At 42.7% G+C, this 123,652-nt stretch overlaps 6 protein-coding genes across 13 annotated transcripts; 3 read left to right on the top strand and 3 right to left on the bottom strand.

Moving 5' to 3' along the window:
* Positions 1-2,003: 2,003 nt before the first annotated feature.
* Positions 2,004-11,915, bottom strand: LOC110534547 (ras GTPase-activating protein-binding protein 2). Of its 4 annotated transcripts, none has more exons than XM_036933702.2 (13): positions 11,682-11,915; positions 9,852-9,970; positions 9,659-9,740; positions 9,233-9,418; positions 8,806-8,896; positions 8,591-8,696; positions 7,282-7,462; positions 6,930-7,031; positions 6,731-6,836; positions 6,500-6,559; positions 6,276-6,404; positions 5,925-6,052; positions 2,004-5,267 (listed from the first exon to the last, which is right to left on the bottom strand). In XM_036933702.2, the coding sequence occupies exons 2-13, from the start codon at positions 9,944-9,946 to the stop codon at positions 4,983-4,985; spliced, it is 1,551 nt and encodes a 516-aa protein (XP_036789597.1). In that variant the 5' UTR covers positions 9,947-9,970; positions 11,682-11,915; the 3' UTR covers positions 2,004-4,982. The 4 variants fall into 4 exon arrangements, with proteins under 4 accessions (XP_036789597.1, XP_036789598.1, XP_036789599.1 ...); XM_036933703.2 differs by having other exon boundaries at positions 5,934-6,052; XM_036933704.2 differs by having other exon boundaries at positions 9,245-9,418.
* A 7,481-nt stretch (positions 11,916-19,396) lies between these two features.
* On the top strand, positions 19,397-38,039 carry LOC110534543 (polycystin-2). 2 transcript variants are annotated; one of them, XM_036933697.2, is made up of 15 exons: positions 19,397-20,884; positions 21,157-21,270; positions 29,202-29,335; positions 32,401-32,651; positions 32,928-33,152; positions 33,449-33,677; positions 33,913-34,083; positions 34,357-34,538; positions 34,742-34,862; positions 34,989-35,087; positions 35,402-35,523; positions 35,680-35,797; positions 35,890-36,053; positions 36,229-36,376; positions 36,671-38,039. In XM_036933697.2, the coding sequence occupies exons 1-15, from the start codon at positions 20,437-20,439 to the stop codon at positions 36,890-36,892; spliced, it is 2,748 nt and encodes a 915-aa protein (XP_036789592.2). In that variant the 5' UTR covers positions 19,397-20,436; the 3' UTR covers positions 36,893-38,039. The 2 variants fall into 2 exon arrangements, with proteins under 2 accessions (XP_036789592.2, XP_036789594.2); XM_036933699.2 differs by having other exon boundaries at positions 19,862-20,884; positions 35,893-36,053.
* Positions 38,040-38,451: 412 nt separating this feature from the next.
* On the bottom strand, positions 38,452-56,031 carry LOC118936733 (broad substrate specificity ATP-binding cassette transporter ABCG2). Of its 3 annotated transcripts, none has more exons than XM_036933701.2 (16): positions 55,883-56,031; positions 51,466-51,713; positions 48,326-48,385; positions 48,099-48,213; positions 47,746-47,898; positions 46,744-46,901; positions 46,364-46,515; positions 46,100-46,198; positions 45,248-45,498; positions 43,671-43,753; positions 42,116-42,205; positions 41,504-41,628; positions 41,035-41,189; positions 40,101-40,190; positions 39,769-39,896; positions 38,452-39,217 (listed from the first exon to the last, which is right to left on the bottom strand). In XM_036933701.2, the coding sequence occupies exons 2-16, from the start codon at positions 51,693-51,695 to the stop codon at positions 39,070-39,072; spliced, it is 2,037 nt and encodes a 678-aa protein (XP_036789596.2). In that variant the 5' UTR covers positions 51,696-51,713; positions 55,883-56,031; the 3' UTR covers positions 38,452-39,069. The 3 variants fall into 3 exon arrangements, with proteins under 3 accessions (XP_036789596.2, XP_090043853.1, XP_090043852.1); XM_090187727.1 differs by having other exon boundaries at positions 51,466-51,698; positions 55,883-56,020; XM_090187726.1 differs by lacking the exon at positions 55,883-56,031 and having other exon boundaries at positions 51,466-51,904.
* A 6,388-nt stretch (positions 56,032-62,419) lies between these two features.
* LOC110516113 (protein phosphatase Mn(2+)-dependent 1K) lies at positions 62,420-72,483 on the bottom strand. Of its 2 annotated transcripts, XM_036933696.2 has the most exons (7): positions 72,337-72,483; positions 69,468-70,034; positions 69,142-69,242; positions 67,358-67,517; positions 66,983-67,127; positions 65,899-66,033; positions 62,420-65,454 (listed from the first exon to the last, which is right to left on the bottom strand). In XM_036933696.2, the coding sequence occupies exons 2-7, from the start codon at positions 69,923-69,925 to the stop codon at positions 65,323-65,325; spliced, it is 1,131 nt and encodes a 376-aa protein (XP_036789591.2). In that variant the 5' UTR covers positions 69,926-70,034; positions 72,337-72,483; the 3' UTR covers positions 62,420-65,322. The 2 variants fall into 2 exon arrangements, with proteins under 2 accessions (XP_036789591.2, XP_090043854.1); XM_090187728.1 differs by lacking the exons at positions 62,420-65,454; positions 65,899-66,033; positions 66,983-67,127; positions 67,358-67,517 and adding an exon at positions 68,218-68,422 and having other exon boundaries at positions 72,337-72,465.
* A 246-nt stretch (positions 72,484-72,729) lies between these two features.
* On the top strand, positions 72,730-91,079 carry LOC149980178 (putative E3 ISG15--protein ligase HERC6). Its single transcript, XM_090187729.1, has 23 exons — positions 72,730-73,051; positions 79,888-80,044; positions 80,192-80,274; positions 80,630-80,857; positions 81,003-81,094; positions 82,503-82,630; positions 82,751-82,908; positions 83,084-83,133; positions 83,255-83,346; positions 83,541-83,600; positions 83,708-83,810; positions 83,943-84,126; positions 84,311-84,462; positions 84,634-84,735; positions 84,913-85,011; positions 85,356-85,535; positions 85,635-85,775; positions 86,185-86,351; positions 86,453-86,522; positions 86,609-86,679; positions 87,029-87,212; positions 87,500-87,602; positions 87,990-91,079. Exons 1-23 carry the CDS (start codon positions 72,832-72,834, stop codon positions 88,199-88,201), a joined length of 3,036 nt encoding a protein of 1,011 aa, XP_090043855.1. The 5' UTR covers positions 72,730-72,831; the 3' UTR covers positions 88,202-91,079.
* An 8,824-nt stretch (positions 91,080-99,903) lies between these two features.
* LOC110498455 (putative E3 ISG15--protein ligase HERC6) lies at positions 99,904-111,042 on the top strand. Its single transcript, XM_036954228.2, has 23 exons — positions 99,904-100,250; positions 101,055-101,211; positions 101,360-101,442; positions 101,827-102,054; positions 102,236-102,327; positions 103,001-103,128; positions 103,259-103,416; positions 103,596-103,645; positions 103,767-103,858; positions 104,050-104,109; positions 104,223-104,319; positions 104,422-104,605; positions 104,824-104,975; positions 105,167-105,289; positions 105,477-105,575; positions 105,714-105,893; positions 106,182-106,322; positions 106,736-106,902; positions 107,004-107,073; positions 107,163-107,233; positions 107,593-107,776; positions 108,077-108,179; positions 110,428-111,042. The coding sequence occupies exons 1-23, from the start codon at positions 100,031-100,033 to the stop codon at positions 110,637-110,639; spliced, it is 3,051 nt and encodes a 1,016-aa protein (XP_036810123.2). The 5' UTR covers positions 99,904-100,030; the 3' UTR covers positions 110,640-111,042.
* The last annotated feature ends 12,610 nt before the right edge of the window (positions 111,043-123,652 follow it).

The following is a 123,652-nucleotide window of genomic DNA, read 5'->3' as shown; positions in this document are numbered from 1 at the left end:
GAGCAGCATTCTGGGAAATCTGAACATGATGTTATTCACACACTGCTGAGCACAAACGATGCAACTGAGATAGACATCATCAACCGTGACGAGTTTCCATGTAACGTCATATCAGTCATGGACGACCTCCCAACCCCTCAGGTTCACTCAACCGACCCCGACCGCAGTTACCACCAGTAGCCCACACCTGGACAATAACAAAAACAAGAGAAAGGCAAAGGGAGCTCCTCAACATCAGGGCCTAGTTGTCCCATACCTACCCATCAGGCCTGGTGCCCCCAACATAAATGGCTTCCCTCCTGCAATGTTCTTTGTCCCTCAGAGAGCTGCAGCACGCCATCCCCACCCCATGAGCTGGTTTCCCAGAGGTTATGGAAATATGCCCAACTACCTCATGCCCCCCTCTGTATTCTCAGCCTTTGTCCGGGCTTTGCATGGAGGTTCATCTGAAGAGAATTCTCTGAGTGACTGAAGTATCGGGTTCCTAAGACCATTTATAAATAGAATGGGGGGTGTCCGTTCTATAGATTCTATTTCTATGGCTAAGAGTTTCTGGTGCTAAGTCTCCATTACTGTCCCAGACAAGAGATCGGCAGAGGCTGATATGATCAGTGTCATTGTGCGCTGAATCTGCTATGTGGAAGTGTTGATAAGCATCATGTTTTTATTTTTTAATCACTCACAGCATCATGCGTATATGCTTACGTGACAAAAATAAACCATTTCCTTTTCATAAACAGTCTTTGAGTTGTTTTGGACTGCAGTGCTCAACCATTTAATTACACTAAATGAATACGTTTAACATGTTACCTTCAGAATCACGATGCTTGCACAATACAAATTACACCCTGCATTGCAAAGAAAGCCAGGTTTGACAAGTGCAACTTTTAATCAAGCCAGAATGAACAATGATTCATGGATTCATTATCGGAGAGTATCATGCCTGTGTCACAAATACGCAGACCTGTGGTCAACCTCGGCTGCCTTTGCAATCAACACAAGGCAGTTACCACAGGAGCTGGAACTAGGTGGTGTTCATTATGCTACAAACTGAAGGTAAAAAAGAAAAGGGGACTGCCAATAAGAAACGTTCCTTTCATTAGAAATTAGAAGTGTGGTTAAGGTTAGGTTTGAAATAACATTTTAAGAAGAGAAATTGTAGAAACAGGCGGGGTTTAGCAAGAATTATGACTGTGGCTGTGGTAACTACATTGAACAAAAAGTATAAATGCAACAATTTCAAAGTTACAGTTCATGTAAGGAAATCAGTCAATTCAAACAAATTAATTAGGCCTAATCAATGGATTTCACGACTGGGCAGGGGCACAGCCATGGGTGGGGAGGACATAGGCCCACCCACTGGGGAGCCAGGTGACGAAGCTGGATGTGGAGTTTCTGGGCTGGCGTGGATACACATGGTCTGTGGTTGTGAGACCGGTTGGACATACTGCCAAATTCTCTAAAACGTTGGAGGCAGTTTATGGTAAAGAAATTTTACATTAAATTATCTAGCAACATCTCTGGTGGACATTCCTGCAGTCAGAATGCCAGTTGGACACTCCCTCAAAACTTGAGACACCTGTGGTATTATGTTCAGTAAAAAAACTGCACATTTTAGAGTGGCCTTTTATTGTCCCCAGCAAAAGGTGCACCTGTGTAATGATCATGCTGTTTAATCAGCTTCTTGATATGCCACACCTGTCAGGTGGATGGAGAAATGCGCACTGACAGGAATGTAAAGAAATTTGTGCACAACATTTGAGAGAAATAAGCTTTTTGTGCACATGGAACATTTCTGGGATCTTTTATTTCAGCTCATGAAACCAACACTTTACATGTTGAGTTTATATTTTTGTTCTTTATAGTCGAGACCCACGTTACTTCTGGCTTTGTTAATATTCTCAAGTAGGATCCAACATCTTGGGGCATTTCCAACTTCTTTGTCTTTTACGACATTTGGTTGACTGCTGTGCCCCTTAAAACATGACAACCGTGATGACTGGTGCAGATATCAGTAGTTTATTGTATGTTAAGTCCAAACACATTCAAAATGGAAAACTAAAACAAATTTGCTCCATCTGCAACACATTTTTTTGTTTCTACTAGCAAACAAGTAGAAGGTAAACACAGTAAATTAAGATGGCAACCAACTGACTGCTTAGCGTACCACACTTGCTAAAGCCAGGAAGGAAATCCTATTCCACTGAAAAGAGGACTGGAATGATATACATTTAAATCCACTCTACAGCATTTTTCAACAGTGGAAAAAGTTTACAGCCTTTGCTTTAGGGGGTCCTTTGAAACTTGGGGGTAGAGATGGGGGTTTCACTGAAATTTCAGAGCAAAAAAAATAAAAGTACAAATCTGCTCCCAATAAACGTTTTAACACCACTGAGTTTTAAAGCACTGACTTCAGAAAACTAGCCAGAAAGCATGATGGCATTCCACTCGGCTGACTCTCCTCGCCCTTGTTGCCCATTGCAAAAGTAAAATCGCAGTAAGTGCCCTTTTCTTAGCCATAATATGAAACTCACATTATGAGTATATAGGCAACTGTGAAACTTGTCCATATGTGGAAACATGGGGAGGGATGTAGTTCTGCAGTGACCAACAATGGGTTCCTGGAGAAAGGGGCTCAATTTCAAAATGGCCTCTTCCCATAACACACACACCAGTGTTCGGCACGTCGCTCCAATCCAACCAAAAGGTACATGCATTTCCACCAGTGTGACTGGCTTTTTAAGCTGGCCCACGCCACGAGAAAATTAATTATGAGAGCAATGTCAGAAAAGGGGGTAGGATGGGAAAAGTGTTTTTACTGTGACAGATTGTCCCAGAATACCACCTGACAAGGAAGACCTCAGTACGACATTTTGGAAAAGGCGCTACATCAGATTTAACTTTCCGTTTCAGTGCAAGAAGACCAGTATAAGAAAAAAGAAGTGCAAAATATTTGTCATTTCTCCTCCCCGATTCTATTCCAGGTTGAAACCGAGGTCTTCCCTTTCACAGTCACAAAAATAAAACTTCCCATTTCACTGGCAGAGTACTGGTATAGAAATCTTATTTTTCTTATTTTGCCTTAGTGGGGAAAAAAATAATAGAAAAATCGGTACACAGCACATTGAATATTATCAGCATTTAAAAAAATATGAATGCATAAATGGATTTAAAAAAGTGAGTGTCATCCCAGATAAAGTTTGCACTAAGGCTAAACCACACCTAAGATTAACATTTTACAAAAATTGCTGCCAACGAAAAATGTTTGTTGTTGATGAAACAGTCGGATGCCCTTGGATCCAGGGCTTATGCCACCGTTCGAGACAAAGACCATGCTGCTCCAATTGACCGTACCGATTGAGAACTGTCTAGTAGCCCATGTCTGAGCCGTGCAATACAACGTTTACCTTTAAGAGGGCATTTCATTTTCACTGTCCGTTACAGTTACTAAGCAAACAGCTCGTCAATACTGCAGATCCAAACTCTTCAACTGATCCCATTTGCTTGACTAACCAAGAATCACATGACTAGTATGTTCCAATGAGTCATTTCTTTAACATAACACATCTCTGGGACATTTAACATTAAAACTTCAGGCACCCGTTGTCTCTCTAGTCTCTTCAAACCCCAGAGCAGATACTATAAACAAATGCACAACTTGCAGCACATCATCTTAGGTAGTTCAACAGTACTTATGGGAGAGTGAAATGTGCACCAGAATAACGTTATAATCCTGTGAAGAACACTGCAAATTCTCCTGGCCTCAGTAGGTAGAGTAGTTCAACTGGAGCTGGGAGCAACACCGGACACCCCGAACTCAACTCACTAGTAAGACTGGAAAGATGAAATAGAAGGCACCATCATGCTTTTATAGTCAAGTTGAAAAAAAAAAAAGAATTAAATCATACAGTGAACTATGATTTTTGCTGTACATTTATTATGTTCCTCCGTACACTTGACGGGGAATGGAGGGAGAAGAGGAACCCCAGTTTCACGGTTCTGGCAAGGGTAGGGGAGAAAAAAAATGCATGAAAATAAAATAAAAAAACAATAGGGAGCGAGTCTCCAAACATTATCACCACCACTCTCCTATTGGTCAGCTTGGGTTGTGTCTGTGGACCATCCTTTTATTTCCCCAGTCGGTGAAGTCCAGGAACTTTGAGCTTTTTATTAAATTCATTTAGGAAAATAATCATTCTGTAGATTGGTATGTTGTATTCCAGCAGTAATTGAAGCATAGTTATAGGTTCGCAGATGAAAGATGTGAGAAATATATTGGTCACAGTAAACAGGCCTGAAGTGGAGGCCTGCCTTGTCACGTCGTTTAGCTTTGAGACAACAGTAGATGTCTCAACCAGCTGCGATCCCAGGATGTCAATGTAACATGACAAAAGTACCCATTAGTGCATATTGATGAGTGCATTATGCAATTTGTTTTAAGCAGTGTCCTTTGAAAAGGAAAAAACTAAATGCAAGCCCCCCCACAGCAGGAAATTCACCTCATGCTTTTCCAACAGTAACAGGCAGAGAACTCCCACATATAAAATGTGCATTAAGAGGGGTTTCGTGACGTAGCGCCCTGGTAAGTCGAGGCGTAATAATCTCTATTCCAAATGATGGGCTGTATTATCGTAGGTAAAAGTCTATCAGTCCCTCCTCCTATAACGATGCAGATTACTCCTGGTTGCTTTTCCTCAAATTTACAAATTAATGTTTGTGAATTCTTGACAACACTGGAAAAGTACGCTCAGCTCACAGCTAAGTAAAGCGAAAATGCAAATTTGACGTTTGCTCATTTTTGTCTGTCACATCAAAGAAGAAATAGTTGACAGTCTGTCACATTCCAAAGCCAAAAATACTTTTTTACCGAAACGAAAATAAACAAACAAAAGTATATACGTTTATACATGTAGATTTTTTCGTTAACGAGAACGGTAGAAGATGAAGAACGTGGTACTACTTCCGAACTGCAGGTGGCACTATCAGCGGCGCTGGGTGGTGAAGCGGCCCTCGGCGGATCCTCCTGCTCCTCTTCCAGAGCCCAGACCGGGCTTGGGAGCACCCATGCCGCCCCTGGGTGGTGGGCCCCTGCCGTCACGCATCATCCCGCTGCCGGCTACCATGCCTCCTCGCGGGCCGCCGGGCCCCCTGTCGCCACGTCTCCCCATGTCTCTGCGGTCGTCTCCGCCACGGACCTCCCGCTCACGCACCGCCCTGGTCTTCTTCTCCTCTACGTTCAGACGCACCTCGCCACGGAACATGATGGGCTACAGGACAGAGGGGACCGTTAATACAGGACTGGCAGGTGATTAGGGGACCTTAAGAAAATACAATTTTCACGATCCTTCTCATTCACTGGTTTGCACGTCATAAAACCCTATTGGTTGAATCTTTGGTTGTATCGATTGTGTTTGTAGTTTTCCTGCATAGAAAAGTCTTAGGAGAAGACCTGCCTAAGTGTTTTCGGGCCACCAATGTCCAGAAAGCTAAAACAAGAGCCCCCAATATTATTTTTTTAATTAGGATCCTTGAGAACCAACAAATCACCAAAAACAAGAGTCAGGGAGAATCAAATTCCAAAAATGATACATTCAGGAGTATTTTTGTCAGAGAATGGGAACCCCATTGATTTTGTTAGAATGTTTGAGACTCAGATAGCATAAGCCAAGCTGAATGTTGTCTCTGCGGACAACGGGAGGGCTTCAAATTTCCAGTCAGCACCCCCCCCAGCACCATTTTGCTCCAGTAAAACCTTGAATACTCAGTCTCCTATAGCTGAGATTCAAACAAAGGGAAAATGGGCTAGAGATTTGGGGATTAGGATACTGTGCATAAAACCCATAGGTAGTGATTTACAACACCAAGTCGTGTGCCACCAAAACACCCGTGTGAATGAGGGGGATAATGATGAAGTCAGTACTTGCCCCCCCTACCTTCGCCCCCAGGATTCTCTGGACAGGGTCAGAGTCGTCAAAGACCACAAAGCCAAAGTTGGGCAGCTTTCCTCCGACTCCCTTGGTGTTGATCCTCAGCTCCACTACATTGCCGAAAGCTGAAGGAAGACATTTTAGTTTTCAATTCCAAATACCGAAAATCATACACACTTCTCCTGCTACGTCATCTGGAGTTTACCTCGTTAGTCACACCTTAACAAAAGGTTGGAAGATGTAAACTGTTCCAAACGCACACAATTCTATTGATTTAAATGCCATTGATACTTTGAACAACCAGAAAATGGCATGGCTAAATAACCATTCATGTGTATGAGTGCTTACTCATGAAGAAGTCCTTGAGCTCTGCCTCGTCAATGTCATGAGGGAGGTTGCCCACAAAGAGCTGGTGGCTGTCTGGGTACCGGATGATCCTCCTGCTGTCCATCTCACCGGGGTCCGCCTCGCCCCGACCTGCAGTCAGGAGAAGTCATTAGCTACCATCTGCACCGTCACTCTGTACCAACACTGAAGAGAGCACATTTAGTACAAAGTCACAGCTTTATTACCTTTGTTGACAAAACTGAAGTGGGGTTTCCCAGTTTGTGATTCTGAAGGTGCAACACCATCTAAGTGACAGAGACGTGCACACATTAACCCATGTGTAAATAATAAAGACTATAGAAGTGTGAGCACCCGTGACGTGTTGAGAACTAAGCAGACCTAAAACCAAGAGCATATTGCGCGTATAGACAGTGCGTCTATAGAAAAACATTGCCATTAGGTCCCACCGGGCTTACCAGGTCTGGAGGCTCGCTGTACGAAGGCTGGTCTGTCGCGGGGGCGCTGGTCCCGGGGTCCCCGGAGAGGGGCCATCTGGCTCTCAAGTTTGGTCTCCGCTCTGGGCTGTAAAGGAGCGCGACACACAGGAGATGAGACCTACTTGACCACAGACAACACTCAGCCCAGACACACACAAGACACAGGGGGAGGGGTTACCTGTGAGCTTGGTGCTTTAACAACATGGGGGGGGATTCCAGAGGAGGGTCCTGTACCGCTAGGAGGCAGGTTTTTACTGGTCACCGAGGCCCAGGAGAAGGTCTGCCAGGAATTCAGTCAGAATTCAACCGTGCCAATCAGTAGAACACAGTACAATATGATTTTGAAAGGCAGATATCTTGACAGTAATCCGTGCAATAGTGCTACTTCTGAAATGGCACCCTATTCCTTCTATAGTGAACTTTTGACCAGCGATCTATATAGAACAGCAGTGTGATTTCAGATGCAACCTGCATGTTATTGTGATGTTATAAATGGTCATAGCACTGTTGTACCAGGAGAGTGGACCAACCTTGGGGGCCTCCTGCGTGCTGGGTGGGGACTCTACTGGGACCGGGGAGGGGGCCTTCTCCTCCAGCTCCTCCATCACCTTCTCCTCCACGTCAGGCTTCAGCTCCTCTACCTCGGGCTCCGGTTCAGGCTCGGGCTCAGGCTCTGGAGCCGGCTCCTCCATAGGCTCCTCAACACCATTGCTAAATGAAGCAGAAATCAGTCAAGTTTTCTACAGCCGTTTGCCTAGATGTACCTTTTTATAAACTCAGATACAAGCTCAATATGATTGGAGTCGGTCACATTTCTTCTTGACACAAATATGATGCAACTGTACACTCACTGGCCAGTTTATTTGGCACCCCACACCGTTCATGAAAATGGACCGCTCCTACAGACAGACAGTGATTCATGTGGCCTGCTAGATAAAGCAGGCAGACAGGCATCCAGTTACTATTCAATTGAATGGACAAAACGAGTGACTTAAGGCTGCGCGTGGTATGATCATTGATGCCAGATCCAGTATCTCAGAAACTGGCCGCCGGATTTTCCCACACGACAATGTCTGGAGTAAACCAAGAATGGTGCGACAAACAGAAAAGAAAAAAAACATCCAGTCAGCGGCAGTCGTGTGGGCGAAAACAGCTAGTTGATGAGAGGTAGAATGAGAATGGAAAGAATCGTGCAAGCTAACAGGCGGGCCACAAATTGATCAATAACAGCGCAGTACAACAGTGGTGTGCAGAACAGCATCTCGTTGATCCTTGTCATAGATGGGCTATTGCAGCAGACAACCACACCGGGTTCCACACCATTCAGGTAAAAACTAAATGCGGCTCGTGGGCACATGGTCACCAAGATTGGACAATCAAGGAGTGGAAAAACAGCACCTGGAGCATGACATCGAGTTTAATTTACTTGAGTGGCCTGCGCAGTCCCCAGGCCTCAACCCAACAGACCATCTGGAATGGGCTAGACGGCAGTACATTCATGCTGCGAACAATCCACAGCAACTGCGTGATGCCGTCGCCATCAGCATGTACCAACATCCCTGTGGAACGTTTCCGATACCGTGTAGAACGCCCCAAACAATTCTGTCTGTTCTGAAGGCAAAGAGCAGGTTCGACCCAGTACTAGATGGGTGTACCAAATAAACTGTCCGGTGAGTGTACATACCAACTGTATGCCATGTTTACTTGTTGTTTTAAATGCAGTGCACATCCTGTACATAAATGTAATTTCTATAAAACAGAACATTAAGTACATCTAGTCACCATTGATCTAACCATCATTGTCAAACTGGCATGGTGGTCTCCATGGCATAGACTTACATGACAGGGTGAGGCTCGTAGTAGGTAGTGCTGTTAGGACTGTCCTGGAGTGGCTCTGGGGACGGCTGTCTCTCCTCCTGCTCCTCCTCAACCTCCTCTTCAGATTCTGAGGTATCATTGATTAACAAAACAAAGTATACAGACCATATAAACAAATTGACATCCAAAGTCAACATTGAAGATAATTTAACTGGACAAAGTGCAGAATTTCTTACCCTCATCAAGTTCAGCCTCAGAGTCGCCGAAAACCTCATCCTCATAGCGGAAAATGTCGTTGTGTACGTAGAACTTGTTTGCCACAGAGCCCTGTGGAAATAGCCAGACAAGCTATTATTATTTGTGCTGCACTAGCTGACGAAAATGTGCTTTTACCCTCATAGATTATGAAGCGCCTCAACTAAGAAAAAGTGCAGAGTTGTTTTCAGTAGGCATGAAATGTTTTGAAACAGAGTGAATCAGGGAGGTACTTCCTGAACATTGAGCCCTACTGAACACAACGCAGGTAGTCACTCCACTTCAATTCATTCTACCATTTCATGACTGCTGAACACAATCCAAAATTCCCAGTGAGTGACAATTAAAATATGACAACTAGCCTATGCTTAGTAAAGTGTGTGCAGTGAGCCCCGCCCTTTAGCCTACCGTACTACGCACCTCTGGAGCGAGCACAAAGGTCTGCATGAACTTCCTCATCGGCTGGCCGTTGTTGGAGAGCTCACCCAGCACCTGGACCACAACGCCGTCAGTCAGCGTGGCATGGGCGTCCACGTGTCTGATCTTCGTGTGGCATTCTTGGAACTGCAGGGACAGGACCTTCTTGTGGATTTCCTGGGTAGGGTGAAGGAAGTACAGTTAGAAGTAAATCACGAGGCCAGGAGTGGTTTATAATAGAATCACATTTCCTGCATTATTACATCACAGCACTTGAAAGGTTATAAAAAAATATTTGAACATCTAAATTGTTTGAGATTTGCATGAAAAGCATCCCGAGTGAAGACTCTTGACTGTTAGATTTTTCAAAAAATGTAGTTGTCATCTGGAGCTTTGATTTAGGTTATTGACACTTACTGCTTGGCCATACACTGCTTCTGCAAGCTTCCCATTGGAGTCAAGTCCGCCATGAACATAGGAGGAGTTCCTTCCATAGAACCTGTCATGACAAAGCAGAGACATTTAAAGTCCTGCTGGCACAGGTCTACATAAAGCAATGGAAGGTTATCACATACTGTGGGCTATTCAATCTAGACAAATCGGTCAGTACCTGTGCAGGAAATCGGGTGCTTTGTTTAAGAGTGTGTAATACTGCCTCACAAACTCCCGCCCTACAAGCAGGGGACTTGGCTTCTCCATCACCATTTCTTTGGTAATCAATATCAAGTGCTGAAACAGAACATTAACAAAACATTTAAATCTTGATATGAAGTAATACTTTGAAGTGACCTAAGAACATGCAGGTCATCTTTGCAGAAGGAAAATAAAGCCATGACAACTCATTCTTATTGGACATAATTGAGGCAACATGTACAATATCAACCGTTAATACCCGAATGAGACCAATGGAAAACTGAGCAACTTATGAATCGTTCATGAATGATATTTGCATGCAAATTTGAGCTAATAAAAAATTATGTACAGAAACGGGTTATTAAGACGTTGCTTTCTAGTTTTGAAATTAGTTGAGAATATGAAGACAAAGTCGATGCGTTCAACTGATTTTTAAAAAGACAATGCACCATGTTGTTCGTGTTCACATTTTAAAATGATACATATTTATCGTTGCTAGCTAACTACCTACTTTGATAGCGCACACTAGCGTGCAACTGCGCCATCACGTTTATCCACCCGGACACAAAAGAGGGGTACAAAGCATAGGTCGACTTCAACGAGACGTTCTCATAAGAGTTGAGAGATTGTCTGAACATATGTTACTAATCAAATGAACAAATTAGGTTAATGTTAAATTAATTTGTTTGATAGTAGCCAGGCCTATTGTGACGGAAACTGCGGAAGGCCTCCCACGACCTGGTACAGCCTCCGTCGTAGCTGGATGTCTATTTGTGTGGCATCGTCGAATCATTTCCCTGGCCTTGATACCAGACATAACACATGTTGCTAGAAATAGTAGACCAACTCCAAATGCTTTGAAAGAGGCCTCGTCTTATTTGGAAGTGTATTTAGCAAACTAGTTAGGGCAGCATACTTGTAAAGTAAACGAGGATTAGCTAGCTAACGCTGGCTTCCTACTAGATTGGTGCTAGGCTAATTTGGGAAAACTCGTTAGCTAGCTCCTAGTTAGCCAACACGTTAACACTGCGTGCATTGATAAATAGCATTACCCCCAATATTCTAATGTAATTTAAGTATACATTTTAATCAACAAAATGCACAGAAAAGTCCGTACCGGTTGCTAATTAAATGATAGTGAAACTAGTACATTTGCTAACGTTAGGCAGCTAATGGCGCTAAGCTAGATTTGTGGCGTCGTTGCTTTTTCTCAAGCTACCTTGTCTTGACAACTTTGTTTACCCCTATCAGTTTTCCTTCGTGTATTAACATGCATCAACACTTTAATGATGCAAAGTCATGTGGCTCAATTTCATGAATTAGAAACGTTGAACAGCTAGCAACAATCACTTTGTAACTAGCCAATACACATTGGTCTATTCTGACCGGTTAACACGTTCGTGCAAGTGCCTAAATCCTGGCACCGGCAGGCAAGTTTTTCTTGAACAGAGCTGGTTAGCAAGCAATAGTGTCGACACCAGTGCTCGTGTTAGCATTGCACATAATACAAAGGCCGACTGGCTAGGTATTTTTAGCTATAGCTAGTTAGTCAATGAGAAAAATAAAATTGAACACGGTCAAATTCTGGGTTTAGCATCACATGATACCATGCCTGTTTATTCCATTTTAACTCAAATTGTCGACATGAAATTAATTGAAGACACATACTGTACAGTGAGCCAACAAAGATCTTCACTAACTCAAATGTTAACTTTTTCCCGAGAACAACTACAGTAGCGAGCCATTAATAAAATGTTATCCTTAGTCAGATTATCTATTAATTAAAAAAAAAAAAAAGGTAACTTACCTTTTGAAATACCTATCTAATTGAACACAGTGATTAAATGACTATACTCTGAAATATGAAGAATATTTCAGGTGCAATTTATAATATTTCTCTCCCTCTACTGACAGACTTTATGATCTCTGCTGTATCAGAGATTGGAATTTAAAGCGATAGACTTCAAATTTATTGTCTAACCCCTGCAATCTAGGCAGGGAACCCCCGTGACAGTGGAGTAGCCAATGATATTTTTACACTGGACAACATCAATTGTGACGTGGTTTGGTGTATTTTCCCGCCTGCCTTCCTGCCTAAAAATCCAGACGTTATGACGTCACAAGGGTTTATTTTGTCATAACTCATAATATAATATTCATTATCAGCCAACAGTTAAAAAGAGATTAATTGTGACTTAAAACATATTTACCAAGAAAATAATGTTCATATAGTATGTTCTATACACTACAAAATTGAGCAATCTGTAATGCATGAGGCTGTTATATGTTTTATTCCTGACAGACAGCAGATAACTTGAAGGCTACAATTAATACTTTTGAATACAAAAACTGGAGGAAACCTAGAGCCACAGAAACAAGTCTATCATATGCCTGCCAGTATCAGGAGACACACCTACAGTGCATTCGGAGAGTATTCAGACCTCTTGACTTTTTCCACATTTTGTTACGTTACAGCCTTATTCAAAAATGTATTAAATTGTTTTTTTCTTCTTCTCATCAATCTACACACAATATCCCATAATGACAAAGCAAAAACAGGTTTTTACTGAAATGTCTATTTACATAAGTATTCAGACCCTTTACCCAGTACTTTGTTGAAGCTCCTTTGGCAGCGATTACAGTCTTAAGTCTTCTTGGGTATGATGCTTCAAGCTTGGCACACCTGTATTTGGGGAGCTTCTCCCATTCTCCTCTGCAGATCCTCTCAAGTTCTGTCAGTTTGGATGGGGAGCTATTTTCAGGTCTCTCCAGAGACGTTTGATCGGGTTCAAGTCCGGGGTCTGGTTGGGCCACTCAAGGACATTCAGAAACGTGTCCCGAAGCTACTCCTGCATTGCCTTGGCTGTGTGTTTGAGATTGTTGTCCTGTTGGAAGGTGAACCTTCGCCACAGTCTGAGGTCCTGAGCGCTCTGGAGTAGGTTTTCATCAAGGATCTCTCTGTTCATCAATCCCTGGTCTCCTAGTGCCACCACCATGCTTCACCGTAGAGATGGTGCCAGGTTTCCTCCAGATGTGATACTTGGCATTCAGGCCAAAGAGTTCAATCTTTGTTTCATCAGATCAGATAATCTTGTTTCTCATGGTCTGAGAATCATTTAGGTGCCTTTTAGGGGACAGGCAGAGGTTGGAGGAGGCCAGTCGGAGCATGCCGAGGAGTCTTGTTCTGTGCACACACCGTGCAAGCGGCGACAAATGCGGACACGTCAGGGACCATAATAGGCCACCAAAAGAGCTGTCACGCAAAGGCCAGGGCCTGACGGGTGCCGGGGGGGCAGGCAAGCCTGGAGAGTGGGCCCACTCCAGGACTGCGGAGCAGACGGCATCAGGAACAAACATCCAGTTATCAGGGCCCCCCCGGGGTTAGGCTGGGAACGCTGCACCTCACGGACCGGCTTCCCTATTGACCCGCTGCCGAGTGCCCTCGCCAGGCACGAAGTGGGAAGGATGGTCTCGGGTTCCGGGGTAGTAGTCGTGGGGCTATAGCGGTGGGACAGTGCATCTGGCTTAACATTCTTGGATCCTGGCTGGTTTGAGAGGGAGAAGTTGAACCATGTGAACAGCAGGGCCCATCTGGCTTGCTTGGAGTTGAGGCGCTTGGAGGTGCGGAGATACTCCAGGTTCTTGTGGTCAGTCCACACAATTGTTCCGCCCCCTCCAACGCCATCTTCACCACAAGAAGCTCACGATTCCCCACATCGTAGTTCCTTTCCGTGGGGTTGAGGCTATGGGAGAAGAAGGTGCAGGGATATAGCTTGAGGTCAAGGGCATGATGGGATGGGGGATGGGTGGTGGGATGAACCAGGATGGGGGCTGTGGTGAAGCGATGTTTGAGGTCCCAGAACGCCTGGTCAGCAGCTGGAGACTACGTGAACAGAACCTTGTGCGAGGTTAGTGCTGACAGGGGGGAAGCCAGGGTGCTGTAACCCCGGATAAAGCGACAGTACAAGTTGGAGAACCCCAGAAAACGTTGCAACTGCACCCTGGACGTAGGCTGAGGCCAATCCATCACTGCTCTCACCTTCCCAGGATTCATCTTGACACTCCCAGCAGACATGATGTCATCCACAAAAGGGATGGTGGAGCGATGGAACTCGCACTTCTCCGCCTTCACAAACAGCTGATTCTCCAGAAGAAATTGAAGGACCTGCCGGACGTGGAGCATGTGTTCTTGAGGGGAGCAGGAGAAGACGAGGATGTCATCAATGTAGACGAAGACGAACCGTTTAAACATGTCACGGAGAACATCATTTACCAGAGCCTGGAACACAGCAGGGGCGTTGGTGAGGCCAAAGGACATGACCAGATACTCGTAGTGGCCACTGGCCGTGTTGAGGGCGGTCTTCCACTCGTCCCCCTCTCGTATCCGCACCAGATGGTAGGTGTTCTGTCGATCCAGATTGGAAAATACAATGGCCCCCTGGAGCGGCTCGAGGGCCGAGGAGATGAGTGATAGCGGTCCTTAACCATAATGTCATTGAGTCCCCAGTAGTCAATGCACGGGCAGGGTCTTATCCTTTTTCTCCACGAAGAAGAACCCCGCGCCGGCGGGAGAGGAAGAGGGACAGATAAATCCAGCAGCTAGGGAGTCCCTAATGTAGGTATCCATAGCCTTGGTCTCCGGTCCCGACAGAGAGCACAGACGTTCCCGGGACAGCGTGGTGGAAGGGGGAAGGTCAATCCCACAGTCATAGGGTCGGTGAAGTGGAAGCGACATGTCCCGGGCCTTGCTGAACACCTCCCGGAAGTCCTGGTACTCCGCTGGAATGGCGGAGAGATCCAGGGTACCTTCCGAGCCCCCAGGAAGACGTCCCGGGGCAGGTTGTGCTGACTTCAGGAAATGGCCGTGGCAGAACGGGCTCCAGCCCATGATGGCACCAGTAGACCAGTTAATGAGGGGATTGTGTTGTTCGAGCCAGGAGAATCCCAATACTACTGGAATCAGAGGCGACTTGATGAGCAGGAACTGGATAGTCTCGCTGTGATTTCCTGACACCCGTAGGTTGATGGGAGTGGGGTTTTGGGTGACTCTGCCTATAGAGCGACCGTCCAGTGCTCTAACGTCCATGGGAATGGAGAGGGGCTGAGTGGGTCAGGTCAGGCAGAGGTCGGTAATCCAGAGGTGGGGAAAAGTTACAGGATGGCAGGCAGGCCAGGGTACAGACTGAGCATAACTTTGACATCATTGGCAGAGTTAACAGCTTTTAGTATTGTATACACACCCTAGATCACCACCACTACAGGTGGGGCATAGCTCCCCTTCCCCTCTCTCAGGAGGGAGTGAAGAGTACTGAGGGATGACCAGGACTGGTTGGACCCAGGCCTTGTCAGGTTACCAGACTGCTGCACATTGCTCCCAGCAGGCATGGGCATGACTTGTACCTGTGTGCCCTGCTATACCTCTCTCATGTCTGGGAACTTGGCAGGCGAATAGATTTTCTTCCCAGCCACATCGACCACCATGGGGTACACAAAATATGCCCCAGTGGAAGGGAGAGCTACACCAGGGGGGAAGGCTGTGGTGGTCTGGGAGGGGGAGTGGAGGGGTTAGCTGGAACTCCTTACACCCATCTCCCCTCTCCTCGTCCCTCGGGGTGACCTAATAGCCTTCAAGGAACCAGACGTCCTCAGATCGCTTCTGGAGCCCTAGGAACCAAAATAGAATGGAATGGATCAATTGTTCATGTTCAGAATTGCCCACTAAAAGTACAATGTTTATTACATTATTATTGAAACACAAACTGTACAGTCAACAATAAATGAATGGCCATTTAATGAAAATACTCACTGCGGAAATATTTGTGACAGTTTGTAACACCTTTACCTGTTAAGGATAAGAAATGGATGAACATTTATGATGATGATAATAATGCAATTTCCATAGACAAACATTGGCAATAAAATGGCCTTACTGAAGAGCTCAGAGACTTTCAACGTGGCAACGTCATAGGATGCTATTGCTACGTTTCCAACAAGTCATTTTGTAAACTTTCTGCACTGCTAGAGCTTCCCCGGTCAGCGGTAAGTGCAGTTATTGTGAAGTGGAAAAGTCTAGATGCAACAACGGCTCAGCAGTGAAGTGATAGGCTACACCAGCTCACAGTACGGAACCACCGAGTGTTGAAGTGTGTAGCTTGTAAAAATAATCTGTCCTCGGTTGCAACACTCACTACCAAGTTCCAAATTGCCTCTGGAAGCAATATTAGCACAATAACTGTTCGTTGGGAGCTTCATGAAATGGGTTTCCATGGCCGAGCAGCCGCACACAAGCCTAAGATCACCATGCGCAATTCCAAAAGTTGGCTGGAGAAGTGTAAAGCTCGACGACCATTGGACTCTGGAGCAGTGGAAACGCGTTCTCTGGTGTAATGAATCACTCGTTACCATCTGGCAGTCCGACAAACTAATATGGGTTTGGCGGATGCCAGGAGAACGCTACCTGCCCGAATGCATAGTGACAATTTAAAAGACAACAACCACCCGAGCCACTGCCTGTAGACCCCGTTATCATCCAGAAGGCTAGGTCAGTACAGGTGCATCAAAGCTGGGACCGAGAGACTGAAAAACAGCTTCTATCTCAAGGCCTTCAGGCTGTTACATAGCCATCACTAGCACAGAGAGGCTGCTGCCTATATACACAGATTTAAAATCATTGGCCACTTTAATAAATGGAACACTAGTCACTCTAATAATGTCACTTTAATAATGTTTACATATTTTGCATTACCAATCTCATATGTATATACTTTATTCTATACTATTTTACTGCATCTTAGTCTATGCCGCTCTGACATTGCTCGTCCATATATTTATATATTCTTAATTCCATTCCTTTACTTAGATTTGTGTGTATTGGGTATATGTTGTGAAATTGTTAGATATTACTTGTTAGATATTTCTGCACTATCGGAACTAGAAGCACATGCATCGCTACACCCGCAATAACATCTGCCAAATGCGTGTATGTGACCAATACAATTTGATTTGAAAGTTTGGTGGAGGTTTTTCATGGTTCGTGCTAGGCCCCTTAGTTCCAGTGAAGGGAAATCTTAACGCTACAGCATACAATAACATTTTAGACGATTCTGTGCTTCCAACATTGTGGCAACAGTTTGGGGGAGGCCCTTTCCTGTTTCAGCATGACAATGCCCCCGTGCACAAAGCAAGTTCCATACAGAAATGGTTTGTCAAGATCGATGTGGAAGAATTTGACTGGCCTGCACAGAGCCCTGACCTCAACCCCATCGAACACCTTTGGGATGAATTGGAGCGTTGACTGCAAGCCAGACCTAATCACCCAGTATCATTGCCCAATCTCACTAATGCTCTTGTGGCTGAATGGAATAGAAAAGTCCCCACAGCAATGTTCCAACATCTAGTGGAAAGCCTTCCCAGAAGAGTGGAGGCTGTTATAGCACCAAAGGGGGTCCAACTCCATATTAATGCCCATGATTTTGTAATGAGATTTTCGACAAGTATACTTTTGGTCGTGAAGTGTATTTGCGGCTGTTTGTAACACCTTTGCCTGTCGAGGTTAAAAATGATAATGTTTTGATCCAAGGAAAGGAATGCTTGTTCTTTTTTCGTTCTGACTGAAGGCAATGAACAACTCACCTATAATGTTTTTGATAACCTAATGGCATGACATCATATGAAAAGATCTCTTGACATTACACACAATGTGTGCGTCCCAATAGACATTCTATTCCGTATATAGTCCACTACTTTTGACCAGTGCCCTATTGGCCCTGGTCTAAAACAGTGCACAAGGGAATAGGGTGACTTTTGGGACTTATACAGTGTTGCAAGAGGCAGTTATGTAACATGGTATGCTTGTTTCTAATTAGATCACATCACCATTAGGGATAGATTGTAGAAAGAAAGAGTTGATTCTATGAAGAATACATCATGACATCACAAAGCTTGATAAACCCATACAAAGGTTTACTTTAGAACACATGGTACAAAGTCTCTGAGAAAAAAAAAAACAATTTGTAAATAGTTACAGCCAACTCTATATTGATGATACCTACCTTCTTTGTCATCAGATAACATCACGAGGATAGTCACTGCAGATAGAACACGGACAGCACTGTTGACATCCATGCCTGCAACATTATCTGAAGTCTCTTTCCCATGGAAATCTATCATGAAGGCTGATATATGCTAATTAAACAACCCTCTCATGCCAGTGCTTTGTGATAGAGCACAGAGCCTATTGTGAAATTTAGAGTGTGCCAGAGGCCTTGTTTTGACAAATAGCTATAATATGGAAATATTACATCATATTCTTAATTATTTTGTTTGTTTTGAAGCGGGACAGTGTTAGAAAAGTAAAATGTTTGCCAGGACTTTGGTTGTTTCGCCGCCATTTAAAAAAAATAAAGTTGTAATTGATTAAGTGATTTTACCCAAAAACTTGATCAGATATACCACTACGAACCATATCCTATTGATGTTGTTACTTGCTACTGAATATGATTCAAGTACCCAACAAAGGATAACATATTGCTTAGTTATCGTCACACACAGGGTTAGGGAGTACTTTTATTACAACAAAACTGTAAGTGTAATCAGTTAAATTACCAGCAAAAAGTATTATAATCAGATAACTTTCAAATTCAGAAAGGATGTTTGCGAAGTTAAGTTTCTTCCACCTGAACGAGTCTGACCACACGCCAGAGACCACTCTGATGACACACCAAATGCATTTGATGGATATTTCTTGTCTTCCTCTAATTCCCCCTAAGTAACTGAAAGTAATCAGATTATACTGAATTTGGGTCATCCAAAAGTTACGTTACTGATTACAATTGTGGACAGGTAACCAGTAACTGTAAAGGATTACATTTAGAAAGTAACCTAACCAACCCTGAATTCCAACAGCATACCATCTATACAGGCTACATTACTGTATCAGGCTGGCAGTTCCCCCACAGCTGTTCTCTCCTTATCTGAACTGTAGAGACTTGTTCTGAGAGAAGAACGCAACATCTTATCAGTCATGATGATTCACTCAGTCAAGGAACTATCAATCCAATTCAGATATTGTAAAGTACAGCAATGTTGTTAACAACAGTGGGTGTATAGTTCTCAGTCCTTGAGCAAAAAATTTAAAGGGTGAAGAACAACGAAGGTATACTGTGCGTTTGTTATAAGTTATATATATAAAAAAAGAGTACTTTATTGAACAGTGATTGTTACCTTGACGTAACTACCTTGAGCTAACTCCCTTGTGAATTGAGCCGGTGGGTGATTTGAATCAAAATTGGAGAATGAGCGCCATCTAATGGACATGAATAACGCAACAGTGAGTAAAGGTAATACAGTAACAATGTTGCTAGAAAAGAACACACCAAGTGACCGAATAACTATGGAAGTACTAGTAGAAATATTGTTGTTCCATGTAAAGAAATATGATTGGCCTTTAGAAATATCACTCAATTATTGGGTCCAAATCACATCCAATCCTGGCCAGGGGTTTTGCAGGACTGTCTTGTTGCTTAGCAGCCCAAGACCCAAACATACGTGGTAGTACAAAGTATAGTTTTTTGTTTCTAAAGGCACATGCATTTAGCCCTAAAATAATGTCCTCATGACAAATTGTGATTTTATTCATTCTAAATAGTAGGCTATTCATTCTCATTCCATACACAGCACTGCAAACACTCATCCTGAATAGAAATTGCTCAGAAAACGAACAAAAACTAATATAAACCTTTGGAGAAAAAAGTGTTTTGCTGAGCCATATAAGGCAATTATAGTTTACTGCTGTAGAAATAAATATTGAAATGTTTTTTTTTTCACTCGTTTAATAATGATGGAATGCACAGCAACTTGATTATATTATATTGTATTCTATATTGTACAATTCTAAGACGTGAAATTGTGTTTTACCAAAAGTGATTCACCCCTACACATTCGACTGTGCTGTATTTTCCAGAGGTGCATGCCAGTGTCTGTGACGCCATGACTTCTAATGTAATCTGAGTCTCCAACAAATGAGAATGTGAGATTTTGGGGGAACAGCAAGAACAAAATGGCTGGCCCGGGACAAGGAAAGTGTTTGGCTTCTTTTCCATAAACGAGGCATTTCGTTGATAGTTTTCAGTTTCATTAGTACATGTTTAGGCTACAAATTAGTTTTGTAACTATATATATTTGTTGTTGTTGATATACCTACTTTTGCAATAGTTTGATCTAAAACTACGCAGACGCTCACTTTCTTGAAGACAGAAACTTTAGTTCTGTTATTTTTCTTTCTTAGTAAGCAATTTACGTTTCGAAGTATATTTGCTGTGAACAGGAACATATACAAATAATCAAAATTAGTTCATCTGTTTCCCGAAATTGATTTGCAGAGTTTGAATTTGGGCAACTTTCTTACATATTTTAATGTGTGCGTAAACATTTCCTTTCTGATATGCGCGTCAAGCGTGACATAAACATAGCACTTGTTAGTGGCTAGAGACATAATTGATTTTAACGTTTTGTAAATGTAGTTAGTCTGGCCTTTAAAAGCTTTTCAGTGAATTGGACTAACAATGAGCTCGACTCGGGTGAGATCACAACAACCGCAGCAGAATCAGGCTGGCAGGTCCGCCACGGGCGCAGCGGGTGCGTCCTTGCCGCACAGATTGGACACAAGCGAGGGGATTGAGATGGAGAACATACAGCACCAGGATTTGGGGCTCGGGGGCGCCATAGGCACACCATCACCCCCCTCAAGACAAGCCTGGAGTCGGGACAACCCGGGGTTTGAACCGGAGGATGAGATGATGGGGGCCGATTGGCCTCCGGCTAGCCCTGGGAGAAGATCAGTGTCCACGGGCTCCAGCAGTAGCTGCAGCAGCGGGTTGGGAAGTTACACCGCTGGAGGGAGCAGCACCCGCATCCACCGTGGATTATACCCGACGCCGACAGTGGATGCCCTGCAGCAAGACAGACATGACATCAAAAGCTGTGGGAAGAGGATACTGGAGAAAATAAGAAGTTAGTGTCACTTACGTTTCCTCGAAGAACACTACAGCTGCCAAGAGGTCTGGACCTTTATGACACAGGAGGTAGTGCACTTGCCCTTTAACTTGACCTGTGTCATTGGCTCAGACACCTCTCTGGCCGTTCTTCCTCACTGTTCCATACACCACTTAGGTCAACACACACCTGTAGATGCCCTCATTGGTAATGCACTGGCATCTCAAGCCGAGCATTGATGGTTAAGGAAGGATACTAATGTGTGTGTTGAAATGTTTTTTTCCCCCCAGTTCTATGGGGTACTCAGCTGATGGAGGACAGTGACAGCAGCAGAGAGAGGTACCTGAGGAACGTCCTGAGAGAAATGGTCACCTACGTCATCTTCCTCATCACACTGTGTATCTGTAAGTACCACACACACGGGACACACACACACACGCGGAGGCTCCGCATGAGGAGGCTACAACAGACTTCTTCCGTCACAACGTACCTCTAAAGCCCTTCTGCTAGTTTGCTAGCCCCGGCCCGCTAACTGTCTGAATCGCCGTGTCTCCAGCCAGCTTAACTACTCACTGGACCCCTATGATCACTTGGCTACGCATGCCTCTCCCTAATGTTAATATGCCTTGTCCATTGCAGTTCTGGTTAATGATTATTGTCTTATTTCACTGTAGAGCCTCTAGCCCTGCTTAATATGCCTTAGCTAACCCTAGTTCCACCTCCCACACATGCGGTGACATCACCTGGTTTAAATGATGCTTCTAGAGACAATATCTCTCTCATCGTCACTCTATGCCTAGGTTTACCTCCACTGTATTCACATCCTACCATACCTTTGTCTGTACATTATGCCATGAATCTAATCTATCGCGCCCAGATACCTGCGCCTTTTACTCTCTGTTCCGAACGTACTAGATGACCAGTTCTTATAGCCTTTGGCCGTAACCTTATCCTACTCCTCCTCTGTTCCTCTGGTGATGTAGAGGTGAATCCAGGCCCAGCAGTGCCTAGCCCCACTCCCATTCCCCAGGCGCACTCATTTGTTGACTTCTGTAACCGTAGCCTTGGTTTCATGCATGTTAACATTAGAAGCCTCCTCCCCAAGTTTGTTTTATTCACTGCCTTAGCACACTCTGCCAACCCGGGTGTCCTAGCCATGTCTGAATCCTGGCTTAGGTAGATCACCAAAAACCCTGAAAAAACCCCTATACCATTTTCCAACAAGATAGAACTGCCAAAGGGGGCAGAGTGGTAGCCTGCAGAGTTCTGTCATACTATCCAGGTCTGTGCCCAAACAATTAGAGCTTCTACTTCTAAAAATCCACCTTTCCAGAAATAAGTCTCTCACCGTTGCCGCTTGCTATAGACCACCCTCTGCCCCCAGCTGTGCCATGGACACCATCGGCCATCCTACAATCTAAGCTTGATTCCCTCAATCTCACACAAATTATCAATGAACCTACCAGGTACAACCCCAAATCCGTAAACACGGGCACCCTCATAGATATCATCCTAACTAACTTGCCCTCCAAATACACCTCTGCTCTTTTCAACCAAGATCTCAGCGATAACTGCCTCATTGCCTGCATCCGTAATGGGTCTGCAGTCAAACGACCTCATCACTGTCAAACACTCCCTAAAACACTTCAGCGAGTAGGCCTTTCTAATCGACCTGGCCCGGGTATCCTGGAAGGATATTGACCTCATCCTGTCAGTAGAGGATGCCTGGTTATTCTTTCAAAGTGCCTTCCTCATCATCGTAAATAAGCATGCCCCATTCAAAAAATGTAGAACTAGGAACAGATATAGCCCGTGGTTCCCTCCAGACCTGACTGCCCTTGACCAGCACAAAAACATCCTGTGGCGTACTGCATTAGCATCAAATAGCCCCCGTGATATGCAACCTTTCAGGGAAGTTAGGAACCAATATACACAAGCAGTTAGGAAAGCCAAGGCTAGCTTTTTCAAGCAGAAATTTGCATCCTGTACCCCAAACTCAAAAATGTTCTGGGACACTGTAAAGTCCATGGAGAATAAGAGCACCTCCTCCCACTGTACTGAGGCTAGGAAACACTGTCACCACCGATAAATCCACGATAATTGAGAATTTCAATAAGCATTTTTCTACGGCTGGCCATGCTTTCAACCTGGCTACCCCTACCCCGGTCAACTGCCCTGTACCCCTCACAGCAACTCGCCCAAGCCTCCTCCATTTCTCCTTCACCCAAATCCAGATAGCTGATGTTCTGAAAGAGCTGCAAAATCTGGACCCCTACAAATCAGCCGGGCTAGACAATCTATACCCTCTATCTAAAATTATCAGCCGAAATTGTTGCAACCCCTATTACTAGCCTGTTCAACCTCTCTTTCGTATCGTCTGAGATCCCCAAAGATTGGAAAGCTGCCGTGGTCATCCCCCTCTTCAAAGGGGGAGACACTCTAGACTCAAAATGTTACAGACCTAAATCTATCCTACCCTGCCTTTCTAAGGTCTTCGAAAGCCAAGTTAACAAACAGATTACTTAACATTTCGAATCCCACTGTAACTACTCCGCTATGCAATCTGGCTTCCGAGCTGGTCATGGGTGCACCTCATCCACGCTCAAGGTACTAAACAATATCATAACTGCCATCGATAAGAGACAATACTGTGCAGCCGTATTCATCGACCTGGCCAAGGCTTTCGACTCTGTCAATTACCACATTCTTATCGGCAGACTCAACAGCCTTGGTTTCTCAAATGACTGCCTCGCCTGGTTCACCAACTACTTCTCTGATAGAGTTCAGTGTGTCAAATCGGAGGGCCTGTTGTCCGGACCTCTGGCAGTCTCTATGGGGGTGCCACAGGGTTCAATTCTAGGGCCGACTCTCTTCTCTGTATACATCAATGATGTCTCTCTTGCTGCTGGGGATTCTCTGATCCACCTCTACGCAGACGACACCATTCTGTATACTTCTGGCCCTTCTTTGGACACTGTGCTAACTAACCTCCAGACGAGCTTCAATGCCATACAACTCTCCCGTGGCCTCCAACTGCTCTTAAATAAACTAAATGCATGCTCTTCAACCGTTTGCTGCCCGCACCTGCCCGCCCGTCCAGCATCACTACTCTGGACGGTTCTGACCCAGAATATGTGGACAACTACAAATACCTAGGTGTCTGGTTAGACTGTAAACTCTCCTTCCAGACCCACATTAAGCATCTCTAAAATCTAGAATCTGCTTCCTATTTCGCAACAAAGCATCCTTCACTCATGCTGCCAAACATACCCTCGTAAAACTGACTATCCTACCGATCCTTCCTACCGATCCTCGACTTCGGTGATGTCATTTACAAAATAGCCTACCAGCAGGTATATTTCACTGGTCACCCCAAAGCCAATTCCTCCTTTGGCCGCCTTTCCTTCCAGTTCTCTGCTGCCAATGACTGGAACGAACTGCAAAAATCTCTGAAGCTGGAGACTCTTTTCTCTGGTTAAACAAAGGTGAAAAAAAACAAACAAAAAAACACACCCACAGAGGATGCATGTTGGGCATCATAAGAGTCTTTTTGCATTAAAAATGTTGGCCCCACTTCGTAGACATGCATTATTTAAACAGTCAGGCCCGAGGGGGTGTGGTATATGACCAATATACCACGGATAAGGAGTGCCTGGATGCAGCCCTTAGCCGTGGTATATTGGCCATATATCACACCCCCGAGGTGCCTTATTGCTATTATAAACTGGTTACCAACGTAATTAGAGCAGTATAAATAATTTTTTGTCATACCTGTGGTATACGGTCTGATATACCACGTCTGTCAGCCAATCAGCATTCAGGGCTTAAACCACCCAGTTTATGAACCAGAATAACTATAGGATAGGCAAACCAATATAATGACATTGTAATAAGGTAGTAGTAAAAGTACATACACCTATCAAGTATAGCACTTTTGTGTACTCGCATTTGTATTTTCTTGAAAACATATTGAAGTGGTATTACTATGTAACTGCTGCTCTTAGCTAGGACTAATACTAAGTCCGTGAGGATACTTTTTCCCGCTGACCAGCTTTCCTAGCAGAAAAGTCATTTTCCAAACTCCTTAGGTCTGATAAACAACTCTGGCAGCGTATCAGGAAAGCTTCCTCAAGCCAGGAACTTCCATTAGAGTTTAGTCACTATTATTGTACGTTTGGGAAAAGGATTGTGGGAAGATGATGAAAGTTCCAGAATACAGCACAACCGAGAGTCAGAATGCTATTAATCTAGTTTCACCACTCCTTATACCACGGCTGCTGAGAGGAAAAGTGTTCCCGTGCCAGAATGGGGTTTTGGGTGGATCAGGAAGTCATTTCCTGGCTGGATAGATGGAGCTAGATCAGCCAGTTTCTCAGCCAGGTGGGAGTCAATGAAATAGAGCCTTGGAAAATAGCATATATATGAGCCATATATGTGTGTATGTTGGACTGTTTATGTATATTTATTTAGATATAGCTTAAATATGGACCTGGATGCAGTCCAACAGATCATATAAGCAAATATTACAATGGAATGCTGAATAAGTCGGGTTGGACGATACTTTTCTTATCAATCATCATGAAAAACATTGAAATCAACCAATCCTCCATTGTTAAAATACCACAATCAAATCCAATTTGATTTGTCACATGCGCCAAATACAACAGGTGTAGTAGACCTTACAGTGAAATGCTTACTTACAAGCCCTTAACCAACAATGCAATTTAAGAAAAATAATTGTTATGTAAAAAAATAGAAACGTTTTTTTTCAAAGTAACAAATAATTAAAGAGCAGCAGTAAAATAACAATAGCGAGGCTATATACAGGGGGTATCGGTAAAGAGTTAATGTTGCGGGGGCACCGGTTAGTCGAGGTAATTGTGGTAATATGTACATGTAGGTAGAGTTAAAGTGACTATGTATAGATAATAAACAGAGAGTAGCAGCAGCGTAAGGGGGGGGGGGGGGGGGGGGCAATGCAAATAGTTTGGGTAGCCATTTGATTAGATGTTCAGGAGTCTTATTGCTTGGTGGTAGAAGCTGTTAAGAAGCCTTTTGGACCTAGACTTGGCACTCCAGTACCGCTTGCCGTGCGGTAGCAGAGAGAACAGTCTATGACTAGGGTGGCTAGAGTCTTTGACAATTTTTAGGGCCTTCCTCTGACATCATCTGGTATAGAGGTCCTGGATGGCAGGGAGCTCGGATCCAGTGATCTACTGGGCCGTACGCATTACCCTCTGTAGTGGTTTATGGTCGGAGGCCGAGCAGTTGCCATACCAGGCAGTGATGCAACCAGTGAGGATGCTCTCGATGGTGCAGCTGTAGAACTTTTTGAGGATCTGAGGACCCATGCCAAGTCTTTTCAGTCTCCTGAGTGGGAATAGGTTTTGTCTTGACTGTCTTGGTGTGTTTGGACCAAGATAGTTTGTTGGTGATGTAGACACCAAGGAACTTGAAGCTCTCAAACTGCTCCAATACAGCTCCGTCGATGAGAATGGGGGCGTGCTCGGTCCTCCTTTCCCATAGTCCACAATCATCTCCTTTGTCTTGATCACATTGAGGGAGAGGTTGTTGTCCTGGCATAACACGGCCAGGTCACTGACCTCCCTATAGGCTGTCTCATCGTTGTCGGTGATCAGGCCTACCATGGTTGTGTCATCCGCAAACTTAATGATGGTGTTAGAGTCGTGCCTGGCCATGCAGTCATGAGTGAACAGATAGTACAGGAGGGGACTGAGCACGCACCCCTGAGGGGTCCCCGTGTTGAGGATCAGCGTGGCGGATGTGTTGTTACCGACCCTTACCACCTGTGGGCGGTCCGTCAGGATGTTCAGGATCCAGTTGCAGAGGGAGGTGTTTAGTCCCAGGGTCCTTAGCTTAGTGATGAGCTTTGAAGGCACCATGGTGTTGAACGCTGAGCTGTAGTCAATGAATAGCATTCTCACCTAGGTGTTCCTTTTGCCCAGGTGGGAAAAGACAGTGTGGAGTGCAATAGAGATTGCATCATATGTGGATTTGTTGGGGCAGTATGCAAATTGGAGTGGGTATAGGGTTTCTGGGATAATGGTATTGATGTGAGCCATGACCAGCCTTTCAAAGCACTTCATGGCTACAGACGTGGGTGCTATGGGTCGGTAGTCATTCGGGCAGGTTACCTTAGTGTTCTTGGGCACAACGACTATGGTGGTCTGCTTGAAACATGTTGGTATTACAGACTCAGTCAGGGACAGGTTAAAATGTCAGTGAAGACACTTGCCAGTTGGTCAGCGCATGCTCGGAGTACACATCGTGGTAATCCGTCTGGTCCTGGGCCTTGTGAATGTTGACCTGTTTAAAGATCTTACTCACATCGGCTATGGAGAGTGAGATCACACAGTCGTCCGGAACAGCTGATGCTCTCATGAATATTTCAGTGTTACTTGCCTCGAAGCGAGCATAGAAGTAATTTAGCTCATCTGGTAGGCTCGTGTCACTGGGCAGCTCGCGGCTGTGCTTCCCTTTGTAGTCTGTGATAGTTTGCAAGCCCTGCCACATCCGACGAGCGTCAGAGCCCGGTGTAGTACGATTCATTCTTAGTCCTGTATTGACTATGGAACGCTGAATACGTTTTATCCCTGTGACTTTGCTGCTTGTGGAAGTGTAAGCCTATTCCCTGTGCATGGGAGCTGGTTGACCAGATTCAAGTATACACAGATGTTTGGGGTTACAACTGCTCTCCTGGCACCAATGACATGGATGTCAATTAAGGCAGCCCTATTCAGAGGTGTTGGGTTAAATGCTTAAGACACATTTCGGTTGAATGCATTCAGTTGTGTAACTGACTAGCTATTCCCTTTCCCCTATACATTTCTGTTTTCAGTGGCATCTTAAACAGGTCTTGGCCTCAGTGCAGTAGGCCAGGATTTGGTAGCTGGTGCTAACTGTAACTGTTGGACCATTCAGAGAGTCGTGCCTGGCCATGCAGTCATGAGTGAACAGAGAGTACAGGAGGGGACTGAGCACGCACCCCAGAGGGGTCCCCATGTTGAGGTTCAGCACTGTACCTGTTGGACCATTCAGAGAGAGAAACACATGATCAACACAAAGATGTAGTTCACAATATTGCTGTATACATTTCTTAGAAGTGTAAGCCGTTGGGGGTTGGGGATTGTTTTAAGAAAGTCATACCATGGACCATTTAGCTATTTTATTAAAAAAATGTAGGACCCCTTTAGGTATATATATATATATATATATAATTTTTAAAAAATATTGAATTTGTCCTTTACTACTATAGCCCATAGAAACGCATTGAATAACGCAAAAAAGAGGTTTGGAAGTGTCTCTTCTATATCCAGGACATATACGAAAGCTCAGGCAATGTTTTAGTTTTTTTTACACATATTTAACCCCTTGTTGGAACAAAACTACCTCCATACTTTCATTTGTATGGGTTACCTTTAGACAAGTCCCACGACACTTGTCATAGAGCCATCATGTTCGTGAGATCCTTACCTTTCTATAGAGTGGTCATATTAGTTTGTAGGCCAAACCGTTCAGACGCTATAGACGTTTTCTTGAGAGTATCTTTTTTAGGGATGTCTCCTGGTCAGACAAACAGAGCTCTAGCTCTGCCACTTTCCACCTCAGATGAGGAAGACCGCCACAGGCGGATGCGGTGGATTGATACATAGCCCATGCAAAAAAAACATATCTCGAGCTTAAAGGAAAATTCCACCCCAAAACTTTTGGTATTCTTTGGTATTTGTTTGATTAGTCGATTGTTGACATTTGTTTTGCTTGTCAGAAATCAAGTTTTCAAGATATGTAACTTTCAAAATACAAAAATCATCCCATCATATGACTTAAAATACAGCATCATATGATGCAAAATGCATTATATGGGGATGATTTCTGTACTTTGAAAGTTACATATCTTGAAAACTTTATTGCTGACAAGCAAAATATTTCGGGACTATGTCAACAATGGACAAATGAAACAAATACCAAAAGATAGTTTCTGGGTAGTTTTCTTTTAAACTGATGGATTTTGATGGGGATTTTTTAAATTATGTTACTTAGATTGATGCACCGATGTGTCAATGGACTATGGGGGTAAACACAATAAAGGCTAATACAACTGTAGCACGACAGTAATATATAGTATAACGATAGGATAACATTAATGCCGTTATTCATTATTTTAAACATTGGTTATGTATACAAGCATGTCTGAAATAAACAGTTATTAGAAAATGCTGAACAGGTATGCTGTGTGTAACTAAAAACACCAAGGAAAATGCACTATAATCTCATGCAGAGAAACTCTTACAGTCTCTTCTGTTGTGTTGTGTAGTGACCTATGGGATGGTGGGCTCCAACATGTACTACTACACCAAGGTGATGTCCCAGCTCTTCCTGGATACACCACTGTCCCCGGGGGACACAGCCACATTCAGAAGCCTCTCAACTATGGGTGAATTCTGGAAGGTGAGTCAATTCAATGAGTCAATTCCCCGGTTTGCTATGCAGTGGTTTAATCTCCTGCTTTGTGCTTTTTATCTGATTGGAAAATAGAGCTTGGTGCTTAGTTATGGCATAACAAAGATGCCAATGCATTTACTTTGGCCCATGCTCAGTTACACTATATATACAAAAGTATGTGGACATCCCTTCAAATTAGTGGATTTGTCTATTTCAGCCACATCCAGTGCTGACAGGTGTAAAATATCGAGCACACAGCCATGCATTCTCCATTAAAAAAACATTGGCAGTAGATTGGCCTTACTGAAGAGCTCAGTGGCACCGTCATAGGATGCCACCTTTCCAACAAGTCAGTTTATCACATTTCTGCCCTGCCAGAGCTGCCCCGGTCAACTGTAACTGCAGTTATTGTGAAGTGGAAGCGTCTAGCAGCAACAACGGCTCAGTCGCAAAGTGGTAGGCCACGCAAGCTCACAGAACGGGACCCCCAAGTGCTGAAGCGCGTATTGCTTAAAAATCGTCTCACTACTGAGTTCCAAACTGCCTCTGGAAGCAACGTCAGCACAACAACTGTTTGCCAGGGCTTCATGAAATGGGTTTCCATGCCCGAGCAGCCGCACACAAGCGGTGTAAAGCTCACCTTAATTGGATTCTGGAGCAGTGGAAACGCTTTCTCTGGAGTGATGAATCTCGCTTCACCATCTGGCAGTCCGACGGATGAATTGGGGTTTGGCGGATGCCAGGAGAACGCTACCTGCCCAATGCATAGTGCTAACTGTCAAGTTTGTTGGAGGAGGAATAATGGGCTGGGGCTGTTTTTCATGGTTCGGACTAGGCCCCTTAGTTCCAGTGAAGGGAAATCTTAACGCTACAGCATATAATGACATTCTAGACGTTTCTGTGCTTCCAACTTTGTGGTAATGGTTTAGGGAAGGCCCTTTCCTGTTTCAGCATGACAATAATTGCATGCACAAAGCAAGGTCCATACAGAAATGGTTTGTCGAGATCGGTGTGGAGGAACTTGACTGGCCTCAACCCCTTCGAACACCTTTGGGATTAATTGGTATCACCGACTGCAAGCCAGGCATAATTGCCCAACCTCACTAATGCTCTTGTGGCTGAATAGAAGCAAGTCCCTGCAGCAGTTCCAACATGTAGAGGAAAGCCTTCCCAGAAGCTTTTCCTCTACAACTCTGTATTAATGCCCAGGATTTTGGAATGAGATATTCGACGAGTAGGTGTCCACATACTTTTTGTTGTGTAGTGTATATGAAGCATAAAACCAAAGCAGCACTTAAAAGTATTTACAGTGCCTTGCGAAAGTATTCGGCCCCCTTGAACTTTGCAACCTTTTGCCACATTTCAGGCTTCAAACATAAAGATATGAAACTGTATTTTTTTGTGAAGAATCAACAACAAGTGGGACACAATCATGAAGTGGAATGACATTTATTGGATATTTCAAACTTTTTTAACAAATCAAAAACTGAAAAATTGGGCGTGCAAAATTATTCAGCCCCTTTACTTTCAGTGCAGCAAACTCTCTCCAGAAGTTCAGTGAGGATCTCTGAATGATCCAATGTTGACCTAAATGACTAATGATGATAAATACAATCCACCTGTGTGTAATCAAGTCTCCGTATAAATGCACCTGCACTGTGATAGTCTCAGAGGTCCATTAAAAGCGCAGAGAGCATCATGAAGAACAAGGAACACACCAGGCAGGTCCGAGATACTGTTGTGAAGAAGTTTAAAGCCGGATTTGGATACAAAAAGATTTCCCAAGCTTTAAACATCCCAAGGAGCACTGTGCATGCGATAATATTGAAATGGAAGGAGTATCAGACCACTGCAAATCTACCAAGACCTGGCCGTCCCTCTAAACTTTCAGCTCATACAAGGAGAAGACTGATCAGAGATGCAGCCAAGAGGCCCATGATCACTCTGGATAAACTGCAGAGATCTGCAGCTGAGGTGGGAGACTCTGTCCATAGGACAACAGTCAGTCGTGTATTGCACAAATCTGGCCTTTATGGAAGAGTGGCAAGAAGAAAGCCATTTCTTAAAGATATCCATAAAAAGTGTCGTTTAAAGTTTGCCACAGGCCACCTGGGAGACACACCAAACATGTGGAAGAAGGTGCTCTGGTCAGATGAAACCAAAATTGAACTTTTTGGCAACAATGCAAAATGTTATGTTTTGCGTAAAAGCAACACAGCTCATCACCCTGAACACACCATCCCCACTGTCAAACATGGTGGTGGCAGCATCATGGTTTGGGCCTGCTTTTCTTCAGCAGGGACAGGGAAGATGGTTAAAATTGATGGGAAGATGGATGGAGCCAAATACAGGACCATTCTGGAAGAAAACCTGATGGAGTCTGCAAAAGACCTGAGACTGGGACGGAGATTTGTCTTCCAACAAGACAATGATCCAAAACATAAAGCAAAATCTACAATGGAATGGTTAAAAAATAAACATATCCAGGTGTTAGAATGGCCAAGTCAAAGTCCAGACCTGAATCCAATCGAGAATCTGTGCAAAGAACTGAAAACTGCTGTTCACAAATACTCTCCATCCAACCTCACTGAGCTCGAGCTGTTTTGCAAGGAGGAAAGGGAAAAAATGTCAGTCTCTCGATGTGCAAAACTGATAGAGACATACCCCAAGCGACTTACAGCTGTAATCGCAGCAAAAGGTGGCGCTACAAAGTATTAACTTAAGGGGGCTGAATAATTTTGCACGCCCAATTTTTCAGTTTTTGATTTGTTAAAAAAGTTTGAAATATCCAATAAATGTCGTTCCACTTCATGATTGTGTCCCACTTGTTGTTGATTCTTCACAAAAAAATACAGTTTTATATCTTTATGTTTGAAGCCTGAAATGTGGCAAACGGTCGCAAAGTTCAAGGGGGCCGAATACTTTCGCAAGGCACTGTAGTTCAAATCACATTCATTAACACCAAATAGAACAATGGAGCATTTCCATGAATCTAGTTAGAACCTAACAGACCAGCAGAGCTTTCAGTTGAAATTCTCTCTGTAACCAGTGAGTGTCTCTCCACCATGCAGTTCACAGAGGGTCCCTTCCTGAACGGGATGTATTGGGAAGTGTGGTACAACAACAAGAGTCTCCCTGAGAACCACAGTATGATCTACTATGAGAACCTGCTACTGGGGGTGCCCCGCCTCCGCCAGGTCAAAGTTCGCAACGAATCCTGCTCCGTGCACGAGGACCTTAGGGATGAGGTGCAGGACTGCTACAACATGTACACCCCGAGCAACGAGGACAGCGCCCCCTTTGGCCCCATGAACGGAACTGCGTACGTCTACTAAACTACTATGCACTACTGTTAGATGTATAGTTAAATGGTAACGTATAAGAAAGCAACCATAAAGCTACAATTGGTTGTAATGCTAGAGACTAAACCAAAGCAATAGTTACAACATGTGCTCTAGTGTTAACTGAAAGCACATTATGGATGATGTCCACCAGATGATGGCGTATAAGGTCACTCACCAATAGCCACCAGTGAATACCAGGCCAAACTGTTTCACTGTGGCTCTATGATGAGTCTGACTGTCTGTCTTCCCACCAGGTGGATGTACACAGAGGAGAACAACCTGAATGGGAGTAGTTACTGGGGCCAGGTGGCTACCTACGGTGGAGGGGGGTACTACCAGGACCTGGCCCGTTCCAGAGATGAGTCAGCTGGCTTGCTACGCTCCCTAAAACACCAGCTGTGGCTGGACAGAGGAACCAGAGCCGTCTTCCTGGACTTCTCCGTCTACAACGGCAACATCAACCTCTTCTGTATTGCCAGGTACAGAGCCCAGAGTTATTACATACGTATTACATGTTACTTAGGACGGTTTCACACTGGTTATATAGGTGATACATAGGTTCAATTCAGGCTCTCAAGACATCCATGGTTGGGATCAATGACTCATGCAATCCAATGGGAGTTCTCTAGTTACCATCCTCATCCACAATCTGGTGTCATTGAACTTCGATTTTCACCCTAGAGAGGCTGAATACGGAATATCTCTTGTTCATTCAGTTTAACCTGTCGGCTTAACTGCGGGGATAAATACAGTTGAATTGAATTGAATGTTTCAGGTTGGTGGTGGAGTTCCCTGCTACAGGAGGCGTAGTCACTTCCTGGCAGTTTCAGACGGTGCGTCTGATTCGCTACGTGTCCAGCTGGGACTACTTTGTCGGGGTGTGTGAGGTGGCCTTCTGCCTCTTCATCCTGTACTACGTGGTGGAGGAGGCCCTGGAGATCCGCATCCACCGCCTGCGCTACTTCAAGAGTGTGTGGAACTGCCTGGACGTCCTCATCGTTGTGGTACGTAATTCAAGATGGCCGCCCTAGCAAGGAGTAGGAAGGGATGGAGTCCCCCTGAAACACCCTGAAACAAGTAAAGAAGGGCTCTGTTCCAGTATCCCCACTAGCATACTACTTAGAATGAGTTAGTGCAATGAACATGCATTCTAAGTGGTAGGCTAGTATAGACATTGGAACAAAGGGATCCAAATATTGTTGTGTTGAGATTCCAAATATCCCCCTCCTCTTTTTCCAGTTGAGTGTTTCTGCCATAATCATCAACATCACCAGAACATCAGTGGTGAGCAATCGTCTCAAAGACCTTCTGGAGAACCACAGCGCCCACCCCAGCTTCGAGCCTCTGGCACACCTCCAGGTTACGTTCAACAACATGGCCGCAGTCATCGTCCTTTTCTCCTGGGTGAAGGTAAGAATGGCTTGACACGCTGACTGTAGCAATTGAGTGGGAATTGACCAGGAGCAGAGCTTGAACCAGACACTCTACAGTTGGTTACAGGATGAGAGTACTACTACCTGTGCCATAAAGGTCCAGACCTGTTGGCAGAAGCCAAAGTATGCTCCCATAAAGCGAGACTATATTAGCATGATTTTAATACAAATAAAAAAAGACAGAATTGATATAACGCTTTTCAAAGACACTTGAATTCTAACCTGGTTTCTGCTCATCTCTCCTCTTCAGCTCTTCAAGTTCATCAACTTCAACAAGACCATGAGCCAGCTGTCCACCACCATGTCTCGCTGTGCCAAGGACCTCATCGGTTTCGCCATCATGTTCTTCATCATCTTCCTGGCCTACGCTCAGCTGGCCTACCTGGTGTTTGGCACCCAGGTCAACGACTTCAGTACCTTCCAAGCCTGCATGTAAGTAACATTGGTTTGATTGGAATCAACCCAGGTTCCAAGATTCTCAGTTCTTTAGGTTCTCCATAGACAACCAGGGCTCCCATTGATTGATTGGAATTTTGTTTGGAATTTGACCCATTGGAACTATAATGGTAACGCACCCCTATAGCTTCATCTTAGCCTCTTCATAGCTTCTTCTTCTTCTCTTCTTTTCCATGTAGTTTTACCCAGTTCCGCATCATCCTGGGAGACTTTGAGTTCTCAGAGATAGAGGAGGCTAACCCAGTCCTGGGACCCATCTACTTCATCACCTTCGTCTTCTTCATCTTCTTCATCCTCATGGTGAGTTTTGATATACTACCATTGATAAATGTGTGGTTATATTGATATATATTCATATTGTACTATTTGATCTACATTATCTAGAGAGATTAACGTTTGCTCTGACTGTTTTTTGTCTCCCTGTAGAATATGTTCCTGGCCATCATCAATGACACCTACTCAGAGGTGAAGGCAGACATGTCCCAGCAGAGGTCTGAGATGGAGATGACGGACCTCATTAAAAAGGTATGGGACCCAAATGGTATGTGGGGTTATTTGTTCTAGTAGGTGTATGTGATCCCTTAACGCGTCATTGTAGCTGAGTATTTCAAACAACTGCAAGCTGACTTGTAGCATAGCAACTTCATATTTATGATTCTATGAAGTAAAGAGTTCAATTGAAAAGGAGACTCAAGTTAATGTAATTTTACGTTACTGTTGAATATTATCAACATGAATACTGAATAACTGCATAATGCAGAATGAAAATGGCAACAACATTCACCTCAGTGTTGATAGGTGTCCTTGAGTTTGTCCGAGTGCTGTTTCTCTCCCTGCAGGGCTGTAATAAAGCCTTGATGAAGCTGAGACTGAAGAAGACCACTGTGGATGACATATCAGACAGTCTGCGCCAGGCCGGTGGGAAACTCAACTTCGGCGAGCTCCGCCAGGACCTCAAAGGGTGACCGCTGCAGCGCCTGAAACCAAACTGGGGTTTCACTGACTAATTCATAAACATACACTATTTCATTCATTTATACATACATACGAAGAAAGACATCAAGACACACGTGACATGTAATAGTACAACTAAATGTGTTGTTGTTTGTGTATTTAGAAAGGGCCACACGGATGAGGAGATTGAGGCCATCTTTGCCAAATATGACCACGGTGGGGACCAGGAGCTGACTGAGCACGAACACCAGCAGATGAGGGACGACCTGGAGAAAGAGAGAGTGAGTGGACACACACACACACACACACACAGGGCAACGAGCTACACACACACTTTTGCAGATGTTCAGTGTGTCTCTGCACATATGGCCAGGAGGACCTGGATCTGGAGCGCAGCTCGTTGCCCAGACCCACCAGTGGGCGGAGCTTCCCCCGTAGCCATGACGACTCGGAGGAGGATGACGACGAGGACAGCGGTCACAGCTCCCGTCGCCGCGGCAGCAGCTCAGGAGGCGTGCCCTACGAAGAGTTTCAAGTGTAGGTCGAGTTCTATTACCAGCCAAGTTGAAGTATTGGGCTTTTGAAAGGTCCTCTGTGTGTTTCCGACAGAGGATGTACCTGATATTTAAATGTTTTAAACCATGTGTCGTAACTATGGATATAGCATGTTATATAAACGTGTTATTGACATTATTGTTCTGTTCTATTCCAGGCTGGTGCGTCGTGTTGACCGGATGGAGCACTCCATAGGTAGTATAGTGTCTAAGATCGATGCAGTGATTGTGAAGCTGGAGGCCATGGAGAGAGCTAAGCTCAAGAGGAGAGACGTGCTGGGAAAACTGCTGGAGGGGGTGCTGGAGGTGAGACGGAATGTACATGGGGGGACACACACACACATGCCCATCTCGCCCACACCAAACACTTTTAAAAAAATCTTTCCTTCCCCTCTCTTTCTGTCCATCTCTCTCGTTCCAACATCTCCCTTCTCCCTTTTGTCCCCCCTCTCTCTGACTGTTAGACTATTTATCTGGTCAATATGTTAGGGTATTATGTCTGTTTGTAACAGTGTGTTATATGTTTAAGGACTCTTGGAAGATTAGTCCAAATGATGACTAAAAGATACTAATCAAATCAAATCTCTCCTCCTCCCCCAGGATGAGAGGCAGGGTCGTGACATGGACGTCCAGAGAGAGCAGATGGAGCGGCTGGTAAGGGAGGAGCTAGAGCGCTGGGAGTCTGACGACACTGTCTCACAGGTCAGCCATCACCAGCCCGCCACTGCCATTGGTCCAGGAGCCCAACCACGCCCCCGCCCCTCCTCCTCCCTTTCTACTGATGGGGTGGACGCTGGGGGTAATGGGAGTGGCCACGTGTAAAATTCCGCCCACCAGAAAGTTACACGGTAATGAGAAAGAGACATTATAGTCTTTTTTACAGGTTTCTAAGCGCCAAATCCTTACTTGAGATGTGTGCATGCAATTTGAATGTTCTGAAAATGTTCCCATTGACCTCAATGGAAGATTATCGTGGAAGTCCGAGTTACGCAATCAAATTTTAAGTAAGGATTTGGACCTATCGGAGGCTAAGTGTAACTTTAAGAGACATTTTAGTGAGGTTCGAGATTGTATTCATCGGTTGTGGCAGAATAGGTTGTCACACAAATGAAGATATCCTTGTGTAAATGTCCTTTCTGGTTGTGTTCTACATTATATACCAGTACATAGTCCCATCATCATCCCTCTGTGTTTGTTTGAAATCTTTACACATGATACCACAATGGCAAATCACGTGCACGGCACCTCAGCTATCCAAGAGTGTGAGTGAAACCCACCCAATAGACTCATATGGTCTGAAAACAGTCTTACGTCCTCCATCTATAAGATGGTACATGCTTTAAGGCAAGCAAAATATGACCTGATACATTTACAAAGCTTACAGTGCAAGCACATGATTGTAGCGTTTAAAATGAAGAATTCGGGTACATGAAGATGCTGGACACAATGAAGGTTTTGATTATATTGGAGATATTACATGTGATGTAAATGAACTAGCCTCTTAAGCTATTTCCATTTGGTTTATATTCTAAGAATACACGGCATATCATTGCTTTTCCTGTGCGGGTATGTAGCTCAAGGGCTTTTGGTTTTTGGTTACACCGTATATGCACGCACGCACATCTTGATATTCCACAGGAAATGGTCTCATCGATCGTTCATTTGCTGCTTTCCTTTTTTGTCATTTTAATATCGTAACAAGTGTGGCTCATCCTGTCATAATTACTAACCTATATCACTTTGTAATGACTTACAAAACACCCTTCTTATAAATGCATAATATGATACATATTGTAACTTGAAACAAACTTCGATTCGGAGTGCATCTAGGGTCATGTGATCCTCGTGTGTATTATTATGTACGGTGCCTTGCAGTATTTTGTAGTCGTATTGTTTAGTCATTTTTTTGTGGTTACATACTGTATATCAAAGGTGTGAAAAATAAATAAAGTGTGTTGTGATGCTAAAACGATGAAGTGGTGTGTGTTAAAAAATCGTAAATTTAATCCGGGTCGTTGTTTGACACGTTTGAACACACCGACAGTGACTCTAAACCTTGAATATAAGGTGTCAGGAATGGACCTGTCATGTACATTGAACCAGTTTGATTGGAGTTGATATATGTTGGGGGATTAGGTGAGATTAAATGGGATTATACCCCCTATTGACCTAAATGCCTGTTCTGGAGACGAGACGCCTGCTCTGTCACCAAAAAGGTCTCTCTGTTACTAAAAGGTCTCACAAAGGTGACCATTTAGGCCTCTGTATGTGTTCTAGGAGTCAGGCATTTTTGCATATGGTCCATTGGAGCCACGGTAACGGTTGGTATCGTTGATTTTGGCTATACATTGTTGGTAGGTACATAATTACCACTCGCAAAGTTACATGAACATTTTTATAAAAGCATTGTTTCCAAAAAACTAGTATAGATAAAAAGGTAATAAACACAATAGAAACAAACAATTCAATGAATACACACAAAAAAAGCACTAATAAAAGTCATTCATCATTTTTTACATAATTCAACATCAGAATTTTTTCAAATAAATGAGTTCAGTTCCTCTATAAATAGAAACGATTAACTAAATGCCAAGACAGTCTCGTACTAGACTGAAACAAATGCTACCAAATAAACACAGCAGTCAACATGAGAACAATGACTACTGGAGGGCAAAGATTCCACATTAATATTCATGTGGTGAAAATGTACATTCATGCATAGATATTGAACGTTAGAGTGACAGTTCAGCCAAATGACTCATTTACAGTGCTAGTGTAGCTAGTTCAGCAAAGCCAAAGCGTGGATTGCAGTCTCCACTTGTCCAGGAAATGAATATGTGAATATGTAATTTGGCTGAACTACCCATTTAACCTGTCTCAGTGCAAACCATAGGCACACTGCTTCATGTTATAACATATGTATGGAGAGAGAAACTACGGGCAGTTTGTCATTGATATAACCACAGAGGAGTCAATTGTAAGGCAAAGTAAGACACTTCTTATGTGAACTTCTTAATAAACCGCAGCTTCAGATAGGCGATGACCAGGAAAATTAGTGTCATTATTGCCAAGGCAACGTGGTTTTCCCATAGGCCCCATGTAGTGTATTCTATTCCTAGGTAGTCCAGGTATTGTTCCCCTGTGCACCTGGAATGAGAAGGAGAGAAGACCAAACAAACGTTCACCACGGTGTATCTATGGGATCCCGTGGACAAGCAAGGCTGGGTCACGTTAAATAGGAAGAAAGTGTTTAGAAACAGACTGAATCCTGAACCTGAACTAATTTGAGTTTTCAGCTGAAAAGGACTCAGGTGGGTCAAATTTTATTGCGTCGTAGGATAATTATTGTGTTTATTCTCTAATATGTATTTTTTAATTGTATCAAATAATTCAGCCTTCGCTGCTATTGATACCCAGTAATGATGCCTTATTGAAATTATCCATTCTCTAATGTACGGTAGAGGATCTAGCTAACACAACTGCTGCTCCATCTACAATGACTTCCTCAGTAGATGGTGCTAGAGGTACTACAGTGATCACAGGCACTGCACTTAATGACAGCATGTTTGTAGCCTACTGATAATACTAGTTATATACCGTATAAACCGTATTTAAGTCAACCAACTATTCACTATTTCTAAGCAAAAATTATAAAGATAAATTCCACAGTGTGTGTGTGTGTGGATTACGTTACTCACGTTATCCCGAGAGTGTGATTAGTGTTCATACTGCAGTTGGTCATCATGCCAGAGCCAGGAGACATGGTGGTGCCAACGGCAGGGTCCTCACAGAACTTCAGCCCCACAAACTCGTTGATCTCCAGGGCCTAGTCATTAAGAAACGTTACAATACTTAATAATACAGTTTTATTATAGTACATAATAACATACGGTATATATTAATATTTAAAACAATTCTATATGTAATGAATAGCGCTATAAAAGTTGAATAAATAAAACTTATTAATACAGTATGTATGGCAACATTTCACTAGATCAATTAAGAAGTTGTGGCTGACTGAGGTACTTACTGTTAGACCGTAGCGAGGGATACTGAGGTACTTCAACCAGGCCAGCCAGTTCATGATACTGGGCAGGTTCACCAGCAGACCTGAGAAGATCTGACAACACATCAATAAATATTAATTCACCAATGACATTGAGGTTCCAACCCCTAAATTACAATTTGACCAGGAAATTGCCATTTTACAAGACAGACCTGGTAAAATGGAAGGAGCCCAACAAGCAGAACAAGATACAATAATGTTATCGGATCCAACACAGCCACAAAGAGAGAGTTGAGCGGCGGCGAGCCAGCAACCGGCAACAGGAGCGTTAAAAAGGCAAACCAGCACCTGGAGGGTTGCCAGTCCGGATCCCGGGTCTGACAGGAAGTAATCTGGCAACCGAGCTGGCAACCGGAGGGTTGCTGGTATCAAATCCTAGATGCTGTTGCCTGCCGTTTTGCCCTTGAGCAAGGCACTTAACCCCCCACAACAACAGCTCCCCGGGCGCCCAGTGTGGCAGCCCCCAGCATATCTACAAAACCTGGCGTGTATGCATATGGGTCTTTCAGAGGGGTGAGGTTAAAAGTCCAATTTCGGTTGGACCTCGTGTGCAATTGACCAATAAAGTGATCTTAATCTGATCTTAGTCTTGACACCACAGAACCTATCTAAAGATCAAACAGAAAGACAGACAATAACACCACAGATCCTACATCACTTTAATCCAAGGCTAGAAAAGATGACGGCCATTCCCCACTGTAATTTCCATGTGTAACCTTGGTATGCAACGCAAGTTTATATTTATGTCTATACATAACTAGCAAATAATACTAGTGGGACAGCGCTGAACTTGAACCATAACTGGCATTGCAATACAACTCAGGTGCACCCTGCGCGTCCCTGAGTACCCCACCGCGCGAATGTGGCCACCGCATTACACCCTCGTCCCTACACTCACCATCATGAAGACGAAGCTAATGGTCATGAAGATGTTGGCCATTGCCACCACACTCTGGTCGGCAGAGATGGCCATGGTCATGGCGGTGGCTGTGTAGGCCACCAGGGTTACGGTGAACATGAAGATGAAGAAGGCTGCTGGAGTGGTTTTAAAACCTGCAGGAGAGACACACACACTTGAATTTTAAGATCATTTCAGAGTCTGGTTTTGAGTGGTAGGGTACATGCCCCTCTGCAAAGAGCGTTTGACCTTTCTTGACCTTTTACTGTCTGTGCCATTACCGTCTCAAATCTAATTGTATTTGTCACGCACAGTTTATACAGCAGGTATAAAAGGTGCAGGGAAATGCTTGTGTGCTAGCTACCTCAACGTCTACTCTATGTCCCTCTACTTTCCTTCCATCTTGACAAATCAAATGTAATCTTCATAAATGCAAATGTCTCATTCCCATGTTGTGCATCCAACCCACCTATCATGAAGTAGACCACGCAGCTGAAGACGATGGCGGGGATGGTGCGCAGGGTGATGATGTCAGACAGGATCTTGGACAGGAAGTAGACTGAGACTCTGTAGTACCCGCTGATGTACTCATGGCTGTTGGGGACAACAAAGACAAGAAGTATACATTAACTCAGACAAGAAGTCTACATTAACTCATACTGAGTGGTTTATTTTCTAACTTCCTTGGCTAGGGCCATTTGGAACTAATGCTTGCCGGGGTATTTCATACTGAAAATGCTCATTTACAGAATAATTAGAAGTACAAAGGTCAAACAGTGAACCTAATGTAGCTGTAAACAAATGCTTGTTGGTCCATTTCATACTGATAATTATTTAGGCAGAGACAGTGTCTTCATAATCACATGTATATATATATATATATAATAGAGAGTGCGAGACTTGTTGTTTTATAATATATTTTTTCTTCATTTTTCCTCCACTCCAGATCCAACCTTATACATACGAACAACAACTTACAGACACACACAAACCATGTCTACATCTAATCTGGCTAGACCCGCATGCTCACACCCCCATATTCCAGGTTATAGTGGTGCCACTGGTCTACTACAGTACGTACACAAACAGCTTCCTCTCTGTGATGAAGAGTTCTGCAGCGGACAGCGTGCTGAAACATTGGTTGGTGGTGATGAAGAAAAGAGCACCAATCCTACAAGAGGGGAAACATCAAGTCATGACATGAAATCCTTATGTTCTGCCCAGTCATGCATGAAATGAAAGGGGGTAAACCCCTATTGAAATGAATGCTAGATGTTTTGCTGTGTGTGTACTCCATCGGCCTTCAGACTAAAGGGACCAAGGGAGTGGAGTCGTACTGTAGGTCTAATTGGACCCAGGCCTGGGTTCAAATACTATTTTAAATATCTCAATTACTTTCACATACATTCAAAGTAAGTATTCAGATACAGTTTATTTGAAAAGACAGGTAGCTGAATATTTTAATGTATTTGGAAATACACTTGGAAAGTATTTGTCAGTATTTTCAAATACTATTTTCAAATACCCGGGTTAAATAAATGGGAGTTTATTTGAGTATTTGAAATACAATTTGGCAGACTATTTTTTATATATTTTTTACAAATAACCATTCAAATACTCAATTAAAAGTAATTGTTTGGGCTATGTATTTGAAAATACTCAAAATACACATAAAAATACATTTCTAAATACTACATAACTCAATACACATTTATTTGAACCCAGATGTGATTGTACCAATAAAATAAATGAGCAAAATCCTGATTATTGTAAGCAGATTAATACACTAGTTGAAGACACCCTAATGTACTTGTCCTCTTGCTCAGTTGTGCACCGGGGCCTCCCACTCCTCTTTCTATTCTGGTTAGAGCCAGTTTGCTCTGTTATATGAAGGGAGTAGTACACAGCATTGTACGAGATCTTCAGTTTCTTGGCAATTTCTCGAATGAAATAGCCTTAATTTCTCAGAACAAGAATAGACTGACGAGTTTCAGAAGAAAGTTCTTTGTTTCTGGCCATTTTGAGCCTGTAATTGAACCCACAAATGCTGATGCTAAAAAAATACTAAAGTAGTCTAGAGAAGGGCAGTTTTATTACTTCTTTAAACAGAACAACAGTTTTCAGCTGTGCTAACATAATTGCAAAAGGGTTTTCTAATTATCAATTAGCCTTTTAAAATGATAAACTTGGATTAGCTAACACAACGTGTCATTGGAACACAGGAGTGATGGTTGCTGATAATGGACCTCTGTACGCATATGTAGATATTCCATTACAAATCAGCTGTTTCTAGCTACAAAGCTCATTTACAACATTAACAATGTCTACACTGTATTTCTGATCAATTTGATGTTATTTTAATGGACAATTTTTTTTTCTTTTCTTTCAAAAACAAGGACATTTCTAAGTGACCCCAAACGTTTGAACCGTAGTGTATATGTGTGCATTATCCTGTTATAACATCTCTCTCCCAAAGCAGAGTCATTTACTAACCTAACCTTTACAGGCAGACACTGCCGTTGTTCTGCCCCATGGGATACCATCAATTTCAGTCTACAGATTAATCGAAATCAGATCACCTTTACATCCCATTCTGAGATGGATTTAAGGTGTTGTGATAAAAATGGTTCCCCCACCTGTTCTGTATTCCACTCTGGTTGTCCTTCACCCCGAAGAAAATGGCGCCCACAATAAGAGCCAGAAAAATGGTGATTCCCAGCTGCCCAAAAGAGAAACATCGTAAGTGTAGTAGCCAGGTCAAAGGTCAGCAAATCAAACAAGCATAACGTCATATTTTACATCATGACCCGCAATGTGCCGTGGCATTGGGGAGTAAACAATCTTATATGTCTGGCAATATGCCAGACACAACTGAGACTTCAGTTGCACGAAGGAGCCCATTTTGATCAAAGGTCCAGGCACATTTTAATGTAAACACATCTCTTTAGGGTTTAGCTCTCTCTCTGAGAAGAAAACAATATTATATTCTTGAAATACAGTTAGGTAAGATACTATGATGAATACAAAGGTCAGGAGAAGTATCACTACTTATCCTGGCCTTGCAGAGGTAAAGGTCTGATAGAACCTGATTAGTCTATTAAGAACCCTGATAGAACCTGATTATTATTTTATTAAGAACCCTGATAGAACATGATTAGTCCATTAAGAATGTGGACATTCTTAAAACTAGGTATATTCCCACACAAACTACACCGAATCAGCGATCTCCACACTCTCCCTCATCCATTCTCATCCACAGACCGGTAGTCCATGTCGGGTAAGAAAAAGAGAAAACAAAGAGAGAAAGAGTGAAATCTCCAGAGCGACATTTGTTTTAATCCTGACGATTTACATCTTATGACAGGCCTAACCGGCCCCAGCGCGGTTCCCAGGGTGAGAGGATAAGCTAATAAGGTTGAGCCTTTTTCACCTCATTCCCCAAGCCCCTCATGTAGAAGCCCAGTGTGGGTCATGGCGTGATCATGTGACAAAGGTCTGGGCCCTGGCCACTGGGGGGGGAAGGGGGGGGGGGGGGGGGGGGGGGCTGTGGCCAGATATGATATCACTTCAGTTCTAGGCCTGGAGAGGCAACAGCTGGGTCACAACAGTCAGCAAAGCTGATTAGCTAGGTCTCCGGCCCTCTAGCCTTTAAGATCCAGACCCCAGCCTGGGATTATTGTCGATTTACTATGAGGCCAATTAGCTGTTAATAATTCTTGAAGTGAGATACTTCTGATGGCATGTTGTTGCCTTGGATGACTAATGAGGGCACTAAGTCGTCAGAACTCCCTCCTCCCGCCATCTCTGTCACCCTTTAAGCGCAAAAGAGCTTGTTGTGAAGTAGAGAAAAGTATGCGGGCTGCAATTAAAAATCATACTATTCTCAAGTCTTGCTCGGAGGGTAAGTCCGGTCATAAGGTTGTTGGTGATAGGAGCGGAGCTAAATCCATTACCCTTTTATTCTGAGAATCCTCTCCCCAGTTGTGTGTGTTTGAAATGAGTTTAGGGGACATTGGTACAGCACCTCTTAAACTTTAAACCCACAAATAGAAATCCGGTGAGTATTGGTGTGTGTGTGCATCTGTATTGGTGTGTGTGTGCATCTGTATCGGTGTGTGTGTGCATCTGTATCGGTGTGTGTGTGCATCTGTATCGGTGTGTGTGTGCATCTGTATCGGTGTGTGTGTGCATCTGTATCGATGTGTGTTCTAACCTGTGCGACGGAGGTCTGGGGGTTCAGCGCTAGGTTCCGGAAGGTTCTGCTTAGGACCCAGTGGAGCTGGGTGAAGAAGGAGCTGTTGTAGGTGATAGTACGGGACGTGGGCTTGGTGGTGTACTGCTTTCCCTGGGTGATCCTCTCCAGCTCGACCTGGGTGTCTCTGAAGTTGGAGCAGTTCCTGTACTCCTCCACTAGACGCTCCTCGATGGTCTGCCTGGAGCCACTCAGCTCCTCAAAGTCAATGTCTAGAAGGGGAGAGAACCGAGAGTCAATACACACTGTTAAAGGTTGGAGACCATCACCCCTTAATTCACCCATGACAACAACCCATTTTTCAATCCATCCCCTTATCCTAAGTGCAAAAGACCCAGATACAAATTCATTGAAGTCCAGTCCGAGATTCGGCTGACTACTCCCATTGTACCAAAACGGTTCCTTCCACAATCCACACCGATAGTGTATTCCTGTCGCTATTAGCATTAGCCGTAGCCTCTCAAAGGCCAACAAATCCTACTGTACCAGTACAGATCAGAGGGTTTTTCACATTGAGCTGATAGGATTAACGGGGGTTATCCAACTGCCTGGCCTCCAGCCTCAGGCCCTGGCTGCAGCATCAGCCGCCCGCTCCCTCCAACCCCTGTCCCTGTCTGGGCAACGCCAAGCCTCCTGCACCCCTAACCTTACTGACCCAGGGGCAGATGTTGTTTGTGTTAGAGCGCTGGGTCCCTTGTTCTTTTACTATGCTGCCAGGGCTCTAAGGCACCTTTCAGGTGCTTGCGAGACTTGGACTCATACACTGCACACTGTTTGTTAGTGTGTGTGTGTGTGTGTGTGTGTGAAAATGACCTTCTCCCTGAATCTTGTTCATAGCAGTGGCAGTAGAGTCTCCGTTGATGACGTCTAGGAAGAAGTCGGCTGGGTTGTTGTGGGCCTCGCAGGCGTAACCTAGGATACAACAACACATGTGAACATTAGTCTCCCCTATATCAATCTCTATTCTGATTTGTCCCATTCAGGACTTTTACATCAATCTAACTTCCTTTAGCTCTTAAACAACACATCAACGGTATCTCCTTATACTTTGTGTGTAGTATTGGTATTGAAGGTTACCTATGTCGGCGAAATAGTCCAGTGCATTCTGGGCCGGCCCATGGTACACCTGTTTGCCGCTAACTAGCAGGGTCAGGGAGTCGAACAGCCGGTAGATGGAGTAACGCGGTTGGTGGATGGACATGATGATGGTGCGTCCCTGATTGGCCATTCTAAAACGAGATAAGACAATTAAAAAAGGCCTGGAGGTCTACATTTAACAGGGTAGCCAATAAGAAAGGTAGGACATTTAGAGGACAAATGTGGTGCAAATTAAACAGGGAAGGGAATAAGAAAAGCATCAAATATGAAATGTAGGATACCTACCACTAAGCCCACCCATTAGGAATCAATCGAAATTAAATTAAATGTCTTTCCTTCTTGGAATAGTAGTGCTATACCTTTTGAGCAGCAGCAGGACAGAGTTAGCGGTGCTAGCGTCCAGGCCCGTGGTGGGTTCATCCAAGAAGAGAACAGAGGGGTCGATTATGAGCTCCATGCCGATGTTGGTCCTCTTCCTCTCCCCTCCAGAAATCCCCCGGATCATCTGGGTACCAACCTGGGGAGGAACACAATCACATCACATGATAGCCCTTGGACATCTATCAAATGCTGTATGGTACCACAGCCTTCTATGACATGATAGCCCTCATATGGCCCGAAACCTTCAAAATGACATTGGAAGACATTGGTGAGAAGGAAGCAATTTTACTGCATATCTACAATGGGTATACAAAACATTAAGAACACCTGCTCTTTCCATGACACAGACTGACCAGGTAAATCCAGGTGAAAGCTTTGATCCCTTATTGATGTCACTTGTTAAAGACACTTGAATCAGTGTAGATGAAGGGGAGGAGACAGGTTAATTAAGGATTTCTAGAACTAGAGACAATTGAGAGATGGATTGTGTATATGTGCCATTCAGAGGGTGAACAGGAAAGACAAAAGATGCCTTTGAATGGGGTATGGTTGCAGGCGCACCAGTTTGAGTTTGTCATGAATTGCAACCCTGCTGGGTTTTTCACGCTCAACAGTTTCCTGTGTGTATCAAGAATGGTCCACCACCCAAAAGACATCCAGCCAACTTGACACAACTGTGGGAAGCATTGGAGTCAACATGGGCCAGCATCCCTGTGTGTGTGTGTGTGTGTGGTGTGTGTGTGTGTGGGGGAGGGGGGGGTGCAACTCAATATTAGGAAGGTGTTTGGTATACTCAGTGTATATAGTGGAGGGAAAATACTGTGGACGGTTTGATCATAGAGATCCTATTAAACTGCATTTAGTCCTACTCAAATTCAAATTCCTAATTCTATGGATTTTACTCTCACAGGCTCATAAAACTACCATGAATTCAGTCCTGAACAGTCGTCTCAACATTTCCATTCTATGTTACAACGTACCTTAGCGTCAGCCACCTTGGTCAGGCCTAGCTCGGTGATGAGGTCGTTGACCCTGGTGTCCTTCTCTTTCTGGGGCACGGAGCGGGGCAGACGCAGCGCTGCAGAGAATCGCAGGTTCTCCCTCACCGTCAGAGTCCCCATCACCACGTCGTCCTGGTGAGGTCACAGAGACAAAGGTCAGAGGTCACTGACTGGGTAATATGGTCAGGAGCTTTGAAAAAAGTACTGTAGCTATACTGTTTTTTCCTGCTGTTGGACCCTAGAGTTGTGTTGTACATGTCTCCTTTGAATATGCTCTTCTAACGGCGCCATGGTCTCCGACAATATTTACAACAGGTAGCCAATAGACTTACCTGGACAACATAGCCTGAGAGGCACTTGAAGTTGGGTGGTTGTGGCGCCCCGTCGATCAGCACCTCCCCTGAGAGACCAGAGGGGTCCTTCCTGGCTGCTAGAACGTCCAGGAACCTAACCATAACGTTAGATCAATAATCACTATGGCAACCTGTGGGACCTTTTTTTTTGGAACAAGCAATGTAATGCCTTCAAGATAAACCGTTGTCATCAACAAAATACTCACGAGGACTTTCCACTTCCAGTGGGTCCTAGAATAGCATTTAGACCCGGTCTCATGATGCCACTGCAAGACAACGACAAAACGCAGAAGATATTTTAAGTTGCACTGAAACATTCCACATATTTACCATAATAAACATGTAATCAACACACATTGTGTTACATCATGTTTTACACCAATGAGAAGTGTAGCACTGTATTCTAAATTATGAAAGACAAAAATCAATAAGAGTATAGGCCTACAGTTCAGTTGCAAATCAGTAAATGGATTTGGATATGTGTACCAACAACTGAGTCATTCATAAGCATTTCAAACTGTTGGAGTAAGTTGGTAAAATCAAAGCTAGATGAACCTAACATTGAATCAATACCAATAAAAAAGCCGATTAAGGACCAAGAATTATAAGACAGAACTTTTATCATCAAACGAAATGCTAGATTTATAGCACCTTATGACATGCTTTACGACAGGTTTATAGCACCCATTCAAGTCATGGGCAAAGCATTTTTGTCATCTACTTTCTATACGCGCAATGTTACACAAATGTCTTATCAAACCATTACATACGGCGGCTAAAGTTATCACGCCAGTCCAGCAAGTTTATCAAGTGTCGAGGGCTTGTGGTTTTAACGTGTAAACATTGTCTCTATAGCATAGTCATACACACGGAAGAATCACAAGAGTGACAGAATGAAAAGGAGGAGGTTTGGTTCTCCAATTAACCGATTCAAACAGCACAAAGAATACGCTGACCCCAAAGACCTCCAACAATCTGAGAATGAGTTCTATCTATACCATTGTATAATGGTCCAAAACAAGAATACATAATCAAATTTTGTGATTCCACAAAGAACATTTGCACAATTGGTATAAAAAAAAAGTATCTGTCATATAAAAACAGAATTAAAAAGCTGAATTATAAAGGCTTGTAGTGTGGAATCACGTGACAGCATTTCATTTGGTTCCTTGGCAGCTTGCTCCGCAGTGCATCAAAGAGATTACACGCAAGAAACCATGCTTAATATCATATAATTAACACTAGGGGAAACGGACCAAAACTTGTGTGAAATTACGCATTCCTCCCTGGGAAATGTCCAGTACATTTAATGCCATCAGAAAAAAAAGACATTTGAATGTTCCACTGCACTATTGTTCATTGTGGTCTGAGTATGCGAGCCCTAATCTCAAATGGAGAGGCCTGTATGTTTTGTCAACTTGTGTTAATGATCTCTCTCCCTCTTTTGGTTTCACTTCACTTTCACGCTCTCTCTGACACACACACACACACACACCTAAAACCTCTTCATGAGCATTGGAGAGGCAGCAAACTTAATTCCTATAATTGAGTTAGATCCATCAATGACACTCACAAGCATTCCTAATTTGTTAACACTCCCTTAATTCACTAGTAAAGGGGCAGTGGTAGACAAAAGTAGCCAATTGTCATACTTGAGTAAAAGTAAAGATACCCTAGTAGAAAATGACTCAAGTAAAAGTGAAAGTCACCCAGTAAAATACTACTTGAGTAAAAGGCTAAAGGTATTTGATTTTAAATATACTTTAGTGTCGAAAGTAAATGGAATTGCTCAAATGTACATAAGTATCAAAAGTATAAATAATTTCAAATTCCTTATATTAAGCAAACCAGACGGCACAATTTTCTCATTTGTTTGTTGTTGACGGACAGCAGGGGCACACTCCAACACTCAGACATAATTTACAAACAACGCATCTATGTTTAGTGAGTCTGCCAGATCAGAGGCAGTAGGGATGACCAGGGATGTTCTCTTGATAAGTGTATGAATTGGACCATTTTCTTGTCAAAATATAACGAGTACTTTTGGGTGTCGGGGAAAATGTATGGAGTAAAAGGTACATTATTTTATTTAGGAATGTAGTGAAGTAAAAGTAAAAGTTGGCAAAAATATGTAAAGTAAAGATACCCTCAAAAATGACTTAAGTAGTACTTTAAAGTATTTTGACTTAAGTACTTTACACCACTGTAAAGGTGTGTGGTGGTGGGCAGGAATACACTGAGGCTGTACCAAGAAAGACAAGCAAACAGGCACAGAGCGAGAAAGAGGGGAATCTGCCAATAAGTCCACATCGAATTAGCTTCATGATCACCAAATGTAATTGGGTGGTCAAAGTGTATATTAACTTCAGGTCCACTAGCATTTCAGCGTGTGTGTGTGTTAATGTAGCTAGTTATTGAGTGTTTTTACATGCACAGTAATAATTTGATATTAAACTGATGAATGGCAGTAGGCAGATTATGCAATAGCCATGTAAACACCTTACACTGCTTATCTTAAATCGGCGTACGGTCAAAATCAAAGTAAGCATATGCCAATTAAAAAAACAGGTTTTCTGAGCAATCCTTTGAATTATTAGGACATGTAAACACCTTAATCTGCGTTCCAGCTGTGTATTTGATCTGCACATGTGCCAGCACCAGCCGAGCGAGCCTCCGTCCCTCTTTAGAGTGAAGTGAGTTTGGAACAACTGAATGTATGAGTCTTAGAAGTAGTTTTCACATACAAACTTTATATGTCCCAACTCAGAATCAAATATGCATCCAAAAAAATAACATGGTCGCTGTGGTTGAGTGTTAATTTTAATTGCCGACTTTCTGCATTTAACAGAGTGCCATCAGGTAGCCTGACTTCAGATGTGTCCATGTAAACAGGATTATTAGGGAAATCGTTCTTCTTGCAAAGCATGTAAACATTTTCCTCAAACTATTATATTAATCTGACTATCCACAATAATCATCTTATTGTGTGCATGTAACCTTACTCATTGTATGCCATTTAGCAGACGCTTTTATCCAAAGGGACTTATAGTCATGTGTGCATACATTTTTCATATGGGTGGCCCCAGCGGGAATCAAACCTTTATCCTTGGCGTTGCAAGCTCCATGCTCTACCAACTGAGCCACACAGGACTGTGTGTGTGTGTGTGTGCACACGTGATCATCCACTAGTCAATTAGTATCACTACAACTTGTGCGTTTGGGCATGTTTCAAGGTGGAAGCCTGTGTGTAGAATACATGAGAGTGTGTGTGCATCTTTGAAAGTGTGTGTTTGTCTGCTTGTGTCTGTGTGTACATGAGACGAAAGGATCCACTAACTCCACTCACTTGAGGTCCACCAGTATCTCCCTGGCAGTGTTCTTCCTCTTGCAGAGCGGTCCAGTCTTCAGCTTCACCTTGTACTGGATGCTGTGGAAGCTGACCGTGGAGCCCCGGGGCTGCAGCTTGTTCAGCTCCACCATGGTGCTGCTGGTTATGACCTTGGTCCTGGGCGTCCCGTTGGTGGACGTGACGTCTTCAGTCATGGCGACGCTGATGTGATTGGCTCGATCGGTCATTATCTGCAGGGGTGAGACCTGTGGGGATTGGTCAAGGGATGGGTCTGAAATTGATACACTATTTTCCTCGTGTAGTGCACTACTCAAATCAAATGTTATTGATTGCGTGCACATACTTTGCAGATGTTATCACAGGTGCAGGGAAATGCTTGTATTTCTAGCTCAGACAGTGCAGTAATACCTAACAATACACACAAATCCCTCAAAATAAAAAGAAATGTATTAAGAAATATCATGACGAGCAAGTCAGAGTCCGGAATATAAATATCTATGTATATGATGGTGTGTATATACATTATGGACAATATATGAATAGAAAAGGTGTGTACAGCAGTAATTACAGTGTCTTGCGAAAGTATTCGGCCCCCCTTGAACTTTGCGACCTTTTGCCACATTTCAGGCTTCAAACATAAAGATATAAAACTGTATTTTTTTGTGAAGAATCAACAACAAGTGGGACACAATCATGAAGTGGAACGACATTTATTGGATATTTCAAACTTTTTTAACAAATCAAAAACTGAAAAATTGGGCGTGCAAAATTATTCAGCCCCCTTAAGTTAATACTTTGTAGCGCCACCTTTTGCTGCGATTACAGCTGTAAGTCGCTTGGGGTATGTCTCTATCAGTTTTGCACATCGAGAGACTGACATTTTTTCCCATTCCTCCTTGCAAAACAGCTCGAGCTCAGTGAGGTTGGATGGAGAGCATTTGTGAACAGCAGTTTTCAGTTCTTTCCACAGATTCTCGATTGGATTCAGGTCTGGACTTTGACTTGGCCATTCTAACACCTGGATATGTTTATTTTTGAACCATTCCATTGTAGATTTTGCTTTATGTTTTGGATCATTGTCTTGTTGGAAGACAAATCTCCGTCCCAGTCTCAGGTCTTTTGCAGACTCCATCAGGTTTTCTTCCAGAATGGTCCTGTATTTGGCTCCATCCATCTTCCCATCAATTTTAACCATCTTCCCTGACCCTGCTGAAGAAAAGCAGGCCCAAACCATGATGCTGCCACCACCATGTTTGACAGTGGGGATGGTGTGTTCAGGGTGATGAGCTGTGTTGCTTTTACGCCAAACATAACGTTTTGCATTGTTGCCAAAAAGTTCAATTTTGGTTTCATCTGACCAGAGCACCTTCTTCCACATGTTTGGTGTGTCTCCCAGGTTGCTTGTGGCAAACTTTAAACAACACTTTTTATGGATATCTTTAAGAAATGGCTTTCTTCTTGCCACTCTTCCATAAAGGCCCGATTTGTGCAATATACGACTGATTGTTGTCCTATGGACAGAGTCTCCCACCTCAGCTGTAGATCTCTGCAGTTCATCCAGAGTGATCATGGACCTCTTGGCTGCATCTCTGATCAGTCTTCTCCTTGTATGAGCTGAAAGTTTAGAGGGACGGCCAGGTCTTGGTAGATTTGCAGTGGTCTGATACTCCTTCCATTTCAATATTATCGCTTGCACAGTGCTCCTTGGGATGTTTAAAGCTTGGGAAATCTTTTTGTATCCAAATCCGGCTTTAAACTTCTTCACAACAGTATCTCGGACCTGCCTGGTGTGTTCCTTGTTCTTCATGATGCTCTCTGCGTTTTTAACGGACCTCTGAGACTATCACAGTGCAGGTGCATTTATACGGAGACTTGATTACAGACAGGTGGATTGTATTTATCATCATTAGTCATTTAGGTCAACATTGGATCATTCAGAGATCCTCACTGAACTTCTGGAGAGTTTGCTGCACTGAAAGTAAAGGGGCTGAATAATTTTGCACGCACAATTTTTCCGTTTTTGATATGTTAAAAAAGTTTGAAATATCCAATAAATGTCGTTCCACTTCATGATTGTGTCCCACTTGTTGTTGATTCTTCACAAAAAAATACAGTTTTATATCTTTATGTTTGAAGCCTGAAATGTGGCAAAAGGTCGCAAAGTTCAAGGGGGCCGAATACTTCCGCAAGGCACTGTATATAGGATGAGCCTTGACTAGAATACAGTATATACAAATGAAATGGGTAAAACAGTATGTAAACATTATTAAAGTGACCAGTCTTCAATGACTATGTACATAGTGCAGCAGTCTCGAAGGTGCGGGGTTGAGTATCAGGTGGTAGTCGGCCAGTAACAGTGACTAAGGTTCAGGGCAGGGTGCTGGACAGATGCCGGCTAGTGGTGACTATTTAATAGTCTGATGGCATGGAGATAGAAGCTATTTTTCAGTCTCTTGGTCCCAGCTTTGATGCACCTGTACTGTCTCGGGTGGCTGAGGTCCTTTATGATCTTCTTGGCCTTCCTGTGACACCGGGCGCTGTAGATGTCTTGTAGGGTAGGCAGTGTAGAGAGCCCTGCGGTTGCGGACGGTGCAATTGCTGTACCAGGAGGTGATACAGCCTGACAGGATGCTCTCAATGGTGCATCTGTAGAAGTTTGTGAGGGTCTTAAGGTCCAAGCCGTTGGGTCTTAGGGGCTGTTGCGTCTTCTTCCCCACACTCTCTGTGTGGATGAACCATTTCAGGTTGTCAGTGATGTGCACGCCGAGGAACTTGATGCCTTCCACCCTCTCCACTGCTGCCCTGTCGGGGTGGATGGGGGTGTGCTCTCTCTGCTGTCTCCTGAAGTCCACGATCAGCTCCTTCGTTTTGTTGACGTTGAGGGAAGGGTTATTTCCCTGGCACCACTCCCCTCACCTCCTCCCTGTAGGTTGTCTCATCGTTGTTGGTAAATCAGGCACACAACTGTTGTGGCATCTGCAAACTTGATGATTGAGTTACTTCTGAGCAAAGTGATTCTGGTCAAAATAAGTGCACTACTGTATGGAGAATAAATAGGTGTCACTTAATTTGAGATTTAGTGGATAAATAGAAGGACTTTTAATGTGTTTTATTGATGCATTTAGGACATACTTTGGTGTATGAATCTGAGAGCTTCAAGTAAGGGAGGGATATACTGTAGAGACAAACTTCAGACTTCTAGGAAGAGTGATGTGCATTTATCATTACGCAATACATTTAGATGTGGAGAAGTGGAAACATTGGACACATTGTCTGCATATCTGAGCACATTTAATTAGGATCAGTCTAAATGAATGTCATGCGACCTTTGCGGTGGACTGGTACATAGAGAGAAAGAAGCTTGAGAGACGGAGAGAGAAGCTCGAGAGACGGAGAGAGAAGCTTGAGAGATGGAGAGAGAAGCTCGAGAGAAGGAGAGAGAGGCTCGAGAGACGGAGAGAGAAGCTCAAGAGAGAGAAAGAGAGAGAAGCGCTCCAGAGAGAAGCAATAGAGAAGCTAGAGTGAGGAGAGACACCCAATCGCTTTCAAATGCAGTTATTAATACATTATTCCACTCTAAATACCTCTGCTCTGGGATAGGCTTGTTGAAGACAAATTAACCCGAATAATTGAATCTATTTAATCCTATAGGAATGTATAGACACTGGAAAACAGTATACTCGTCCAGTGAGCAGACCTGCGTTGACATTTAGTTAGTTGAACCACTTTCCACATGTACATTCATTGTGCTTTTCTTTTCTTTTTTACCACACTCTCAGCATAATTGTTACAAATGTATATCATAGCCTAGACTAATTAAAAATGATATATTCATGTTTTACCATGACTGAAGATAGCCATGCACATTTATAAGCCAAGTCTTTTTTATTGACTTTTCTGTCATAAAAAGATTAAGCAGGACAGGACACATTAGTCCCATGAAGACGAATAATCGTAGGCCTTCTTGGAAATATGATTTCTGAATGGTTTGAATGGGTGACCCTAACGGTTCAACTGGGAATGCAATGCATGGATGACTAAGTAACGTTAGGTTGTTTCTGCGTGAAAAAAAAGTATGTAGCCTTCATTTCATAGACGTAAAGTAAACAACAATATTTTATTGTACAAAAATGCTAAAATAACTCAATGTTTTATTTTACCAAACACGCATGCACTGGAGTGCGTCATTTACAAAAACTTGAACAAAATTGAATCATTGTCTGGAACTAAAATATCATCGGCGCCCGCTATTTTTTATATAATACTAGCATGTATAAGCAGGATGTTACTAAAGAATTCACCAGGAGGATCACGTCACCGTTATGCATGGCATTTAGCCTCCAAATGATGTAGCAAATTTAGCCGAAAATAAAATATATCCCATCTGAAAATATCATGCAAAACGGATACATACCCGCCTGTAAACTTTGAAATTTCTACAGTCCTCTCCAGTCTTGTACTAGAAAAGACCGAACCAAACCACACGTGTGACCAACGATCCGCTTTGGCCAATGAATTTATACTACCGGTGTTGAATAAGAGAAGCGGCTATGGAGAAATCTCAATACATACTCTTCGCGTCATCTCTCCTCGGTCTCCTTCTCAAAACCCATTGGAGGAGAAGGTCAGAGGGGCGGGACCTCTGGCTTTCTCATCCAATGGGTTTTAAGAAGGAGGCGAGGAGAGAGGACGCGAGGATATATACTTGAGATCTTTCCTATGACAGTATGGGCGCCTCCCAAACCGAGCCATGCCGTTAAATTGTGCAAAGCGTGTGCATGAATGGTTCAACCAGGACATTGGCAAATAAGCATGGGCAAATAAGCAATTCTTAATTATTGCCTCATTTAAAAAAATTAAAAAACTATCTTTCAATTGCTCTCATTCGTATCTAGAGCACAACCCCAATGATTGAGATCATCTCCAAACTGATATTTCAGGACTATGAATTACATTTAATTTAAGTGGATTTCAATAGAAAATTAAATAAATTGAAAGGACTGTATAAAAATATAACACAATTCCTAACCTAACCTAATCAGGTAAAACTCCGGACCTTAAATGGTATGACGTAATTAATCTGTTGTAAAAAGGTTTCATATGGGCTATGATGGGACCAGAGTTTTCCTAATCATGTCAAATGTTGTTTTTTTAACTCCTGGCCTTGACGAGGATGGAAACCCTGTCAAACTACAGCAATCTTGTATTTGTTCATATGAATTATACATGAATTACGTTTTAAAGGACTAGGGGGGTTCCCAGACACAGAGAAAGCAACATGATTGGACAATAAAACGCACATGGCTGAGCTTGCTTTGTGCAGGTTTGCATCGTGTTGTACTGCCCAATTGCAGGCCTAATTAAAAATGTATAAACAGTCTATATAACAGCTATTGTGTTTATTCATTCCCGTTAATCATTTTGGATCGAGAAAGTATAGATAGCCTAGTCAGCCCAGGTTTTAATATAAACCAAATGTAATCCCATTCACGTTCTCACAAACAAATGGGCTATACATATACAACGTTTAAAACTGCTTCGTTTACCCTGGCCAAGAGGGACAGGGCGCATAGTAGGCTAACAGATGCTGCTGTTAGCCCAATCTAGAGTTGATCAGACCGAAAAATAGTATCGTTTCCATGCAATACGTCATGTCAGATCGCTAATGTTTAGGTATTAAGAATTCTACATTTTTGTAACCGTTTTTTCTTGTGTCGACATTTATGTAACAGTTTCTGCTTGTGTAGGGGGAGTGATGTGTTATCAAGCTTGCTAAATACCAGAGGAAAGTAGAGAGCGCGCCTTGAGCTATCGCGCGACCTGCGATTTTCGTGAATCAAGACACGCAAAGCGCTGCAGCAGCACTCCGATATGAAGGACATAAAAATGGTGTGCGAGTTGACAAATCGTTTGAATGCTAAGCGTTGATATATTTTATTAAACTAAATCAGTTGCTTCTACACTTGATTAAAAAATGCTGTGATAAATACCGCCTCGCCACAAGTTTTCCTGTCCCCCTGACTGCTGTAGGTCTCTACATATCATTCTAAGTAGTCTATATATTGTTGGTGTATATAGGCAAAGATTGCATTTGGATTACTTATACAGTGTTATTTGGGTTGTCAACTGGATTCGTTCTGACGGTCGTGATTTCTTGTTTTTATGATTATTTATGTTGACCTACTTGTTAGACATTTTTGCTGCATTGTTAGGCGCTATAGTAACACAAGCATTTCCCTGCACCCTCTAACATTTGCTGCTGGGAAGCAATCACTTCAAAACATTTCAGTAATCACACACATCCTCAATTATATCTTTCATAAAGACAAAACAACATATTTCTATTCTACACTTCCTAAACAAACACACCCAGAGTATCACATACCAATATACGTAAAATATGTCTGGAACGCAGTCCTTCACAGTCAACACCATAAACTAGTAATGGCAAAGGCCCAACTATGTTGACTCAGGGTAACACCTCATACTTTGCTCAGGACAGACCACAGCTGTCTCTTTAGAGAAGAGGAAAGGTGACGGATGACAATTCATGCTAATACACATTGAGAAAACAAGCAGAGAGAGCTGGAGTCACCAGTTTGTCGGCATTATGAATCAAATCAAATGTATTTATATAGCCCTTCGTACATCAGCTGATATCTCAAAGTGCTGTGCAGAAACAGCAAGCAATGCAGGTGTAGAAGCACGGTGGCTAGGAAAAGGAGTAAATGTCAGTTGGCTTTTCATAGCCGATCATTAAGAGTATCTCTACCACTCCTGCTGTCTCTAGAGAGTTGAAAACAGCAAGTCTGGGACAGGTAGGACGTCCGGTGAACAGGTCAGGATTCCATAGCCGCAGGCAGAACAGTTGAAACTGGAGCAGCAGCACGGCCAGGTGGACTGGAGACAGCAAGGAGTCATCATGCCAGGTAGACCTGAGGCATGGTCCTAGGGCTCAGGTCCTCCGAGAGAGAGAGAGAAAGAAAGAGAGGATTAGAGAGAGCATACTTAAATTCACACAGGACAAGACAGAAGTACTCCAGATATAACAAACTGACCCTAGCCCCCCGACACATAAACTACTGCAGCATAAATACTGGAGGCTGAGACAGGAGGGGTCAGAAGACACTGTGGCCCCATCCGATGATACCCCCGGACAGGGCCAAACAGGAAGGATATAACTCCACTCACTTTGCCGAAGCACAGCCCCCACATCACTAGAGGGACATCTTCAATCACCAACTTACCATCCTGAGATAAGGCCGAGTATAGTCCACAAAGATCTCCGCCACGGCACAACCCAATGGGGGGCACCAACCCAGACAGGAAGATCACATCAGTGACTCAACCCACTCAAGTGACGCACCCCTCCTAGGGACGGCATGAAAGAGCACCAGTAAGCCAGTGACTCAACCCTTGTAATAGGGTTTAGAGGGGAACCGGCCAGGCAGAGACAGCAAGGGCGGTTCGTTGCTCCAGAGCCTTTCCGTTCACCTTCACACCCCTGGGCCAGACTACACTCAATCATATGACCCACTGAAGAGATGAGTCTTCAGTAAAGACTTAAAGGTTGAGACCGAGTCTGCGTCTCTTACATGGGTAGGCAGACTGTTCCAAAAAAATGGAGCTCTATAGGAGAAAGCTCTGCCTCCAGCTGTTTGCTTATAAATTCTAGGGACAATTAGGAGGCCTGCGTCTTGTGACCGTAGCGTACGTGTAGGTATGTACGGCAGGACCAAATCAGAGGGATAGGTAGGAGCAAGCCCATGTAATGCTTTGTAGGTTAGCAGTAAAACCTTGAAATCAGCCCTTGCCTTGACAGGAAGCCAGTGTAGGGAGGCTAGCACTGGAGTAATATGATCAAATATTTTGGTTCTAGTCAGGATTCTAGCGGCCGTATTTAGCACTAACTGAAGTTTATTTAGTGCTTTATCCGGGTAGACGGAAAGTAGAGCATTGCAGTAGTCTAACCTAGAAGTAACAAAAGCATGGATTAATTTTTCTGCATCATTTTTGGACAGCACGTTTCTGATTTTTGCAATGTTACGTAGATGGAAAAAAGCTGTCCTTGAAACAGTCTTGATATGTTCGTCAAAAGAGAGATCAGGGTACCAGAGTAACGTCAAGGTCCTTCACAGTTTTATTTGAGACGACTATACAACCATTAAGATTAATTGTCAGATTCAACAGACAGCTCTCTCACGACATCACGTATCTCAGTAGCCAAGACCAGGAGGGACCCAGGGTGCGTATTTGTACCCGTAGTGTGTGTGTGTTTGTGACTTATTTCTGGTTTGCTTTTTATGTGGTTGTGTAAACATGGGCTTAACTGATAAGAGAAAAGGGAGGGTAAGGTATCAGAAAGTAAATACTTCCCAGTTACAGTCGGAAATCATCAATCAAGTCATAATTGGTTTCATAACGGCAGATTATGAAAATGATGAAACAGTCCATCAGCATTTCATAACATTTTGAAAAAAGACAAATAAAATAAAATAAATCTGTTTCCCCATCAAATTGTTGTTGATATTTAAATTCGGAACAAATTCATCAAGTAATCAAGTCTTTTACTAGAGACTCTGATGATTGTATCAAAGTTTATTGGATACAGGTGTAAACAGTAGTGAAACGCTTACTCGCTAACTCTCCTCGACAATTAAGTACAATATCAATATCAATCAAGAATCAAATGCCAAATAAAAAGTCAAAAATAACAAGTAGTAAATAAAGTTGAAGGTGAAAAAAGCAGTTAAAAACTCTGAGATGTTTTATATACAGTAGGATTTATAAAATAGTCTATGTCAAATTATGATGACTGTTATACAAGAGTAAAGTGAGACATGACTTGGGTTTCTCTGTATACATCAATGATGTTGCTCTTGCTGCTGGTGAGTCTCTGATCCACCTCTATGCAGACGACACCATTCTGTATACTTCTGGCCCCTCTTTGGACACTGTGTTAACTAACCTGCAGACGAGCTTCAATACCATACAACTCTCCTTCCGTGGCCTCCAACTGCTCTTAAATGCAAGCAAAACTAAATTCATGCCTTTCAACCGATTGCTGCCCGCACCTGCCCGCCCGTCCAGCATCACTACTCTGGACGGTTCTGACTTAGAATATGTGGACAACTACAAATACCTAGGTGTCTGGTTAGACTGTAAACTCTCCTTCCAGACTCACATTAAGCATCTACAATCCAAAATGATATCTAGAATCGGCTTCCTATTTCGCAACAAAGCATCCTTCAATCATGCTGCCAAACATACCCTTGTAAAACTGACTATCCTACTGATCCTTGACTTCGGCGATGTCATTTACAACACTCACACATTTACAACACTCATAACACTCTACTCAGCAAATTGGATGTAGTCTATCACAGTGCCATCCGTTTTGTCACCAAAGCCCCATATACTACCCACCACTGTGACCTGTATGCTCTCGTTGGCTGGCCCTCGCTTCATATTCGTTGCCAAACCCACTGGCTCCAGGTCATCTATGTCTTTGCTAGGTAAAGCCTTGCCTTATCTCAGCTCACCGGTCACCATAGCAGCACCCACCCGTACCACGTGCTCCAGCAGGGGTATATTTCACTGGTCACCCCCAAAGCCAACTCCTACTTTGGCCGCCTTTCCTTCAAGTTCTCTGCTACCAATGACTGGAATTAATTGCAAAAATCACTGAAGCTGGAGACATATCTCCCTCACTAACTTTAAGCATCAGCTGTCAGAGCAGCTTACCGATCACTATACCTGTACATAACCCATCTGTAAATAGCCCACCCAACTATCTCATCCCCATGTTATTTTTAGTTGTTGTTGCTCCTTTGCACCCCAGTGTCTCTACTTGCACATTCATCTTCTGCACATCTATCACTCCAGTGTTTAATTGCTAAATTGTAATTATTTCACCACTATTACCTCCCTAATCTTACTACATTTGCACACACTGTATAGACTTGTCTATTGTGTTATTGACTGTATGTTTGTTTATCCCATGTGTAACTCTGTGTTGTTTGTGTCACACTGCTTTGCTCTATCTTGGCCAGGTCGCAGTTGTAAATTAGAACTTGTTCTCAACTGGCTTACCTGGTTAAATAAAGGTGAAAAAAAGAAAAAAGTAGTTTACATAAAGTTATAATGATAATAATAATAATGCAAGGTAACACAACAAATAGCAAGAGGGGTGATACAATCTATTTAATTGACAAAAGGATACAGCAGGTGTAGAAAACAGTTGTTTAGTGGAGATATTCTATATTTGGTCCAAAGTGCAAGGGATATGCAAGAGGCACTCCCTGACAAAACAAACCAGAATTTCCATGAGCATTCGTGAGACTGACTGATGCATGCGTGCATACATGAGGCGAGCCCGCACGCCAATGTACACCATAGCTAGAAGCGTTACCACCCACATCAACTTTGATACACATCTGAAGACTGCATGAGGGCACAGGTGAATGTGAACTTCCATAACCTACAGATGTAGGATCTTAATGTGAACTATATTGGTCAGAGCAAAAAAATATCTGTAGATATTAGCTGGCCAAAAGTAGGCTACATGAAAAGTGCAATACTGTTAATATAACAGTGTGTTAGTGATTTACATAAATTCCCTGAAAATACACTAAGTTCATCTGCATTTCCTAAGGTGTAGGAAAATTCTCAGCAACAAAAGTGATCAAATTAAGATACACTTGTAGGATGAGATTACGTAATACAATTTCAGACAACTTCTGAGAAACTGATGGTTGAGGTTGTCCGATTCCTTTTTCCAGGTACAGCAGCTGCTCTTGACTATAGATTTCAACCTGCTCGTTTCTCCTACCGCCCATAGTTTCTCGTCAAGAGATTCCTACCTCCAATGGTTCCAATCGACACTCATGTCACTTGCTACAATAGTGCCATCTACTGGACAATAACGTTGGAAAATGTACACAAATGAAGATTTTTAATTTTTTTATTTCATTATTTATTTGGATAAATATTCAACTGTCGACCACATGGACATCAACGGCATGCGAGAATAGGAGTGACAGTCCATTAAGTCAGTGTTGACAGTACAACATGTACTAGAGCTAGACAGAAGAGTTGATAGGAATAGGCACACAGGTTCAGCTGAATATGGTTTCATACACTACAGCAGGGTTATTGTCATTGTTGAACATAGACTGTACAAACACCATGAAAACAGCTCCAAGTGATTTTAATTTAAGAAAGGTTTGCAATCATGTTTTAGTCAAACATATTCTTGCGGTCAATTTGCAGACTATGAATTATTTGTAAATATGTTCCACCCCCCCCCCACGTTAACAATCAGCCCCCAGCTGAATCTAGTTGATGATCCCTGCACTACAGTATACAACATGAACAATCTGAAGTAAAACACAGACTTAATAAAACCTACAAACATGTAGGAAGGCTGGTGAGATACTTAGTATTCAAGATTTTAGTTATGAGAACTCAGAGGAAACTTATACTCATTACAAACGGAGGATAAATAAATGTTCACATCGTGAGAGAACAGACAAACATAAACAAACTGTCTACGAGGAAAACCTAAAATGGTGGATAGGTACATTCATGGATTGTAGATGATCACATTAACAGTAATATTTAACAGTATAGCTGTTACATGGACATAAGTATTCCTGACTTGGATAGACAGCAACAAAATACAACTGTGGCTTTAATGCACATCAACGCAGCGTTACATTATTTATAACAACCTGGAAGCACCATAAGTGAGATATCCATGCGAATTACAGTCAAGTTGTGGTTAGCTTGGATCCCTGTTTGTGCTCTATTTTTACATCAAGTTGTTCTACAAATTCTTGCATTTGAGTCACTGACGGCATTTTAATACAGACATTCACATTTCACATATTTGTTGGTTAGCTGTCTCCTTTGTTCATTGTTGCATATAAAGGTTCCCTATGAAAAAGCATATTTGATTACAAGTGCAATACAAGTGATATTTTAGCCAAATCATTTCAACAACTAGAGGACAAGGGACAAACTATAAAATAGTAAGTGAGCAATTTTAGATTTCTTTCTAAAAAATGTAATATATTTCAACTGTAACACTTAAAAATAGTACACTGACGGTTTTCCTGCAATCAAAACATATACATAAATATAACTATGTACAAAACTCACAAAATACAAATGACTTCTGTACCCAAGTTGAGAACATCTTAAATGACTGTATGGTTATCAGATATACACCATTTTACACTTGTTTCTGTTGTTCCAAGTCCCTATCACCAAAATAAACAAAGGCTCTCCCGCGTTAAGTTGTTCGACCTGTTTGTTGTCAATAAAGATACTCTTTTGGAATGCTATGGGTTGAAGTCGTTTTCGAGCCAAACGACCATGAACTGTGTTTACACTAAACTACTAAGTACCATTAGAACACAGCTCAATAGATATTCTCTATAGCTTTACCTCAAAGTGATGCTCCAAAGCCTTTGCATAATTTCACCCAGTAGTTTTGAAAGAAGTGATCACGAGCCAAAACGGATCACTGAAGATTGTACACAATTGTGAACAAAGTCATCATACAATATGTTACAAATTTCTAAGTGCTTTAAGATCTAGGACTGCATCTTTAAGGCTTGTGCAACTGGGGCATCAATGCATTCTGTGGCTCCCGAGGGCCCAATATGATTGTAGAACAGGGAGAACTAACACATTACATTCCATACTGCATGTGCCCATCTATTACAAGACTTTGGGCTTTTGCCATCATTTGGCTGGCTCTCTTTCTGTGTATTACAGTATCTACACACAGCTTTTCCTTCTACCATGCTGAAATTATAGAAACGCAGAGATTCAAATAGTGGTCCTTTAACACGTCTTGACTGCAGTGCGTGTGAGTGTTTTCCTATTAGACGGATATGAATTTGTACATATTGGTCAATCATAACCCTGTACTATAAGCAGCGCCTTACTGTACCCAAAATCCCCATTCTGAGAAGTTTGTCCTGAACTCAATACTGACAAGTGCTTCACGCGAAGAGACGACAGACTAAAACTGTTGCTCAGAACAAAACAAAGCAGCACCACAGCACAGTGATATCCACTAACAAGTACAGCGGATGAACTAGACGCATTGAAACAAATTAGTTCAACATCACCAGGAAATAAAAAAAAGTGCGTTGTTGATTTCTCAGAATAACTTCCTACCAAAAACATTCTCCATGACATGCAAGTAAGAAGCACTTTCCCCCAAGTTTTCACAGACAAAGCTAATTAACGTCTGGTTTGCCTTACTTGGCACAATGCAAACTCACTTACACACAATGAAGAATAAGGTAAGTTCTTAGGCTTCAAGCTCCCACCAAGTCGATGGCTTTCTACTGCAACCTTGTTTGCGTCCAAAATGGCACCTAATTCCCTATGTAGGGCACTACGTTTGGCGGTCAAAATTAGTGCACTACATAGGGAATAGGCAGCGATTTTGGAGGAAGTGAAAAGGACGTGTTCCTTGTGAAGTGCACATAATGAGTCAAAAGCCTTTCTGTAGAACAGGCTCAAAACTACGGGATTATTATCTGTAAAATGGCATGTCATTGTTCCTAAGGCATCGGTTCTTGGTTAGCTGTGCTTTTCCCCTGCATGTCTTGAACTGGCCCGCCCTGTGTGGAGACTATTGCACATCGATAAGGTCCACAGGAATCTCCCTCCCCTTTAAGTCTGCTTCGATCAAAGTTATCCATAACCACAGAGCTCAGATCAGATTACGCCCCCCCAGCCCTAACCTTCACCAGTAGGGGTGGAAAACATAAACTGACACTAGATTAGTGTCTAGGGGTAACTTCGTACTAATGACTACCCGGGTCCACCTGTTTAGGCCCAGCGGCCGCTGGACACGAAGCTGCGGCTGAAGGAGTAGCTGGTCTCTGAGTTCTTCTGTTTCCCCCAGGCTCCGAAGGGAACCACGATAATGGTGCTGTTGTCCTCTGAGCCATACTGAAGCGCCTAGGAGAGAAGAGACACCGCCACCAATAATGAACATTTGTCTCAATGTTTAACTGCTTCTTTAAATAACCAGGGGACATATTTGACAATCCATTGAGGTTATTATACAGTTCCATATAGCTCCTTTGAACTCATTCATTTGCTAAATTTACATATCTCTGCTTCAACAATTTCAAAAATCACTGCTGCTCTTTGGGATAGATGTTACCCCTGCACCCTAAGTCAGTGTTTCCTAAACTCAGTCCTTGGGACAGCAAAGGGGTGCACGTTTTGGTTTCTGCCCTAGCACTACACAGCTGATTCAAATAACCAACTAATCATCAAGTTTTGATAATTTCAATTAGCTGTGGGAAAAAAACAAAACGTGCACCCCTTGGGATCCGGAGGACTGAGTTTGGGAAAAGCTGCCCTAGGGGCTGTGGTGGCTCAAAGTGACCACTCTACCTGCTCTGAGATCCTCTGGGCGGCCTCTTTGGGGTCGTGGCACTGGTTGATGACATCACAGATCTCCTGGCTGTTCATGATGAAGTTTATGCCATCTGTGGTCAGCGCCAGGAACGAGTCGTGGACGTGATGCAGCTAGAAACAAATTAAGTTAATACCTTATTGCCAGACATCTACAAACAGACCATGACACAAGCCAGAGACTAAGCCAGACAGTCTCCAGTGATAAAGAGGAAACACATTTGCCCTTCGGAGCTTAATATGTCACTGTTCTGAGCACCCGCAGGCTAAAGACGTGATCAACCCTGACAAGATGACCCAAACACCTCAGGGGCAAAAATGACCCAAACACCTCAGGGGCAAAAATGACCCAAACACCTCAGGGGCAAAAATGACCCAAACACCTCAGGGGCAAAAATGACCCAAACACCTCAGGGGCAAAAATGACCCAAACACCTCAGGGGCAAAAATGACCCAAACACCTCAGGGGCAAAAATGACCCAAACACCTCAGGGGCAAAAATGACCCAAACACCTCAGGGGCAAAAATGACCCAAACTGAGTGACAGACACTGGCTAATTCCAACCTATTCCTCATACAGTGGACTACTTTTGTCCAGCCCTGTGTGGATCTGGTCAAAATGAATGCACTAAATTAGGTTCTGGTAGAGCTGGGCGATATGGACAAAAATCCATATGAATGCACTGAATTTTCACAATAACAATAAATTGAATGATAAGTTTATAACAATGTGCACCAGTTACTTTTTTTTTTTTTTACATTACCCTTAAAACTACTACTTTCAATGTTGTGGCCATCACTGTCCCGTTAGCAATAGCCCATATTAGCAGAGTTATTTTATTTCAAACGTCATATTCCTCTAGTAACGGCTACTTATCGTTATTATCAATATCAGTAACATGTCAGAAATGGTCGGTATCGATAATTGTCCGTTTTTCTTCCCAGCTCTAGGTCCAGGTCAAAAGTAGTGCACTTCATAGGGAATAGAGTGTAATTTGAGATGTATACACTCTGATACTGCACAGTAGATCATTTCTCTGAGGTGGTGACAGCAGACACTCACTGATATTCTCTTGGTCTCTGGCTCGGCGATCACCCCGGTGCTTTTGAGGTCAAAGTCCCCGATGGCGCGTGTCATGGCTAACCTGCCGTTGACATGGGGCTGCCCCAGACTGTTCCAGGTCACCCAGCCACCGCTCTTTTTTATTCTGGAGGTAGAGACAAGCAGACAAGTGGTTTTAAAGCACGGGAGAGGGCTCTTAAATGACTTACATAGAATTGTTAAAACTTACAGTAAAATCTTAATCCATAGTAGTTAACACATTTCTATTAGTGTCTAATGTGATGGATAAAACATGCCTCCTCCTCTCCCAACCTTACAGCTACCAACAAATGAATATCAGATCCCGTCTTTCTCAAGCCTGGATATCTGCCGTACCTCTCCTTCTCGTCTTTCCTCTCGGGGGTGTGGTCCGAGGTGAGTTTGAGGGCCTTGGCCTTGCGGCAGAGCATGGCGCGGCTGTCCCCCACGCTGCCCACCACCAGCTCTATACCGTCCCTCAGCAGGGCCACCGTGGCCGTGGAGCCAGCGCTCACCACTAAAACACCAGGAAGTAGAGGGAAACAAGTCAGGGGGGTAAACACATCTGAAGACCACACACACACACACTCTACACAACTGTAAGGCCAGACACACACAGCTAACAAGAAACACACAGAGCTGATTATGGTCAACTTGTTTCTCAAAACACACAATGAATTATTCAGATACATGCTCAAAATGTATTCTCACACATTCACAGCATAGGTGGCACGTGACACACACTCACGAGTCATACTCCACAACATGAGAACAGAATGGAGGGGGAGGTTACTAGTCTAACAAAAGGGATGGCTGAAGAGAGACAGAGTCAGACAGACATGCATATCACACTGTTTTAGGGTTACAGAAACAGAATGAGAGCAACTACAATACAGTCAGTGGAACTTTGGATCTCTGACCAGTGGTGTCATACAAAAATGTCAGAGTTACAATGAGTGACCTAATATACAGTCCTATATACAGTGTACTGGCCCATGGCAGAATACAGGAAGCAGCAGTGACAGATAGCGCTTATCAGGACTATCATCATGGTGATCAAATCTATAGGTGAGAGCTCTAGCTAATGCCTCTTTCATTAATTAAGTGTATAACACCTCAAATTTCACGACTAAGTTTCTATGTGTCATGTTTTGTACACATGGTGATTTGTGTTTTGTTCCCTCTTGGGTGTCCTTAGCAACCATTTGCATGGCAACATCCTACAGTTTCTGGCTTTACAATGACCCTTATACAGCTGTTCAAATCAACTTGTGTGAGAGAAATAGAAAAGGAGAGAGGAGAGAGAAAGATGAGGAACCTTCCAGTAGTCCAGGATAGGACCCGCTGGACTCTCCATTATCTAGCCCCCCTTCTCCTTCCAAAAAGGTGCCTGGTGCCTCCAGCTCTTAGCTGGCTCCGCTGCTGTCGTAAATAACATGCACACACACACACAGGGCATATTGGGACATTTCACGCCGTCTGTGGCCGACATTTTGGCCACACACTCAAGCTAAACTGATTGACTGTCACCATCTTGGCAATTAAACTAGGCCTTTCTCAGAGAAAACGGTCAACATTCTATGATTGCTAACATCTGGGTCTCCAGGCGACCTTCACAAAAGAAAATGGCTGCCAAAGGAACTGAAGGTAAACTTGATCCAGTAGCTTGGAAGGGTGCATGCACTACAAGAGGACAACCCTGATTCTTATCTGCAGGGCATCCAGTGGAGGGGTTTGTTTAGAATGCTTGTCTGCCACATACATGTCCTAACCTGTGCTTTGCAGTCTGAGAATGGTGACCCTGGGTATTAATGTTTAGCTTTCACAGCACTGGAGGCAGCGACTGAAAATACACGTTAGCTCCATTTAGGATCGGTTAAGTCATCATAGCTCTTGGCAGAGCAGTCACATTGATAAGTTAGGCTATTCGTTAATATTTCAACACAAGCTAATCTAAAGACTTTAGCTTCAAAACTAGGTTAAGTTTAACATAAAAACGAAAACTCAGTGCGGTCTATATACATTGTCAGTACAGAGACAGTCTATATACATTGTCAGTACAGAGACAGTCTATATACATTGTCAGTACAGAGACAGTCTATCTACAATCCCTGACGTGTAACATCACAGACGGAACCTACCATGAGGGAAGAAGTGGAGGTGTCTTGCCAAGGCTTTGTCCAGTTCAAGGAATGCTTTAGTAAGAACAACTTCCAGATTGTCCTCCTCTGCTACAAGATCCCTGAAATAACACCAAAACACATTCAATCAATCAGATTCATTTCCTGCCATCTCAATGGTCTCAGCCTGACCTCTTAAGAGATTTTGCAAGTATAAAAAGGATAAAAACTAAATTGAAGTGCATTTTTTTCCTCCAGTCCATTCAATACACATTAGGCCATAAACTGATCCTGCAGGCCAATGCCCTGACTAAACACAGATAATACAACCCAGCCAGATGACTTACTTAATGTACTTCTCCATGTACTTGTCGCAGAAGTCTGCCGCCTCAGGCCCTCCGTGGCCGTCAAACACGGCAAAGTAGAGGATATTGTCTGTCATCTGGGAGACCTGGAAGCGGTCCTCATTCTCCCGCCGGTGGCCGATGAGCGAGGCGCAGCCCACCTTGGACAGGCTGACCTTGGGGATGGGCTTGCCGTACTTGATGGAGGGCGACAGGTTGATGGGCTCATCTATGCGGTTGTCCCAGATGCCGAACGAGTCCCAGGTGGTGGGCTTGCCGCTGCTGTCCGGGTCGAAGCGTGTGTTGCTGGCCCGCAGCAGGCCCAGGTGGAGAGGCCGTTGGAGGGGGAGGTCATCCTGCAGGGGTAGGACACTCACTAGGGCTGTCTGGAGGAAACCCCTCTGTCGCATGGCCTGAGTCCCCCCCGACCGGGCCAGGTGGATGAGAGCGGAGGCTGACATGATCACCAACCCAGCAACAACAGCAGCAGACGACTCCTCGCGGGGAGAGAGATCCTCTGGCCAACAACACAGGTTACCCTAGAGCAGAGTCTTCTGGATAGCAAATAGGCTAACAATTGGGGAAGAATGATAAGATAGCTATTAGATTGAATGTCAAGTCAACAAGAGCTCCTAGATAGGTGCTGTAAATTCAATAGAAGAGTTGGACTAGGCCTTGGAAACGTCAGCCAGCTTAAGGCCTGGTGTGTTCTGCCAGCTGCAGAGCGGCTGAGTTTAAATAGATGTCACAGGAATGGATGGTGGCTGGATTGATATTTCTGTGTTTGTTGATGCAGGATACTCGCTCTCTCTCCGTCTTTCTGTGTCTCTCGACTCCATATAACAGAAAATGCATGTGAAATTGCCTACTTAATTAAATCAAATGTTCTTCTCTATTCCATATGTAGGCCTAGCCACATCTTAAGATAGGTTATGTGGAACTTTATAGTGCAGTTTTAATGCCTCGGTCATCATTGGTCTAACATGATGGCCCTTCCCTGGACACTGCTATCTAACCTCCAAACGAGCTTCAATGCCATACAACACTCCTTCCGTGGCCTCCAACTGCTCTTAAACGCTAGTAAAACCAAATGCATGCTTTTCAACCGTTCGCTGCCTGCACCCGCACGCCCGACTAGCATCACCACCCTGGATGGGTCCGACCTAGAATATGTGGACATCTATAAGTACCTAGGTGTCTGGCTAGACTGTAAACTCTCCTTCCAGACTCATATCAAACATCTCCAATCTAAAATCAAATCTAGAGTCGGCTTTCTATTTCGCAACAAAGCCTCCTTCACTCACGCCACCAAACTTACCCTAGTAAAACTGACTATCCTACTGATCCTCGACTTCGGCGATGTCATCTACAAAATAGCTTCCAATACTCTACTCAGCAAACTGGATGCAGTTTATCACAGTGCCATTCGTTTTGCTACTAAAGCACCTTATACCACCCACCATTGCGACCTGTATGCTCTAGTCGGCTAGCCCTCGCTACATATTCGTCGCCAGACCCACTGGCTCCAGGTCATCTACAAGTCCATGCTACGTAAAGCTCCGCCTTATCTCAGTTCACTGGTCACGATGGCAACACCCACCCGTAGCACGCGCTCCAGCAGGTGTATCTCACTGATCATCCCTAAAGCCAACACCACATTTGGCCGCCTTTCCTTCCAGTTCTCTGCTGCCTATGACTGGAACGAATTGCAAAAATCATTGAAGTTGGAGACTTATCTCCCTCACCAACTTTAAACATCTGCTATCTGAGCAGCTAACCGATCGCTGCAGCTGTACATAGTCCATCGGTAAATAGCCCAACCAATTTACCTACCTCGCCCCCATACTGTTTTTATTTATTTACTTTTCTGCTCTTTTGCACACCCGTATCTCTACCTGCACATGACCATCTGATCATTTATCACTCCAGTGTTAATCTGTTAAATTGTAATTATTCACTCCTACGGCCTATTTATTGCCTACCTCCTCGTGCCTTTTGCACACAATGTATAGACTATTTTTTTTCTACTGTGTTATTGACTTGTTTATTGTTTACGCCATGTGTAACTCTGTGTTGTTGTCTGTTCACACTGCTATGCTTTATCTTGGCCAGGTCACATTGTAAATGAGAACTTGTTCTCAACTAGCCTACCTGGTTAAATAAAGGTGAAATAAATAAAAATAAATAAAAAACATGACAAGCTGTAAGTGTCACTTGCTGTGTTGCCTACATTTCTTCTTTGTCACACCTGTCCTGAAGCGTTCTGAACATTTTGTCAGAATCAGTTGATAACGATAAGTGATAACTGCATTATTTTAACTGGAGCAGCTAAAGAGCATGAACACTAGACAGAAGTCAACAGCACTTGTTATTTTACTACAGCTGAATAAATATCAAATTATTCAAAATATTTCATTAGGCTCTTTAACAGGCATGCACAAAAGTATAAATAGACTGAATTTTTAAAAAATAATGATTGACAATGTTAACGTTAGTCCATTACTGAAGCGTATTTTTCTAATGTAAACACAAACTTGACAAACCCGCATGACGCAACACCATATCCCATAATCAACAAGCTAGCTTGCTAACTAGCAACCAAACAAGCTACCGCTTGGCTAGTTAGATAGCTGCAGTGCTGTGCATAATGTTAACTAATGGTTTCGCCAACGACCCTTGTTTATTTAATCACACTAACGTTAAATAGTAAGGACAAAGTATTCCTAATTTGACACTATTTTTAGCTCATTTGCTAGGTAGAGCTATGCTAACAGTAGCTAGCAAAATAATCAATGATTTGTGCAGCCTATCTCCCGCACTTGGACAACAATCACATTTCTTCGGTATCTCTCAGCAGAAAACGTATTTTTACCTTTAACTCTTTACAACGGCTTCGTATATGGTGAAAAGCTGCACAGCGTACAGTAAAATTCATCAAAAGTGTCCGTGTGTTTAGTGCGGAACGCTATCAAACAAGAAGAGGAACTGCGCCTGTCACCCGCGCAGCACGAATCAGCATACTGGAAACATTTACGCCTCCCTCCCACCCAGTTGTCACTAGTTACCACAGCCACAAAATCATTGGCTAAAATGAATGAAAACAGAAAATAGCTTTTTGGTCTTAATTTAAGGTTATGGTTAGGTATGAGGTCAGCAGTGAGGTTAAGGTTAGGGTAAGGTTTAAAGTCAGATCTTAAGAAGATAAATTGTAGAAATAGTTGGGGTTTAGACATAATTACGACTTTATGGATGTGGTAACTAGTAGCTCTCTCTCTCTCACACACACACACACACACACACACGTAGAGCCCAATATAGCCAACCTATGTGGACCACACTTTAGTCATCAGTCAATCATCACATCATCATGTTCTGCTGGGGAGACGGTTCGAGTGGACAGTTTGGTCTAAACTTTGAGAATGTGTCTCTTCCGATAGCAGGGAATATATTCTCTGATAAAGTCACAGAAATTGCTTGTGGGGAGCAACACACTTTATTTCTCACCGTAGATGGCAGGATCCTATCATGTGGGCGCAACTCAAAGGGACAACTTGGTAGACAGAAGAAAAGAGATTCAAAACTACCAGGTAATAAATACATCATTTAATTATATCTGACTATTTGGGTGTAAGGATCGCTATGTAGGCTATTTCGAATTAAAGCGCTGCTAAAAGGATGCTTGCTTCTGAATTATTTTATTCTTTATAATTATGCTAACATTTCTGTTCACTTTATTTTTCATAATTACAGATGATATTAAAATGTGTAGTAGCCGATATTTAGCTTAGTGAACTTTACCACAACTTTCAGAAATTGGAACACTATCCCTCAATAAAACTACAACATCGGCTCAGTTTCAGTTTCGTTTCTCCATCCAAATCAGAAGAACGAAGGTGAACTGTTGCTATGTTCACAGACATCATAAACAAATTATTAAAGTCAATCAAAACAATTGCACACCTCGGTGAACTAATTTATCATCAGGGTGTTAAACTGCCCTAGTGGCACCAGGGAATCCAAATGTAAGGAATTCTGTAGGTGATTTAAATGTGAAGCGTTAAAAAAAATACAAGCGGATTTACAGTTGAAGTCGGAAGTTTACATACACCTTAGCCAAATACATTTAAACTCAGTTTTTCACAATTCCTGACATTTAATCCTAGTAAAAAATCCCTGTTTTAGGTCAGTTAGGATCACCAATTATTTTAAGAATGTGAAATGTCAGAATAATAGTAGAGAGAATTATTTATTTCAGCTTGTATTTATTTCGTCTCATTCCCAGTGGGTCAGAACTTTACATACACTCAATTAGTATTTGGTAGCATTTCCTTTAAATTGTTTAATTAACTTGGGTCAAACGTTTCAGGTAGCCTTCCACAAGCTTCCCGCAACTGTCAGGTGCGTGAATGAGGACCCAAAAGCGAATTAACAAACAGAGTTTCTTTAATGATGAACACACGTGGGCTCAGATGGACAGGTAGATTCCGACAGGACAGGACAAGGTTGCAGCAAACACGATGATAGTCTGGTTCAGGCATGAGACACACAAACAAGAATCCGACAAAGACAGGAGCAGAAACAGAGAGAGATATAGGGACCTAATCAGAGGGAAAAAGGGAACAGGTGGGAAAGGGGGTGAATGAGGTAGTCAGAGAAGACAAGGAACAGCTGGGGGAAAGAGGGACAGAAACGGTAACCTAGTACGACCAGCAGAGGGAGACAGGGTGAAAGGAAAGGACAGAAACAAGACACAACATGACAGTACATGACAGTACCCCCCCACTCACCGAGCGCCTCCTGGCGCACTCGAGGAGGAATTCTGGCGGCAACGGAGGAAATCATCGATCAGCGCACGGTCCAGCACGTCCCGAGAGGGAACCCAACTCCTCTCCTCAGGACCGTACCCCTCCCAATCTACGAGGTACTGGTGACCACGGCCCCGAGGACGCATGTCCAAAATCCTACGGACCCTGTAGATGGGTGCGCCCTCGACAAGGATGGGGGGGGGGGGGGGAAGACGAGCGGGGGCGCGAAGAACGGGCTTGATACAGGAGACATGGAAGACCGGGTGGACGCGACGAAGGTATCGCGGAAGAAGAAGTCGAACTGCGACAGGATTAATGACCCGAGAAATACGGAACGGACCAATGAACCGCGGGGTCAACTTGCGAGAAGCCGTCTTAAGGGGAAGGTTCTGAGTGGAGAGCCAAACTCTCTGACCGCGACAATATCTAGGACTCTTAGTTCTACGCTTATTAGCAGCCCTCACAGTCTGCGTCCTATAACGGCAAAGTGCAGACCTGACCCTCTTCCAGGTGCGCTCGCAACGTTGGACAAAAGCCTGAGCGGAGGGGACTCTGGACTCGGCGAACTGAGATGAGAACAGCGGAGGCTGGTACCCGAGGCTACTCTGAAAAGGAGATAGCCCGGTCGCAGACGAAGGAAGCGAGTTGTGGGCGTATTCTGCCCAGGGGAGCTGTTCTGACCAAGACGCAGGGTTGCGAAAAGAAAGAATGCGTAAGATGCGACCAATAGTCTGATTGGCCCGTTCTGCTTGACCGTTAGACTGGGGGTGAAAGCCGGAAGAGAGACTGACGGAAGCCCCAATCAAACGGCAAAACTCCCTCCAAAATTGAGACGTGAATTGCGGACCTCTGTCCGAAACGACGTCCGACGGAAGGCCATGAATTCTGAAAACATTCTCGATGATGATTTGTGCCGTCTCTTTAGCAGAAGGAAGCTTAGCAAGGGGAATGAAATGAGCCGCCTTAGAGAACCTATCGACAACCGTAAGAATAACAGTCTTCCCCGCTGACGAAGGCAGTCCGGTGACAAAATCTAAGGCGATGTGAGACCACGGTCGAGAGGGAATGGGAAGCGGCCTGAGACGGCCGGCAGGAGGGGAGTTACCGGACTTAGTCTGCGCGCAGACCGAACAAGCAGCCACGAAACGACGCGTGTCATGCTCCCGGGTGGGCCACCAAAAACGCTGGCGAATGGAAGCAAGCGTACCCCGAACGCCAGGGTGGCCGGCTAACTTGGCAGAGTGAGCCCACTGAAGAACGGCCAGACGAGTAGGAACGGGAACGAAAAGAAGGTTCCTAGGACAAGCGCGCGACGGCGACAGGCGATGAGAAAAATACGCGCATGGGTGGACCTTGTCGTCAGAGAGGGAGCGCTGAGAAAGAATGGCTCCCACGCCCACCTCTGACGCGTCAACCTCGACAACGAACTGTCTAGTGACGTCAGGTGTAACAAGGATAGGTGCGGATGTAAAACGATTCTTGAGGAGATCAAAAGCTCCCTGGGCGGAAACGGACCACTTAAAGCACGTCTTGACAGAAGTAAGGGCTGTGAGAGGAGCTGCCACCTGACCGAAATTGCGGATGAAACGACGATAGAAGTTCGCGAAGCCGAGGAAGCGCTGCAGCTCGACGCGTGACTTAGGGACGGGCCAATCAATGACAGCTTGGACCTTAGCGGGATCCATCTTAATGCCTTCAGCAGAAATAACAGAACCGAGAAATGTGACGGAGGAGGCATGAAAAGAGCACTTCTCAGCCTTCACAAAAAGACAATTCTCTAAAAGGCGCTGGAGGACACGTCGAACGTGCTGAACATGAATCTGGAGTGACGGTGAAAAAATCAGGATATCGTCAAGGTAAACGAAAACAAAGATGTTCAGCATGTCTCTCAGGACATCATTGACTAATGCCTGAAAGACAGCTGGAGCGTTAGCGAGGCCGAAAGGAAGAACCCGGTATTCAAAGTGCCCTAACGGAGTGTTAAACGCCGTCTTCCACTCGTCCCCCTCCCTGATGCGCACGAGATGGTAAGCGTTACGAAGGTCCAACTTAGTGAAAAACCTGGCTCCCTGCAGGATCTCGAAGGCTGAAGACATAAGAGGAAGCGGATAACGATTCTTCACTGTTATGTCATTCAGCCCTCGATAATCTATGCAGGGGCGCAGGGACCCGTCCTTCTTCTTAACAAAAAAAAACCCCGCTCCGGCGGGAGAGGAGGAGGGGACTATGGTACCGGCGGCAAGAGCTACAGACAAATAATCTTCGAGAGCCTTACGTTCGGGAGCCGACAGAGAGTATAGTCTACCCCGGGGGGGAGTGGTTCCCGGAAGGAGATCAATACTACAATCATACGACCGGTGTGGAGGAAGAGAGGTGGCCCTGGACCGACTGAACACCGTGCGCAGATCGTGATATTCCTCCGGCACCCCTGTCAAATCACCAGGCTCCTCCTGTGAAGAAGAGACAGAGGAAACAGGAGGGATAGCAGACATTAAACATTTCACATGACAAGAGACGTTCCAGGAGAGGATAGAATTACTAGACCAATTAATGGAAGGATTATGACAAACTAGCCAGGGATGGCCCAAAACAACAGGTGTAAAAGGTGAACGAAAAATTAAAAAAGAAATGGTTTCGCTATGATTACCAGAAACAGTGAGGGTTAAAGGTAGCGTCTCACGCTGAATCCTGGGGAGAGGACTACCATCCAGGGCGAACAAGGCCGTGGACTCCCTTAACTGTCTGAGAGGAATGTCATGTTCCCGAGCCCAGGTCTCGTCCATAAAACAGCCCTCCGCCCCAGAGTCTATTAAGGCACTGCAGGAAGCTGACGAACCGGTCCTTGTAGATGGACCGACAAGGTAGTGCAGGATCTTGAAGGAGAGACAGGAGTAGTAGCGCTCACCAGTAGCCCTCCGCTTACTGATGAGCTCTGGCTTTTACTGGACATGAAGTGACAAAATGACCAGCAGAACCGCAATAGAGACAGAGGCGGTTGGTGATTCTCCGTTCCCTCTCCTTAGTCGAGATGCGGATACCTCCCAGCTGCATAGGCTCAGCACCCGAGCCGGCAGAGGAAGATGGTAGTGATGCGGAGAGGGGGGCAACGGAGAACGCGAGCTCCTTTCCACGAGCTCGGTGACGAAGATCAACCCGTCGCTCAATGCGAATAGCGAGTTCAATCAAGGAATCCACGCTGGAAGGAACCTTCCGGGAGAGAATCTCATCCTTTACCTCTGCGCGGAGACCCTCCAGAAAACGAGCGAGCAAAGCCGGCTCGTTCCAGCCACTGGAGGCAGCAAGAGTGCGAAACTCAATAGAGTAGTCTGTTATGGATCGATTACCTTGACATAGGGAAGACAGGGCCCTGGAAGCCTCCTCCCCAAAAACAGATCGATCAAAAACCCGTATCATCTCCTCCTTAAAGTCCTGATACTGGTTAGTACACTCAGCCCTTGCCTCCCAGATTGCCGTGCCCGTCCAGTAAGGAGAGATATGACGTAGGCGACACGAGCAGTGCTCCTGGCGTAAGTGTTGGGCTGGAGAGAAAACACAATATCACACTGGGTGAGGAACGAGCAGCATTCAGTGGGCTCCCCAGAGTAACACGGCGGGTTATTGATTCTGGGCTCCGGAGATTCGAAAGCCCTGGAAGTGGCCGGTGGATCGAGGCGGAGATGGTGAACCTGTTCTGTGAGGTTGGAGACTTGGGTGGCCAGGGTCTCAACGGCATGTCGAGCAGCAGACAATTCCTGCTCGTGTCTGCCTAGCATCGCTCCCTGGATCTCGACGGCTGAGTGGAGAGGATCCGAAGTCGCTGGGTCCATTCTTGGTCGGATTCTTCTGTCAGGTGCGTGAATGAGGACCCAAAAGCGAATTAACAAACAGAGTTTCTTTAATGATGAACACACGTGGGCTCAGATGGACAGGTAGATTCCGACAGGACAGGACAAGGTTGCAGCAAACACGATGATAGTCTGGTTCAGGCATGAGACACACAAACAAGAATCCGACAAAGACAGGAGCAGAAACAGAGAGAGATATAGGGACCTAATCAGAGGGAAAAAGGGAACAGGTGGGAAAGGGGGTGAATGAGGTAGTCAGAGAAGACAAGGAACAGCTGGGGGAAAGAGGGACAGAAACGGTAACCTAGTACGACCAGCAGAGGGAGACAGGGTGAAAGGAAAGGACAGAAACAAGACACAACATGACAGTACATGACAGCAACAAGTTGGGTGAATTTTTGCCCATTCCTCCTGACAGAGCTGGTGTAACTGAGTCAGGTTTTTAGGCCTCCTTGCTCTCACATGCTTTTTCAGTTCTGCCCACAAATTTTCTATAGGATTGCCACAACTTTGGAAGTATGCTTGGGGTCATTGTCCATTTGGAAGACCCATTTGCAACCAAGCTTTAACTTTCTGACTGATGTCTTGAGATGGTGCTTCAATATATCCACATAATTTTCTTTCCTCATGATGCCATCTATTTTGTTAAGTGCAAAGCAACCCTACAACATGATTCTGCCACCCCCGTGCTTCACGGTTTGGATGTTGTTCTTCGGCTTGCAAGCCTCCCCCTTTTTTCCTCCAAACATAACGATGGTCATTATGGCCAAACAGTTCTATTTTTGTTTCATCAGACCAGAGGACATTTCTCCAAAAGTACGATCTTTGTCCCCATGTGTGGTTGCAAACCGTAGTCTGGCTTTTTTATGGCGGTTTTGGAGCAGTGGCTTCTTCCTTGCTGAATGGCCTTTCAGGTTATGTCAATATAGGACTCGTTTTACTGTGGATATAGACACTTTTGTACCGGTTTATACCAGCATCTTCACAAGGTCCTTTGCTGTTGTTCTGGGACTGATTTGCACTTTTCACACCAAGGTACATACATCTCTAGGAGACAGAATGAACATGGTACCTTTCAGGCGTTTGGAAATTGCTCCCAAGGATGAACCAGAATTGTGGAAGACTACAATTTTTTTTCTGAGGTCTTGGCTGATTTCTTTTGATTTTCCCATGATGTCAAACAAAGATGCACTGAGTTTGAAGATAGGCCTTGAAATACATCCACAGTTACACCTCCAATTGACTCAAATTATGTACATTTTCTGGAATTTTCCAAGCTGTTTATAGGCACAGTCAACTTAGTGTATGTACACTTCTGACCCACTGGAATTGTGAAACAGTGAATTGTAAGTGAAATAATCTGTCTTTAAACAATTGTTGGAAACATGACTTGTGTCATGCACAAAGTTGATGTCTTAACCGACTTGCAAAAACTATAGTTTGTCAACAAGAAATTTGTGGAGTGGTTGAAAAACAAGTTTTAATGACTCCAACCTAAGTGTATGTAAACTTCCGACTTCAACCGTACCTAGTTTGGTGGGGACCCGAGGAAACTCAACCAACCCTGTGAAAGGGTTTGGGATCTCATGTTTTTATACTTTAACAACGAAATTAAGTAAGTCAGAAGCTTGTGTAGTAGGGCTTTATTAACAAAAAGGGAACAATGAAGTGACTGGACTCTTCATGCATTAAATTCCATGGCATTTCTGGCATTTAACCCTTTCTAAGACATTGAACATCCAAATTAAACTGCATGTGTTCTACCCGTTTCAGCCCCAGTGGAGGGTCTGGGGGTAGTGGTCTCTGTGGCTTGTGGTCAGGACCACTCTGTTGCTGTGTGCGCGTCAGGACAGGTGTACTCCTGGGGGGCAGGGGGTGAGGGACAGCTGGGCATCACCCTTACTACTGTCTCCAAAGCCCCCAGGCCAAGGCAAGGAAACCTCAACTTAAACTTGAAATAGATATTGATAGTTAAATATCATCCATGATTTACATTGTCAAGTAATGAGAGCCCTCTTGGATTCCACTGATCACTAACAAAGACAAAATGTACTAGATGTCTCCTTTTTTTTCACAGACCAGTTCCAATACCTTCGCCCTTGCCGATAACAGTGATACAGGTTGCTTGTGGAAATTCCCATTCTTTGGCCCTGACTAAAGGTATAACATACTGTACCTACTGATGTCTCTCACACAGGCTGCATTCCATCTAAACTATGACAACCACATGCATCAGTTAGACTACACTTAGAAAAAAAGGTGCTGTCTTAAACCTAAAAGGGTTATTCAGCAGTCCCCATACGAGAACCCATTGGAGAATCCTTTTTGGTTCCAGGTAGAACCCTTTTGTGTTCCATGTAGAACCCTTTTTTCAGAGGGTTCTAAATGAAAACCAGAAGGATTCTACCTGGAACCTAAAAGGGTTATCCTATGAGGACAGCCAAATAACTCTTTTGGAACAATTTTTTCTAAGAGTGAACATCAAAAGGACAGGTCATTTCTTTGTCTTCTACAGGAGGACAGGTGTTCTCATGGGGTCTGAACAGCCATGGACAGTTGGGCCTGGGGAAGGGAGTCCCTCTGCAGCCCATACCTGCCCTGGTGCGCTCCCTCATAGGGGTCCCAGTGACCCAGGTAGCAGCCGGAGGAACTCACACTCTGGCCCTCACCCTCCCAGGCCTGGTCTACTGCTGTGGGGCGAACAGGGCTGGGCAGCTGGGACTCAACCGTGTGGATGAGAAAGGTACTACGACACTCTACCTCTCTTTGTACGCTACTTGTATAAAAAGTTCATTTGAACTTGGATTCCTTTGTTATAACCACTAAGTCATTTTCCAGATGTATTATATAGAGTGGGAATATTGCATGATGCTTGTTCCCCCTGCCAGGCCGGTTCAACATCTGTGCTGTGCCTGCTCTCAGAGTCTTGGGGGTTTTCTTCATCAGCTGTGGAGAGGCACATTCTGCTGTTCTCACCAAGGTATCATACTATTACTGTGGAGAGGCACATTCTGTTGTTCTCACCAAGGTATCATACGATTACTGTGGAGAGGGACACTGTTGTTCTCACCAAGGTATCACACTATTACTGTGGAGAGGGACACTGTTGTTCTCACCAAGGTATTATACTATTACTGTGGAGAGGGACACTGTTGTTCACACCAAGGTATCACACTATTACTGTGGAGAGGGACACTGTTGTTCTCACCAAGGTATCATACTATTACTGTGGAGAGGGACACTGTTGTTCTCACCAAGGTATCACACTATTACTGTGGAGAGGGACACTGTTGTTCTCACCAAGGTATCACACTATTACTGTGGAGAGGGACACTGTTGTTCTCACCAAGGTATCATACTATTACTGTGGAGAGGGACACTGCTGTTCTCACCAAGGTATCACACTATTACTGTGGAGAGGGACACTGTTGTTCTCACCAAGGTATCACTATTACTGTGGAGAGGGACACTGTTGTTCTCACCAAGGTATCACACTATTACTGTGGAGAGGGACGCTGTTGTTCTCACCAAGGTATCATACTATTACTGTGGAGAGGGACCCTGCTGTTCTCACCAAGGTATCACACTATTACTGTGGAGAGGGACACTGTTGTTCTCACCAAGGTATCACACTATTACTGTGGAGAGGGACACTGTTGTTCTCACCAAGGTATCATACTATTACTGTGGAGAGGGACACTGCTGTTCTCACCAAGGTATCACACTATTACTGTGGAGAGGGACACTGTTGTTCTCACCAAGGTGTCACTATTAATGTGGAGAGGGACACTGCTGTTCTCACCAAGGTATCATACTATTACTATGGAGAGGGACACTGTTGTTCTCACCAAGGTATTATACTATTACTGTATTTTTACTGAAGGTCCCAAGGGAGATGTTGGTGTGAAAGGAAACAAATACTACGGCAGTTCATTCGTTCATAAAAGTATTTAATGTCCTAAACAGTGGGCCCACTGGGAGATGGTTCTAAACACAAAGTCAGCAGCCTCGAAGATACAATTCATCACATATTGGTAAATAAAGCCAGTTATATGAAATTACCTTGAACAGAAGTGAAAAACAAATGATCAAGCGCCTGGATACACAATGAACCATACAAGTTGTTATCTGAGTGCATGAATACAGTCTCACACTAAATGAGAAGTTACAGTTTATTACAGAATAGAAAGTCACAGGTTATACAGAATATGTCCTGATTATGGCTGTTATTACAGATCAAGCCTCAGGGCTACCAGAGTAAAGGTCGACCCTTCAATACTATTATACTGTCTCTTTAAGAAGTGATTAGGGCCCTGACCTGGCCAGACCAGGAACAACTCTGGGCCTTGACATGTCAACAACTGGTTCTGGTTCTTTGTGGTCTTTAGGGTGGACAGGTGTTCACCTTTGGAAAGGGAAGCCGAGGCCAGCTTGGGCACAACGCATCAGCTAACGAACTCCTACCCAAACTGGTAGAGGGTATGGATGGACTGGCCTCACAGATAGCATGTGGCAGGTAATGACCAATAGCATAATGCTACTTATACACATATATACACATATAATAAACAGATAGGAAACCAATCTTGAACATTCTCAGTCTGACTGTGTTTTTGTCTTACTGTAACTCTGCCATCCATCACACCCTGGTGCTGGGGTCCTCAGGTCAACTCTGGGCCTTTGGCAGTGGGGTCAAAGGTCAGCTAGGGACTGGCATTACGGAGGGCTGCTTGCGACCCACCTCAGTGGTGCTGGAAAGGGCTTCTGGTGGGGCAGCAACAGTCATACATAACGGTACCAGATACAATGTCTATTTTATTGTCTTTTATTCTCTTTTGTATTTGATTCTATTCAATTATATAATGCAGCTACATACTGACTATGACGTTTTTGGGTGACTGAATTAGAACACATACTGTTTAACGAGACTTGACGTCCCTACAACCTCTTCTTTTCTTTTTTTTACCAGACATGAAGATATCAGTGGGATGGAATTCAAACTTCATTTACACCACTGAGGTAATGTTTCTGACCTTTTATACCTCAGTAAAAGGGAGACTGGAACATTCTAAATGTCTCAAGCAGCTAATTCATGTTTGAGATATTTGAAATTCTTATATTGCTTTATCTTCCTTTGTAGAGTTCTGAAAGAGAACAGCCAATCGGGAGGTTAGATAAAGCCAAGCTGCAAAAATGGCTGTCGATGGAGCAAGGAAATTCAGAGGCGCAAAGGTTCATTTATTATTATATTTATTTACGTTGAATATTAAAACATACAATCCACCATAGACAAAGGTTCTTTGCTAGTTAAAAAAAAAAAAAACTAGCAAACTCAAAATGAAATAAAAAAACATTTATTTTAAAGTTGTATTTCTTGTAGTATAATTGTACTGAAACATCAAATATGTCCACATTTGTTCCAACAGAGAAATATCCTTGATGTTCTCAACAAGTTCAAGTCTTGTGGCCAGTTTCACCAAAGCCAGGTAAGCTATTTTAAAATGGAATGTTTGGATAGTTTATAATGAACACTGTGTGTGTACAGTATGTTGTGTCAATGATAATACTATACCCATGCTATACCCTCTACCAGTGAGTCTCCATCAACTAAAGCTGCAGGAGCTTTAAGAGTGGACCTAGAGGCTGCTAACCATGCTTTTGATCAGCTCTTCAACATCCCATGGATCAGGAAATCAGCTAAGACTAACTCACTCTTCAAAGACTTAAACAAATATCAACAATCTATTAAATATCAATATATATTTTGAATGGAGGATCATGATAGCATAATGTAACTCTCTTCATGTCTATATATATTCTCCATATAGGTAAATATATTGCCACTGGTGGACACTCTTTGCAGTTCAGCAGCTGTCATCAAGTCACCAGAGATCTTTATGATACTACCCACAATCCCTCTTCTCCACGATGGCCAGAATGTCATGAACATGGTCATGGCTTTAGCAATAGTTATCGCTGAGGATCTGAATGAAACGGCCATGAAAATTTTAAGTAAATAACATCTGACCTTTTCAGTTTATCAGCAAAAATGGCATCAGTATCATTTTGAAGAATTGTATTATAATAGAAGCATAGCTGACACTGACACATGACCATATATTATAAGATAATATTTTTTTTGCACAGGAAATATAATTAACATATTTTGGACTTGTATTCATGTGTCATGTTATAGAAGACTGGTGGTCGTCACTGGAGCCTTCCATCATGACTAAGCACATTCTGATGTGGAAGAATGCCCTGTCATTTATGCTGAGGAACGGTCTTCTGGCTACCCACAACCCCGGAGTCAAATTCCTGCTGGAAGCCCTCAAGTACCTCCACAGAGTCAGTGTTTGTGTCAATCATTTTTATAATCCTCCTGTGACCATTTTCTGCCGTCTCTGTCATTATTGTTGATCATGCCCCAACATACTTCATATTGTGAACTGTTCACTTCCTCATGTGCAAGGGACATGTGCAAATTTATTTTGATGCTGACATTATGTTATTTCAAAGGCAAACAAAAGGGCCAGAAGAACCCAGGAAGTTCCCGCCAGTACCTTTTATGTGGAAGAGATCAACAATGTGAATCTTTGGCGCTTTTGGTCAACAAGGGAGGTAATAAAATAACCAAATCATCTGTAAATTACTCAAATGTTAGAATTATAATGTGGTGGATGCCAATCTGGTTTCACTTGTCCAGTTCTTTCAGTGCAGATTGATGGAATGAGACAGAGATGGAACCCATGTAGACTATTGAGATGCACTTTCATTTTTCTTTTGTGTCACTTCTAGGACACAGAGGTGACACCAGTCATCTTTTGCCGTTACCCATTTGTGTTGAGTCTGATCTACAAGATGGCGATTTTCAACAACAATGCACTTTTTACTAAGGTATACTGTGTTATTCCACTGGCTGTTTTAAATCCTTTTAATTAATCTTTGTTTTCAAGTATACCATAGCCTACCCAGTGGTTTCCAAAGACCAGTCTGTATATCACTCTAAATAGACCCTGGAGCTGACCCTGTATATAGCTTACTTACTTTCTCGTGTTCTTATTTCTATTTCTTGTGTTTATGTTCTACTTAACAGTAAAAATATATATATGTGTATATATAGTACTACTGATATTGAATACTGCATTGTTGGGAAAATGCAAGCAGGAAAGTTATTTCACTGTACTTGTGCAAGTGACATACATTTTTTTTTTAAACGAGTGTATATTTATATATTGCAGGAGGTTCACCATCTCACCCACCTGCAAACAGTGATGTATCCTTCTGGAACGTGCCCAGACAACCCAGAATCTCCCCCTGCTCCAGTCTTCCAGTTGACCTTAAGGCGCCCGTCACTCATCGAAGACACCTTCAGACAACTGGGTGCTGCAGATCACGACTACTTCCAGAGAGAACTTGTGGTAAAATTATGACAACCTGAATTAAGAAAAGCTTTTTGTAAGACTACAAGACAATGTCAGAACTCAACCTAAACGTTCCTCTGATGCTTTATCACTCAGGTGCAGTTTGTGGAGGACATGAAGCTGTCGCTCGTCAACATAAGGGACTTTTTCCTCCATGTGTTTGAAGAGCTGTTGGCCTCAGAGTCTGAGATGTTCATGTACAACGACACCAAGACACTGGTCTGGTTCCCTGCCAAGGTAAGAACTAGAATTAGGGAATTACGATTTCATTACTGTATAATAAATCACTGCACTTTCAAGCAAATTAAAATAGTTGAGTAATGGAATAATATTCTAAAAACAATCTAAATACATTTAGTCAGTTAATAGCAACAGAAAGAGATTCAACCACTACAGCAGTGCCACTATCTACACTGTATTAATCAATACAGTATTGTTTACAAGTATAATCACCATCACTCCCTACTCTCTTCCTGATGTACCAAGGTTTTATAGTTGTACACATTCACAGCTAAAAGCTGAATTGCAGTATACAGACAACATAATACAACAAAGGAGATACAAGTTATTTGAAGAAGAATGGTGCCTGTTCTTGTTTATTCTTGATCTCTGCCTTGACTCATGTGCCACCTACCCTTACTACCAGCCCAGAGTGGAGGAGAAGAGCTACTTCCTGTTTGGTGTCTTGTGTGGCATGGCCCTGTACAACCACAACATTGTACACCTGCCCTTCCCTCTGGCCCTGTTCAAGAAGATGGTGGGGGTCAAGCCCTCACTGGAGGACCTGAGAGAGTTTGACCCTGTTGTGGGAGGGTACGTTTGTATTTTAGAATGTACATTTTAGCATTGAATTAGTGTCCCTTAGAAACGGATGAAAATGTTTCAACATTAATTTATTTTCGCTGTAATTGAAGGAGTTTGCGGTACCTCTTGGAGGACTACACTGATGATGATGTTGAAGAAAACCTGGACATGACCTTCACCGTATGTATAATATTGAAACTGATTGAGCAATGAAATATCCCTAGATACAGTATGTGAATAGTGGTAAAACTGTTTATTTTCATCAGGTGATCTGGGATGACCAGAAGGTGGAGCTGGATCCCAAAGAAACAGGAAAACCAGTCACAAGTTTTAACAAGTAAGGCTTCAGCAACTTTTACTCTTACAGATGTAAGATCTTAATGTGATCACTCTGTTGCAGGAGAACATTCCTGCAATGCAGGACATTTTAAAAGTGTAGAATATATTTGAGGTTTAAAAAGGCTTCAGACTTGATTTTCCCTTACAAAAAAATGTATCAACCCCTACAAAAATGTCCAATAATTATAATCAACATAATAATTCACATTTCCTGTTGCTGCAGGGTTATTTTCCTGCTCTAGCAAACTGGCTCACATTACAGTCTATTGTCTGTAATGCATAATACAAGGTTGCAATTTTAGAAGTTAGAAATTTCAACAATAAAATACAATTCATTATTTTGACAGGAAGCAGTTTGTTGATGCCTATGTGAAACTCGCCTTCAACCAATCAGCGGAGAAGGTGTTTGAAGAGTTCAGGAGAGGCTTCTTCAAGGTGTGTGACAGGGACGTGGTGGAGTTGTTCCAGCCTGAGGAGCTCAGGGGAGTCATGGTGGGGAAAGAGGACTACGACTGGGACACGCTCAAACAGGTCTATCTATATACAACCATCATTCATTACTCAGTGTGGGGCTGGGTGCTGACTTGAGAAATTAAGGCATAAATCAGTCAGTGTTGATGCATTTATATCAATGGGGGATTTCCTTTGATGTCAAGTTATGGGTGCGTATCTCAAGTTAGGACTGGGACTAGGAGATAATGTGCTATACATGGTGCTTTGTGACATACTGTGTGACTTTGAGTGGTGAATCGTTTAAATGGCATGCAAGTTTAATATTGTTTAATTATTGCTGCCATTTGTTTGATTTGTATATCCAGAACACTGTGTATGATGGAGAGTATCATGCCAGACATCCCAACATCATCACATTCTGGGAGGCTTTTGAGGAACTGACAGATGACCAAAAGAAATCTTTCCTCCGTAAGTATTGCACTAAATTGCTCTCGGTTGAGTAAAACTGGAGGAACCATAAAGTCTTTCATAATGCTGGTTCAAGGTTTTGTCTGCATATTTGAACTTCCTGTTCCACAAGAGCTTTTACCAAAAAAATGTGTCTGAACACATTTGACATTTTAGTAATTTAGCAGACGCTCTTATCCAGAGCGACTTACAGGAACAATTAGGGTTAAGTGCCTTACTCAAAAGCACACAACATATGTTTCATCTAGTCGGTTCAGGGATTCAAACCAGCTACCTTTCGATTACTGGCACAACACTCTTAATGGCTAGGCTACCGGCAACACAAATAAATTCACTATGTTTCTTCCCATTCAGTCTTCCTTTCACGATCTATCCCCTCCTTCTCAGTGTTCCTGACGGGCTGTGAGCGCGTTCCTATCCTGGGCATGGACAAGATCCAGATGACTGTGGCAGTTCTGCAGAACTCTACTGAACTACATTTCCCAGAATCCCATACCTGCTACTTCCTACTCTTTCTGCCCATCTACCCCTCCAAGGAGATGATGCTGGCCAGGCTCAAAGAGGCGGTGGCCCACAACAGAGGCTTCTGGAAGGAGTAATGGACATTATATATAGGCTACTGCTGTGTTAATTATTTCATTCAATGTGTTTCTTACATGTCAATATATCTCTTCAGTTTAGCATATGATTTTGGTTGTGTTGATATAGCCTTTATCTAGGTTCAGATTTTACACTTAAAAAAAAAAAACTTTTAAACCTTGGCTTTTTCAAGTGAACATTTTAAATTTGCAAATGTTTAGGCTATGTATAGGCTTACCGTGTTATTGGAAAAAACTATCCTTGACTTAAAGTCCACTAATTTTGAATGTGAGTTATGAAAAAACATTGATTTATTTAGGCATTTTATGTAATTCTGTATGGGAACATCCTTTTTTCTGGACTGCATTATATTTTGACATTCGTGTCTGTATCTTGTGTTCTTTTAACATAATAATTATTTATGTATCTAAATAATACAGATATTAGTTTCACCTTAAAGTATTTTCTTTCATAATTGAGTATTCCCTCAAATGCTGAGCAGTGGTGTGGTTTCTCCAACAACCTGCATAACCTTCCCAGCTAGCACATAACGTTCTGAGAACTATATGTTTCTTCTTCGTTTTGCATACAACCTTCCCTTAACATTTCCTTGTGGTTCTATTTAAAATAAATTGTTCAGAGATCGTTAAGAAACAATGTTCTTCTATGGGAATTTCCATACTTCAGCATAATGTTTTCTGCAGCTTTCCTCATGGTTCTATTTAAATCAGGGATGGGCAACTTTGATGGGGTGGGGGCCTCAAAAAAACAGAACTCATCATGAGGGGTGACAATTCTGCACATTTTGCCATTGGGCATACAGAAAATGTTGCCGTTTTAACGCACATTTATTGCAATCCTACACAGTTTGACATGGGGCAGAGAGAAGATACATTTTTTGACCAATGGGCCCCATCCCGGTCGGTAATTCGACCATACAGTTGAAGTCAGAAGTTTACATACACCTTAGCAAAATACATTTAAACTCAGTTTTCCACAATTCCTGACATTTAATCCTAGTAAAAATTCCCTGTCGTAGGTCAGTTAGGATCACCACTTTATTTTAAGAATGTGAAATAAATATAATAGAATAATAGTAGAGAGAATGATTTATTTCAGCTTTTATTTCTTTCATCACATTCCCAGTGGGTCAGAAGTTTACATACACTCAATTAGTATTTGGCAGAATTGCCTTTAAATTGTTTAACTTGGGTCAAACGTTTCGGGTAGCCTTCCACAAGCTTCCCGCAATAAGTTGGGTGAATTTTGGCCCATTCCTCCTGACAGAGCTGGTGTTACTGAGTCAGGCCTCCTTGCTCTCACATGCTTTTTCAGTTCTGCCCACACATTTTCTATAGGATTGAGGTCAGGGCTTTGTGATGGCCACTCCAATACCTTGACTTTGTTGTCCTTCAGCCATTTTGCCACAACTTTGGAAGTATGCTTGGGGTCATTGTCCATTTTGAAGACCCATTTGCGACCAAGCTTTAACTTCCTGACTGATGTCTTGAGATGTTGCTTCAATATATCCACATAATTTTCTTTCCTCATGATGCCATCTATTTTGTGAAGTGCACCAGTCCTTCCTGCAGCAAAGCACCCCCACAACATGATGCTGCCACCCTCGTGCTTCACGGTTGGAATGTTGTTCTTCGGCTTGCAAGCCTCCCCCTTTTTCCTCCAAACATAATGATGGTCATTATGGCCAAACAGTTATATTTTTGATTCATCAGACCAGAGGATATTTCTCCAAAAAGTACGATCTTTGTCCCCATGTGCAGTTTCAGTCTGGCTTTTTTTATGGCGGTTTTGGAGCAGTGGCTTCTTCCTTGCTGAGTGGCCTTTCAGGTTATGTCAATATAGGACTCGTTTTACTGTGGATATAGATACTTTTGTACCTGTTTCCTCCAGCATCTTCACAAGGTCCTTTGCTGTTGTTCTGGGATTGATTTGCACTTTTCACACCAAAGTACGTTCATCTCTAGGAGATGTTGCTGACATGGGTTAAGTGCATGACTGCTGATGCGAAACCAAATTTTAAAGTTGCACTTTGTGTATTTTATTATTCTAACTCCCAACAGTAAGTTGAGACTGAGTGAGCTCATGTATTTTTTATATATACACTACCTTTCAAAAGTTTGGGGTAACTTAGAAATGTCCCGTTTTTTTGTCCATTAAAATAACATCAAATTGATCAGAAATACAGTGGAGACGTTGTAAATTACTATTGTAGCTGGAAACGGCAGATTTTTTTTATGGAATATCTACATAGGCGTACAGAGGCCCATTATCAGCAACCATCACTCCTGTGTTCTAATGGCACATTGTGTTAGCTAATCCAAGTTTTTATAATTTTAAAAGGCTAATTGATTATTAGAAAACCCTTTTGCAATTGTGTTAGCACAGCTGAAAACTGTTGTCCTAATTAAAGAGGCAATAAAAGTGGCCTTCTTTAGACTAGTTGAGTATCTGGAGCATCAGCATTTGTGATTTCAATTACAGGCTCAAAATGGGTAAGCAAAAATGTACGTTCCCTCAACTGCCAAGGAACCAAATGTGCTAGCTGGTGTGTCTGGTACTTTACTATTTATATTTTTGACTTTGACTTTTACTTCACTACATTCCTCAAGAAAATAATGTACTTTATACATTTACCCTAGCACCCAAAGTACTTGTTACGTTTTGAATGCTTAGCAGGACAGGAAAATGGTCCAATTCTGTATACACAAAGATTTTCATGTTAATGTGTTTGGTTATCTATGTCGTTAATAGTTTCTTTTAAAGAAAAGTAGTACATTTGATATGTTTGAAGCAGACAGTATGAGTAGATCTAATTATTTAATGTCAAATCATTATTTAGTCAAAAAGATTTAAAAAATAAAAGAAATCAGTTAAATCTATTTTCTACAGACAGACCTGCTCCTATTGATTGCCTGAATCTAAAGAAGACCATTGTTGTTTCCTGTGGAGTGGCGCATACTGCCGTTCTGACATTTTTTTACACAACAATATTTCAGAAACAATTTAAAACTTCAAAAATGGATCGAAATGCAGTAAATGAGCTTCAACTTCAGACCTCACTGTGACCCTTAAATACCATAGCAGGCTGTAAGACAAAAAAACACACACACTTTAGCTTTGGGGAAGAGGGTTTCAGGTGGGCGAATGGGGTAGGCTATGGGGGGTGATAAGTGCCGGAATTAAGCCTCGTGAAGCTACTGATACCTCTCACGAAGTCACCTAACGTCTTCCTAGTGCCATAAAATACCAGCATGAATTAAAATGGACTGTCAACGGAGACCACTTTTTTTCTAAGGTGTCAAACTGCCAGCACGTTCACGTCACGTGACAGGTTCACGTCATGTATACGTTGTGTTCACGTCATGCAACGTGGCGCTGACACGTCACGTGTCAGTTTGCTTGTAAGTTTATTATGAACGATCTTACCCCGAATGTCTTAAAAATGTCTACATGTGTTAAGCGTCAGTTTAAGTGACTAGTTTATTATTAAAGATCTCAACATGAACGCCTTACAAACGTCTACATCTACATGATTTTGTAAAAAACATTTTTCATTGCCAGAGTAATCTAATCAATTTAATTTGTCGATTTAGCTAAAATAGGCATATCACCTCTTCCGACTTCAGTGCATTCAAGACAACTGGGAACTCTGAAAAAAACGAGCTCAGACTGGGAAAAATAGTTTTGAACGGTCATCCAACTCGGAATTCCAATTCAGGCATCTTTCTCTGACCTGAAAATCACTGGTGTCATGATTTGACCTCGCTTTTTCACCAGAGTTCCCAGTTTAACGGTTTAATAAACACAATCACTGACACCATGCAATCCTTAGGCTATACATTTCTGTGCAGATGTCTTATGGTTAAAAGCAGGGCTCGAATTGAGGGGTTATGTGAGGATATAGGCCTAACCCTTGTTATAGATACAGGTAAAAAGCATATGCTACCCCTTGTTTAATTAGCCTGAGAAAAACAACCGTCCAGAATATGTAAAGTGATCTAGGGTATAACTCCACGATTATTTCCACATAGGCTAGTAGACTATCGAAGGTCTTGAACAGCCTCAACATCATTTCTTGGTAGACCTAGAGGCTTATGAAAACATTCACTTTTAAATGAAAGCAAGTGTCACTATCACAGGACAATATGGTTGTTTTATTAAATGCTCCGCAATGTAGAATATTAGTGGTAGGCTATGCTTACAGAAAAATACCATAATCTTAAAATCGGTGTGGGTCTATCCATACACCTAACAGATAAACACAACAATAGATTGACTAGGATCGTTTGACTTTCCCCCGCGTTATATTTGTTCCCAATTAGGCTAAATGTAGTCCTATTAATTTGCTTGGAATGTTTTCCTATTAATTTGCATAGACGAACCATTGCGATTAATGATATTTACTATCATCTGCTTTTTTATGAATAAACAGGCATCGGGGTAAAACAAAAAATACATAATTTCGATGTCCTCCCCACACATGAATGTTACTTACCTTAGATCACAGTCAGCTCATTTCTACTTCACTCATATGCAAATACATTTGATTATTACATTTACACAATTTAGTAATTTAGCAGATTGCCTTATCCAGAGTGACTTACCGGAGCAATTAGTGTTTGCAATGTTAATGTGAGATACACAGATGAACTAAAAACACTATGTGCCCAGTATGACAGAGCAATAACATTTCTTAGCAGATAATGACAACATGACAATAACAGTAGCTGTAGATGATGTGATGAAAAGTTGGAGGGTGGTTGGTAATTGACGACATCAGGTGGATCCATGTCTGGGTGTTGGGCAGAGCCCCTAGGTCCTGGAGAACAGGGAACAGGGTAGGAGACAGAGACATAAACAAGCAAACACACAGGTTACAGGCTGATCAGGTATGCAAAAATACAGTTAATTAATAGTTTAATTTAAATGTTTGATTAGACATCCAATATTGTTAACTGCAGACAGAAAGAAAGGATACCCGTCTGTAATTTGTTATGTCAGTGGGGTTGATGAGGGAGGTAAGGGATGGTCCCTGGAAAAGATGAGAGAGGTGATTTGTCAGAGAAACTCTGGGGTGGTGTCATAACCACTGGAGTCATACACCTTAACAGTACCTACCTGGCAGCGGAGGTTACTTACTGTGTCCCAGTGGTTAGCCTTAAGATTGACTATTTGGAAAAACCTCCGGGCCAGTGTTGGTACTGCAGACAGCATGGTGACGCAGCCCACTATGAGGAGGCAAATGCAAATAGTTATCATCTGAGATTTTTATATTCAGCTTAACGGATGGTGAACCCAGCTAGGAGAGAAAGAGCAGCAAGGTTTTCCAGGTCTCGCCTTCCTTTCGTCCTTCTTCCAAACCAAGTCATTCACCCGGATGTAGAAGCTCTTGGTCCCATCCTTGATTATCCTTCAGTAGCTCTCCTTCTGTTACTCCTGTGCCTTGTCAATGTTCAATGTCACCTTGATTGATAATATAAATAAATGAAATGTATATTTCATATTATTCCAAATACACTTACATAACTCTTGGAGGGACAGAAAATAAATGAACAGCGGACAATACATTTTTACCTGGTCAAAAACCTCCACATCCTTCTCAGTCCGTGCCTGGAGGTGGTCCTCCAAGGCCTTCTGATCTGGTTCGACAACTTCCTTGGAGTTTCAGTGATCTGAAAATATGTTATACAAAAATAGCAATTGACTTAGTGTTGTTTGTCTATCACACATTTGAAATACTACAGTATATCCAATGTATATACAATTGCATTGTTTACCACAGTCAACAGCTGCAGCTTCAGTCCATACAGCTGCAGCTCCAGTCCATACAGCTCCAGTCCATACAGCAGCAGCTCCAGTCCATACAGCAGCAGCTCCAGTCCATACAGCAGCAGCTCCAGTCCGTACAGCAGCAGCTCCAGTCCGTACAGCAGCAGCTCCAGTCCGTACAGCAGCAGCTCCAGTCCGTACAGCAGCAGCTCCAGTCTTTACAGCAGGCTATAGGGTGAGTCCTCTGGAGGCCTGGACACTGTTGTTGTGTGCAAAGAGAATGACCTTCAGGTTGTCCTCCCACCATTCCCGGAACCCGTCAAGGGACTTGCCCATGGCAGTCTTGAGGGTGTGGTTGGTTCGTTCATCCAAACCTGGAGGAGGGGGTAGGAAAGGGATATCTATTGACAATGGAAGATATTAAAATGTCAGATTATGTCAAATCAAATTGTATTTGTCACATGCTCCAAATCCAACAAGTAGATCTTTCTGTAAAATGCTTACTTACAAAGCCCTTAACCAACAATGCAGTTCAAGAAACAGTTAAGAAAATATTTACTAAATAAACTAAAGTAAAAATAGTCAAATAAAAAGTAACACAATAAAAATAACAATAACGAGGCTATATAGAGGAGGTACCGGTACCGAGTGGAGGTACAGGTTAGTGACCCCATGGAAGGCCACTGATGCCAGGAGAAGTGTGAAGACGGATGAAAACGTAAATCAACAAAATGAATGTTACTGTGTGAATGAAATTGTCATGTTTGGATTGTTCAAGAGTTCGTAAAGAGCTATGAATGTGGATATATTTCATTGTACTGCAGATGCTTTGGATTTATAGTTACAGGGAAACTGTGGAAAGTTCAGAGGAAGCAACACACGGGTGCGCTCCTATCATTTAAATATAGTTGATTAGATTAGAATCTGGTTGTGTTTTCCTTTCTTACATTTTCCCCTGAGCCATATGTGTACCCAATTCAGCTAAATGTAATCATTGTCCCCTGAGCCATATGTGTACCCAATTCAGCTAAATGTAATCATTTTCCCCTGAGCCATATGTGTACCCAATTCAGCTAAATGTAATCCTATTGATAAGCTTGAAATGTTTTCCTATTTAATTTGCATAAGTTAACCATTGTGATTAATGATATTTACTATCTTCTGCTTTTTATGAATAAACAGGCATCAGTAAAAACAACCACAACAAAAGGTTTTGATGCTCTGCATAAGGCCCTTTGATTTTTTATTTGTTTTCCATGAATGACGACTGCAGTGGAAGAATGAGAGAAGGCGATGTACTCGCGACTGGTGACTGGCTGGTGTGTGAGGCCCAGCATGATGACTCAATCACGATGTATTGCATTGTCTGGATGGAAGACCATCTGTGGCCTTTTACAAGGTTCAAACATACCTTTCATTCAATTTAAGGGGCTTTATTGTCATGGGAAACATATGTTTACATTGCCAATGCAAGTGAAGTAGATAATTAACACAAGTGAAATAAACAATCAAAAGTTAACAGTAAACATTACACTCACAAAAGTTCCAGAAGAATAAAGACATTTCAAATGTCATATTATGTCTATGTACAGTGTTTTGTACAAGTACAAAAGGGAAAATAAATAAACAGAAATATAGGTTGTATTTACATTGGTGTTTGTTCTTCACTGGTTGACCTTTTCTTGTGGCAACAGGTCACAAATCTTGCTGCTGTGATGGCACAGTATTTCACCCAGTAGATAAGAGTGTGGCGATCTTTAAGAAGAGACGTTCTCATTGAAGTCCTTGGGTCACTGATGGCAGGAGAGGTGTGAAGACAGATGAAAAGGTGAATCAGCGAAATGAATGTTACTGTGTGAATGAAATTGTCATGTTTGAATTTTTCAAGAATTCACAGAGCTACGAATTGGTATATATTTTCTTTGTGCTGTAAGTGCTGTGGATTTATTGTTACAGGGAGTGTTATTTTGTTGGTCGGGCAGCGGATAGTTCAAAAAGGGAGCAACACAAGGATGCGCCCCTCTCATTTACATTGAGTTGATTAGATTTGAATCTGGCTGTGTTTTCCTGTCTTGTTTTAACTAGCAAAGAAATGTTGATTCGGGTTGGGCGTGAGTTTCTGCTTGAATTTGGTTAAAAGGACAGTGTTCATACTTTGAGAACTTGCTACGTGTATCAGACACACATTGTGTTTTCTCATAGAGACTATTCTGAACTGAAGACACGTTACCATGTTGTTTTAGCCTATTTGGTGATAGTCAAATACTCTGTTATTCTGTAATGTTTCATGTACACTAATTGTTTGAGTGTCAATTATTTCATCATATTAGTTAAATAGAGTAAATGCAATCCTCATTTCACAGAGTAATTATTTGATTGACTAAATGTTTATAATTTAGAAGGTTTATTGGTAGTTGTTATTTACACTATACACTTACAGTACTGTAGCATATTGTTGGGTACCACCTTGGCATCTCTGACCTGCTTGCCTCAATTAATTAATGCTAGAACAGTGGTCGCCAGGATTAGCTATTTGTATCTAGTCTCTTAATAATTGCATAACAGTGCAAGTTAGACATGTTCATTATCGTCGTACTGTCATTGATGCAATGATTCACTATCTTGTTAGATCCTCCAGAGAAGCACAGGGCCTGTTGCATTCATTTTTACAGAAAACCACAAACCACCACTGCAATATTGGCCTACACTCAGAAAAAAAGGTGCTATCTACAACCTAAAAGGATCATGATAACATGCAACATAGCACCACCTTTGAAGGTTTTCGTCAACCTCTGCTCAGACTAAATAGCAGTGTTCCAAGAACCTCCACCAGAGGTGACTGTAGTATCCTCAAACGGACAAAAAGGAGACACAAGAGGGCACCCCACGCACATTTTAGATCCCAAAGTGTCTTTATTTTCATACTGTATGATCTCTCTCATCACTATCTCATTTGCCATATTCTCATGTCTTTTCTTGGAACTCCATCCATACACACACAACTGTACCGTCTTGTTTAAATTTCTCACATTTTAGGTGTCCAGCTGAGGCTTTGGATGGATCATGTTGCAATGAGATGGGCACAGAGGTATGTGTGTAAAGTCATTTTCAGTGTGGTGGCAAATTAGTTGAGCAGGAGAAGAGGATGTGGTTGCTTGTGGAGGGAGAGCAGTGTGGGTGGTGGGTAGAACAGCTGCAGTGACGCTGATTGGTTTCTCTGGCTCATCACTTCTTGACTAAAAGAAAGACTTAGAAATGAGTTTGACATTGCCATAGTTCAACAGCTGAAAAGCCTTCATTAACATACTCCCAGAGATAGCAAGACATTCAGTATTCACTGAATGAAGTAGCCTACCCATCCCCATTTACAATTTCATTCATCAATGAAATAAGTTATACTATAACACATTCAATTACATTATTATTGTAGACTATAGGCTACTCCTGTATCTACCTTGTACAAAACCATAATCATTGAATGAAGTAGCATACCCATCCACATTTACAATGTAATTTATCAATTAGATAAATAATACTAACACATCAAATGACATTATTATTGTACACTAGCCTACTCGACACAGTAAATAATATTGCCTATGTGCTTTCAACTCGTTATCAACAAAAATAAATTATTTTCAAATAAACCAAATTTGCCTTATTCACACAGTAGAAATAAATATTTGGCAACAATATCACAACTTAAATATAGCCTACTTACAATCGGATCAAAGACATCTTGGTAATTATTTTCATTGTCTCTAAGGAAACTATCTAGGGTATACACTCTGGAAAATCACTTCTGCCGCTTGTAGAAAAACAAACAAATGAATGTCTGTGTCGCCACCGAGCTCTCAAATACCGTGCCCGTCTCTCACTTTATGAACAGTCACTGCTATCTGGATTCCTTGGGATGTCCCTACCCTGAACCCTAAACTATAACCCTTAACTAACACTAAACTGAACCATTTTACATTTATACTTGATTGAGGGAGGGACATCCCAAGGAATCTGAATAGCACGGACCCTCTGGGAAAGCCTATTAACTCCTCTATTCGATTGAAAGCCATGGACTCAACTCTTATTGGTTGTTTGATGCTGGGAACTGGTAACATCTACAAGTCTCTGCTAGGTAAAGCCCCACCTTATCTCAGCTCACTGGTCACCATAGCAGCACCCACCAGTAGCACGGGCTCCAGCAGGTATATCTCACTGGTCACCCCCAAAGCCAATTCTTCCTTTGGCTGCCTCTCCTTCCAGTTCTCTGCTGCCAATGACTGGAACAAACTGCAAAAATCTCTGAAGCTGGAGACTCTTACCTCCCTCACTAGCAGTAAGCACAAATCACTGCACCTGTACATAGCTCAACTGTAAATAGCCCATCCAATTTACCTCATCCCCACACTGTATTTATTTATTTATCTTGCTCCTTTGTACACCAGTATCTCAATTTGCACATTCATCTTCTGCACATCCTACCATTCCAGTGTTTAATTACTATATTGTAATTAATTTGTCACCATAGCCTCTTTTTTGCTTTACCTCTCTTATCCTACCTCATTTGCACATCCTGTATGTAGATTTTTCTACTGTATTATTGATTGTTTGTTTATTCCATGTGTACCTCTGTGTTGTTGTATGTGTCAAACTGCTTTGCATTATTTTGGCCAGGTCACAGTTGCAAATGAGAACTTGTTCTCAACTAGCCTACCTGGTTAAATAAAGGGGAAATAAAAAAAATAAAAAAAATAAATAAAAAAACACCGTCTGTGATTGGCTAACAACATTTAGATCTGTATACAGCGAGATAAGATAACAGGTGTTGAGGGAAAGACAGATTACCTATAGATTGGACGTAATCTTTTCTAGGCCATTATTGATAACAAGGTGGCTATATCGGAATGTCGGCTTGCACGGGAAAAACTGTACATTTCTAACAGTTATGGTTGAGATTGAATCAATATAAATATAAACTATGCACCCTCTGACTTTCATTAACACGCAGGCGTCATGTAGAGGTTGGTATCTGGTCATGTCAGTCAGACGTTCAATAGCAGTCAACAGCCAAACAGTGGTACGGGTGCCTAGGCTTAATTCTGGCACACATCACCCCCCATATCTGTCAATGCAGCTTTTGAGTCAACATGTTGAAATATACCTTACTTAAATCTGGTTTACTGTGAGGTCAATAACTCTGAACAACATCATCATGGGCTAACAAAATGTGCAATAGCAAGCTAACAAAGTTTTACACCGGGTCCCCTTCTAATCTTTGCACCACAGATAGAAAAATGAGACAGATATTTCACTGGATTTTTAAATGTGAAGAATCCGGTCATTTGTTACCATTGGAAACGGCAGGCTGTGGTCTATCTTGGTTTAGTTAGACAAATCTTTGTTTGCGCTCTCTCCCTCGGAGAAGGAACAGTCGCCAGCGCGCCGAAATATACTTTTTAGGTACGACTCCAAAATGACTTTGGCTAACCACTTTGACTACGCCTCCTAAAAGTGCCACCGTACACATAACTGCTGGTTTTAGGCAACACTAAAAAGGCAGGGCTGGCCAGGGCTCATGTTTGGAGTATTCATTGCAGCAGGTCAAAAGACTCTGGGCTGAGATAAAATCAAAGCCCGGGTTTGGTGACGTCATTGGTTTCGACATAATTCTGACTTTATGAATGTGGTTACTAGTGACGACCCTCGGAGGCTCGAACCCCTCGTTCTGTTCTGCTGATTGGCCAAAGAATGATAAACGAAATTAATGAAAGCCAATTATACTTTATCGATCAGATAGCTGAGCGTTTCTCAGATAAGGTAATTGGGGCCAATCAACGCAAACTGTTTACATTTTCATTATGGGGGTCCAATCAATTATGCAGTGCATACAATCTGGAAAATCAGTGATCATTGATAACTACTGTAAATCGGATTTAATGCCTTCTGATATTTTACTAAAAGTAGCTCACACACAGGCACATGCGCGCGCACACGTACACAGGTAGTGCCCTATACAGTCTTCCTAGGTGGACCACACTTTAGTCATTCATCAGTCAGTCATCATGTTCTGCTGGGGAGACGGTTCGAGTGGACAGTTTGGTCTAAACTTTGAGAATGTGTCTGTTCCTATAGCAGGGAATATATTCTCTGATAAAATCACAGAAATTGTTTGTGGGGAACAACACACTTTATTTCTCACCGTAGATGGCAGGATCCTATCATGCGGGCGCAACTCAAAGGGACAACTTGGCAGACAGAGGAACAGAGATTCAAAACTACCAGGTAATACATAATTTAATGATATCTGAATATTTGGGTGCAAGGCTCGCTATGTAGGCTATGTACAGAATAGGTGCAATGATCGCTATGTAGGTTATTTCAGATTAAAGTGCGGCTAAAATGATGCTTGCGTTATAATAATTTAATTATTTATCATTATGCTTCACAATATTGTTCATAATTACAGATTATATTAAAATGTGTAGTAGCCTATATTTAGCCTCGTGAACTTTATCACAACTTTCAGAAATTGGTACACTATCCCTCAATAAAACTACAACATCGGCTCAGTTTCTGTTTCGTTTCTCCATCCAAATCAGAAGAACGAAGGTGAACTGTTGCTATGTAATTTACGTCATCCTCAAGATAAAATCTAAAACTACAAGATACGATAACAAGTACATTACATTAGAACATTTATCATCACAGGCATCATGAACAAATTATTAAAGTCGATCAAAACAATTGCACACCTCGGTGAACTCATTTATCATCAGGGTGTTAAACTGCCCTAGTGGTGTAACGGATGTGAAACGGCTAGCTTAGTTAACGCTAAATAGCGTTTCAATCGGTGGCGTCACTTGCTCTGAGACCTTGAAGTAGTAGTTCCCCTTGCTCTGCAAGGGCCGCGGCTTTTGTGGAGCGATGGTTAACGATGTTTCGTGGGTGTCAGTTGTTGATGTGTGCAGAGCCCGGGTATGGGCGAGGGGACGGTCTAAAGTTATACTGTTACAGTGGCACCAGGGAATCCAAATGTAATGGTATTTAACCCTTTCCAAATAAAACTGTGTGTTCTACCCGTTTCAGCCCCAGTGGAGGGTCTGGGGGTAGTGGTCTCTGTGGCTTGTGGTCAGGACCACTCTGTAGCTGTGTGCGCATCAGGACAGGTCTACTCCTGGGGGGCAGGGGGTGAAGGACAGCTGGGCATCGCACCTACTACTGTCTCCAAAGTCCCCAGGCCAAGGCAAGGAAACCTCCACTTCAACTTGAAATAGATCTTGAATTATGCAGTGCATACAATCTTGAAATAGGTCAAGTAATGAGAGCCCTCTTGGATTCCACTGATCACTAACAAAGACAAAATGTACTAGATGTCTCCTTTTTTTTCACAGACCAGTTCCAATACCTTCGCCCTTGCCGATAACAGTGATACAGGTTGCTTGTGGAAATTCCCATTCTTTGGCCCTGACTAAAGGTATAACATACTGTACCTACTGATGTCTCTCACACAGACTACATTCCATCTAAACTATGATAACCACATGCATCAGTTAGACTACACTTAGAAAAAAAGGTGCTGTCTTAAACCTAAAAGGGTTATACAGCAGTCCCCATACGAGAACCCGTTGGAGAACCCTTTTTGGTTCCAGGAAGAATCATTTTTGAGTTCCATGTCAGACCCAAAAGTGTTCTACCTGGAGCCAAAAAGGCTTTTCCTATGAGGACAGCTGAACAACTAATTTTTTCTAAGAGTGAACATCAAAAGGACAGTGAGATGATATTTATTAGGAAAGAATGTAACTCTGGAATTGTTGTGATGTAATTGTAATGTAATATGTCATTTCTTTGTCTTCTACAGGAGGACAGGTGTTCTCATGGGGTCTGAACAGCCATGGACAGTTGGGCCTGGGGAAGGGAGTCCCTCTGCAGCCCATACCTGCCCTGGTGCGCTCCCTCATAGGGGTCCCAGTGACTCAGGTAGCAGCCGGAGGAACCCACACTCTGGCCCTCACCCTCCCAGGCCTGGTCTACTGCTGTGGGGCGAACAGGGCTGGGCAGCTGGGACTCAACCGTGTGGATGAGAAAGGTACTACGACACTCTCTCTCTTCGTACGCTACTTGTATAAAAAGCTAATCAGGCTAATCCACCAGCATTTTCTCATTTGAACTTGGATTCCTTTGTTATAACCACTAAGTTGTTTTACAGATGTATTATAATGAGTGGGAATATTGTATGATGCTTGTTTGATGCTTGTTCCCCCTGCCAGGCCGGTTCAACATCTGTTCTGTGCCTGCTCTCAGAGTCTTGGGGGTTTCCTTCATCAGCTGTGGAGAGGCACATTCTGCTGTTCTCACCAAGGTATCATACTATTACTGTGGAGAGGGACACTGTTGTTCTCACCAAGGTATCATACTATTACTGTGGAGAGGCACACTGTTGTTCTCACCAAGGTATCATACTATTACTGTGGAGAGGGACACTGTTGTTCTCACCAAGGTATCATATTATTACTGTATTTTTACTGAAGGCCCCAAGGAAGGTATTGGTGTGAAAGGAGACAAATCCGACAGCTGTTCATTAGTTCATAAAAAGTATTTAATGTCCTAAACAGTGGGCACACTGGGAGATAGTTCTGCACACAAAGTCAGCATCCTCTCGAAGATACAATTCATCACATATAAATAAAGCCAGTTATATGAAATGACCTTGAACAGAGGTGAAAAACAAATGATCAAGTGTCTGAATACACAATGAACCATACAAGTTGTTATCTGAGTGCATGAATACAGTCTCATACTAAATGAGAAGTTACAGTTTTTTACAGAATAGAAACTCACAGGTTATACAGAATATGTCCTGATTATGGATGTTATTACAGATCTAGCCTCAGGGCTACCAGAGTAAAGGTCGACCCTTCAATACTATTATACTGTCTATTTAAGAAGTAATTAGGGCCCTGACTGGACTAGACCAGGAACAACTCTGGGCCTTGACATGTCAACAACTGGTTCTGGTTCTTTGTGGTCTTTAGGGTGGACAGGTGTTCACCTTTGGAGAGGGAAGCCGAGGCCAGCTTGGGCACAATGCATCAGCTAACGAACTCCTACCCAAACCGGTAGAGGGTATGGATGGACTGGCCTCACAGATAGCATGTGGCAGGTAATGACCAATAGCATAATGCTACTTATACACATATATACACATATATACACATATAATAAACAGATAGGAAACCAATCTTGAACATTCTCAGTCTGACTGTGTTTTTGTCTTACTGTAACTCTGCCAGCCATCACACCCTGGTGCTGGGGTCCTCAGGTCAACTCTGGGCCTTTGGCAGTGGGGTCAAAGGTCAGCTAGGGACTGGCATTACGGAGGGCTGCTTGCGACCCACCTCAGTGCTGCTGGAAAGGGCTTCTGGTGGGGCAGCAACAGTCATACACAACGGTACCAGATACAATGTGTATTCTATTCTATTCTCTTCTATTCTATTTTGTATTTGATTATATTCAATTATATTATGCAGCTACATACTGACTATGTAGTGTTTGTGTGACTGAGTAAGAACACATTACGAGATTTTATGTCCCTACAACCTCTTCTGTACATTTTTTTTTTTTTACCAGACATGAAGATATCAGTGGGATGGAATTCAAACTTCATTTACACTGCTGAGGTAATGTTTCTGACCTTTTATACCTCAGTAAAAGGGAGACTGAAACGTTCTAAGTGTCTCAAGCAGCTAATTCATGTTTGAGATATTTGAATTTCTTATATTGCTTTATCTTCCTTTGTAGAGTTCTGAAAGAGAACAGCCAATCGGGAGGTTAGATAAAGCCAAGCTGCAAAAATGGCTGTCGATGGAGCAAGGAAATGCAGAGGCGCAAAGGTTAATTTATTATAATATTTATTTACGTGGAATATTAAAACATACAATCTACCATAGACAAAGGTTCTTTGTTAGTTTTTTTTATTTTTATAGCTAACTAAAAATGACATAAACAAACATTTATTTTACAGTATATTTCTTATAGTATAATTGTACTGAAACATCAAATATGTCCACATTTGTTCCAACAGAGAAATATCCTTGATGTTCTCAACAAGTTCAAGTCTGGTGGCCAGTTTCACCAAAGCCAGGTAAGTAATTTTAAAATGGAAGGTTTGGATAGTTTGAATTGAAAACGGTATGTGTACAGTTAGGACTATGTTGTGTTCTTGCTAATGCTATGCCCTCTGTTTCTTATGACCAGTGAGATTCCACAAGCAGCCGGAGCTTTGACAGTGGACCTAGAGGCTGCTAGCAAGGTTTTCGACCAGCTACTGAACATACCTTGGATTAGGAAATCAGTTAAGATCAACTTACTCTTTAAACCCATATGTTAAATGAATATATATTTAGAACAGAACTAAATGTTACTCTAATAATTTCTCTGTTATTTTTCCAAATAGGTAAACATTGTGCCACTGGTGGAAAATCTTTGCATTTCAGCAGCTATCATCAAGTCACCAGAGATCTTTCTGATACTACCCACAATCTCTCTTCTCCATGAGGACCACAACGTCATGAACATGGTCATGACATTAGCAGTATTTATCAGCAACCATCTGAACGAAACGGCTATGAAAACTTTAAGTAAATAACCCCTGACCTTTTCCAATCATCGGCTAATAATCACATTTGGCATCAGTTAAAAATGACTAGAATATTATTGTAATTGAACCATGGCTGACACTACATAGCCAGTGTATACACTGAGAGATAATCCTTTTTTGGCAATATCATGAAATGCAAACATTATTGTAATTTACAATAAGGTCATATAATGCACTTCATTTTCTACTGTATTCTAGAAGACTGGTGGTCGTCACTGGAGCCTTCCATCATGACTAAGCACATTCTGATGTGGAAGAATGCCCTGTCATTCCTGCTGAGGAATGGTCTTCTGGTTACCCACAACCCTGGAGTCAAACTCTTGCTACAACTCCTCAAGCAGCTCCACAAAGTCAGTGTCCATGCACCTTGCTTGTCAATCATTTTTATGCATTTGATCCTTTTCTATATTTCTGTCATTAGTTGAACATCCTCCAACATAACTCATTAACCGTTCAGTCCTTTATCGTAAATAATTCAGAATTATTGCAGACAAGACATTTGTGATGGAATGTAGAAATGTATCATTATGTTATGTCAAAGGCAAACAAAAGGGCTGGAAGAATCCAGAAAGTTCCAGCCAGTACCTTTTATGTGGAAGAGATCATTGGTAACGTCATTCCTATGGAGGACGTGAAGCTTTGGCGTTTTTGGTCAACAAGGGAGGTAATAAAATAACATAATAACTATCTCTAAATTAGAACAATTATGAATTGGCCCTCTAAGTTTTTTCTTAAAAGATGAGGGGGGCTCCCCACTGGGCATCAGCGTACACTTCAGAGCATATGAAAGAAATGATACCCATAATAAATTGTTGAGATATTACTTGTGTTTTTGTGTGCGTCATTTCTAGGATATGGAGGAGATGCCTGTCATCTTTTGCCGTTTCCCATTTGTGTTGAATCTGATATGCAAGATGGCTGTTTTCAACATTCATGCACATTTTTCAAAGGTAAACTATTATTCCACTTAAAATTAATATGGCTTCATTATAAGATTAGATTGACCCATATTTATGTATACCTTACATAGTGTTTCCCCAAGCTGGTATATAGTTCTATATACTTAAAATTATGTTTCTATATTGCAGGAGGTTCACAAACTCGCCCACCGGCTGACAGTGATGTGTCCTTCTGGAACGTTCCGAGACAACCCAGAATCTCCCCCTGCTCCAGTCTTCCAGTTGACCTTAAGGCGCCCGTCACTCATCAAAGACACCTTCAGACAACTGGGTGCTGCAGATCATGACTACTTCCAGAGAGAACTTGTGGTAAAATTATCTTTTGTCAGTTCAAAAGGGACAATAAAGTAACATTCAAATAATTATCCCTGAGACCGAATGTTACAACTCAACTAATCTTGGCCAAATCAAACCAAATCTCAGCTACTCGATTTAACATTTTAATGTTAGACTGTCACTACCCACTGGACACACACTGGTTGAATCAACGTTGGTTCCAGTGAAACAAACGTGGAATAGACATTGAATTGACGTCTGTGCCCAGTGGTAGAGTCTAGAACTCAACCTAAATGTGGCCTATCTTACTGTATCCCTCAGGTGCAGTTTGTGGAGGACATTAAGCTGTCGCTCGTCAACAAAAGGGACTTCTTCCTCCATGTGTTTGAAGAGCTGTTGGCACCAGAGTCTGAGATGTTCATGTACAACGACACCAAGACACTGGTCTGGTTCCCTGCCAAGGTAAGAACTAGAATTAGGGAATTGCGATTTCATTACTGTATAATAAATAACTGCACTCTCAAGCAAATTAAAATAGTTGAGTAAGAACAGTTAGATTATTCTAAAAACAATCTAAATACATTTAGTCAGTTAATAGCAACAAAAAGAGATTCAACCACTACAGCAGTGCCACTATCTACACTGTATTAATCAATACAGTATTGTTTACAAGTATAATCACCATCACTCCCTACTCTCTTCTTGATGTTCCAAGGTTTTATAGTTGTACACATTCACAGCTAAAAGCTAAATTGCAGTATACAGACAACATAATACAACAAAGGAGATACAAGTTATTTGAAGAAGAATGGTGCCTGTTCTTGTTTATTCTTGATCTGTGCCTTGGCTCATGTACCACCTACCCTTACTACCAGCCCAGAGTGGAGGAGAAGAGCTACTTCCTGTTTGGTGTCTTGTGTGGCATGGCCCTGTACAACCACAACATTGTACACCTGCCCTTCCCTCTGGCCCTGTTCAAGAAGATGGTGGGGGTCAAGCCCTCACTGGAGGACATGAGAGAGTTTGACCCTGTTGTTGGAGGGTACGTTTGTATTTTAGAATGTACATTTTAGCATTGAATTAGTGTCCCTTAGAAACGGATTAAAATGTTTCAACATTAATTTATTTTTGCTGTAATTGAAGGAGTTTGCGGTACCTCTTGGAGGACTACACTGATGATGATGTTGAAGAAAACCTGGACATGACCTTCACCGTATGTATAATATTGAAACTGATTGTTGAGCAATGAAATACCAATAGATACAGTATGTGCATAGTGGTAAAACTGTTTATTTTCATCAGGTGATCTGGGATGACCAGAAGGTGGAGCTGGATCCCAAAGAAACAGGAAAACCAGTCACAAGTTTTAACAGGTATGGCTACACCAAGATCTGAATTTCATCACTCTGTTGCAGGAGAACTTTCCTGCAATGCAGGACATTTTAAAAGTGTAGTATATATTTTATGTTTAAAAAGGCTTCAGATTTGATTTTCCCGTACGAAAAATGTATCAACTCCTACAAAAATGTTGGTTAATTATAATCCACAATAATTCACATTTCTTGTTGCTGCAGGATTATTTTCCTGCTCTAGCAACCTGGCTCACATTACAGTCTATTGTCTGTAATGCATAATACAAGGTTGACATTTAGGAAGTTACAACAAGCAGGCTTTCTGCTTGTTCTGTTTTCTGTTTAAAAAAATATTAAAATACAATTCATTATTTTGACAGGAAGCAGTTTGTTGATGCCTATGTGAACCTTGCCTTCAACCAATCAGCGGAGAAGGTGTTTGAAGAGTTCAGGAGAGGCTTCTTCAAGGTGTGTGACAGGAACGTGGTGGAGTTGTTCCAGCCTGAGGAGCTCAGGGGAGTCATGGTGGGGAAAGAGGACTACGACTGGGACACGCTCAAACAGGTCTCTATATACAACCATCATTCATTACTCAGTGTGGGGCTGGGTGCTGACTTGAGAAATTAGGGCATAAATCAGTCAGTGTTGATGCATTTATATCAATGGGGGATTTGCTTTAATGTCAAGTTATGTGTGCGTATCTCAAGTTAGGACTGGGACTAGGAGATAATATGCTATACATTGTCTAAATGCACATGGTGCTTTGTGACATACTGTGTGACTTTGAGTGGTGAATCGTTTAAATGGTGTGCAAGTTTAATATTGTTTAATTATTGCTGCCATTTGTTTGGTTTGTATATCCAGAACACTGTGTATGATGGAGAGTATCATGCCAGACATCCCAACATCATCACATTCTGGGAGGCTTTTGAGGAACTGACAGACGACCAAAAGAAAGCTTTCCTCCGTAAGTATGGCACTAAATTGCTCTTGGTTGAGTAAAACTGGAGGAACCATACAGTCTTTCATAATGCTGGTTTAGGGTTTTGTCTGCATATTTGAACTTCCTGTTCTACAAGGGCATTTACACATAATTTTTGTTTGAACACATTTGAGTAATTAGCAGACACTTATCCAGAGTAACTTACTGGAGCAATTAGGGTTAAGTGCCTTGCTCAAAAGCACAACAACATATTTTCACCTTCTTTGCTCAAGGTTTTTAACCAGGGACCTTTTGGTTGCTGGCCCAATGCTCTTAATCACTAGGCTACCTACCACACAATGACATCCACTATATCCTACTTCCGGCGCCGACAGAGATGGCCGCCTCGCTTCGCGTTCCTAGGAAACTATGCAGTTTTTTGTTTTTTTACGTGTTATTTCTTACATTAGTACCCCAGGTCATCTTAGGTTTCATTACATACAGTCGAGAAGAACTACTGAATATAAGAGTTCCCAAGAAAGCTAAGGTAACTGAGCTAAATGACTACCGCCCCGTAGCACTCACATCCGTCATCATGAAGTGCTTTGAGAGACTAGTCAAGGACCATATCACCTCCACCCTACCTGACACCCTAGACCCACTCCAATTTGCTTACCGCCCAAATAGGTCCACAGACGATGCAATCTCAACCACACTGCACACTGCCCTAACCCATCTGGACAAGAGGAATACCTATGTGAGAATGCTGTTCATCGACTACAGCTCGGCATTCAACACCATAGTACCCTCCAAGCTCGTCATCAAGCTCGAGACCCTGGGTCTCGACCCCGCCCTGTGCAACTGGGTACTGGACTTCCTGACGGGCCGCCCCCAGGTGGTGAGGGTAGGCAACAACATCTCCTCCCCGCTGATCCTCAACACTGGGGCCCCACAAGGTTGCGTTCTGAGCCCTCTCCTGTACTCCCTGTTCACCCACGACTGCGTGGCCACGCACGCCTCCAACTCAATCATCAAGTTTGCGGACGACACAACAGTGGTAGGCTTGATTACCAACAACGATGAGACGGCCTACAGGGAGGAGGTGAGGGCCCTCGGAGTGTGGTGTCAGGAAAACAACCTCACACTCAACGTCAACAAAACTAAGGAGATGATTGTGGACTTCAGGAAACAGCAGAGGGAACACCCCCCTATCCACATCGATGGAACAGTAGTGGAGAGGGTAGCAAGTTTTAAGTTCCTCGGCATACACATCACAGACAAACTGAATTGGTCCACTCACACAGACAGCATCGTGAAGAAGGCGCAGCAGCGCCTCTTCAACCTCAGGAGGCTGAAGAAATTCGGCTTGTCACCAAAAGCACTCACAAACTTCTACAGATGCACAATCGAGAGCATCCTGGCGGGCTGTATCACCGCCTGGTATGGCAACTGCACCGCCCTCAACCGTAAGGCTCTCCAGAGGGTAGTGAGGTCTGCACAACGCATCACCGGGGGCAAACTACCTGCCCTCCAGGACACCTACACCACCCGATGTCACAGGAAGGCCATAAAGATCATCAAGGACATCAACCACCCGAGCCACTGCCTGTTCACCCCGCTATCATCCAGAAGGCGAGGTCAGTACAGGTGCATCAAAGCTGGGACCGAGAGACTGAAAAACAGCTTCTATCTCAAGGCCATCAGACTGTTAAACAGCCACCACTAACACTGAGTGGCTGCTGCCAACACACTGACACTGACTCAACTCCAGCCACTTTAATAATGGGAATTGATGGGAAATGATGTAAATATATCACTAGCCACTTTAAACAATGCTACCTTATATAAATGTTACTTACCCTACATTATTCATCTCATATGCATACGTATATACTGTACTCTATATCATCGACGGTATCCTTATGTAATACATGTATCACTAGCCACTTTATACTATACTATGCCACTTTGTTTACATACTCATCTCATTTGTACATACTGTACCCGATACCATCTACTGTATCTTGCCTATACTGCTCTGTACCATCACTCATTCATATATCCTTATGTACATATTCTTTATCCCCTTACACTGTGTACAAGACAGTAGTTTTGGAATTGTTAGTTAGATTACTTGTTATTACTGCATTGTCGGAACTAGAAGCACAAGCATTTCGCTACACTCGCATTAACATCTGCTAACCATGTGTATGTGTGACAAATAAAATTTGATTTGATTTGATTATTTTTTCCCATTCTGTCTACCTTTCACTCTCTCTCCCCTCCTTCTCAGTGTTCCTGACGGGCTGTGGTCGCGTTCCTATCCTGGGCATGGACAAGATCCAGATGAAGGTGGCAGTCCTGCAGAACTCTACTGAACTACATTTCCCAGAATCCCTTACCTGCCACTTCCTACTGCTGCTGCCCATCTACACCTCCAAGGAGATGCTGCTGGCCAGGCTCAAAGAGGCATGTGCCCACAACAGAGGCTTCTGGAAGGAGTAATGGACACTATATATAGGCTACTGCTGTGTTCATCATTTCATTCAATGTGTTTCTTACATGTCAATATATCTCTTATGTTTAGCATAGGATTTTGGTTCTAGCCGCCTTGTAGGTTCAGATTTTCCACTATTTTTTTAAATATTGCCTTTTTCTATTGGAAATGTGAATATTGCAAATTCAGGATATGTAGCCTGCCCTATTATTGAAAAAACATTCCTTGACTTAATGTCTACTAATTCTGAGTGTGATTTATAAAAATGACAGGCATTTGATGTAATCCTACATGTGAACATCCTTTTTTTCTGGACACGTCTGCATCATCTTTTGACATATATGTCTGTATCTTGTGTTTTATTGACGGAATAATTATTTATGTATCTAATAAATAGAGATGATTAGTTCACCTCAGTTTTCTTTTATCAATGGGAACTGCTGTCAGCACTTCGATGCAGAGCAGTGATGTGGTTTCTCCTACAACATACATAACATTCTGAGAACCATATGTTTCTTAGAGCTTGGTGAGAGCGTGGTTGTCCTATGGTTATTTTGCATACAACCTTCCCATAACGTTTCCTACAGGTTTCCTCAGGGTTCTATTTAAATTAATGTTCTCAAATTGTTCAGAGAATGTTAAGAAACAACGTTCTTCCACGGGAATTTCAGGACTTCAGCATAACGTTTCTTACAGGTTTTATTTAAAGCACATATGTCAGAGTCAAGGCCCGCGGGCCACATCCGGCCCGCAAGAAGGTTTTTTACGGCCCCTGGGATGATCTTGATTTATTATTAGAACCGGCCCGCAGCAAGCCGGCAGCCCGCAGATCTTTTACACGCACCAATACTACATTTCCCACAATGCAAAGGTGACGCACCGAGCAGTAGGCTGCTTCATTTCAATATTTATTGGCACAGCAGTCGTCAGCATCACAGTAAAATTAACTTTCAGATACCCATCAAAAATGGCAAAACGGAAGGTGGATACTGAGAACCGGGGGTTTCAAACAAGGTGGGAGTCGGAGTATATGTTCACGAAGGTAGCTGGAAAACCTGTGTGTCTTCTGTGTGGAGAAAGTGTGGCGGTACTGAAAGAGTATAATCTGAGACGACATTATGAAACGAAACACGCGGACAAAAACAAGAATATGGACATGGAACAAAGGCTACAAAAGGCAGAGGAATTAAAACGAGGCCTCAAATCTCGACAGGCTCTGTTCAAAAAAGCCAAATCACAAGGCCAGGCTGCTGTCAAGGCCAGTTTTATTTTGGCAGAAGAGATCGCTAAATCAGCCCGGCCATTTACGGAGGGGGATTTCATCAAAAACTGCATGATTAAAGTTTGTGACGAAGTTTGCCCAGAAAAAAGGCAACTCTTTTTAAATGTGAGTCTGAGCAGAAACACCATTGCCGAGAGAGTAGACCAGTTGTCCATCAATCTAAAAGAGCAGCTTGTGAAAAAGGGAAAAGATTTTATTGCATATTCCTTGGCTGTGGATGAGAGCACCGACATTTCTGACATTGCCCAGTTGTCAATTTTCATCCGCGGAGTGGACTCCAGCCTAAGCGTGACAGAGGAGTTTTTGGCTTTACGTCCTATGCATGGCACAACTACGGGGCATGATTTGTATGAAGAGGTGTCAAGATGTGTAAATGAGATGGAGCTGCCTTGGGAAAAACTCGTGGGTTTGACAACCGACGGAGCACCTGCGATGTGTGGACACAGGAGCGGACTGGTGGCGAAGATACGGGAAAAGATGCAAGAGGAAAACGCGACAGGTGAGCTGACAGCTTATCATTGTATCATACACCAGGAAGCGTTGTGCGGTAAAGCCTTGAAAATGGAGCATGTAATGAGCATCATCACGCGCACAGTTAACTTTATCAGAGCCAAAGGTTTGAATCACCGCCAGTTCAAGGCATTTCTGACGGAGTTAGAAACGGAGCATGGTGATTTGCCTTATCACACAGAGGTGCGATGGCTAAGCCAGGGAAAGGTGCTTCAAAGATGTTTCGAGCTTCGTGAGGAGATTTGTCTATTCTTGGACAGCAAAGGGAAAGACACAACACAACTCCGAGACGAAATGTTTCTGTGTGAAATGGCTTTTCTGTGTGACATTACGAGTCATCTGAATGCAATAAACTTGCAGCTGCAGGGTCGGGATCGTGTCATCTCTGATATGTACAGTACAGTGAAGGCATTTAAAACCAAACTGACTCTGTGGGAGACGCAGATGCGGAAAGAAAATTTGAGCCACTTTCCCAGCTGCCAGACCATGAAAGAGAAGCTCTCTACCAGTGCGTTCCCGAGCACACAGTTGGCTGATAAAATAGGTATGCTTACCACTGACTTTCGACGCCGATTTGCTGACTTTGAAGCACAAAAAAGCAGGTTGGAACTGCTCGGTAACCCATTTGCTGTTGACGTGGAAAGCTCACCACCAAACCTCCAAATGGAGTTGATTGACCTCCAATGCAATGATGCACTGAGGGAAAAATATGCGGCAGTGGGTGCTGCGGAGTTTGCCCGTTTCCTCCCCGGCACAATGCCCCAGCTGCGCATCCAGGCTGCTCAAACGTTGTCTATGTTTGGCAGCACATACCTGTGTGAACAACTGTTTTCTTTGATGAACCTGAACAAAACATCACACAGAAGTCGACTTACTGCTGAACACCTCCACTCAATTCTGAGGATTTCTTCAGCTCAGAGCCTTACCCCGAACATTGATGAACTTGTGGAAAAGATGGGACACCACCAAGTATCACCCTCAACCTCAAACAAGTGAACATTACTGTGCAATCACATATTTAGAGTTTTTACTCAGTTCAAGTTTAAAAGTTAAAATTTAATATTTGTTTTCACTGCATGTTACTTCTCCTTAAACAAAGTGTTGTTTTTGATTAATAGATTTTTGCACTTTATTTTTTTGTATTTCAATCCAATTATATTTTAAAAATATTTCAGTTGAGTGGATGATAGAAAATTGCTATTATTGTTTTTTCTTTGAAGTAAATTTAGCCCACTTTTGCTAAAATAGAAAATATAGTCTACTGATGGTGCCTTGAATACCGGTTTCTTTCATTTAATGTTCATGTTATGGGGATATTTATATAAAGGAAATTTGTCTTTTGTGTCTGTTGAAAATTAAAGATTACTGACAGAGCCATAAGAAAATATTGCTTTATTTATCTGATCATATTGTAATATATTTGTTAGGTTTTCAGTAGGTTCAATTAGGTTCACTAGACTATATGCGTCATTTAAAAAATTTTCAATGAACATTCGAACAGTCCGGCCCTCGTCTTGTAGCTGATTTTTTTATTTGGCCCTCCGTCCATTTGACTTTGACACCCCTGATTTAAAGTAATGTTCTCAGAACATTCAGAGAATGTTAAAAAAAAAATCAGTACTTCAGCATAACGTTTTCTACAGTTTTCCTCGTGTTCTATTCAGTCATGTTCTCAGAGGTTTAGAGAACATTAAGAAACAATGTTTTTCTGTGGGAATTCCAGGACTTCACATAATGTTTTATGCAGGTTTCTTCATGGTTCTATTTAAAGTAATGTTCTCAGAACATTAAGAAAACTTCCATAAAAATAAGAACCCATAGTAACATTCAAAGAACGTTGGAAGAATGTTATTTGAAAACATATACATTCCATTCCCAGCATGAACAAAATGCTCTATCCTCTATCTTGTTAAGTGTGTTCAGGTGTGTTTGCTGCACCCACTAATTGGCCACACCTGATCGTAATTAGTGCTTGTTTCCTTTGAAATGGGGTCTGTTTGAATATACTAAAATGAACAGCTTTCTATGAGTTAAAAAACATGGCATGCTTGCTACATCCTAGTGGTGCAGTGGACTAATTCCATGGCTAGAGAACAGAGAGATCATGGGTTTGAATCTCACTGACGCCATGCAACATAAAAAAGAAATGGGTTTGTATGATTAATGCCAAAGCAAATTAATTGTGCTTGGAGTTCAAAACAGTTAACCTAAACTAAGTTCCCGGAACAGGCAACATTTTCACTTCCATCCTCAGAATGTTTCAAAAACATTCTGTTTTCACTGTCAGGAAACGTATGCCTTTGTCCCCAGAACCAATGGGAAACCAAAAAAGTACTTTCGAACAACTTCCAAGGATCCAAATGTGCTAGCTGGGTTGTTTGTTTGTTTAAAATACTTTACCTCTACCCTGTCCCACTGCATATGAGCCAACCTGATATTTTCGTTTACTCAGGCCATGCCCATTGTGGCATACGTTTCTGTTTGGAGGAAAATGCCAATTTAGGTTTCGTTTTCGTTTCTTGCTGTGTTTCTTTTACAGGTATGTCATATGGCAGGGGTGTCAAAGTCAAATGGACGGAGGGCCAAATAAAAAAATCAGCTACAAGACGAGGGCCGGACTGTTCGAATGTTCATTGAAAATTTTTTAAATGACGCATATAGTCTAGTGAACCTAATTGAACCTACTGAAAACCTAACAAATATATTACAATATGATCAGATAAATAAAGCAATATTTTCTTATGGCTCTGTCAGTAATCTTTAATTTTCAACAGACACAAAAGACAAATTTCCTTTATATAAATATCCCCATAACATGAACATTAAATGAAAGAAACCGGTATTCAAGGCACCATCAGTAGACTATATTTTCTATTTTAGCAAAAGTGGGCTAAATTTACTTCAAAGAAAAAACAATAATAGCAATTTTCTATCATCCACTCAACTGAAATATTTTTAAAATATAATTGGATTGAAATACAAAAAAATAAAGTGCAAAAATCTATTAATCAAAAACAACACTTTGTTTAAGGAGAAGTAACATGCAGTGAAAACAAATATTACATTTTAACTTTTAAACTTGAACTGAGTAAAAACTCTAAATATGTGATTGCACAGTAATGTTCACTTGTTTGAGGTTGAGGGTGATACTTGGTGGTGTCCCATCTTTTCCACAAGTTCATCAATGTTCGGGGTAAGGCTCTGAGCTGAAGAAATCCTCAGAATTGAGTGGAGGTGTTCAGCAGTAAGTCGACTTCTGTGTGATGTTTTGTTCAGGTTCATCAAAGAAAACAGTTGTTCACACAGGTATGTGCTGCCAAACATAGACAACGTTTGAGCAGCCTGGATGTGCAGCTGGGGCATTGTGCCGGGGAGGAAACGGGCAAACTCCGCAGCACCCACTGCCGCATATTTTTCCCTCAGTGCATCATTGCATTGGAGGTCAATCAACTCCATTTGGAGGTTTGGTGGTGAGCTTTCCACGTCAACAGCAAATGGGTTACCGAGCAGTTCCAACCTGCTTTTTTGTGCTTCAAAGTCAGCAAATCGGCGTCGAAAGTCAGTGGTAAGCATACCTATTTTATCAGCCAACTGTGTGCTCGGGAACGCACTGGTAGAGAGCTTCTCTTTCATGGTCTGGCAGCTGGGAAAGTGGCTCAAATTTTCTTTCCGCATCTGCGTCTCCCACAGAGTCAGTTTGGTTTTAAATGCCTTCACTGTACTGTACATATCAGAGATGACACGATCCCGACCCTGCAGCTGCAAGTTTATTGCATTCAGATGACTCGTAATGTCACACAGAAAAGCCATTTCACACAGAAACATTTCGTCTCGGAGTTGTGTTGTGTCTTTCCCTTTGCTGTCCAAGAATAGACAAATCTCCTCACGAAGCTCGAAACATCTTTGAAGCACCTTTCCCTGGCTTAGCCATCGCACCTCTGTGTGATAAGGCAAATCACCATGCTCCGTTTCTAACTCCGTCAGAAATGCCTTGAACTGGCGGTGATTCAAACCTTTGGCTCTGATAAAGTTAACTGTGCGCGTGATGATGCTCATTACATGCTCCATTTTCAAGGCTTTACCGCACAACGCTTCCTGGTGTATGATACAATGATAAGCTGTCAGCTCACCTGTCGCGTTTTCCTCTTGCATCTTTTCCCGTATCTTCGCCACCAGTCCGCTCCTGTGTCCACACATCGCAGGTGCTCCGTCGGTTGTCAAACCCACGAGTTTTTCCCAAGGCAGCTCCATCTCATTTACACATCTTGACACCTCTTCATACAAATCATGCCCCGTAGTTGTGCCATGCATAGGACGTAAAGCCAAAAACTCCTCTGTCACGCTTAGGCTGGAGTCCACTCCGCGGATGAAAATTGACAACTGGGCAATGTCAGAAATGTCGGTGCTCTCATCCACAGCCAAGGAATATGCAATAAAATCTTTTCCCTTTTTCACAAGCTGCTCTTTTAGATTGATGGACAACTGGTCTACTCTCTCGGCAATGGTGTTTCTGCTCAGACTCACATTTAAAAAGAGTTGCCTTTTTTCTGGGCAAACTTCGTCACAAACTTTAATCATGCAGTTTTTGATGAAATCCCCCTCCGTAAATGGCCGGGCTGATTTAGCGATCTCTTCTGCCAAAATAAAACTGGCCTTGACAGCAGCCTGGCCTTGTGATTTGGCTTTTTTGAACAGAGCCTGTCGAGATTTGAGGCCTCGTTTTAATTCCTCTGCCTTTTGTAGCCTTTGTTCCATGTCCATATTCTTGTTTTTGTCCGCGTGTTTCGTTTCATAATGTCGTCTCAGATTATACTCTTTCAGTACCGCCACACTTTCTCCACACAGAAGACACACAGGTTTTCCAGCTACCTTCGTGAACATATACTCCGACTCCCACCTTGTTTGAAACCCCCGGTTCTCAGTATCCACCTTCCGTTTTGCCATTTTTGATGGGTATCTGAAAGTTAATTTTACTGTGATGCTGACGACTGCTGTGCCAATAAATATTGAAATGAAGCAGCCTACTGCTCGGTGCGTCACCTTTGCATTGTGGGAAATGTAGTATTGGTGCGTGTAAAAGATCTGCGGGCTGCCGGCTTGCTGCGGGCCGGTTCTAATAATAAATCAAGATCATCCCAGGGGCCGTAAAAAACCTTCTTGCGGGCCGGATGTGGCCCGCGGGCCTTGACTCTGACATATGTGTCATATGGTCTCGTTCATCGCTTTCAGAACGCACTGACTCCTAGGGCGCAGACTGACCGTCCTGTGTTCCATCAAGATGAGCTGATAATAGATACGTTTAGACGGTGATAATAACACATTTACAATGTTTTCGTGGGGAGAGAACACCCGTGATGGCTTCGGTTTAGTGAAATCGAATGATTTGGTAAAGGCGAACACGGACGGTTGCGTAAATTTCATACACCTGAAATCTCCAGTTACGCATCTTTCTGCAGGTAATAAAGTGGTCGCGTTCATCAGAAATAATGGGAAACAAGTGTCCCTCGCTCGGATGCAAGATGACAAAGATGGGAGAAGGATCACAGGAAAACTGAGTGAGCACCTTTCTATGTGTTTTTCCCCACCACAAGAGCCCACTTCTTTACTGAACTGCTTAAACAAAATGTTTAAATCGGCAATCAGCAGGTGAAACAACAACAAAGCTTCCTCCCCACCCGTTTCTGTATAAAGCTGAGGCATGGGGCTTGAGATATGTAACCACTCTCAAATTCATAGATAGTGCTATTGATGCAAGGACGAACCATCCATGATATCAACATTATAGTTTTAACAATGTTTTGAGACTATACAGTGTTTGTTTACATGTACATTGTTTACGGACATTGGAGTAAAACAAGCTTATATTTTGAGTTCTGATGGGGTATGACAGTTGAACTAAGCTCGAGGCATTTCTAACTTATATTCTTCAAAAATCAATGGGTACATGTTATTAAAAATTGGATGAAGTAACTGCTAATTGCCCCTTTAAGCTATTTAATACATTTAATTTATATTTCATGTGTGTAGAGGGTGTGGAGTGCAGGGAGAAGATTCTGGCTCTGAGTTGCTGTGATGCACATATTATTTTACTGTCTGAAGAGGGCAGAGTTTTCTGCCTCACCCAATCATCCAATGTTCCCAGGTGGGTGCTTGACAGAAATGACACATCTCTCGGCTTAGGCCGACTCACATTTGAGTGGCTTCTGTCAATTGTACTAATTGTACTAATTGACCATATTGTAATGATTACTTGGTTGTCTGTGTTTTCTCAGCCCAGTGGGTAACTTGAATCAGGTAATTCAAGTTGCATGTGGAGACCAGCATTCCATTGCACTAACCCAAATTGCACTGGCCCTCGCTACATATTCGTCGCCAGACCCACTGGCTCCAGGTCATCTACAAGTCCATGCTAGGTAAAGCTCCGCCTTATCTCAGTTCACTGGTTACGATGGCAACACCCATCCGTAGCACGCGCTCCAGCAGGTGTATCTCACTGATCATCCCTAAAGCCAACACCTCATTTGGCCGCCTTTCGTTCCAGTTCTCTGCTGCCTGTGATTGGAACGAATTGCAAAAATCGCTGAAGTTGGAGACTCTTATCTCCCTCACCAACTTCAAACATCTGCTATCTGAGCAGCTAACCGATCGCTGCAGCTGTACATAGTCTATTGGTAAATAGCCCACCCATTTTCACCTACCTCATCACCATACTGTTTTTATTTATTTATTTTTCTGCTCTTTTGCACACCAATATCTCTATCTCTACCTTTACATAACCATCTGATCATTTATCACGCCAGTGTTAATCTGCATAATTGTAATTATTTGCCTACCTTCTCATGCCTTTTGCACACAATGTATATATAGACTCCCCTTTTTTCTACTGTGTTATTGACTTGTTAATTGTTTACTCCATGTGTAACTCTGTGTTGTCTGTTCACACTGCTATGCCTTATCTTGGCCAGGTCGCAGTTGCAAATGAGAACTTGTTCTCAACTAGCCTACCTGGTTAAATAAAGGTGAAATAAAAAGGTAAACAATCACATTCTAAATCACTCAGTTTGAGACGGGATATCATAGGAGGCTGTCTGTGCTCTTTGAATGTCCTTTATACAAAATAGTCTCTGTTCCAGGTATATACAGTGGGGAGAACAAGTATTTGATACACTGCCGATTTTGCAGGTTTTCCTACTTACAAAGCATGTAGAGGTCTGTAATTTTTATCATAGGTACACTTCAACTGTGAGAGACGGAATCTAAAAATCCAGAAAATCCCATTGTATGATTTTCAGGTAATTAATTTGCATTTTATTGCATGACATAAGTATTTGATCACCTACCAACCAGTAAGAATTCCGGCTCTCACAGACCTGTTCGTTTTTCTTTAAGAAGCCCTCCTCTTCTCCACTCATTACCTGTATTAATTGCACCTGTTTGAACTCGTTACCTGTATAAAAGACACCTGTCCACACTCAATCAAACAGACTCCAACCTCTCCACAATGGCCAAGACCAGTCAGCTGTGTAAGGACATCAGGGATAAAATTGTAGACCTGCACAAGGCTTGGATGGGCTACAGGACAATAGGCAAGCAGCTTGGTGAGAAGGCAACAACTGTTGGTGCAATTATTAGAAAATGGAAGAAGTTCAAGATGAAGGTCAATCACCCTCGGTCTGGGGCTCCATGCAAGATCTCACCTCGTGGGGCATCAATGATCATGAGGAAGGTGAGGGATCAGCCCAGAACTACACGACAGGACCTGGTCAATGACCTGAAGAGAGCTGGGACCACAGTCTCAAAGAAAACCATTAGTAACACACTACGCCGTCATGGATTAAAATCCTGCAGCGCACGCAAGGTCCCCCTGCTCAAGCCAGCGCATGTCCAGGCTCGTCTGAAGTTTGCCAATGATCATCTGGATGATCCAGAGGAGGAATGGGAGAAGGTCATGTGGTCTGATGAGACAAAAATAGAGCTTTTTGGTCTAAACTCCACTCGCCGTGTTTGGAGGAAGAAGAAGGATGAATACAACCCCAAGAATACCATCCCAACCGTGAAGCATGGAGGTGGAAACATAATTCTTTGGGGATGCTTTTCTGGAAAGGAGACAGGACGACTGCACCGTATTGAGGGGAGGATGGATGGGGCCATGTATCGCGAGATCTTGACCAACAACCTCCTTCCCTCAGTAAGAGCATTGAAGATGGGTAGTGGCTGGGTCTTCCAGCATGACAACGACTCGAAACACACAGCCAGGGCAACTAAGGAGTGGCTCCGTAAGAAGCATCTCAAGGTCCTGGAGTGGCCTAGCCAGTCTCCAGACCTGAACCCAATAGAAAATCTTTGGAAGAACTGGAAGTCCGTATTGCCCAGTGACAGCCCCGAAACCTGAAGGATATGGAGAAGGTCTGTATGGAGGAGTGGGCCAAAATCCCTGCTGCAGTGTGTGCAAACCTGGTCAAGAACTACAGGAAATGTATGATCTCTGTAATTGCAAACAAAGGTTTCTATACCATAATATTAAGTTCTGCTTTTCTGATGTATACAATGTGATTTAATGGATTTTTGTTTTATATTCTGTCTCTCACAGTTGAAGTGTACCTATGATTAAAAATTACAGACCTCTACATGCTTTGTAAGTAGGAAACACTGCCAATTTTTCAGGTTATCAAATACTTGTTCTCCGCACTGTAGATATCAACATGAGAATACTGGAAGAGATGGAGACACTGTACATTTTTTAAAATAAAAAATAAACTGAGGCTTTAATGCTAAAATAGAGATGTTTTATTGGGACATCATCATGCCCAAAAGTTCATAGTGCATAAATAAAAGGTGGAAAAAAAACAAATGAATTTGAGAAGGTTCACAATAGACATTTAAAATAAAACTACATTTATCACATACTCTAACAATGCAGCACGTGTCCTGTGATATTTCCTATGTACAAATATTATTTTACCTTCCATTAGATGGTAAAGTGTTCACGTGGGGCCAGAACTCCAGCGGACAGCTGGGTTTGGGGGAGGGAGAGCCCAGCACCTTGTCTCCCCAGCCTGTCAAGTCTCTGTCAGGGATCCCCCTGGCTCAGATCACCGCTGGGGGAGACCACAGCTTCGCCCTGTCCCTCTCTGGAGCTGTGTTCGGCTGGGGCAAGAACAGCGCCGGGCAGCTGGGACTGGGGGACACAATAGGTACTGTATACACAAATATTATTAAATAATATCTCTTTCCTTAATAGTTGGTATGTTTTAAAGAAAAGGAGTACGTTTGATATGTTTGAAGCAGACAGTATGAAATCATTATCATTATTTAGTCCAAAAAAAAAAAAAGACGAGCAAGGAAGAAAAAAAAAATGGGTGAAATCTATTTTCTACAGACAGAGCTGCTCCAGCTCCTGTTGATTGCCTGAATCTAAAGAAGACCGTTGCTGTTTCCTGTGGAGGGGAGCATACTGCTGTTCTGACAAAGGTTCTGACGTTTTTTACACAACAATATTTCCAACTGATAGTATGTTTATTCTCCCAGTACCATTAAGGTCTAAAGAATGTTTGGACCAATGATGTCTTGCTGGTTAGCATCACATACAGTATAAATATTCATATCAACAACAGGAGCCGAACACATCATCATGATAAATGTGTGGATGGGTTTTGTTCTAGGGAGGTTTAGTGTTCACATTTGGCTCGGGTCGATATGGACAGCTTGGACACAACACTCTCAGAAATGAACTACGACCTCGACTGGTGGCCGAACTCTGGGGGGCAAAGGTGACCCAGATAGCCTGTGGAAGGTATGTAGTTACTAGATTGATATAAGTCATGTGAATCTCTGTAAAATCATACATAGTCACACAAAGATCAATGGATGTAGCTTGGAGTGTCACTGGGAATATTATTAGATATATCCATTCTTAGGGATCACAATTGATTTGTGATTTTTCCTTGACCTACAATCCTGTTTGTCAAATTAGAAACCACACATTGGCGTTTGTGGGCTCCTTCAAAAATATCTACTCATTTGGGCGTGGAGAGCAAGGGCAGCTGGGAAATGGAGTCAAGATGGATCAGTCTGTGCCTCTGCCAGTACAGCTACCACAGGGTAGTTAAATCATTTATTTTCCTCTGCATAACGTGACCTAATTAAAATGCAATACAGTACTTCGGCAGAAATGTTGGTCTCTATGAAATGATAAAATAACAGGTTTATAACATCCTAACTGTTTTGGGTAACTTTCAGACCACATTGATGACCAGCAAATTGAACAAACCTTTGCTGGAGGAAACCATTCTTTTGCCGTGTGCAGTTCCGCTAAGGTATTGCATTTACAGACAGTTTGTTCTGAGTGAGTCCTTAGTATTTAAGATTGTTTTTATACACTATGTCAAATTGTTATTACAGGAATCAGGAAAAGGGATGAATGACTCCCGTGTTGAAAAAATGATTCAAACATTAGACAATGACGTCATTGACAGATGGATCTTGCAATGCGACTCAAAATCATGGAAGAAAATACAGAAGTAAGTACCCCACATGACAAAAAGTATGTGGACACCTGCTGGTCGAACATCTCATTTCAAAATCATGGGCATTAATATGGAGTTTGTACCCCCTTTACTGCTATAACAGCCTCCATTTTTCTGGGAAGGATTTCCACTAGATGTTGGAACATTGCTTCGGGGACTTGCTTCCTTCAGCCACAAGAGCATTAGTGAGTTCGGTTACTGATGTTAGGCGATTAGGCCTGGCTCGCAGTCGGCGTTCCAATTCATCCCAAAGTTGTTCGATGGGGTTGAGGTTAGGGCTCTATGCAAGCCAGACAAGTTCTTACACACTGATCTCGACACCATTTCTGTATGGACCTCGCTTTGTGCATGGGGGCATTGCCATGCTGAAACAGGAAAGGGCTTTCCACAAAGTTGGAAGCACAAAGTCGTCTAGAATTGCTGTAGCATTAAGATTTCCCTTTACTGGAACTAAGGAGCCTAGTCCGAACCACAGTTGGCACTATGCATTCGGGCAGGTAGTGTTCTCCTGGCATCTGCCAAAACCAGACTAGTCCGTCGGACTGCCAGATGGTGAAGTGTGATTCATCACTCCAGAAAGCGTGTTTCCACTGCTCCAGAGTCCATTGGTGGCGAGCTTTACACCACTCCAGCCGATGCTTGGCATTGCACATGCTATGCGACTGCTCGGCCATGGAAACCCATTTCATGAAGCTCCCGACGA

This window comes from Oncorhynchus mykiss, chromosome 10 (genome assembly GCF_057628025.1).
Source record: "Oncorhynchus mykiss isolate SJ-2025 chromosome 10, ASM5762802v1, whole genome shotgun sequence".
Classification (NCBI taxonomy): Eukaryota; Metazoa; Chordata; class Actinopteri; order Salmoniformes; family Salmonidae; genus Oncorhynchus; species Oncorhynchus mykiss.
This window is presented reverse-complemented; position numbering and strand designations above follow the sequence as displayed.

Bases quoted from the DNA above. Each gene is read 5' to 3' on its own strand.
- LOC110534547 (XM_036933702.2), bottom strand. From the start codon at position 9,946: ATGGTGATGGAGAAGCCAAGTCCCCTGCTTGTAGGGCGGGAGTTTGTG. The intron at 9,419-9,658 runs GTAAGTGTCAAT...CACCCTACCCAG, and splicing joins AAGCAGTGTATGGCCAAGCA to GAAATCCACAAGAAGGTCCT. The intron at 6,837-6,929 runs GTAACCCCTCCC...GCTCCTTTACAG, and splicing joins TTAAAGCACCAAGCTCACAG to CCCAGAGCGGAGACCAAACT.
- LOC110534543 (XM_036933697.2), top strand. From the start codon at position 20,437: ATGAGCTCGACTCGGGTGAGATCACAACAACCGCAGCAGAATCAGGCT. The intron at 33,153-33,448 runs GTACAGAGCCCA...TGAATGTTTCAG, and splicing joins AACCTCTTCTGTATTGCCAG to GTTGGTGGTGGAGTTCCCTG. The intron at 34,084-34,356 runs GTAAGAATGGCT...TCTCCTCTTCAG, and splicing joins TCCTTTTCTCCTGGGTGAAG to CTCTTCAAGTTCATCAACTT.
- LOC118936733 (XM_090187726.1), bottom strand. From the start codon at position 51,809: ATGTGCACGCAATCAATAACATTTGATTTGAGTAGTGCACTACACGAG. The intron at 47,899-48,098 runs GTAAGTCTATTG...TGACCTCACCAG, and splicing joins TCTCAGGCTATGTTGTCCAG to GACGACGTGGTGATGGGGAC. The intron at 40,191-41,034 runs GTGAGTGTAGGG...ATGTGTTGTCAG, and splicing joins TTAGCTTCGTCTTCATGATG to ATCTTCTCAGGTCTGCTGGT.
- LOC110516113 (XM_036933696.2), bottom strand. From the start codon at position 69,925: ATGTCAGCCTCCGCTCTCATCCACCTGGCCCGGTCGGGGGGGACTCAG. The intron at 69,243-69,467 runs GTAAGTCATCTG...GTGTTATTTCAG, and splicing joins TACATGGAGAAGTACATTAA to GGATCTTGTAGCAGAGGAGG. The intron at 67,128-67,357 runs GTACGGCAGATA...CTCTACCTCCAG, and splicing joins AGGAAAGACGAGAAGGAGAG to AATAAAAAAGAGCGGTGGCT.
- LOC149980178 (XM_090187729.1), top strand. From the start codon at position 72,832: ATGTTCTGCTGGGGAGACGGTTCGAGTGGACAGTTTGGTCTAAACTTT. The intron at 83,347-83,540 runs GTTCATTTATTA...TTGTTCCAACAG, and splicing joins GGAAATTCAGAGGCGCAAAG to AGAAATATCCTTGATGTTCT. The intron at 84,463-84,633 runs GTCAGTGTTTGT...GTTATTTCAAAG, and splicing joins CCCTCAAGTACCTCCACAGA to GCAAACAAAAGGGCCAGAAG.
- LOC110498455 (XM_036954228.2), top strand. From the start codon at position 100,031: ATGTTCTGCTGGGGAGACGGTTCGAGTGGACAGTTTGGTCTAAACTTT. The intron at 103,417-103,595 runs GTACCAGATACA...TTTTTTTACCAG, and splicing joins AGCAACAGTCATACACAACG to ACATGAAGATATCAGTGGGA. The intron at 103,646-103,766 runs GTAATGTTTCTG...CTTCCTTTGTAG, and splicing joins ACTTCATTTACACTGCTGAG to AGTTCTGAAAGAGAACAGCC.